Here is a 105,664-nt window from a genome sequence, read left to right on the forward strand (position 1 = left end):
CAACCATTCAAATAAATAATTTCATTTGCCTTCTATTATTTTTATTATTTCTCAATAATTAAGAGGTGTGGTAAGAAATTGTGAAGATATAAAAAGTAATTATAGTCTATTTACAATAGTATATTTAAATGGTGTTTTCATGAATTAAACCAAAGAGGATCCTATTGAAATAAATTGTTCAAATTAAGCTGTATAATATTAGTTATTGTTAAATTTGCTAATATTATTTTTTAGAAGTATAATTTGTGATAATTTAGAAAATAGTATAAAAGTAGTAATAGTTTTTAAAAATATGATACTATAATATTTTAATTATAAAAGGTCAAGGTTATAAATAGGTTTTTTTATTAAAAAAAGTTTATTTTATAAAAATCATATCTCTCTAGATTTTTTTTTCTAAACTTTTCTTCTACCTTCTCTTTATATTTATAATCTCAACTTCATCCTTTTGAAAATTAAGGATCCTAAGATTTCTCTTTGTGAAAACAGATTCACTTAATGAGATTGAAGAACATAGTCAACTTACTTTTTGTGTTTTTTAAGTAGTTTTGACTCTTTTTATAATAAGAGTTTTCTTTGCCTAGTTTGTACATCTTATGATAAATAGAGCTCTAAGGAGCATCTGAGCAAAAACTGTCAATATAATTAAGTTAAGGAAAGTTAATTTTAATCTTTGCACGTCTAACTTTCATTTGATTTGGTTATTGGTTTTCTATGGGTTGATGGTTGAATTAGTATATTAGTCTTAATTGATCTTGACTGAATTGGTTGAGAAAATGTATAATTGTGTTAATTAATGAAAAGATATCTAATGTTGTGAAATTTGAGATTCATTTGTTATAGGCTATCCTTAGTTCAAATAAGTCATTTTTATCAAATTGGTGTTGTTTATGAGTTGTTTTGTTTATACAAGAAAAACTCCTACTTAAGCTAAAAATAGCCTCTTTTATGTAGTTTTGGGTTATGTAAACTCGTTAGGTCACTCACTGAGCAAGTGTTGAAATTGAGTTTGACATAGAGGTAGAAGAAGGCTTCTCGTTAGGTGAGTGTCAAATATAGGTTTTGGTAGATATGTAGGGGAGGTTTTCTTGTTGGGTGAGCCAACCTCTCAGTACACAAGTTCATATTTCCTACTCTGAGTCATTTCAAAAAATTTTGGATTCTTATTTCGTTAATTGTTGGATTAAGTTAAAATTTTGACAGTTAATCCTAGACATGTGAATTGTATGAATGAAAAGGGAAGAAGTCATCATAAATTCTACTAGATTTACAAACTCACACACAATATTTTAATCAATGTGGTGAGAGTTGAAAATGATTCTTATGACAAGCTTTTTGGTGGAATCTCCTTTTTGGTCCATGAATTGAACTTACCTTGGTTATGCGGGGTTAAGACAATACAGTTTGGTATGACCGGTCTTGATATTTTGTTTCATTATTTCATGACACGTGCATGACTTCTATTGTCCAAGTGAATGCATAAATCCAAATTTGAGTCTAGAATTAGTATACTGTAAATCCTAATAATATGATGTGTTTTATGAATCCAAGATAGTGATTTTTGCGTATTGTGAGCTTATAAGTATTATGGATGTACAAAAATGATCATTAGTTTACCTTTTCTTTTTTGTGTGTTATTATTTATACACTTCCTATTTTATAGGTGAACAAATGATACCGTAAGTAATGATATCATCAATAAGATAATTTGAGTGGTATAGATAAAAATGAGTCACGTATAGTTTCTTTTATGTTTTACAAATTTCTTCTAGATTTAGAATACATTAATATTTATGAAAATGTTAAAAGTTATATTTGGAAAAACTTTTTTTATAAATAAAAATTAGCTTACAAATAAGTTACTTGGTAGATAATCTTTTATGTTTATTGGAATTTTTGTTTGGTAACTTTTAATTAAATTAATTTTAATTTATTTAAAATTCAAATATAATTTTTTCTTCATATTTTCTATCATAAAAATATTAATAAAGAAACTCATTAAAACAAACCTTATATCTGCATGTTTGAATTTGATTCAAATATTCTCATGGTTAATTCCAACTTCAGATTAAAAGTTGAACAAACAATTGTTCTGTTTTCTAAATTTTTGTAATTTGAAGAACCAAAAACAATTATAATAGTCATCCAAATACACAAATTTATTTTGTTATGTGCAACTAACAGTGCAGTTGAAAAATATATAAATTAAAATTTGCAAAATAAAAAATTGCAATCCTTATACGATATTAACATCAAATAAGATTATTCAATCATTGACTAAATAAATGTTTATATTAAGAATTATAGGTTCGATCAAAATTATTATTATTACATATAATAATTCGATGCATGTTAATTATAATCAACAATGAAATTGATAAAAAGAAAATCCTCTACTTGGTCTTCTTTTTCCATGTGAGTTTGTGTGTAATGCAAAAGTAAAGACCAAATATTGAAAGATGCGATCATGGCCTTTATTCAGTATCTTATAATAATCCAGGTTATAAGTTAAACTTACAGTTTTATAGTATAAAGTCCAGGACTTTGAATCTTAAATGAAAAAACTATATAAATAAGTCATTTTTCAAGTTCTACCAGATTAAGAAAACAAAATAAAAAATAGTAAAAAGTATATTTCATAAAATATCATAATAAAGTAAAAGTTGTACAAATATTTTTAAAATATTAGAGTATAATACAAAAAGTCACATAGAATAAAAAAAAATCATAATATAAACCTAGAAATGAGGGTGATAAAAAAAATGAGTTCAACATACTAGCATAATAATCTAGTAAAAAAAAATGATTAAAAGATCTTCTTAATTTGGTAATCCGATATAATGTTTAACTCGGTAGGTCAGTTTGATAATTTAAATGAAAAAATATATTTTGATATATTATAGAAAATTAAAAAAAAAAGTATTATATTTAAATAAGTGATAAATTATTCTAACATAATTTAATAATTAGTTTGATAACTTGACTTCAATATAATAACATGATATAAATCCGTTTTAACTTATTAATCTAGAATTCTTTTGATAAACTAGATTGTAAAAGTCAATCAGTTATTAAGTGATTACTAGTTTGATTTGATCCATTTTTGGTATCAAGAGTTGAATTTAAATAATTGAATTGATTCATTTTATCATTCTAATTAGAAATTATAAAATAAAATAAAACTTTGTAATGTAACACTTGAATTAGGGATGATGCATGCATAAATTGATTGTGGAAGGCTGATGGTGGTGATTGATTATACAAGACATGGAAAGATATAATTAAAGGTAGCATGCATTTTCTAAATCATGATGATGTCTACTTGTTTTTGTGTGCATGAGTTTGTGTTGGTTGGTTCATTGAAATTGATGATGTTGCTTTTTAACCAACTAACTCCTTTTCTCATCTCTAACCTTCAACTCCTTCCTTTGCTTTCGTAGGTTTTGAAGTATTGTTAGGCAAAGAATTTTGGTTGGTGAAAACATGATTGTGTCATTGATTCTCTCATTTTATTTTTACTATAACCATTCTCAAAACAATTTCCTCATTCCAAATTATTTTTTAAAATTATAAAATATGTTTAAGATAAATTACACTATGAAGGCATTGTAGACTATTCTTTTTTATATATTACAAGAAACAAGAAAACAAAACATTATATTAAAATAAATATTCCATTAAGTGTTCAAAATAATTTTTATTTTTATTTAATTATACTGGTCGTTGTTGTTGTCTTTCAGTCTCCATCTTGCCGATTATTTTTTGCTTCAAAAATTGGAAGAGATTAAAAAACGAAAAAACGAATTAAATATAAGAACATGGAAATAAAATTTACATAATTTTCTTGGATATAAAATCAAATAAGAAAAAATGAATGAAAATTAAAAAAATAAATACTTTTTAATAAAAATGATTAAAATAGTTAAATTTGTAAGTTATTTGAAATTTAATTGACTGAAGAGCAATATATTTTTTTTAAAATTTTTTTGCACCAATATATTTTGTTAGCACACTGGTAGGTTATTGGGAAATGGATTGTGTTCAACTTTTGCATCATTTTGTTCTTTTAGTTAAAACAAGTAGAAAGTGGGCCCTCTACCCAATTGAGCATGTTTCACTCTTTCAAAATATAGTTTTAATTATTAACTATTTTTAAAATAAATTATAATAATCATTTCATAATAATTAATAAAAATATAGTAACTAAATAACTTTTTTTGTAAGTAGTCTCAGAACTCATCAATCTGGTTCCTGTAAAGTGAAATTTTTTAGTAACTAATTAAAAAGATAAGACTTGAAAGTGTAACTAAATATTATGTGCATGTAAAATACACATATTGTTATATAAACCTTAAAATTAATATTTCAATCACTCAAAATAATTTTTCATTTGAATTTTCTAAAAGAAAGGCAACATTGCTTCGTATACCTTTTTAGAACAAAAAGAAAAAAACTAACATGTGGTTGCAACATACATTTTCATCTATTGAAATTCATTTAAAATTAAAAAAATTAAAAGAGAAAAATAAATGCTCTATAAATGAAAAAAAATAATCATTAATGATTAATGATAATAAAAAAAACAAGTTTTTTATATTACAAAGAATTTCGAGATTTTCATATGAAAAAATAAACAATAAATAAAAATATTTTAAAAAATAAAACTTTTCAAATGTGAAATATGAAAGTTATTTGATTTATTATAATTGATAATACACTATTTTAATTCAATGATAAGTGTGAGATCCCAAAATATCATATACACATATAATATAATAGGATTAAGTTATTATAACATGTAAAAGCAGTTGAGAGATAGAGATAATAGTATTTAAATATGTATATAGTCATCCAAAAGATAGAGGGAATTAAAACGAAATCAAACTTGAGTACAAGTTTCCAAAGTTCTCCAAAGTACAAGGCTATTGAAATTTTAAAGAGACCTAAAAAGTTTTCCAAAAGTGTCGAACTATATAAAATAAAAGCTAGGAGTTTTTCAAAATAACAAGCTAATCAACTAAGAGCTAGTAGAAGGCCTAAGTACTAGGGGCTGGGTCTTCTTCAACCTCCAAAGCTTGCTCCAATGGTACATCATCACCTACTGCTCACATCCAAAGGATTGGATGATCATCGCAAGGGAGAAGACAAACACATGCAACACATACAATGCAAGGGTGAGCTAGGTCTCAAACAAACATACAGATAATTTCAATTCAATATAGCATTTCCAAGAACGTCCATACACACCTAAACATGTAAGTCATTATAAACATAAATATTTATTTCACAAAACTCATTAAAGCAAGCATCCTATCATGTTAAGACTCCTAGACACGTTCGGACATAGAATGTATGTAGAGCTGGGGCGGGTTGTGCACTTGTGATGACCCCTACTGCTTTGCAAAGCCATTGCCGAGGGGTTCCACCCGACCATACACAAGGCTAGTCCGTTACCGCGGAATAGACCTTCAATGATAGCGCCTACCCTAGGACCTCCCACTACTCCCACCACACGCGTTAATCCTCTCTAAGTGAGAATGAAAGACCGTCGGAGTGTTAGGGATAAACCCCCATATGGAAGCCTCTCACATTCATTCAATACACTAACTGATCCCACCGAGATATCTTAATTTCATATTCAATCCGACCACTTTAAATCAGATGATATTCCTCTTGGATCAATAATGTACCTCATAAACCACTTTGATTCATCAAACATAAAATTTCATAGTCATTCAAGTGCATTCTTACTATATTGTCTCATACCAAACCCATACACCATCATACAATATCAACCATGTCATAAAACAACTCATACATTACATACTTTCACAAAACCCTCACTTATTAACACAAATTTCTTTAGGACTTTTAATTATCAATACTTAAGTAATTCAAACAGCTTGGAGATCCTCACTAATGGCTCTGGAAGGGTCAAAAACTCCCAGAACAAACTAAAGAACGTCCGAAACGGACGTTCGGAACTCCCAAAATATCAAAAACACCGAAAACACTCAATCTACCACACATAATTCGCTCAGCGCACCCCCCCCTGTGCGCTAAGCGAATTTTGTCTGCAGAGGAAGCTAAATTCTGCAGATTTTTCTGCATAATTGAGCAACTCTAACTCCCTTTTACCAATTCTAATCATTTTGGTGAACTTCTACCACTCATAAATCAACTTTCATGGTAAATTAAACTTACCTAAACAATTCTAATCCTTTCTAACATTATTATAAAGTGTTTATGCATTGATTTAGGTTCTACAACTTCAATTTTATCAACCTAGAGGTCTAAATTCAATTCTACAACTTGGAGTTGGTTTTTAACCATTTAAACATGCCTACTAAGTCACACATGACCTACCTAAGTTACCTAAACTGACTAGGATCACCAAGAATGCCTAACTCTAAATTTGACCACCACACTTCCTTTCTAACTCTAAAACACCAATTTTTTTCCAACTTAGAGACCCAAAACCCGATCTTACCTCTTTGCACTAATTTTGACCAATTTAGTGACTCAAACAAGTCACAATACAGTGGATAAAACTGTCCCAACAGTCCAATAACGCTGCAGACCTCATTTGCTCAAAATCACTACCTCACTTCCTCTAAAATGGCCTAAAATTGACCCTAAAGACCCTTGATTTCCTTTCTAACAGCACTACCACAAAGTTTTCATGCCAAAACAGTTCCAACATACACAATTCCATCATTCTAAGTCATTCCAAACAGTTTATAGCCATCAATCACCAAATTCACATAACACACACTTCCATACATGCATTTCAAGTTTAACTAGAACCAAGTTCATGCTTCCACAACATACCACTACAAATTTTATCATGCATTCACTCCACACAATAAAATCAAGAGTAGAACTAGCTCCCCTTACCTCTAGTGTAGACAACCAAGCTCAAGTAGGAACCCTAGACCACTTACTTGCACTCCCAAAATGTTAGAATCACCTATAAATCATCAATTGATGATGGAAAACGAATCTTAGAACCAAATAGAAGCTAGATTATGGAAGAAAACGAAATGGGTTGCATGCAACAGTTCAATTGCATGCTTACAACCCTAGGGCACACGAGAAAGGGGTTTTCTTACCGTTTGGAGAAAATGGAAAATCAATCGGTAGAAACGTAGCTCTTGAGTCCTGAAGGTCTAGGTAGCTTCAATTCGGGAAACAAACGGTTATATTTTGGAGTTGGAATAGAGAGAGTGACAAGGCAAGGAAGAAAAGAGAGAGTGCTTGAAAGAAAAAGGAGAACGTTCTTCTGAAGCACAACTTAGATGCGGATTTTTACTTTACTAATTTTTTCCAACTTATCCTATGCTGCCAGCATACTTGCTGGTTATATTTTTATAAGGCCTTAATAAAAATATGTGAAGATGTAAGTTGATTTTCTATATATGTAACAAGACAAATCATGAAAAAAATTATATGTATATTATTTAATAAATTTTGAATATTTTATTATTTTAAATGGAAACATGATAAGATTAGGTATAAGAGTTAAAATGAGACAAACATATACATGTTCATCCCGTATCATATCCAATTAGAAAAATGAAGTATTATCCTTATCCAATAAATATAAATACTTAGATTTTCTATCAAAAATTGAAATGAGTTTTTGAATAATATTATTGAAAACAAGTCTACTCTTCGTCCCTAATTTACATTGTGTAATTATACTAAAATAATTAAATAAGATGTATGAAGTAGTTTATTAATTTATTTTCAAAATAACTTATCGTTATATTATAAATAGAGGAAAAGTTTGGCCGATCCGTTTTCATTTTCAAAATAAAATAATTTCAGTTATTCTGTTTGAGTAGAATGTAATAAAGACATATCAATTAAATATTAAACAATTATTTAACAAGATTGTTAATTGCAACGCTTATTTATTTATTTTTCCATGATTAAATTCAAGAGTTTTAATTTTGATGCAAATAAAAACTTACAAATAGCATGCAGCCACATTTCTAGAAGATAGTTTAATTTTCCAACATATCACGGCTGTATAGAATTCTTTTAATGATTGAACAGTACTTTACCAGATGACAACATAAGAAAAATATAAAATTAAATTTTTAGATAAATATTAATATTTGATGCACACTTAATATAAATAGTATAATTAAAAAAAACTCAAATCTAATTAAAAATGCTTAATTTGATTTCAATGTCTTGCTATTTAATTATTTTTAAGGATTAATAAGGTTGAATCCAATCAATTGAATTGACATTTTATAATAACTATTTCATGTCTCAATTTCTTAAAGTAATAAATTCCATAAATTGTATTGTTATTTAAATCCTTAAAAATCGATTGAATTAAAGAATGTAGAACTTTTAAATGGAATTAAACAATGTAAAACTTTTTACCTTTAACATGAAAGAAAAACTATTTCATATATTACATTAATTTCTTTCTCTTTTCATCCGAAAGTAATAGATGAATTGTTTGTTGTGCAAAGTGATAAGGTGCATGAAGATGAATCCATGATGAAAAATGAATAAAAGTGTAAGTGAAGGACCAAGAGGAATAAAGCCCTAGACATATCTTTTATAGATGAAGCATATAATCTACGAAAAAAATAGTACTAACTACACTCAAACAAAAGTTGATCACATAGGAGTCTGTCTTTTTTTTTTCCTTTTGATTTGTTTGTTCTTTTATACTATTCCTAGTTCCTTGTTTCAACCACTTTTCTCCACAAAAGAAATTGTATGAGAGGAGTAAAACCCGCCATCATCTTCGGAATTTTTCTTTCCGATTTCTTCTCCCTCTCACTTCACCTTTACTCTTTTCTCCCTCTTTCTATATGTATAATACTATCAACAGAAACCTATATACAACATGATACATGCATTAGATATATAACCACATCGTAATATACACATGTTTTTCTTTTCTCTCCTCTTTCTATATATACATATGTTGGATATTCAATTCTCTAATATACTGATATATTCATAAAATTATTATATTATTCAATTTTGAAAAACCTTCTATATTTCATTTTTTTTTTCTGTCGTATCTAATAGTCTCGTATTATTTAAAAGTTGAAGTTAAAGTTAATATTTTTGATTTTAAGTTTGTTAAAAAACATTATTAAAATCAATTACATGATTTTTTTATCTTTAAAATACACTTTTAGAAGATAAAATGAAGAAAAAAAATATTTAAATTACTTTAAATATTGACTCTTAATTTTTTTTATACTTAGAATTAGAATTTTATGAGCAGAAACTAACGAATAGTTTTATATTCCACTTGATGACACACATTACAATTTGGATAAAGAATATATAAGTGAAATAAAATTTTTAGATTATAAGTTAGTTTTATGGATAAAGTTTGGTGAAGATTAAGTTGAAATTATTTCAAACTTTAGGGACAAAAAAGAAAAGATTTTTAAATGTTAGTGAGCGACTCGAGGACTTGTGTGTTAGAGAGATAAAGGAAAACGTTGAAACGATGGGTGAAGTTAAATGATTGTCTTTGGTTGGTTACAGTTGTTATTTAATTGAATTTTATTTTATAGTGAGCAAGAAATAACAATTTTCATCTCCCATTAAAGTAAACCATATACCTCTTACTCCATGTGCAATTTCCATTTAGTTTTCTTATTTACTCAGAAAAACAAAAAGAAGTCAAAATTTCAAATAAAAACATCACGAGAATACTTAAAGACAAAAGTGAAGAGTAGTAAAAAGACAAAGAAGATAGCGGCGAGAGCGAACAGCAACCTTTACCTTTTCCTCCGACACATTGTAAACACAACTTAAATGCTTCAAAATCTTCACTGTAAAGATTTGAAAGAAAAAAATAATATTAAATCAATTACTCATTTTTAATTTATAAATTTTTTTTTCTTAATTTTTACTGCTAGAAAATTTTACGAACAACACATTAACTTGTTTTTCAAGGCTCAGACACAAAACCCTGTCTTCTTTGACTTTAATCATCATTCCTGAACGACATCGTATTCGACATCATACTTCTTACTCTCACTATATATATGCTTCGTTCACTTCACTGTCCCTCCAAAAGTTATTCCAACCATAATTCACTTGCCATGGCCGTTCCCTTCGCCCTGGTTTTCTTCGCCGGAGTTGTTCTCGCCGGAGCTTCCAGGGAGCTCCGGCCATCGGAACATGGCCTTACCTTCCAGACACTCTCACCGGCGGGGGCGCATTCCTCACCGGAGATGCGCTCCTTCTTCAACAGCGCCAATTCCTCGCCGGCCATGTCCTCCTCCTCCGACGTCGCATTGCCGCGGGCCATGAACTCCGGCGACGCCTCCCCGCCTACGTGGTGGCATCCCGCCAGAGGCCATGGCGGAGACGGCATGGGGAAGGCGCTGACGGTGGCGAGCCTCGTCTGCGGCGTGGCCGGCGCGGTTCTGCTGGTGGCTTCGGCCTTGATCTATTTGTTCAAGCACCGAAACAGAAAGCAGAAGAAACAAGACGCGGCGTTTTGCGTCGAGAATGGGAATGGAGGTGAAAATGATGAAGTGGAGAACAACAAATTGCAATTGGTGGTACGCGACCCCTAGAATTGCGCTCTATTGTTCACATTTTGATTTTGATTTTTCATTGCTTCGTTCATTTTCCTCAGTAGTGTTGTATGATTAATTCCACGTTGCATGTAAAGTGTAGAGTAACGGCGTTAGATTTATGACTTAATTATATAATAATATAATATATACTTTTTTTTTATTTATTTCGCGTTTTTCTAATCTTCTTTGTTAAATAACTAACATATATAATCAAACAAATTACTTTTATAAATATTATTAAGATTAAAAAGGTACAAAATAATAATTATAAAATGTGTGTACAAACATGACCTTATAAGGAATATTCGTGCTCACAGGAACATATGAATGCCGTCCCAAAATTTCTTCTTTTTTTCTTCTTTCTTCTTCCTCTTTCTGACGCGCCGTACTGTTATTGATCAGGAATTCAAATATCGTTTCCTTTCCATCCAAATCCAAGAATGCTTCGTTCAGTTCTAGATTAGCGTTTCCTGTAATGAAGAGGAAATGTACATAAAACATCATTTGGTAAAAAAATATGTAAAATGAATGATCAACTTAAATCGTGTCCTCAAAATTTGAAGAAATAGTCACTTTCTTTAAGTTTTCGACGAAAAAAAAATGTTTTTTAATATAAAAGATAAAAAAAATGCTTATACGTTATAATGATGATTTTTTAATTAATCTGATAAACTGTTCTTTTATGGACACAATATGCATCATGCAACGATTGAACCTTTTGAGCATCAAAGATCTAATATTGACTAACTCATAGAGATAGTCAAATTTCAAATCAACAAAATCTTGGAAAATTAGGTTATTCTGGCAATTGATGTTGTTCAAACAACACTATTGGTCAAGTAATTACCCTTTTTTATCATTCATTTTTCTATTTAACTTTATAGTATCATTGCACCAAGTACAGTAGAAAAAACGTTAATAAAATGAAAGTGTTGTCTAGTTAAATATTCAAATGTTTTCTTGATCATTTAAAAAAAAAATCATAAATGACTACTATTGTAAAACAGGAAGTTACTAAACAACACCGGGTTATGCAAAAAATGGGAACACTTTTCACATTTCGCTCAAAATGAAACATGGGTTAAAAATTAACAAATATATTTTTTCACACAAATTTTGTAGTGATCATTCTTGTAAACTTAAAGGGTAGTAGTAGATATATCTACGCTCAAATATATCATGGTCTTTTTAAGAATGCATTTTTGTATTGAAACAGAGACATGGAAACTGACATGCAGCTAAAATCCATTCTAACATCATTAGGTGTAGTTCAATAATTTAGTTGTAAAAACTAGAGAAATGAACAAAAAATGTTTATTTATTTGTCATGGCCAAATGCAGCTCAAAATTAGAAAAGAAAAGTCTTTGTAAGAAAAGGGAAAGTTTACTTAACAGTAATTTACCCAATGATCAAGACTCTAAAGGCATCCACTCAAGTGCTAACTCTAATTCTCCGGATTCAACGTTCTGGAGCTTGATTAATATCTCCTGTTTAACTTTACCACCAACAATTTTGACTTCGCTATCATCTATAAGCGCATTGTCCTGAGATTTCAGCCATATTCCTATCTGCATATCATCAAACATGCTAGGATCTCCATAGGCCATTGCAGATGTAATCAGGGGATGAAGATCAATGTCTGCTTCCCCCATTATATCATCAGATGAAAATAAGTCATAGTCAAATACCTTCTGCAATGCAATGTAACCAACGGTTATGACAATTTCCCATGTTTTTATATCTTCATACCATAACACATACACACACAAAGACAGCTAGAAGCATCACACATTCAGATCCAAATAAGATAACCCAAACGGGTGGCCACTTAATCCAAACTATAGTCCCATTAGAGGATGCTAGGGGAAAGTAGTATTTGATTTCCATTCTAGACAAAAGGGTGTAAGGGAGAAGGAACCTTTGAGTAGGGTTTGGTTGAGGTAACATATGGATTTGGTTTTACAATGAAAAAAGAGTCATGGATTGTTGAGAATTTTGGATTTTCTACTGGGTTTTTCTGTGCCCTGCTTTCAAAATACACTGCTAAACATTGATTTTGATGTTTTAAAATATATTAAAAAGATTTTTAAAGTACCAACATCAGTCAACACCAAAAAAAACACAGTAGAGAATCCGAACTCCATTGTTGAGGAATTAGGAAGAAGGAAGCTCAAGTGATTTGTATGCATATGGAAGAAATGTAGAATAGACACAGAATTTGTTCCATTTTTTATCAAAGACAAGATGAAATTCAATTTACCAAATTCAATAATCCAAATGGCCGAGTAACAGACAGCATAAGTTCTTCATTCCAGACTGGATTCAAATTACTCTTTATTACAGTTGTCTGAACAGTCTGAAGATGTAGCACCAAAAAGCCAATTCAGAAAGAAAGTTATCAATGTCTAGCAATCTTCAATTTAAAATTAAAAATAAAACATAAAGAACAAAAGTTTCTCAAGCATACATGCCAACGAGAACTGAGAACAAGCAACCTGCTGGCCAAGTGTGAAGATAACATATGGATCACTGGTCATCATATCTCTGATAGCTAAATCTGTGCCTTTGATCACTTTTACCTTCAAATTTCCAATAAATCCTTCCTTTCCTTCCTGTCATGACCATAAATATCAGTCAAACATCCAAGGAAAACCACTCCAATTAGAAAGCTTTCATCTGAGTGGAAATGTAGTTTTTACATTGATATGCTAACACAACATATGGTCAACAAACAAACAGAACTCCTCCAATCAAAGGAAATAAAATATGAAATATAATCACCTCACGCGAACCGCTAATACTTCGAAAATTATCCATAATCCCATCCATAATCCCTCTGGAAATACTTGATGGGGGATTCATTCTTCCCGACTTAATGCGCAAACTAGGTTTCAAAAATTCTTGACGTTCATACTTCGACCTGAAGTAAAAATAGCCACAGTTAAAATGCCACTCTTAACTTGAGCATCGATAATTTTGGTATCATAGATTTTGAATATAAAAAAAATATTGGTATCGTTGATGATGCTACAATGAGCAATATCCCAACCCCAATATTGATATCAACCTAGGACAATGAACTGCGACTACAAATAGTAGCAGAAAATAACGTAATCTTGAAAATAAATGATTCAGCGAAAAAAAAAACCATGAGAAAGAGAGAGCGCAGACGTTCATATCAATATCATCTAAAGTAGCCTAAAATATTTACCCACTTTGTGGTGACCATAAATATCATAAATTTATAAAACTAGCAAAATGATGCTAAGAATAATAGATATATAGTTTAAAGTGTAGATGAAAAGCTATCTAACCGGATGAAATTTTTGCGCTGCTCATGACTGGCATCTGGTCCAGGTTTTACAGATCCTTGTGAAATATAAGCCTCATAAATTGAATTAGCAGAAGAATTTCCTCCAACTTCAATCATTCCATTTATTTCCTCATCTGACCATTCATCCAATGTCACAGACAAAACCTGAAAGTAAAAACAAAATGTTCTGAGGCTTTAATGCATGGCCAGATAAATTAGTTCTTCACAGTATTAACTAGATAGACACAACTCATTGAAAGACAAGCAAGGGATAATGATTAAAAAAAAAAAAACCTTCATGCACCTTGCCTCAGTGGCTTAGGCACGTCATCAAAATAGGAAGTTTACTTCTTAGTCAAGAGTTACAGAGATTCATTTCTCACTTCTTATTATTACAGATAGAACCTGTACCTGTAAGTTGGTTGGTTGTCTTATCTTTGATATAAAATTTCACTTGCATCATGTATAAATTTGGACAAATTCAGAATTAAAAAAAGACCTAGTTTTCCACATATTATTTTAGATCATGTCAGAAAATTGTGAAAAAACTAAGCATGTATGACAATGAAGGCCAAGAGAAACTTAAGCAGCATAGTCCATTGGTAGAGGAGAAAAGCAACACTAAATTGAAGCTTCACATTTCATAAAAAGACATGCGAAAAGGTACCCTGTAATAATTTATCTATAAAAATAAATATGTTCCACTCCTACTACTCTTCATTTGATAACAGATATTACAGAAAGAATAGTTATTATTACAGATACATCACATAGTAGTAGCACATTGAAACGAAAACCTTCTTTCTTAAATAAGTGGGTCAGGAACAGTTTACCTTTGATACATGAGCACCAAGACTTCTGTGCACACCGCAGCATTTTAAGCATATAAAAACTCCAATATTCGCTGATCTGAAGAAGCAATTAGAAAAATGATTCACAATTAGGAGGTAATACGCATCCCACATTTTTCTATTTTAGCAAAATTCATGTAGTTAGTTTCGTATAACTTAGTCACAAGGATCTTAATAAATCCTTCCAGAAAATAGTCAACATTAGGACTCCAGTTTTGAGTATTATAATCAGTGATCATGACCATAAACCACTTAAGAAAAAGTAAAGGTGCATAGGTGAATATACTTACGCCCATTGAGGATCTGGAGCATTACAATCAGCACAAAAACGATTATCTTTTTGAAGCAATAAATCCTTCAACCTTCTTTTACCTGTAAGAGACCTGCCAATCGTTCAACTTCTCAAGAAAATAACTTTACTTTCACAATTAGACATGGAAATAAGAATAAGTGAGTTTGTTTTGTTCTCCTATGCAGATTTGTTCATAATTCATTGGTATCAAATATTTATGGTGTTTCTCTTCGAAGAAGCCATGTTTCAAACATAAAAGAAGCTTGAGTTCAATCTATTATAAGAAATAAGCCTGTTCGTTTTTCTTCTTTGTCCAACCTAAAAGGCTATTTATTTAAAGGCTTATTTTGCATCAAGGATTTGAAAAAAGAGGACAGGCATAAGCTTGGTATTCAAACTGCATTTAGATGATTTGTATTTGTAAAACTTTGTACCCGTTCCAGTTTTGTTTTTGCCTTTTTTAAATCAACAATCCTAGTTAAATATACACCCAGATTACAACTTCATCTAACTCATCAATCATCCATTCATATTATTATTATTATTATAATATAGCTGTTAAACGATCAAAATATCTTTTTTCTGTTAGTTTTTCTTATGCTTTTATAATACATATAAATTTAAGTTTATCTGGACTTTAATAAAGATAAAACAGTTAAACACACGAGAGCATAAAATTAAGAATCATTGCATACTTGAGGCAGGCCTTCCAAGTTCTGACCGATTATCACTCATTGCCACCTTTAAAGCCAGCAATAGTTCAAACTGCAACTCCTGTAATAGCAGCCAAGCTAATAAAGAACCTGAAAGAAAGAAAGAAAGATCTCGTCATAGACTCACAAAACAAAAGCCATACGAAATCCTATTATAACATAACTTTCTTCTAATTCCCCCCATAATAATTTTAAATAAAAACCAGTATTTGAATAACTAACGTCATCAACAGAATTACCCCTCAGGTTAATCTTCAGGAGAAAGGAGGGGAAGATAGAAACATCAAGCATCAAAAGCAAGAATTAGAAAAGAAGCAAATTTTGGTATTATATGCAGACATCACCATTGTTCTCTCCTCTGCGTGTTAAATATTGAACTTTCTTACATTATAATTAGAATTTTGCAAGCATTTACGTAAATCATTCATTCGCAACAAATAAATAATAAATAAACGACAACAATGGGGTAACCTGTTACCTCATTTTTTTCATTTTTCAAGTGAAGAAACTCCCAAAAATTCAACCAAAAAAACATAATGTTCATAAAAAAAGTACCGAAACCACAGCCACAAATCAGCAACCTTAAACTTGATATATCCTCGGGTACAACGAATGCAAATGGTCTTCAAAGGGTGAAAAAATGTCGGATTTCTGGGTGTTCAGATTTTTTTTTGAAAGACTAATAAGAACGTTTGCACTAAACGAATTATGTTCTTGAGGTGACACGAGGGAAAGTAAAGAAAATGAAAAGAGAGAGAAACTAATAATTGAGAGTGCAAAGATAGATTACAGAGAAAAAAGAAGAGAATAAAAATAGCTGTGAATGAATGAATCGAAAGAGGTGAATTTGAAATCCACAAGAGAGAATGAGATATAAGGAAGGTTTGTAATATGTTCTTTCATCATTTCATGTCAAAATTTGTTGGCATCCACCAACGTCATACAATTGTTTTCTTATTGTAGTTAATTAACTGTCACTGCATGTTTAAAAAATATTAATTTTGCTTAATCTCAATCATTTTTAATTAATTCACTCTGGATTGTATTAGTTAGTTGATATGATGGAGAAAGAAATGAAAAAATAATTTAAGGAAATATAAAATAAACAATAGAGGATAAAACAAGTTATACTGCTTTTCATTATTATTCTTCGTTCTTATTTTGCCATCCAAACAGAACAATATATTATCATTTCGTTTCATACTTTTCACCAATAAATTATAGTCTTAATGTACGAATTAAGAAACTGATAAACAATTTTTTTTTATTAAAGAACATGAAAGTATGTTACATCTGCGTTTTTCTAGGATAAAAGTGGTAGGATATAAATAAAGTTTTACTGGTAAGATAAGATATCAACATCAATTTATATACATAAAATACTTTTATTAATAATTTTTTTTAAATGATACCAAAACCAAATACTTTTATTAATAAAATATTTTTTTGAAATAATACTAAAAACAAACGCATATTTTAACTTCTATTATACAAAGATTGACATAAAAAATCTTAAAATAAACATATTTAATCACATATTTAAATGATTTTAAATTTAATTCAATTTTATAAAGCGAAATTTATTTTATTTATATAATTTGACTTAATTTCTCGTGGAGAAGAAATGAACTCGTTCAACGTTATATTTAAACTCATTACATATGTAAGTAACCAAAAAGAAGATTAAAAGCATGAGAATGTCTCAAAAAGAGAAATTGAAAAATTAAGCCTAAATCAACATGAAATGCATGCCACCTAATAGTGAAAATCAAAGCAAACTATGGAAAGAAATGAAACAATCGCCATCCTCATATTGCGAATGATCTGCAAAATTTGAAGAGTTTTGCTCTCCTTATGTATTATTTAGATACTAAAAATTAGAGATTGGCTTGCTTTTAAGTTATAACAATAATATATCCTATAAGTTGTGTAATTTTTATTGACTTAAAGTGTTGCAATAGGTGGAACTCTATGATGACAAAATCAAGAAAAAGGCCATGAAAATCTGAGATTTCAGGTAAGGAATCTCAACATCCAAGCATCTTTGTCACGCTAATTATCTGTTTTCTTTTATGCTTAAGTTTTTTATTCAAGGGTAGAATCATATGGCACCAAAAATGACCAAAATTGTAGATGTTGATCTTGTTCATTTTGGTGGGAAGGTCCAGGAAGTTGTTTCATATTGGGATATTTTCAGTTAGACCAGTCATGGAGGTGAAAAAGGAAGATACACAGAAAGAGGAAATGAAAACTATTTGCCATTGTAGAAAAGCCATGAAAATTTCAAAATAACTTTAGAAAAAATTACTATAGCACCCTATGTAACGCTACCATAAAATATATGCAAAGATTTAAGTTACTGATCACTAAATAGCACCATCACAGTGTACACTTTCCAAGAGAAAAACGATTATAGAGATTCTTACAAAAGTCATGTGCAGCTCACATGAACAACACCCTCTATAGTGATCGATATCGCATAAAGGGAAAAGGTGGACACTTCCCACGAAAAGACCTCGAACGGATGAAATCAATGTCAACTTTGTTCTAAAGTTAACTTTCACAAACTTGCAAGGTTGGGTGTTGTTCAAGGTCCTTCCTGGCACATGCTCCTAAAAGGCATAACTTAAAGGGACAAGGATGTTTTCTTTTATAAGTAGAGTGAATTCAGTATCATTTACTGTTCTCAAAGATTTAGTTGAAGTCTTCTTTTTCAATTAAAACAATTATATCAATATTTTCAATTAAAGCTCATAGGACAATTTTTTTTGTCCTTTATTTTTCCTTATTGATTGTGTGGACTTCAACTAGGATACTCATTTCATTTGCTCACAATTTCTCTTCCCCCTTCGTTATCTTTACTAAGGATCTGTAGTGCAGAGCAAACAAATAGTTACTCACATTCATAGTTTTTTTCTTCCCCGGTTTTTAAGAAGTGTGATGCCGTGTGGGTAATAAATTAGACTCTTTTTCACGAACAATGTCCTACCAATAATCTCCACAGGAACATATGCCATTCTTAAAATGATGAAAGCGGCTAGAATCTCGTACTACAATCTCACGGTCAACAATGTGGGTCATAAGCTTTATTGCAGAATGACAATCCCCACATACACGTAGATTTTTCATCACTGTTATTGTACTGCCTTCCACAGTGCTAAGCAGCGCAAATGCAATCGCAAGCCTTTCACTATGATAAGACAGCATTTCTTCTTTTTGCTCAGTTTCCACATCATGCAAAGCGAATTGTTGATCTGGAACATAACCTAATTCTTTTAACTTCACTCCTAACCACTCTAGCTTTTGATAAATTTTCCCTGTAAGAGGATGTGACCTATCTGCAGAGAGGAATTTGTGCTTTTGTCCTTTTAAGGTTAGCCAACTGGATCCTGGTTGTTTCACAATTCCATTATGTTTCATTTTTTTACGTATCAAAGCTACTTCAGCCCATCTGCTCGAAGAAGCATACAAGTTTGATAGCAATACATACGCAGCACTACAATCAGGTTCCATTTCAAATATCCGATTTGCAGCTCTTTCAGCTACATCTAAATTGGAGTGCTTCCTGCATGCACTCAGTAAAGCCAGCCATACCATTGAATTTGCTTTCATTGGCATGCTCATCACCAGTGCTTCTGCTTCATCAAGCTCTCCACACCGGCCAAGCACATCCACCATGCTTGCATAGTGTTCAATCGTAAGTGTAACTGATCTTTCCTGGCCAAAGTATCTGAAGATGCTCCTTGCTTTCTGTAACATACCAGAGCGACTACAGGCAGAAAGCAAACCGGTTAATGTGATTCCATCTGGATCAACTCTTTGACGCAGCATTTGATTAAAGAATGCTAGAACCCACATGCCACGTCCATGCTGTGCACAACCAACAATGACCGTGTTCCACGAGACAACACTCTTCTCATTAATCCCCTTAAACACAGAAACTGCATCACTGACATAACCACATTTACTATACATAACAACAAGAGAACCTCCCACATATCCACCACTTTCCAAACCCATCTTAACCACCTCAGCGTGGATCACTTTACCCCTCTCAAGATCCTCCAATCCACAACAAGAATTCAAAGCACTGGTGAAGGAAGACTCATTGGGAATCACACCAATTCTCATCATTTCTCTAAACACCTCCAACGCCTCTAGATGCTTATCATTGAAACCATACCCCGTCAATAGAGCTGTCCAAACCACCACATTCTTACAAAGTGCCTCACAAAAAACCCAGCACGCAGATTCGATCTGTTTGCAACAACTATAAAACGTAACCAGTGAAGCAGAAACAAATTCATCAAAACGCCAGTCACCCAGCTTGAGCGCAGAGCAATGAATTTGAATCCCCACGTGAAAAGCCAGTATCTTAGCAGCAGCAGACAGCCCACAAACCAAGCCAACAGAAGATGGACACACACCAGAAGCCACCATGTCGCGAAAAACAACCAATGCTTGTTCACTCTCTCCATTGTGATCAAGCCCAGCAATGATAGAACTCCAAGAAATCACATCCTTAGAAGGCATTTGGCGGAACAATCGCAAAGCATCATCAACTCTACCATTACCACAATACCCATGAATCATTGCATTCCACGCAGCCACATCCCTGTCCATAGGGTCCATTGCCCAGAACAAGGCTTCAGCCTCCTCGACAACTCCAAAGCGCAGTAACCCATCGACGAGGGTGGTCCACGACACAACGGTTCGGTGCGGCATTTCGTCGAACAGCTTCCTGGCGGTGACAATGTCGCCGCAATGTAGACACCCCTTAATCATGGAGTTCCAGGAAACGACATCCTTGAAGGGAATTTGACGAAAGAGGTGGATAGCTTCGTGGAGTCTGTGGTTGCTAGCGTAAGAATGGAGCATTATGGTGTAGAGGGAAACATGGGGGGAAGGGATTTGATCGAAAAAGGCACGAGCTTGGTCTAAAGTTCGATTATTGAGGTAGTGGAAGAGTACATGCTTGTGTGATTTGATGATGGTGAAAGGATTGGTGGAGATAGATGAAGTAGAAGTGGCAGTGGTGAATGAAAAGATTCTCGAGTTTCGAATTGCAATGCATGAAAACGTGTTAGTATGAAAAATGGACTTGGCTAAAGAACTGAAAAGAAGCATTGGAAGCAGAAATACTTCTGTGAATTAAACTACAGGACAATCGACTTCTACTTATACGACACAATAGAATGAAGTATGAGAAAGGAAGAATCATACAATATTGAATGAGGGGCGCGGGTCCAACGTTGTAGTGGAGAAATAGAAGAGAGAAAGTTTGGCTTATTTTTTTCATTGGTACAGGAAGTTTCGCTTTTGATTTTGATTTTGGAATTTAAAGAAAGTCGATGAGAGAATTTATGGGGACCATGGTTATAATGATAGAGAAGGAAGTTCACTATATTTTGTGTTAGAGGTTTCTATCACTTTATTTTCATTGTATATTATGCGTGTGGTTTAGAAAGATGACTCTGTTGATATGTTTTATTATATGCTTATTAGTATTAAAATTAAATTGGGGATGGAATCAGGTTTTATTTTTTAAGGATGATTTTTAGTGTAAAGCAGGTGCGGGCTTGTTACGTTTAAGAGCATATGCATGGATGCTTGGGTCGATTTGGTGGACCTATGTGGGGCTTACTTGTAATTAATTATTTCAAGAAATAGATCGGCTTCGTTAATTGAAAATAGTGCTTAGTTTGGTGTTTTAAAATTAACTGTTTTGAATTGATTAATGTTGTTATTGAGAATAAGTGTGAGATTGTGATATAAAAATAAGTTTTGTAATTGTCATCGGATGTGAGATTTTTTGTATTGCGATACGAGAAATAGATTGGGTCTCTTGTAGAGACGAGATTCGAGTGTCACTTCTTTTTGAGCAAGGAAGTGGATGTCTCGCCCAAAAGGCTTCCTTGAAAAGTCGGGGAGATAGGTCTGAAATTGCGATGGAAGACGATTCTGATTGCGTAACAGGTTGGGATGATAAAGTGTAAGGAAACGACACTGATTGATGAATGGATTGGTTGTGATATTATTTATGAGTGGAGTATGTTGCCATGACTAGTTATAGTTTGTGTTTTATGCTGTTTTATTATATGTTATGATGTTATTCCTGATTGCTCACATCACATATATAAAAGAATATACTTTTGAAGGGTATTTTATGAGTGTATTTATTGATAATATATTTATATTTATTAAGATATAATAGCAAATTATATTATAACTTTTATATATACAATTATGTAATTTATTTTTTAATATTAAATAAAATAAAATTGTGAATATTATAATAATGTTAAAAAAAATCACTAAATTTTTATTTGATTTTTATGATAAAATGTTTATTAGTATATGTAATATCCCAAAAATACAGTATAAAACTATATCATAGAATAATCACATTAAATAATATTACAGATCAATCTTACATTAAAAGAGAACGTACGGTTGTGGCCGAACGGCCTTACAAAGAAGGACAAGAAATTTAAAGCTGTACAGGGTGCAATTCTGACCGAACGGTTTACAAAATACTATACCGAACAGTCCTGCAAAAAGAAAAGGGAAAAGGTGATCGAGCGATCACCTTACTATCAGACTATACTACTGACCGAACGGTTCTACTGTTCGGTCTTAACTTCTACCTCTACTAAGATATCTTCCTCCAACGCCTCTTCTAGCAGCTCGTCTCCTTCTGCTCACATCCACACGGATGATCATTGCAACAGAAGGACAACCGAACGTACAAAACAGACAAGACAGGAAACACAGGATAAGCTTATGTAATTTAATTTATGTATAAACATATATTTCACACAATCAATCAAACAAGATAATTCATCATTCGTTCATGCAAAGCCTAATACTAGACTGACTGTCCGGACTGTATGAAATCTGTGTAGCTACGACGTTCGTGCACCCGGGTGATGTAGTAACTGGGATACCCTCAACAGCTGCTACCCGAGGTTAGTCCTATCTGTCCAAATTAACCATAAGGACTAGGACCTCCTGTCGTTCCCACACATGACTTACCCTCCTCTATGTGAGGACGAGTAATCACGGAACATCGGGATGAACCGTCAGCTTAGCATGCCAACATTCATACTTTACCAATTCCAATATACATTCATGAGTCATTCCTCCCCGGAACGCTCGTCCATAATCCAAAACATTTCATCCATATCATATTCTCTTCATCTTTCATTATTAATCATCTCAATTTCACCTTCGTACAAAGATTATTAAGGACACCAAATACCGAACGTTCAATCCTAACTCAGAACAAGAACGAACACTTGGAGCGAGAGAGAGGTCTCCAGTTCCAGAACAGATTAAGACCGAGAGGGTTACTATCGGGTTGAGAAAGAAACCGAGTACAATCATACATCACAAGGACGACTAGAACGAATATTACTTACAAAGTGAGCCAATTAAATGAATTGACTCTTGAGAGCTCAAACCGAACACCACAAAGGCCATTCCAAGTGCTAAGACTCTAGGCCGAAATCAATGAATACTGACATTTCAAAGAATAATACTTAGAAGAATTCACATGATGAAATCGTACGCTTATAAATACTTAGCTTATTTGAATTTAGAAATCAAGAAAACCGAATGTCAGTCAATGACCGAGCACGGTAGAGAGAAAACTCTATTGAAGTTGGACGAACGCTATTTTCATCAAGATAGATTATAAAAGAAAAGAGAATGAGCGCCTGGTGTAAGACTGAGCACTACTCAGTACGAGCGCTTGGTGTAGGACCGACACTACTCAGTACGAGCGCTTGGTGTAAGACCGAGCACTACTAAACTTATATTAGAAGGCTTGATACCATTTGGAGTAGTGTTTAAGAATAAACGAAAATATACAAATACACACACACACACACACACACACACACACATATATATATATATATATATATATATATATATATATATATATATATACACTTAAGTTTATAACCGAATACCAAGAAACAACTATGCTTGGCCGAACGCTCATGCACAGTATTTCGAAACGAAGACGCTCGTCCTCAATTAGGATTCTTTCCAAATGAAAGAATCCAATTCCAACCAAGTTCACTAGAAAAACCGAACGGTCAAGGACCGTTCAGTGACGAACGTACACTTTCATAGGGGAAATTTCATACTAGAATTATTTATATTCAACTTATTTCTCAACATATATCTTCATAATTTCATACATTCATATCATAGTCAATTTCTATACTTCATACAATCCAAACATAGCAACCATCATATTTCATATTAATTCAGTCAATTCAACGAACGTTCATGCAATACAAGTAACATACAAATTAAATTAATAAGCTTCCCTTACCTCTAAGCGTGATCGGACGTTCACAGAGGCAGAATATAGTTCACCACTACCAGTTCTTCTACCCTCAACGCTCGACAATTTTCCAACTACACCAAGTGACAACCCAACACTATCAGAACTACTCATTTTGAGAATGGTGATCAACACATGAAACCAGAACTAGGTTTGCATGTCTAAGAAAACGAACGACAGAGTGAAGAGAAGGACTTACCAGCCCAGCTTCACAAACCGAACGGTTTATCTGGAAGCTCTTGACGCCGGAAGTGCTTCTACGGTGTCTGAACGGAGATTGGAGAAGAGAAAGGGTGAGATTTCGTAGATAGAAGGAAGAGTTTTTAGAGAGAAAGAGGAGGAAATGAGATTTTTCAGAATCTGGGGAAGAAGGGTGCATGCAGAGAGTGTGACGTGAATTTCTGAAAATCAAGTTTTCCTTCCCACGTCAAAACGAGCGTCCGCTCATCTGCCAACACCTGTCTTTCACTATCTGATTTCTGGATCCTCTTCGCTTGACACCTGGCGTCCGTTCAGAGGGATTTTGGGTGCGTTTTAAATGGTTCTGACCGTATAAGATTAAATATAAATAATTTTTATAATTTTATTGTAAATAACTTTTATTTATTTTGTAAGTAATTTTTTAATTAAAAAATAGTTAAATTTAAAAGATAATCAAAACTAAAAAACAGGTAAAAGGGAAAGAAATTATCATTTAAATGATAAAATTAGTAAGATAATTATTTTGATTTAAAAAAGTTATTTAAAAAGTAAAATTGAAAAACAAAAGTATAAGTTTTAGCAGGGAGAAATCTATACAAGAATTAATAAATATTAATTTATTTTTCTAAAAGTTAAATCTGAATAGCATACAATGTTTAGTTGATTACACTTTGTGTCATGTAAGATTAGATTTGAGTTAATGAATAATAAATTAATTAAATATTTTTACGAAAAGTAAAAGCACACATTAACTAAATATTAATAATTAATAAATAAGTTATAAATGTTATATATATATATATATATATATATTAATATTAGATCTTATGCAAAATAAAAATATAATTGAGTATATTTAAGATATAATAAATTATGTGTAACTTTCATCATAAATCACAAATGTTTTTTATTCGAAAAAGGTAAATACAAATAAAGTGCTTGTTTATCTGTGAATGAATGAATTTTTCATTTTCTATTTTTGTTTTCTATCCGCTGAAGTAGATTAAATTAAGTGTAGTAGAACCCTTCTCACCGTTGGATTCTTGATTCTACAATAAGAAAGTCACAACTACACCATTCCCCCTAAGCACAATCAACGGACTCCAGCAATCCAGGCACGCAGCTCCTTCGGGACTGGACTGACTTTGAAGTTCTTTTACTTTTTCTCTTTTTATAAAAACTTTGTTATAAATATATTATAAAATATATAATTTCTCTTGCAAATTTGTTAGTCGAACTTGTTGGAGACTCCCATGGAATTCATCTATACGCATCAGGAATTAAGTTTTCTTCGTGTTTTGTTGGTATTTACAACAATATTTTGCTGACATCAACAATCAAAATCTAAATAATTAAAACATTGTTTCTGAAATTCAAATGTCTTTCCAAGACAGAATTTCTGTCGTGGCTAAGAATGTCGCAGCTATTGTAATAATGTTAGATTATTACAAAAGAAAACGTAGGATTATAACGGTCAAAACTTTAATTGCTAACAGCAATGTTCATATTCATTTTATTAAGTGCTCCAACGGCAAAATATTTAATGGCTTTTATTGATTTTATTCTTTCCTAACTCTATAAATAGAAAGTTTTTCTCCCATTCCAAAAACATCCCAAGTCAGTCTTCTCTCCTTTTCTTTTCTTCTTTTCCTCTTCTAAAATTATTCTGGGTTTATTCTTATACTCTCTTTAGAGTTCCTTGTTCCTTGCTAGTTCTGAGATCCTTAGAAATTCTGAGAAGTTCCTGTTGTATCCTGGGGGCTTGCGCAATACACCGCGGATAAGTCCTTAAGGACAGTGATCTACACGTCTCAGGAAATTGCGGTTTGAGTATTAGTCATTATTTTTACTACAGCAGCTAAGAACATGTGTCTTCCTGGAAACAAGTTTCTTATTCTAGAATCATATAATTGTGATGCATTGGATTTCATACGAAACCCAAGTTTTTCTTTCATTTTTTTGTTGTATTTTATCTTTTATAATACGTGAAGATTGTTATAAAAACTCTTATAAATAGTCTAAGAACCTAAAAATATATATGTATATATTAAAAGAGGATGGGTGAAAACATTATTAAGAAAAAGGAGAGGGGCTTTTTATTAAAAAGAAAACAGTTTTATAGTTTTTGCTAAACTTTTAAAAAAAGAAGCTGAACTCATTTTCTTAAAAGTGTTTCTCTCTCGAGAAAGCTTCTTCTTCTTCTACCTTCTTTCTAATCTCCACACTGCACCAGCCATTGCATTGTCATTTAGGTGGCGTCCCTGCGTTCCCAGAGTTGGGAGCTCCGTTTTGAACCGAACGTTTTCTTCATTCCTATTGGTAAGTCGTTTTCCCCCTTCTCCTCCACTGTCTTTGAATCTAGGGCATGCCACTTTACTGGTTGCATGCAGCTGGTAGCTTTTCCCTTTAGTTCCTTGTTCATTCTAGCTCTAAGAGTTGTACTATACCCAATTTGGTGGTTTGTGGTCCTGTTGAACTTGTTTCTGTGCGAGGGTTACTGTTTTGGAGCTTCTTCTAAAGTGTTGTACTTATAACCACCAAGGTAAGGGGAGCTAGTTCTACTCTTGATTTTACTGTGTGGAGTGAATGCATGATAAAATTTGTAGTGGTATGTTGTGGAAGCATGAACTTGGTTCTAGTTAAACTTGAAATACATGTATGGAAGTGTGTGTTATGTGAATTTGGTGATTGATGGATATAAACTGTTTGGAATGACTTAGAATGATGAAATTGTGTATGTTGAAACTGTTTTGGCATGAAAATTTTGTGGTAGTGTTGTTAGAAAGGAAATCAAGTGTCTTTAGGGTCAATTTTAGGCCATTTTAGAGGAAGTGAGATAGTGATTTTGAGCAAATGAGGTCTGCAGCGTTATTGGACTGTTGGGACAGTTTTATCCACTATATTGTGACTTGTTTGAGTCACTAAATTGGTCAAAATTAGTGAAAAGAGGTAAGATCGGGTTTTGGGTCTCTAAGTTGGGAAAAATTGGTGTTTTAGAGTTAGAAAGGAAGTGTGGTGGTCAAATTTAGAGTTAGGCATTCTTAGTGATCCTAGTCAGTTTAGGTAACTTAGGTAGGTCATGTGTGACTTAGTAGGCATGTTTAAATAGTTAAAAACCAACTCCAAGTTGTAGAATTGAATTTAGACCTCTAGGTTGATAAAATTGAAGTTGTAGAACCTAAATCAATGCATAAACACTTTATAATAATGTTAGAAAGGATTAGAATTGTTTAGGTAAGTTTAATTTAGCATGAAAGTTGATTTATGAGTGGTATAAGTTCACCAAAATGATTAGAATTGTAAAGGGAGTTAGAGTTGCTCAATTATGCAGACAAAATTCGCATAGCGCACAAGGGGGGTGCGCTGAGCGAATTATGTGTGGCAGATTGAGTGTTTTCGGTGTTTTTGATGTTTTGGGAGTTCTGAACGTCCGTTTTGGACGTTCTTTAGTTCGTTCTGGGGGTTTTTGACCTTTCCGAAGTCATTTGTGAGGGTCTCTAAGCTGTTTGAATTACTTAAGTATTGATAATTACAAGTCCTAAAGAAATTTGTGTTAATAAGTGATGGTTTTGTGAAAGTATGTAATGTATGAGTTGTTTTATGACATGATTGATGTTGTATGATGGTGTATGGGTTTGGTATGAGACAATATAGTAAGAATGCACTTGAATGACTATGAAATTTTATGTTTGATGAATCAAAGTGGTTTATGAGGTACATTATTGATCCAAGAGGAATATCATGTGATTTAAAGTGGTCGGATTGAATATGAAATTAAGATCTCTCAGTGGGATCAGTTAATGTATTGAATGAATGTGAGAGGCTTCCATATGGGGGGTTATCCCTAACACTCCAACGGTCTTTCATTCTCACTTAGAGAGGATTCACGCGTGTGGTGGGAGTAGTGGGAGGTCCTAGGGTAGGCGCTATCACTGAAGGTCTATTCTGCGGTAACGGACTAGCCTTGTGTATGGTCGGGTGGAACCCCTCGGCAAGGGCTTTGCAAAGCAGTAGGGGCCATCACAAGTGCACAACCCGCCCCAGCTCTACATACATTCTATGTCCGGACGTGTCTAGGAGTCTTAACATGATAGGATGCTTGCTTTAATGAGTTTTGTGAAATAAATATTTATGTTTATGATGACTTACATGTTTATGTGTGTATGGACGTTCTTGGAAATGCTAGATTGAATTGAAATGATTTGTATGTTGTTTGAGACCTAGCTCACCCTTGCATTGTATGTGTTGCATGTGTTTGTTTTCTCCCTTGCGATGATCATCCAATCCTTTGGATGTGAGCAGTAGGTGATGATGTACCATTGGAGCAAACTTTGGAGGTTGAAGAAAACCCAGTCCCTAGTACTTAGGCCTTCTACTAGTAGCACTTAGTTGATTAGCTTGTTATTTTGAAAAACTCTTAGCTTTTATTTTATATAGTTCGACACTTTTGGAAAACTTTTTAGGTCTCTTTAAAATTTCAATAGCCTTATATTTTGGAGAACTTTGAAAATTTGTACTCAAGTTTGATTTCGTTTTAATTCCCTCTATCTTTTGGATGACTGTATACATATTTAAATACTATTATCTTTATCTCTCAACTGCTTTTACATATTATAATAGTTGAATCCTATTATATTATATGTGTATATGATATTTTGGGATGTCACAAATAGTATATAGCTTCTCTTTCAAATTTATTGACGGGTTATTGCAACAAATTTGTTGAGTGAACTTGTTGCAAGGAGTCCTATTCTACAGGAATAAACCTTCTCAGCTATAGTCGCAAAGGTCACGAAATTTGGTTTTGAAGGTTATGTGTCTCTTTGGTAAGTCATGAAAACTTGGCACCATGGCAACCCTCCTCCACCTCCCTCTATCAATACATGCCATGTTCTTCTCTCTTGTTTTTCCATTTTCTTTTCTCATTTTATTATTCTCGGTTTAGTAATTTATTATTTTTAGAGTTCTTATTAATTTTAATATTTTTAAAAGATTAAAAAACGTTCCTCTCTCTTATATCTTAGAAGACTAGGCTTCAAAAATCAAGTTTTGTTCGTTTTTTTATCAGTATATATATATATATATATATATATAGTAGGAAATGTAAATGTGAGTTTAAATTGCAGATTGAATAAAAATAAGAAAATAAAATAAATACATAAGATTCTTAACCCAGTAACTTAAAGTTTTGGGTAAGACTTAGTCATATGGTCATATGGTCGGACTCAACATAGTCATATGGTCATATGGTTGGACTCATATTAGTGTTGGTGTTTGTGTAGTAAACCTCCGCCTTACAACATCTCTTTGGTCTCTCATCTTGCTTTCTGTCCACAAATACCGAAATCTACTTTTTCAATCCCAATGGCTTCCGCAGTGTTTGTGAGTTTCAACGATGAAGACACACGCGACATCACAGCTTTTGTTCTTGATCCTCTCAGAAGTAGAGGCATCCAAGTCTTCGTTAAAGGTGAATCCACAACTTTTGACCTGTTTCAAGCGATTCAACGCTCTCGCCTTTTGATCGTGGTCTTTTCCAAGAACTACGCTTCCTCAATTTGCTGTTTGCGTGAATTAGTGGCGATCATCAATGTTGTTGAATCTTCTCCGAGGATCGTTCTGCCTATTTTTTTTGGTGTCCATCAATCTAACGTGCTGTTTCAGAATGGATGTTATGTGCAAGTTTTTTCCAAACACGAAGAAAGATTCAGGGAACACAAGCAGAGGATGGAAGAAGTGCAGAGATGGAGAGAAGCTCTCACACGAGTGGCCTGTTTCCCGGGTTGGCATATGAAAAATGCGTAAGTATTCCGTTCTTGTGTCCTCAAAGATCTTAATTTATTTTGCATATGTTTCATCATTTCTTAGTCAATCATATTTATAATTCTTGTATGCAGTTACTACTTAAAAATTGAAAACTACTATTTATTATATTCTACTGTACAAGTACTTTCTGGTTTGCTTCTCTTGGGTGTCAATTTGACATTCTTCATTTTTTTTAATATTTTCAGGAAAGGAGTTGAAGTTCGTGGTTTTATTAACTATGCAGTCGATATTTTGAATCGTGAATTTTCAACTCCTCAAAATGAAACAATATTGAATAGATATGGAAAATTTGAAGATATTGTTCAATATAAAGATGGAGATGAAGTTTCATACAAGGAGCTGCGAGGTTTGATTAGGTTAAGGGATTTTATCAGCCTCGTGTTGACTTATCCAGTGAAGTTAGAAGAGGACGGTGTATTAAGATCCTGGATTAGTGCATTTCCTGAATGGAAAGCTCAGTTATTTTCCACTGATGGTTTTCCTGGGATTTGTAAACCATGGAGTCTATTAACCGAGAAGGCACTGGGATGCATGAAAGGATTCATGCCAGTGGAAATAATGGCTGAAATAGAAAGTGGCGAGAGATCCCTCTTCAACCGCCATAATGATGTAATACCAGAAGGCCTTCTCCCCCTAAGTGTTGATCTCGCAGTTGACCAACTAATTCAAACTTTGTTTTCTGGAGATTACTGTGCGCGCTATATCAGATTGTTGACCAGAAACTCGTCTGAAAAAGAATCTGTAGTAAACAAAATACATACAGCCTTGGAAGCTAAACACAACATGTTTGGAAATGACCAAGATTTTCTGATGGCCGTATGGATCAATGCCTTAACATGTGAGACTGATGCGGAGGTTCACGTTCAAGAAGAAATCAATAAGATCATGGTGAGTATTTCTATGACAGAAGGTGACGACATGTTAACTACACTAGACACTGACAAAAAGAAGAGCAGCAATAGGCTGTTGGTGATTGTAGTGGATGCAGATAGCAACAGGAAGCTGGACCTCCAAAAAGTGCAATTTCCAAGTGGCATAGTGGTGTTGATAGCAACTGAGTCTTCAACACAAGCGATGAAGGATGATGACTTTGGAATTGCATGCACAATGGATTTGAATATTTGGACCCAGGATCATATGTTGCCTTGGAAACTCTTCTATACGTATGTGCGAAGTTGTATTAGCTGTAGCACAGTGGATTCATCAATGACCATTCAGAAAATAGCGGTGGAAATAGTCAAGAAAAGCCATGGCCATCTTCTTGCCATTGTCCTTGTGGCAAAACATCTTAGGTATGTGAAAGATGATAAATACTGGGAGCTTGTACTTGACAAATTAAGCAACCCGAATCCTTTCTATGATTATCAAGATTGTGACCGAATTGGCATCAGTAGAGTCATGGTCAATGCATTTGTAAATATTATTTGGGAAGACATCGATGATGAACTAAAGCTTTGCCTCCAACTCAGTTTACCTGTTCACAACATTAAGAATGGGGTGAGAGATGATATCTTGGTTTCTTATTGGGCTAATACATTACGATACACACAAGAGCTTGGTGAATACAAGAGACAGTTACAATATTACCTCGAGGAGCTTCTAGACTGTTTTCTCTTGTTGAAATTTGAAAGTAGAGATGTCTGTTTGCCAATAGAAACCTATGATATAATTAAATCATTACAAATCTCAAAACCTTCCATCATATGGCATGGTGCATTAGGATTGACGGATATTGGACAATGGCATAGTCTTATTCAGATAGAATTGGTTAACAATAAAATATGTGAACTGCCACAATCACCAGACTGCCCCAAACTCAAAGTGTTGTTGTTGCAGGGCAATGCTGATTTATTGGATATCCCTGATTCATTTTTCGACCACATGCCTCTACTTCAACACTTGGACTTATCCTACACTAGTATAAGGGATTTGCCCCCTTCTCTCGCCAAATTGATGCAACTTAAGAAACTATATCTTAAAGGTTGTGATCTCTTCATGGAAATATCCCCGCAAATTTTTCAGCTGAAGAATCTTGAAGAGCTTGATCTTCACGGGACTTTGATAACGCATTTGCCAAAAGACATTAGAGAATTGATCAACCTGCAACGCCTAGTCCTATGCTTTGATGCATACCATCATGTACTTAGTCGTGGTAAAAAGGGCAAGCAGATTTTTAACACAACGATAATTCCTCCAGGAGTGATATCAAATCTTACTCAGTTGAATTATCTAAGCCTTGACGTCGACCCTGAAGATGAGCAATGGAGCGAGAACGTTAATGGTGTCTTGATGGAAATTTTGGGACTAGAGAAGTTGAAGACGGTGAGCATATATGTTCCAAAGGCTGATCTCTTGGAACTCATACCGGCCAAAAAATCTCTCAATTTCCGATTGGTTGTTGGTCATCACATGCGGCGTCTAATATCCCGTGTAACACCTGAACTAGAGACAAAATTCAAACATTTTGACCATAGCATGAAGTTTGTTAATGGTGTAAATGTTCCCAATGGAGTAAAGATGAATCTTGGTCGCTTCAAGGCTTTGTACCTTGACCGACATATGACCATCAAGAGTCTCTCGGATTTCAATTTGAACAACGTACGCAGGTTGAAAGTTTGCATATTGGCGGAATGTAATGAAATGGAAACAATTGTCGATGGTGATTATTCACCTGATGAACCTTTTTCTCTAATGTTGGAGTTGTTGAGTGTATTTTATATGAAGAATTTAAGAAGCATTTGCCAAGGGTGTGGTCCCTTTTCCTACTTAAAGTATATGGCATTGCACACTTGCCCCATGTTAACTACTATCTTCACCTTACGTACTTTTATCAGCCTTCCCTTTTTGGAAGAGATTCATGTTGAAGACTGTCCAAAAGTAACCACCCTAATAAGTGATGACTCACCAAAACGTAAACCAGCGTTTTTCCTGCCGTTGAGAGTGATGTCGCTTCTTTATCTTCCCAACTTGGTGAATATTTTTAATGGCCTGCGTGTTGAACATGTTTTAGAAGAAATGATTTTTTATTGTTGCCCAAAACTCCAAAGTCTTTCCAGATCGGAGTTACCATGGGAATATTTGAAGTTCATCAAAGGAGAAAGCATGTGGTGGGAAGCATTGGAATGGAGTGTATCAGAGTGGGGTTATGCTGGTCGACCCAAATTCTTTGAGCAATTTTTTAAACCAATTAATGTGGAGGCTGACATGATGAACCCACCAGCTGCACAACTAAATAAATATCTCGGCGGAATGTATCAGGTAATTTTTACTTATCCTCTTTTTTCAAATTTCATTGTGTTGTAGATGTGTTGGAATCTTCCCTGACTCAGAACATCTTTATTGAAGCTCATACATATAATTATAAGATTAATGTTTGGATCTTACATAAAATTAACACCAGGGTCTTGAATAAGATCCAAGAGTTAAGTCATAGGAAAATAATACCTTTCCTATTTTGGAAATATATATATATATATATATATATATATATAAATCAAGAATCAAATAAAACATTTCTTGGAGTGCAAGTTTTATAATACCTTTATATTATATTAGAGTAAAAATTGAAAAATGATCTTTAGGAGTGATGTACCACAGTGAAATTCAAAAAAATAAAATTAAAACCTTATACAATGATCCTCAAACAAAAAGGTATTGTGATGGATGGTTTTCAATATATTCCTTGATTTTTTTCTATTATGTAAATGTATGAACAAATTCATAAATGGGGACATCTTTCTCATCTTCCTAAAAATACTTAAAAGATTAATGATATATCAATTTATTAGATTAAAAATATTGTTTAATATAGTTGGAAAATCGTCAGGATTATGGGATTAAATTAATTTTTACATTATGTAGCTATGTAATTGTAAGGACGGTGTTTTGCCTATTAAAAAAGTGAATATGATAAAAAAAATAGTCGTTTTTTTTATATTTTTAAAAATATGGTTAATAAATGTTTTAGTATCAAGCAAACTTAAAGGTCATTCTTTAATGTAAAAGACCCTGGGCATTCGAAATACTTTATCTGGGAAGCCGCAAGATCAATATTTTCATTTCCCAACTTGTACCGAACTAAATTGTGAGTTTGGTTACCTTTGAGAGTCCTAATGGCGTGTGAATTGAGTAGTAAATGAATTTGTGCATTTTCCTAAGAAGCAACTTATAGGGGAGAAGTAAGCAAAGATAAGAAATAGAAGGTTACTTGCTTGGAAAGTGGAGTTACTCTCTCTCCCTCTACAAACTTTTCACACCAAAGCTCGAAGAGATTGAAATGTTTATTTTAACCCTTTTGTTTTTCATTCAAATAATTTCTTACTCCGTCTTTTCTCTCTCTACCTAACGGAACATATATATGACAGTAGATCAATTTTACATAAATAGTTTGAGAGCAAAATATGGAGCAGTCATCAATAATGGTCATTTGTGTCCACAATAGCAGCCTAAGTAGCGACTTATATATATATATATATATATATATATGCTTATACCAATTTCTCACATCACCACATTTGTTAAAATTGGTATATTAATAGCAAGACTATCTTTTAATGTGCGTATTAAAATCAAGCCATTACAGCTATGAGGACCAAAATTACTCAATTTTCAAATGTACGGATAAGATGGAGCTATTCAAAATTACTCGAACTATAGGAATCAAAATTTTTCGCACATTAAACAAAATAAACAAAAGTGGAACCAAGTTAATCTCTTTTTTTTTATGAAGAAACAAAATTAACTTCACAGCAATTCTTCTTGGTGCTTGCTGAATTGTGTCAAATTCTTTTCTTGCTTCAACTTAATTAAGTTTAGAGTTTTAAATAAACAAGTCTGTTCATATTTATCTTTCTACCCATCAAACTATAACCTTTTGTATAACTCTACAATAATTAATTTTGCTTCTGTGATCATACCCTCTGAAATTCATCTTTTGTATTTAATTACTTAAATATCTTCGTTTCAGGGAGTTTCAAGCTCTACCGAGTTGATGACGAAGTTACATTTAGAAACGCCTCGTTTGTTGCCTTCAACCCCATTTCCGTTATCGGACAGTAAAGAAGGTGAAGCCCAAAAGCGGAAAGCCGTTATTGAGCCAATAGTAGTACCACCGTTGTTAAGAAGGAAACCAAACCAGGTTTGAGATGCCTTTCTTATTCGTGATTGATTGTTTTTTGTTTTCGTTCTTGTATGCATGAGTTGGTTTTCTCGCATTATAAAAGCATGTTTGATAAACCTGTAAAATTATATTTGGAGAAATCATCAAGAAAGGCAATGTAATATTTAGTACCATTAGAAGCAGCAACAGGGGAGGGTCCCCATATGTCAACAAAAACAAGTCCAAGGGGTTTAGTGTAGACAATAGTAATAAAGGGTAATTGCTGAGACTTAGTAATAGCACACGTGTATCATAAAACATATTTGTAAGAAATATTACACAAAATAATAGTTTTGGCAGAGGCATGACCAAGCTGGGAATGCCATAATTGAAACAATGATATTATAGTTTGAAGATTAGTATCATGAGCACAAGGCTGACAAGTTGATTGAAAAGATGGAAAAACATATAACCCATCTTTAATTTTCCTTGGAGGATTATCTCCTTGGTGTGCTGAGTTTTAACAAGACAGTGGTTAAGAAATAATACTTAGATTCTTGGTGATAGTAGGGACATGTAAAAGATTATTCAAGAGATCAGTTTTAGGCATGTGTGAGTGACGAAAATAAGTTGTGTCGGATATGCATATCTGTGCCATTACCTATTTTCACAACATCAGTGCTACTGTAGGCAGTCATTTTGCTGAAAACGGTGTTGTCACATGGGTAATGTTATGCGAAGCACTACTATCGGGACACCACAGTGGATCACAGAGAGTGGAAGGAGTGCTCAGTATAGAAGGCTCGCCATCACCTTGAGCTGAAGGAAAAAATAGAGAGGAGTTAGTAGTGATATTGGAGGATGAATCAATGTCATACCTACGCCAGCATTCTTGCCACAAATCTGACACTGGATTTTGGAAGTGTGGAATTGACCAGAATTAGAGGAGTTCGAGGATCTTTTGACATTGGATTTGAATCCAGTGGATTTCTTGTTGGAAAAATTTGTCCGATAATTCGTGCGAGCTGTGCCACGATCACTGTTATATTGGTAATTGTTTTTCTTGTTGTTTTGTCTTGATTGAGAAGAAAGGTGCTGCGAAACTTTGTAATATTGGCTTGAATTAGTTGTTGGTCAGCAAAGCTGTGTTTCTCAAATCGGTCTTCTTGGACGAGTAAGAGGGCTTTGATATCTTCAATGCTGTACGGATCAATCCGAGACATAAAAGAAGTGATAAACCCAACATATTCATTAGATAAGCCCTCCAAAATAACTTCAATGTGGTCATCAGTGATGATCGGTGCTCCAATGGCAGCAAGAGTATCTACAATTTTCTTGATATCAAGATAATATGTAGTGATAGACCGATCCTTGGGGTTTTCTCATTGAAGTTTGAGTTTCTGGATCTTTGCACGTGTGTGAATGGCATAATATACACAAGCTTTGTCCAAATCTGATTGGCAATGTGATAAGTAACAACAAATATAGAACTGAATGGAAATGAAAATTTCCCTGTATTATTTCTGAATCAAAACAAAGAGGGTAATGATGATCCTCTTCCCAACTCCCAGTCTAGAGTTTTTGTTTTTTCCTCCCAAAATACCAACCACCCATAAAGATTACATAAAACTACCTCTTATCCTCTCTATTCTCTCCAAAACGTCAAAGATCCCTACATTCCTTCCAAAAGCCACATAGGCAATTCTATTAGCAACAAAATCAATGTGTGTGTGCCTGTGGTTCCCATGCAATGGATTTCCACTTCTTCCTCTCATAAACATGTTGAACCTTCCTCTTCTAATTCTTTGATTGTGCCACATTGTCAAGACCTATCTTGGTTAGCATCCGGGTAGTCATTGAAGCTAAGAGCCAGGCAACAAGAAGCTGATCTTGTTGCTCATGATTAAGAAATTCAACACCATTATTGCTATTGATGACATTTGCAAGGGTGTTGGAAAAATCTTTTTATTGGAGATTCCACGTTGATTAGAAATAAAACCAAGTTATAATATATAAGCTTAATATCTATTTTAGTCTTTAGTTTTGTTCAAAGTGGTCATCAACTTTTTTGGACATTCAAAAAGTGGTCTCAATTTTTATTCAATTTAGTCATTTTCTTTGATGGCGTCTAAATCGTTAAGGGCACACATTAGTCATTACTGAATGAGGTGTAAGTCTTTTGACATACATGGCAATTTCCCAATGAGAGACTACTATCACGTGATAGTTTCATCTTTCACCCAAAATTAGGATTTTAATGTGGCGGTGTCTGTTGTTTGAAGATGGAGGCATGAGAGACCGTGGGATTTGGGATTTTTTGGTTTGGTCTTCTTTCGATTCATAGGTTGCTCGCAATGGAGAAGATGACAGACAATGTTGTGCATGATGACAACTAGGTTACGTCGCGGTTTGGAAAGGGAGATTTATGGTGGTGCAAATTAACATTGCGATTTGGGATTACAAATTTAGGATGTGATTCGCAATTTTGGGTGCTCTCGATTTTGGGGTCTTCCTTTCTTTTCCGATTTGGGGCTTTCTAATTTGTAGGTTCAAACAAGATGCTGGTTCTGTGATGGTTGTTGACGGTATAAATGAAGGTTGATTGCTGTGGGTATAGTGGTTCACGGTGGTTGACAGAGTGACATTGTGATTTTTGCTGCAGGTTGCTCGCGGTGGTACTCACGGTGACGAGGAAGGAGATGTAAGTGGTTGTTGTGGTGGTCAAACAATGGTGGCTTGGGACACTACCCCGATGTGGTTCGTTGTTGGTGGGTGGTGGCGTGATTCTAGGTGGTGTTGTGGTTCACGGTGTTTGATGAAGAACAGACTCGCGATGGCTATGGCGATTTGGTCTTTGGTGGCATGATGATGAATAATAGTGGCTTGTGGTGACTCTGTGTTATTATGTGGTGGTTAACGAAGATGGAAGGTGTAGGGATAGCAAATTGTCGGTGACAGTGGAAGGAAACCATGGTGATCTGATGGTGGATAGGGTTGTGGGTGGTGAGGGATTGAAGATGATGAGGTGGATAGAGATAATAGGCATCCACGTTAGAAAAAATGGGTCACGTCATTCACAGATGGCTCATGTGGACACTGTGTCGTTAACGATTTAGATGTTGTCAGGGAAAAGGACAAAATTGAACAAAAATTATAAAAATTGGGACCACTTTAAATGCTAAAAAAAGTCGAGGACGACCCTGAACAAAACTGACGAAAATAAGGACCAAAATAAATATTAAGTCTAGTATATAAGGACCAAAAAAAATATTAAGTCTAGTATATAAGTGGGTGTAAACCTTACCTTACAAACGACTTTTGTGAGGTTGAGTTAGACGCCTACTTTTTAACATGGTATCAAAGTCATGTATTATATCCTACCAATTTTTGATAGTGTCACCCACTATCGGGAAATTTATTATTTGTTGGATCTATCATGCCACCTATTGTCGGGTCATTATTGTCCACTCATTAATGTATAGTCCTACATTTGAGATGTATATGTTTTAACGTGAAAGGGTGTGTTAGAGATCTCATATCAACTAAAGATAAGACTAGATTACAAAGAGAGAAGATAAATGTAAATATCGACTAAAGATAAGACTAGATTACAAAGAGAGAAGATAAATGTAAATAACACAAGAGCCTAAATATATGGTCCATCAGAGATTACCTATTCTGCTAGTCAATATTTATAATTTTTTCATTAATAATTTATAATAACCACCCTTGCTAATCAAGGTTCATGATTCATCAACTACACTTCCTAGAAGTTTCGCTTTTAATCTCGAAATAAATATAAAGTAGAATTGGCTAGTCTTTAATTACAAGGAATCCAAAACTCATTAAACGATAAAGGTTTAATGTCTCAATAGGTCCCTATTTTCGTTCAGAATCTCAAATAAGACCCTTTTTTTTTTTGCGTTTCAATTGGGTCCTTATTTTTGTAAAATTGAATCAAATAGGACATTTCCATCAAATTGATCAGACGGCGTTAAGTATTGTGTCACCTAGCATGCTGACATTGTTGTTTTAACACACGTGTCATTAAAAACGTGAGTGAATTCTATTATTTTAAATTTTGAATTAAAAAATTAAGTTAAAAGAGTGGAAATTCACTTACAGAAAGGGCAAAGTTGGAAATTCAATTACAAAAAGCCCCATTCTCTGCAATTGAGATATGGAAATGAAATTGGGGAAAAAAGTGGAAATTTAATTACAGAAAGCCCGATTCAACTCCTCCTGGGTTCACTTTAAGCTCATGGACTCCATGGAGAAAGGTCCCTCTCCTATCAAACCCGAACACGATTCCGATAGTGACAACGATGACAACGACAACGACGATGATCAAGATTTGTACCAAGAGATCAACCAGAACGGCTACACTCGAAGCTTGAACAGGTTGTATAGGAATGGGTTTCCGGGTTTCGGTGCCGGTGGGTTTAGGATTCAAATTCCCACCGGAATGCCCCCTGCTCAACCCGGGTCTGGCTCCAAGATCTTTGGGAAGGTTGGGAATCAAAAATTCAGCCCTAATTTGAATAAAAACCCTAGCCCTAATTCTAATTTTGGGAAAAAGAGAGAGAGACTCGGTTAGGGAGGTGGTGGCTGCTATTAAGGTTTTAGGAGATGGATTTGTGAGGATGGAACATACGAAGATGGAGATGGCGAGGGAGATGGAAACTAAGCGCATGGAGATGGAATGAAGCGCAGTGAGATGATTCTGGAGAAGAAGAAAAAGGCGAGATGATTCATGGAGATGGAAACTAGGCCTTTGCCAAGGCAGTTTCAGAAAAGAAGAAGGCGAAGACTATGTCTTCCCCTCAGCAGGTAAAAGAAGAAAGTCAAAATTCTCCAAATTGCAGAGAGAATGGGGCTTTCTGTAATTCAATTTTCAAATTTGACAACTTTGTCCTTTCTGTAATTGAATTTTCACTCTTTTAGCTTAATTTTTTAATTCAAAATTTAAAATAATAGAATTCATCCACGTTTTTAATGACACATGTGTTGAAACAACACTGTCAGCATGTCAGGTGACACAATACTTAACGCCGTCTGATCAATTTGATGGAAAGGTCCTATTTGATTCAATTTTACAAAAATAAGGACCGAATTGAGACATCAAAAAAGAGATGTCCTATTTGAGATTCTGGACGAAAATTAGAAACCTATTGAGACATTAAACCAACTATAAAAGAGAGATATATGTGATTTACATAGATTGTTGTTTAAGTTTAATAAATAACACATTTATGAGGATTGCTTCTTCCTTTTTATTTCCTTTCTTAGAAACATGCATAAATTTTATGTCCATAGCCACGTTCAATGTTTAAAGTTTAATTGAGTCTTAAATACTAATTTAGATTTTATTTTGATTGAGTTTATTTAATAAGTTTAATTTAGACTTAAATACTAATTTAGTCTTTATTTTGATTAGATTTATTCAAATGTGGTCATTTTTTTTTATAAAATTTCAATTTTCGTTATTTTTTTATTAATTTAATCTTTTTTACTAATGAGTCAACAATGAACATGAGATACTCTGTTCACAAATTATTAATTATTTCAATACATTAAAAAAAACTAAATTAACAAAAAATAACTAAAATTTGAACCTTTTTAATTATGAAAAAAAAATCAAATGGAATAAATTCAATGAAAATAGAGATTAAAATAATATTTAAGCCTTTAATTTAATATAATTTGTCAAATATAAGTTTATATATCTTTACTATTTAGAAAATATTATTTTATATTTTATCGATTACATAATTGTTAATCAAAATTTTGTTATTAAGTTTTATAAAAGTTTACTTTTAATAATTACATGAATAAATCATTCAAATTATTTTTGTAACACAGTTTATGTGTAGTGATTTTAATTTTAAAGATCCACTTTCAACTGTATCAATAACATAAATTACAAGTATCATGAATAATAATTTATAGATAATGCATGTATATGAAGGAAATTGTAATCTTTTAAATGATTAACATTTTTAGTGAAATATTAACTCCTTTGTCTATTCTTATTCCAATATCTTTAGTTAGAAATAAATCAGTATTTTCAATATTATAGTACTAAGTACTATGTAGGACTTAAGTCTTTCAACTTTAATACAATATTCTTTTCAACCAATCTTCGTCGAAAGTTTCCAATTGGCCAATTAATTCAATTTTGAAACTAGTCTTAATAACAAAAAAGAATAATATATATAATTTACAATAATAATAAAGTTTAAAAGCTAGTAAATGAAATTAAAATATTTTTCAGAAAATATAAATCTTTTGCTGTCCAGTTTTTTCTCTCTCTTATTCAGTTTTTATTTGATGATTTGTTGAACTTGTTCTTTCTTTGTGGACCTTATTCATATACTTTTCATAACATAGGAATCTAATGTTTTCATTTTTAAAACCGGATACTAAAGAGAAATTCACCTCTTTAACATGGGGACGAAGTAAACATTTAAGACTTTAATTTAATAAATGTTGTTGTGAGTATTGCAAAAGACCCTTTTTTGTCCCATATTACTTAGACTACATTCTTTTAAAGAGTTTATATACTAAGAAACTTTTAGTGACAAAAGAAGCATGTCTCACACTCATAAAGGTGTGGACCTTATGCACATTTCAGTTTAAATTATGTCAATCCAAATTTCCCTCCTTGCACGTGCAATAAGCATTAAAGCCTATGGTTACTGGATTCATGGGGGTTTGCTACTGTGTGGAACAAAGGAGCATAACAAACTTGGAAACCAATACATTGTTTTATTCTTCTTTGAAAATATATTATAAAATTTCATGACATATTGAATAGTCTGATGAGTATTCTGGTTTTTATTTTTTGGAATGACAATTAATAGGATCGTGAAGCTGTGAAAATATTGATACATAATGATCAGAGTTTAGATGATGGATTTACCTGGAGAAAATATGGGCAGAAGGACATTCTTGGATCTAAGTATCCGAGGTTAGTTAAAAGCTCTGTATTCATTTGCCTTTCTCTTGTTATGTTTAATTAATATTTTTCGTAGGATAAGCTTATATAATCTCCATTTGATTTGGCTGTGATAAAAAAGGTTCAACCATTTCTAGCTTATTGACCTACATGAATAATTTGGTACTAAAATGAATTAAGGTGAGTTAAAAAAGATTTAATTGTTTTAAATGTAGATCAAACTTAAACTGGCTTACTTAACTCACATGTAAAACAGATTTGAGTTGGTTGAGTTACGACCACCAATAACCCTTTATTATTTGTTTATTGTGATAATTTACTACTTTTAATTATGATAGTTTACAAAATTTGATATTTTAAAAATTAGAATGTTGTTTAATAATATTTGAATTATTTAAATATTTAATTAATTTGCTTATCTAATTATATAGATTCACTTAATTTTTCAACTGTTATCTTTATCATAATTGTTAGGGTAAACATTATTGCAATGATATAAATATATAAGTTAAATCAATTAAATATATAAAATAAATTAAGAGAATAAAATATCTGAGTCAACCCATCTATCAATTTATTTTAGATCAAAGTAAGTTATAAAATTTGTAACTTACCAAAAGGTACACTAAGTTAAACTGACTTATTCCTCAATGTTTTTAAAATGGCTTGCAGTTCCTAAATTTGTCTACAGGACCATATTTGAAATTTGTTATATAAATTTTCATCTGGAACGACTCCTATGAAACCTGAAAGGTAGAATGACATGCAGATACAATAATTAAAAATATATTAATCTCAATGGCGCGTACTGTTTCAAGGATGAATCATCCCAAAACTTCAGGCCACTTGGTGCAGAACATGAATAATGAATATCGTTGAACGTTAACAAGAAATATAATTGAATTATCATATATAAATAGATGAAATTTCATTTCATAAATTAGTTTTGGGAGCTTGAATATATTATTTACTACAACTGTCCCAATGTATAAAACAAAACGGCTTCTATTAATACATTTATTTGCTATACTAACTTTGCCCGTCTAATGTTTATATTAAGAACATATAAAGAAGATATAGTTTTACCGAAAAATTGACAACTACTGGTTTGCACTGCAGATCATATTACCGCTGCAATGAACGTGGGTGCAAAGCAACAAGACAAGTTCAAAGGTTAGATGGCGACCAAAGAACGATTGAGGTAAATTACATAGGAACTCATAGTTGCCCCCGTAAACAGGATTTGATCGCTGAAAGTGGAGACATAAAAGTATTACAAGATTTTCGGGGAAAACCAGATTCTCCATCATCTAGCAACAAAAATGCTATCATTGTTTTGAAGGAAATACCAGAAAATAGAGAAGTATCAGCTGAACGAGGAGTCTCAGCTGAACGAAGAGTCTCAGATGAACGAATGAACGAAGAGTATCAACTGAACTAGAAAAACTCGCTGAACTAGAAGAACTAGCTGAAGAACTCAAAAGTCTCAGGTCCACCTTTAGAAGATGATCGATAATATATGTGTTTAAATATAAAAATGATGTAAAAAACTGTAAAAAAGTAAGGTATAATAAATAGTAACTTATAGTTGTACTAATAAACACAAATATCATCTTAAAGATGAATGATTACAATAATTACTCTAATATCACATTGTAAATAAAAATTGATATTATGAATAGTTAAAATCAAGAATTATAAATGATAAGATATTGAACAAAATATTTGATTTTGTCTCACTCCCCCTTAAATTAACAGTAACATGCTAAAAAGTTGAATCTTGTATGAGTGAGAGGTTTATTCAAATTGTCTGCAATTTGATCAATAATAAGAATATAGGCCAGTTACTTCATTTTGTAGGACTTCGTCATGTAGTGCACATTTATTTCAATGTGTTTATACCGTACGTGCGTGACTATATTACAAATAATTAACTTGGTACTTAGGTTATTACACAAAATTGGTTTTCTAAGCATGAGTAGTTTTAGTTTTGTCAATAAATATTTAATCCAAGTTATTTCGACTATAAGGTCAGCCAAGACTCTTCTGTGCTTGATTGTGACATTACCTTTTGTTTTTCGGAGACTAAGAAACAAGAGTTTCTCTAATAAACATATTATCCTACCATTGATTTTTTGTCATCAATACTAGTTTCCCAATCTGTATTAGAATACCTCATGAATATTTGAGGGTTTTATGTACAGACATAAGTTCATTTTGCCTTGAAGATATCTTAAATTCTTTTTATTCCTTGCCAGTATCCACGGTAGGGGTGCTTATATATTGATTGACTTTGTTGACAGCAAAGGTAATGTCTAGCCTTGTGTTGGTCAAATATTGCAATGCACATGTACAAAGTAGCATTGGTCATTGGTTCCCCTTTTGTAGTGAATTGTCCTAAGTCTTTCAGAGAGAAACAACATTCAGTTGATGGATGAATATTTCTAAGCACCAGTGGTTACTTCCTATTACATTAATGTCATTAACATATATGAGAAGGAATGTGATATGATTTGTACCTCTAAGAATGAATAAAGAAGAATCACTTTTGGTGTTTTGAAAACCCCAACTTAGAAGAGTGTCTCTTAGTCTATCAAACCAAGCTCTTGGTGCCTGCTTCAAACCATATATGACCTTGGACAATCTACATATATAATCTGATTTGGTTGAGTTTATGTAGCTTTCAAGTTGATGCATAAAAACTATTTACCTCATATTTCTATTTAGGAAGGCATTATTTATGTTAAGTTGCATAACATCCTAATTGAAATGTACTGCAATGACTAGTGTATTTTTGACAGCGTTGGACTTGACAACAGGACGAAAAGTTTCATCAAAGTTTATGTCTATTGTTTGTTGAAAACCTCTCGTAATAAGTCTTACTTTTTTCTTCTTTTGATTGAACCATTTGCTTTATACTTGGTTTTGATGTTTCCTTGACCCTTGAATGAAACTAATGTCCAAGTTTGATTAGATATTATAGTCTTGAATTTAGTGTCCATGGCTTCTTTCCATTCTAGCTTGATTAGGGTTTCCTTAACATTTCCTAATTCTTTGTCATCTTCATGAACTTTTGTCAATCCGATGTATGGTTGTTTAGGTTTCTAAATTCTAGCTTTTCTTGTGTTACCATCCAATGAGTGTTGGTATTGGGTTGATGACTTCACTTTGATTGTTGTTTTCTACTGACTCTGCTGAGGTTGAACCTTCTTCTTGACTTTCTCTTGGTGTATTGTTATCAGTAAAGATTCACCCATATTTTCTTCATTTGTACTAGTGTTGGCAAGACTATCACCTGTGGTTTCTTCTTGATGACTTGTAGTATTGTTGTTTGGTTCAAGAGTATTATTGATAGTGCTACTCGCAAAGTAATTAGGAAGCAAAATTGACAGGTTCAATTAATTCTTTTAAAGAATTTCTTGTGTCAATGAAACCTTCATGAAAAGGGAAGTGCTTCTCATTGAAAATCACATGTCTTGAGATGAAAATTCTCCTATGAGAATTAATGCATTTGTATCCTTTGTGTGAATTATTGTAACCAAAAAACACATACCTAGTTGTATGAAACTGAAGTTTATTTTGATTGTACGGTTTGAGACAAGGATAACAGGCACACCCAAAAGGTTTCAAGTTTGCCTAGTCAGGTTCTTTCTTGTAAACCCGTGAGTATGGACTTTTGTTTGGATTTATTGATGATGGTAGTTTATTGATTAGGTAAACAATAGTTAAGAAGGCTTCCCACCAGTGGTGTAGGAACATTTTGGCTTGTGCTAATAGGGTTAAGCCAAGTTCAACAACATGTCAGTGTTTTCTCTCAGCCTTGCCATTTTGTTGAGAGGTGTAGGGATAAGACATTCTAAATATAATTCTTCATTATGAGACAATCTTTTGAAAAAAATTAAATTTATCACCTCCATCACATATGACTTTAATTTTTTTATTAAACTCATTTTCAACCATAGCTTTGAAAAAGGTGAAGACATGTATAGTTTCTGATTTTTGCTTTTAAGGTAAAAATCTATGTCAACGTACTAAAATCATCAATAAAATAAACATATTATTTAAATCTAGATGGAGATAGAGCAGGAACCCAAACATCATTATGAATTAACAAGTTTCACAAAATGTGAACGAGTAAATAAACTATGTTTTCACGTTAAATTAAAAAATAAAATATTTTTATTTAAATTATTCATTTAATTTATGAATTTATAGTGGTCTATCAACCTTTGATTTATAAAAAAAAAAAAAATGAGTCGAGTTAAATTGATTATTTTTATCTCAACTTGTACCGAACTAAATTGTGAGTTTGGTTACCTTTGAGAGTCCTAATGGCGTGTGTAGTAAATGAATTTGTGCATTTTCCTAAGAAGCAACACTTCCAGTATATAGGTGAGAAGTAAGCAAAGATAAGAAATAGAAGGTTACGTGCTTGGAAAGTGGAGTTACTCTCTCTCCCTCTACAAACTTTTCACACCAAAGCTCGAAGAGATTGAAATGTTTATTTTAACCCTTTTGTTTTTCATTCAAATAATTTCTTACTCTGTCTTTTCTCTCTCTACCTAACGGAACATATATATGACAGTAGATCAATTTTACATAAATAGTTTTAGAGCAAAATATGGAGCAGTCATCAATAATGGTCATTTGTGTCTACAATAGCAGGCTAAGTAGCGACTTATATATATATATGCTTATACCAATTTCTCACATCACCACATTTGTTAAAATTGGTATATTAATAGCAAGACTATCTTTTAATGTGCGTATTAAAATAAGCCATTACAGCTATGAGGACCAAAATTACTCAATTTTCAAATGTACGGATAAGATGGAGCTATTCAAAATTACTCGAACTATAGGAATCAAAATTATTCGCACATTAAACAAAATAAACAAAAGTGGAACCAAGTTAATCTCTTTTTTTTTATGAAGAAACAAAATTAACTTCACAGCAATTCTTCTTGGTGCTTGCTGAATTGTGTCAAATTCTTTTCTTGCTTCAACTTAATTATGTTTAGAGATTTAAACAAACAAGTCTGTTCATATTTATCTTTCTACCCATCAAACTACAACCTTTTGTATAACTCTACAACAATTAATTTTGTTACTGTGATCGTACCCTCTGAAATTCATCTTCCTTTCAGGGAGTTTCAAGTTCTACCGAGTTGATGACGAAGTTACATTTGGGAACGCCTCTTTTGTCGCCTTCAACCTCATTTTCGTTACCGGGTAGTAAAGAGGGTGAAGCCCAAAAGCGGAAATCCACTATTGGGCCAATTATAGTAAAACCGTTGTCAAAAAGGAAAATAAAGCAGGTTTGAGATGTTTTTCTTATGATTCCTGATTGATGACTTTTTGTTTACATTCTTATATACATGTTAGTAGTGATGATAGTTTTAGTATTGATTTTCTGATATGCAAATTACTGAACACAAACCAAACCAACTATACAGATTTCTTTAGTATTAATTATTATGTATTAAGTTTAATGATAAATTATATACAATTAATCTAAACCGATGAAAATTTAATAGTTCAGATTTTATTTCAGTTTTCATCCAAACCCATGCATGAATACCTCTACTTTCAACCAATCCAATTAAGGTTCAGATTGGTTTGGATTTAATATTTATTAAGATACAGCTTGATGATGATGATGATGGCTACAACTGGAGGAAGTATGGGAAGAAAAGTGTAGAGGGTAGGGACTCCTCTCGAAGTTATTACAAATGCACACATCCAAATTGTCCTGTTAAGAAAAAGCTGGAGCGATCTTTTGAGGGTCATGTAACTGAAATTATTTACCAAGGAGAGCACAACCATCAGCGTAAGACCACTAAAGGCATCCTAACATCAACTGAGAATTCAGATAGGTTGAAAGAAGAGACGAGTTACTCGGTGATCCAGATGGATCTACAATCTAGTGAGGATGAACATGGGTCTGGAATAAGTGACAGTGAGGAAGTAGGTGATTATGAAACTGAAGTGGATGAACATGATCCCAAGGGGAGGTAAGGGTTTAATTCATATATATAAACCTGTTCATGGTGGGACAATTATTTGGCATTATGTGATTTTGGAATGTTTTATTATTTCGCAGAAACACAAAAGCCAGACTCCAGGATCCAACAAGTGAAGTGGATATCTTGGATGATGGATATAGATAGCGCAAATGTGGACAGAAATTTATCAAAGGCAACCCATATCCAAGGTGATATTGCTTTTCCTCCACATTTGATTGCTTATCATTGTCTATTAACAAAATGGGTTACGCTCTAGCAAGAACAGACAAATTGAGCCACTTATACATACATTTGACTTAACATTGTACCCGACAACTTCCAAGAAACTTGGTTCCCATAATGCTTAGTTATTTCTCATACTCAAATGTGACTCAAATTAGCTTTTGTTGTGATAATTTCGTTGTTATATTATTGATCACAATATATCTGTTTTTTTGTGTGCACTAATGAGGACTAAACTAAACATCATAACAAGTAATCATAAAATAAGAATAACCTTTCCAAAAGCTCAAGTTCAACTTCCTCCAATACCTCTAGCTCAGCCAGTTGAAGAAGGATTGGAAAGGACCCAAACAAACCCCACACAAGCTCCAAAGTCACCTCAGAAATGGACCTTTTAAAATAATGCCATAAGTAAATGAGTTAGAAAAATCAACCCACAAACCAACAATTAAATGCTTGCACTATTCTTTTCAAAAGAAAACATTAATATAACAGCACTTCAGTTCGGGGGTGTTAAAAGCAACCCAGAAAAAAGCAGTTCACCAAAGCAATTATCACAGTTAGTTCAAATTAATAAATAAATTGGTAGAATACATTCAGAGAACAACAAAGTACAAAAATAGATTAATACAGGATAAATAAATAGTAAAGCATCTTCAAGTACAAGCAAAATATGGAACAGACAAAACTTATTGGTTCTTTTCTGGGACATCCATATTTCCTCTGCATTTGTACAAAGGTAAATACAACAGGTCATATTTTTGATAATTTATATCCTGAACTGAACCTGAATTTCACGTGCCCTATAGGGGTTAAATAGGCGCAACTCGAAATTGAACCTTCGAAACTCACATTCAACAAAATACTTGAAAATCAATAGAAACCACATTTTCGATTGTTACCATTTAAACCTTAAATTTGTTAATTGCTTCATTTCGTGAAAACCCTAAAGCATAACATTGTAAAATACCTGATGTTTAACGCTCCTTTCAACTTCAATCTCGGTAAACCCTGATCCCTTTACTGAGAAGAGTGTTCAACCTAGAAGCTTGAAACAGTGAAAGGGAGTGTGAGATAGTGAAAATGAGTATGAAGGAGAGGAAGGAGCGTTTTATTACGTGATTGTGATTGTGGTTGAGTGTGAGTGGTAGAGCGCGCTGGACGAATGTGTTTGCAGTGTGAATCCTTCAAAATCAGTAGCCTTTCGCAGTCACAGTGAAGAAGGATGAACGTGCAATCATGTTAAAAAATGGAGTGACACAGAAATTAGAAACCAGGAAAAGATTTCATAATGGAAAAAACAATCATTTATTAAAAAATATATTTCTAAATGTTATTTTTCGATAATATAATGACAATTAATAATACGAGAATTAAAAATATCATGTTACATTTAAAGTGTGACTAATTCTTAAAATGTGATATTATAAAAACATATTTTTAGTAAATACTTTTAAAATGGCTAGGAAATTGTATATTTATCTAAAGGACCGAATTTAAATTTGTTATTTACATTCTCATCTATAACATTAAAAGACTCCAAGGAAACTTAGAAGGTAGATGAAATGCAGATGCAATAATTCACAATATATTAGTTTCAATGGCATGCACTCTTTATAGGATAAGTCATCCCAAAAGTTTAAGCCATTGGGTGCATGCCATGAATGATGTTCAACACACCGTGTTAATTAGAAGATTAAATTACAGGATCATTAAATCGTGTCATTCGTTTTAGGAAAATCTTAAATAGGTTTTCTTTTTTTTTCGTAACTATTTTAAGAAATTCAATACAATCATATCATTTAGGTTAGTACTATACGTAAACATGTCTTATATATCACTTTATGGTTTTTTAATTTTTTTTTTAATTTTACAAAATAAATACAAATGTGTTATATATCAAATTAATACCGTGTTATACTCACGTTATGATATGATAATGATAATGATAGAGTCTCGTATCATTATCATATATATGTCATTGTTTTAGTTTGCTTCATGTATTTTTATATAAATATTATACAATTTTTTATTAAAATTGATATGTTTATTAAATACTTTTAACAATATTGAATTTATTTATATTTATATTTTACATTAAATCTTATTTAAAATTGTTTTAAAGTTATTAATAGAAAGTAATGTTAATAGAAAAAAAATTTAAAGTTAATTTCAAGTAACAAAATGGTAAGCTTGTTTATCAATTGCATTTCATCAAATTAAATTTATTAACTTTTTCAATTCTTTTAAATAATTGTATATTTTTAAAATGTATAAAATTTTAAGTTGGTTTAAAAATAAAATTTTACAAATTTAAATGTAAAATTTTAAAATAACTTTTGAACAATTTTATAATAAGTTAAAACAAATAAATTTGAAATTTGAAAATAATTTAAAACAAATTTCAAATGTAAAGTGTTTTGAAATTGGTATTTTTTTGAAATTGATACATTCAAATTCGTTGGATTGCAAATATTTTGATGTATCAATTTCAAAACATCCAATAAATTTTAATTTGCAAATATTATCTATAATTATATCCATCAACTAAGGTTGATAATTATATCCTTCAAATAATATTTAAAATTATGCCATCAAATAGACTAAAAATATATTTTTTAATAAGATAAATAATCATAATGTTAATTTCTTTATTTACCTTCTATAGTACTATAGTATAATATTGTGAATTTCTCTATTACCATTTTTGTTTGTGGGAGGTGTTCTCGAGTGAATTTGACGACTACTTCATAAAGAGTTATTTTCTAACAAATTCACTGGATCTAAAGATTTCAAATTATGACGGATGAAAATGCATGTTCCTTTGGTTTAACAAAGCCTCTTTGAAGCTCTCGAAGGTGAATCTAGACTTGATGCATCTATGGTTGAGAAAGACAAGAAAATATTGTTAAAAAGACTCACATATGCAATTGTTCTAAGCCTTAGTAATAACGTGTTAAGGTAATAGACAACACCCCCAAAATACCATAGATGACCTTGTAGCAAGGAATAAATCATTTACTAGTAATAACAAAGAAGATAGAAGAAGGAGGTCAAAGAAAGAAGAACACACCAAAAGGTTTTGTTAAGAGAGGTAAAAGAAAATTACCAACCTATCATGAATCTTGCAAACGGTTTGATGGATCATTTGTATCTAGTGAAACAATTACAGTGGATGATGGTTATGGAAGAAAAAAAAACAAAGAAGTATCAGTTGCATTATATGAAGAACTCGAAGTAATAAAAGCAATGTTAGGAGATTAAAAGTTGTATCGTACACATGTACGGTCTATGCCTTTGGACGGTCAGTCATAAGAACGACGAGACCGAACGATTTGTAGTCCTAGGTAACCTTAAATACAACATCTAATCAAGTTTACTGGTAAGTCTTACTTATTAGGTATTGGGTCGTGATTACAGTTTCGTTAATCATATGATCATCTCGAAACGTATAAATACAAGTTTGAGGTAAAGAGGTACATTATTACATTTATTACAAATTTAAGATTTTACTATGACTCTGATCGGTTATATTACTCAAGTGTTAGAATGTCTTTGACATGTAGACTAACACTACTACAAAATTGAACATAGATAGCACCCAATAGATAGCGCTTTTTTAAATAAGCGCTATCTATAACTATACGGAACAATAGATAGTGCTTATTTAAAAAAACGCTATCTATATACATGACAATAGATAGCGTTTTCTTATAAAAGCGCTATCTATAAATAATTTATATTACTTTTTTACTGCATAATTTGAAATAAAGAAAAAAGAGACCTGAACTTGCAAGAAGAATGCATGCATGGATGTCCAATTATGAGTTAATGGGAAACTGAGGATCCTATTACTCATTTTGGTGGGCTAAGTTGGTGTTTATACTAAGTAATGATAAATTAATTAATTTGATTAATGGTAGGAGTGAATATCTAATATTTTCACCAAAGTAATCAAGAAAGCCATTCATAAAACAAAACATAAAAGGTTTATTAGACTGACTTGAGTGAAGTCTTCAAATTGAATAATAGTCAAACATTAGTTGAATAGGGTTTGAGGCATTTATTTTATAATATTTTATTCTCTCTTTTTTTTTTAATAGTTATCTCACTATATTGGATTATCTATTACAAATTTAAACTTTTAATTTAATAGTTATATATGGTGTTTCCCTTTTTATGATGATTTTTATTCAGGTTGTATACTTGTTGCCTTAAAAACAGTCCTACATACCATTTTCAATAATATAAATTACACACTAGTTAATAACTGTTTTCAAAACTGATTAGAATAATAACTGATCAATAAAATATTTTAAAAGAACAAAACATATATATATATATATATATATATACACACACACACGTGTGTGTGTTATATACTGATAACTTTATTATTATTAACATTACTGTTATTTTATAATAACGATATAATACAATAATAATATGTGAGTCGATGCTTTTACAAATAATTAAATAAGTATTTGTGAATGAGTCTAATATGTCTGTGTGAAAATTATAACGTTAGTCACATAAATGTTACGTGTGCACATTCAAGTGTTCACCAGTCAAAATTTATATTGACATTTTAAGAGAATTCATAAAAGATATGGAGCTTTTAAAATTCTATAATTTTACCAATAAATTAGTATTTATGTTTTCTTTTTCATATTTTACCATCAAATATTTTAATTTTGCATATTTATATTTCATTAACTTTTCTCTATAAAAAAAAAGTGTTTTAAAAATGAAAACGAGCTATTTTAACTTTTAAACTTTTTTCATTTGAAATTTAATTAGGATATACGAAAATAAAATAAAAACGTAAAATCTGTGAATAAAAAACAATTGATGATGCAACGTATTTTATTAAGTGATTTACTGAACTCGTTCCTTTTCGTTTTTACATTTTCTCTTTACCAGACTTTTGAGTTTCAGTCTCTGTATAAATAACCCTTACCGCATTCATAAACTGACGTCGTTGCCTATCGCCTTCTCCGACCGCCGCTGTCTCCGGCCGGTTAGCCTCTTCTGCACTTTCCGACCATTGCATGCTTCTCAATTCTCGTCGACACGACGAAACCCATCACTGAAGTTTACGTAGGAAGTACTATGAGTACCATGCATTTGGCAATACAACACAGAAAACCCCTCGAATTTTGTTGCTTTCTTTATCGTTTTCATTTAAAAAATAATATGAAATCCCCAATTTCACTCTTTTTAGTTTCATCCAGTGTGTGGGACTTCTGTTTCGTAGAAGTAGCTACTTTTCACTACTCATGGTTTCCTTCAAATTTTGATGCTGATCCTCTATGCGATATGATGTTGCAGGGGACTAAGTTTAATCTATTGGAGTGAAGAAACACTTTTTCATTTTTTGGTTGATGCTATTGGAGTTTTTTTGTTCAATGAGGATGAATATTCCATTATTTATTGTATTGGTTGTAATTAAATGATCATTGCTCACAATAACCAATAGTTCTCACCTGACGTGTATATGTAATACCTGTGCTAGTTGCATTTGGCTTTTTTAATGGTCACTAGTTTTCTATTATAGTATACTTATATTTTGATAATGTATAATTATTTGAAGATAATATCTGTTTGCAGCCTGGATTGCTGAGTTTTGATGCGAGGGTGAGTTAATTTTGTTGCAAAATGAAAACTTTTGGTGGGTTGTAAGAGCATTTATATGTCCAGTCATCCGTGTAGACTGTAGAGAATTCGAAATTGAATACAGAGCAGCTGTTGATAAATTGATTGTTCTAGGCTGGTGAATTGAAATGATTATAAGTGCCAAATGTCACTTTAAACAGTCTGACTAAGGTTTTCGTGTGAGAGAAAATGATACGCTGCTCTTGTTTCTGATTTTTCTGTTTCAGTATTCATTTTGGGGTGCCATGGCAAAGAGAAAAGGTAGAGGACGACCAAAAGGGTCCAGGGTTCAGAAGAAGGTTAAAGGGAGTGAAGATGGTGAATTGGTCATTCCAAATACTCCCTTGAATGTGGTGAAAGTTGAGCCTGACTTTATTGAGGAACATGAAGGAGGTATACATAGATTGACTTTATCATATTACCCTTTTTACTTGTATACTTGTATTTTACTGTTTCTTTTTTTTTTGTTGTGAGAAGCATATGCTTACTATTGTTTATATTAACTCTGTGATTCAGGTACCAGTATGCCTACGAAAAAAGGACGGGGAAGACCAAAAGGATCACAGGCTAAGAAATTTCAAGAGAGTGTCCACAGCATCTTGAATAGTTGCATGAATCCATCTAAAATCGTTGAAGTTGGTCTTGACAATGAAGAACCACAAGATGCATGTATGGTTACGATAATACCTGGCTCTGATTTCTCATTTATTATTTTATTCAGTTCATCTTTCCTCCAGTTTACAAATATTCTAATTTTTTAAAAATTTGATGGATTAGTATTGATAGTAGGAGAGCCACGTGGCATTATAGAACTTATTTTCCTATGACAAAATATGATGTTTGATCATATCAAGACGCTTATCCGATGGGAAAAGTTTGTCATGATAGCTCTGATAGTGAGTGTTATTTTGTTTTTTATAGTAGTTTTTGGCAATGATATTAGGAAATATCAAAATATTTATTTCTTTATTTGCTTGGTACGTTGATTAAGGTCAACAGAGTTCTTAACTGGTGTCTCTCTTTCAATTCTCTGCTTCTCCCTTCTTTGTTACCTATGTTGAATGTAGCACGCCATCATCATATATTTTCTCAAATTCCTTGGGGTCGGTACATTGAAGAGGACATGTATACTGATCAATGTCTTATATTCAATATTTGTTGCATTTAAATACAGTTGGGCCCAACAAAAATGGCCAAGAACGACCAAGTGGTTTGGGGGAGTACTGTCAAGAGAATGCTTGCGAGAACTTCTATTGCAATCAATCAAATATGATGGAAGTGAGCCTTCGATGTAAGGAGGAGCAAGAAGCTGCTACTACTAGTCAGTATATGTTCTATTTTTATTAGCTATATACCCTCGTTTATCTAAGTAAAGGCAATTTTAAGTTTGTTAGAAAAAAAACTCTGGGTAATACTGCTATTGGGAAAAAATGTACTGCTTCGGCAAATTTAATTCCGTGCCACCTAAACATTTACTAAATCATGCTGTTCATTTGTCTTAAAATTTTCAGTTGCAGTTTTTTACTTCGGTGGTTGTTCTATATGTCATTATTAGCGTTGACTGCTAGGAACTATTTCAATAACAACTGACTTCTTTTCAACCCTTTTTCGTTTGTGTATGTTTAAGATGAAGTTGACGAGCCTAGGGAGAGGGGATTGTGGCAACCAATAGAGTCAATAAATCAAGAGAACCATCAACAAAATGCAGGTGGAAAGTTGGACGTGTTCATTTAAATGGTGGTCGTTATTTCTGTCTATAAGGCTTTATTTGAACTTCTCTTGTTTTTTGTCGTGTTTCAGATACGATTGTGAAGCCTAAAAGAAAGGGAAGAGGACAGACAAGAGGGTTGTCACTTCAAATGAAGCGTCAACAGAGTGTAGATGGAAAGTTGGATGTTCTCATTCATCCTACAAAGCTGGCGGCAATAGGTCCTGGCCGCAGTGATTTCATTACTGATCTTTCTCTTATTGTTCGTCAGAATGCACGTCTTAATGTGCGCCAGTGGAAGAAGGTTCCACAAAGTACTAGGGATACAATAGTGCAAAATATTCTGGTATGTTATGACAATGGTTATGTATGGTTTTCATCATGATTTGTAAATGATATTTGATTAAAGGATAGATTTGCTTTTTTTTTTTTGCTGGTTCGTGAGTGTCATTCCATAGTTTTGGTTACGTGGAGATGAGTCTTATTTTAACCAATATGACAACAGAGATGTAAATTCACCTTTGACCAAATGGTTTTAACGAAACTCAATTAGAAAGATGCTACTAATCTATTACACTGTTATGCATGAGGAATCATCAGTTTGTGGAAGTGAAAAAAAAGGCATGACAGTGTTTGTGGATGTGAGGGTGCCCCAGGTGTGCTGATAGATTTTTTGGAAAAGACAAAAGGTATACGTATCGTAGTTAAAGGTTTGATGAACAAGGGTCATGCAATGTTGATAAATTGGCGCTACAGTAGTGCTTTAGTGCTACTGCATTCCAGAATACCTCGGAATGTGATCAAATATCCTTCCGCTTTTGTGACTGGCTGATATTGCAATCTGGATCATGATATTTACTTTGTGATTATTTATCCAATCATTTAGCCTATGCTATGGCATTCTTCTCTTTACTAACATAAGCTCTCTGTTTTTGTAATTTTGTCTGTTGTACCATTAATTATGTGACTATCTATGTACAAAGGTATTACAGCAAATATGTGCTTCGAGCCTTGTTAAAATTCATGCAGTGTAATATATATTCATTGGACAATGGTATTTTGACACCCATAATTTTTTTACTTCTATTTGGCACTACCCTTCACTTCTTTTTACTTTCTCTTTTTCTTGCCTTGCTGTCTCTAAGGGATCTTCTCATTTATGTAGTATTCTAATGTTCTCACTCGCTTTCATTCTACTCTAGCATTGAGTCTATGTTAAATAAACCATAAGTTGATTAGTAGTTAGAAAGTTAAAATCAGTGAAAAGTATCATATATTTGAAAAAGTAGTTTTGCTCTCCAATCACTTTGGTAAACAGCACCATAGGTTATCAAGGTCAAACTCTAACTTCAATTAGAGAAGTCTACAAGCACTTAAAGAATAACACTTGAGTTTGATCCTAAATACAATAAAAGAGAGGAAAGGAGAGGATCTTGTATATTTGTGTGGAAATTGGTGCCTTGGGATAGGGAGGTGCAGACCCTTAGGGGTCAATTCCCTTATTCTTGTAACAATATCTCAGCTTCCTATTACTCTGGTTTTTTCTCTCGGTTATGTGTATTTGTGCTTTAAGAGAAAACTTACCTTGTTTTGTAAGGCTGTTCCATTTGGTCTGTTTTTTCCTTGATTTATTCTATTAATCCATTCAAATATGTGGGTGCTTGCGTGGATAAATTAGCTTCTTTGGTTCAATTTTTGTTAACAGAACAATTGGAGACTTCCACATACAGATATGGTACGGAAGGCTATTCTGCATGAAGCGGGCCGTTTATATCAGAATTGGCGCAGCAGGCTTCATGAGTATTACTTAAAGTTTGAAACAAAGGACGAGGCCTTGAAGCATGTCCCTAGTGATGTTAATGATTCTGATTGGCAGTTTTTGGTTGATTATTTTAGCAGCCCTTATTTTGAGGTACAATAATTTATGCCCGTCTATATACCTTTCTGCCCTGTGAATGTCAATAAATTTCATGACCTGCTCTATGTCAATCTTCAGATAATGAGTGCAAAAAACAAGGCAAATAAGGCAAAACAGCTGATAAAACATACTACTGGGTCAAAATCCTTTCTAGCAACCAGCTATGATGCAGTGAGATTTCTGCTTAGCGTTTGTTCTTATGATTATCACGTCTTATTGTATGAAGTTTTCTTTATAATGCTAATAAACATATGATTTTAACAGCGTGACCCAGTGACAGGAACGGAGCCCGATATGCAGACTTTTTGGCAGTTGACACACAAAAGGGGAAATGGGGAATGGATTGACGAAGCATCTAAGGAAATCAATGTAGTTGAATTTCATATTACTGTTATATTTTTTTTTCTGCATAGTTTGATTTGATATTCACTGTCTTCTCTAAATGATCAATTGTTCATAGGACAAAGCTGCTCAACAAATTAATGAGAAAAGATGCCAAATAGTATATTCACAGGAAGGGGGAGAAACAAATGAAGAAGAAATTATTAGTACTGCCTTCCAAACATTGGTTGGTAAGAAATCATATGTCCGTGGTTTTGGTCCTTTTGGAGCAGAACTAAGGTCATCATCGTCATCGAGCTCCAATAAAATTCAACAGCTGCAGGCTGAATTAGATGCTCAAAAGAGAGAGACAGAGAATGCTAGGAAAGAATGCGATGAAATAAGAGCTAGACTTGTTGAGGTTGAGTCCCATCTAGAGGATGAGCGGCTGAAACGCATAGAGCTAGAGGCTCGTCTCTTAGATCGTCAAAATGAGATGCAGGAGATCAGCTGTCAGGTTCAGAACACCATCCAGGCTGCATTGTCTCAGTATCTTCCTCCAGTAAGTATAAAATATAAACATATTGATACTCAATTTTATGTACATTGGTTTAAGCTAACTTTAATTTTGAAATAAAGTCATTTTTAATATGTGAGTGAGATTGGAATTTTCATTAATAATGCTTTTGAATCATAAGAAGCATTGGAATGATTTTCTGAATACCAAAAGATCTGACCTTTGTTATCAGAACGTTTGGCTAGATATTTTAAATTATTGTGTATTATCAATTTTTACTGTTAGCCGTTCATGGATGGATTGAGGCTTTTTACAGTTAGATGTGAACCTTAGGAGGTTAATCAACTCAAAGGAAGTGTATGAAGCACAAAAACCATGGAAACAATTGTTAATGGCAGAAGCATAAATGGGCATGGTTATGGCTTATGGCAATCAAACAAATGGAAAGGGAAAATAATAACAAGTAAAGAAATGAAAGTAAAAATGCATAGAGATAAGAGATGAAGAGTAGAACACGCAACCTATAATCCAAGAATTAAAGGATAAGTGCTAGGTGATTCACCACTTGAGAAGAAAATCTCTATATAAGAACAAGGGAAGAGAACTCTCAAACTCTCAAAAACTCATAAGGAGAATTGCATTCAATCTTCAAGGTATGTTTTCCAAATGAAGGAGATTCCTTATTTACAATGGAGGAGCTCAGCCTATGGGACAAGAAGGAGCAAGAAAAGGGAGTTAACTTTCTTAATCTCCATTAAACATGGTTACACATCTTAACCTCTTGAAATTAGGGAAGTGTAATGATTATATGTGAAAAGCAATGATGACTTGAGAGGGAAGCACATGGATGGTGTCTGAGGGAGTTCCAATATACACAAGAAGTCTCTTGAAAGTTTGAAGAGTCAAGCGGAAGAGTTGAACTACTCATGTGTACATGAAAGTGACATGTGATAGTTTAGAAGCTCCAAAAAACACTTCTAACTTTTTAGAATTTCGTAGTTCTAGCTATTCTCAAGGTCCTCTAAAGACTTCGAAACTACTTATGTACAAATCTTTTAATCTAGTCTTGCAAAGCATTGAATCTTTCTCTAGTTAGCCTCCCTTGGATTAAGGCTTTATCATAGGTGGCCTTCCATGATTAGCTTAGATTTTAGCACGAAACATATATATATAAAGTTCTTTAGGTATTGAGTCCTAATTTATAATGGGAATCTCATCTCATAAAATGGATACTTTTAGTGTAAACTTTTGCATGTTATCAAAGATGAAATACTAGTTTTAGTCTAAGAACAGTACTAATAGGTTCCTACAAAATCAGTTCAGTTGTCCTACATTTTATTTTATTTCATAGTACTATCATACTATCAATATTAAATTAGTAATTTTCGTAAGCTCTGAAAGTAGTAATACTTGGCTGCTGAGCTGAGGATTTGTCTGCAGTTAAAGGAGAGAACTATTGTGTTTTAACTTGTCAAAGATATACATTTTTGGTTTTGTCTTTGATCTTGTGGGATGAGAGTAATATTGAGCTGTTTCAGCTGTGGATTTCTTTCCTTCTTCCTCATTTTGAATCTTGTCAAAGTCTCCAAATTCCTTTTTTAGACAATAGAATAAGTTACTTCCTAAATAGATGTACACATTTTTAATTATGCCTCCACACCCACTTTGTGTGCGTTTCTTCTTTTCATTTTTCATATGAATGTTGCGTCTTTAAAATTTTCCCGTGATGTGTTCTTGTTTCAAAATATTCTTGTGGATAGAAAAGCGAAGCCGAGACCTCAACGAAGAATAAAAGAAAGATCGCAGAGCTTGAAGCACAGCTCCATGAAGCAGAGGATGTGATAACAGATATTAGATCAGAACTAATTAAATATCGCAAGGATCAGGAAAGTTAGAATGAAGTGGTTCATATGCTACAATCTTAGTACTAAATTTCTTTTGGCCTATGCTTATTATGTTCGAGTAGCTGTTACTGCTAACTGGTAAACAGACTTATTTATATTATATGCTTTTTCATCTCTGAGGAATCAATTTGGTGCACTGTAAATGCTTGTTGAAGTATTTATTGGGAATTAAAGAGTTTAATGTATAGCTTTGGTGGCACTTTTTCAAACCTTTATTTGTTTGATTTTAGATACGCTATATTTGAGTAAAGCTTTTAAGAATTATACAATAATTCGCGCCATTGGATTGAGTGGGTGTACATGACTTTTTAAAATTTTATTAAAGATTAAATACACTATTAGTCATATGCTCAAAATTTTCATTTTTCTTTCTTTTGATTTATTATGAAAATTTAATCAAGTGATATGATTATTTAAGTTTATTAGATTTTTGTTAAATTTAACTTTATATAGAACGGCTATTTTGGTGGTCATACACAAATGAGCAACGATAGTATTAACATTAAAAATTAGCAGTTTGCAAATTGGAGAAATGAAAAATGTTTTTTTTTTTAAATTTGGGAACTAAAAGGAAGAGTGCCTCCAATTTAAAAGGCAAAAAACATAGTTAAATCTTTAATAAAATTTGAAAAAATCATGTTTTCATAAATGTTTAGTAAGTAATTTGGCTTTTTTACTTAGTTATATAATTATTTTAGTTCGTATACAGAAATAATAAAATTGATTTTATTTAAAAAATATTGGGATTGAGTAGAGAAAAAAAAAGAAATTAAAATGAATTATCTATATTTTCTTGTATCCTCTTTTTTCTTCTTGCACTCCTATGAAATCCATAAACCCCAAATTACCCCTAATTAAAATTATAATAAAAGGGTAAAATTTATCCTTGCACTTCCTTTTTAGATGAATTCCAAATTATGCAATCCCAAAAGTACTTTTAGATCTAGAAACATGTTTCGAATTATACATTCTAGAATGCATTCAATACACTTTGGAATCTATATTTCGAAATATAATTCTGAATCTGAAAATATACTGTGGATCAAACAATTTTGAGTATATTTAAATATAATTACATTTCGAAATATAATTCTAAATCTGAAAATATACGGTGGATCAAATAATTTTGAATATTTTTAAAAATAATTACATTTCGAAAGACACAATTTGGAAATTATTTTCAATTCGGAAATAATTCCTTACAACTTCTCCTATCATCACACGTATCATTTTGGATTTTACCATCTTGACACGTGTGGAAAAGAATTTGAGTCAATTTAGTTACAAACAATAGTATAATTAAAGCTGTTAAAACGCATGAATTAGTGAGTCACTTAGTGAGTCAATCCAATCTGATTTATTTATTAGCGAGCTGAAAAAAAAAAATTAATTTTTTGTAATTCAAATCTAAATCAATTTCACTCTAAAATGATATTAAACTTCAAAGAGAATTCAAAATAAAAAAAATATATTATACAATCCAAGTATAATCCAAAAACAAGTTCAAAAGGCGAACAAATACATTTTAAATATTGATAATTTTTGTATCACTTGTCCATTTATATAATATTAGAGTCTTGAATAGATAAATCTATAATAATTTTCTCTCATGAAACATATTTTTCTTCTTCCACATCTACGGTATAATAAAAAAATGCTAACTAATAATATTGAAACACTAAATAATAAATAATTAAATTAAATTAGGTGGATTAGGGAGTCAACCCGGCTAATCACGGGTTCAACCCGGTGAACCTGGTTCTAAGTGAGCTGGGTTGAAAACTAACCCGCATAAAAAAATTACATTTTTTTTCAACCCAACCCGGTTCAAGCACGTGATGAGCCAGGTTAGCTCGCGGATTACAACTCATTTTAACAGCACTAAATATAATGTTGATTAAGACTAAATCCACGAGAAACACATTTTTTTTTAATTTGTTTATCGGTAAGAAGTCCCTAAAAGTACATTTTGATACGTTGTTAATACTTCTAATTTTAATTAATATGTATTCTCAATGTACAATACATTAAAAGGACTTTTTGGAAAGGAATAAGTAATGTGAAAACTCCTAACACTCTGTAAGATAATTGTGGAATGAGGGATTGATGTGACCATTTTTAGTGATTGTTAGAGTGATTCTTAAAGTAGATCACTTAATTTGAATGAGATTGATGTGATCAATTTTTGGAGTGATCTCAAAATAGACTACTTAAGAAAATTATGGAATGTAACCTTTTTTAATAATGGTTGAAATGATCTCAAAGTAGATCACCTAAGAATAGGATGACACAAATTTATCCTCAATCTCGTCTTTGTTTAAATTATTAAAATATTCACAATTTATTATATATATATTTTAATCTTTAGTTTTATAATTTTTCTTAGTCTTTTACCATAATTTTTTTCTCTTTTCTACTAATTGTTTGGCTTTTTTTATATCCACGAAATTCACATACGACTTCAACTTATGTTTTCTCTTATCACACAGAACGTTTATATAGTTATTTTGAAATGATGTATTATCAATTATAGTTTTAAATAGTTTTTATGTTACACATAGGAATACTTATAGTACTTTTTAATATTTTTATTCATTGTTTTTTTACATGAGAATGTTTGACTCTTAATTTTAAGTGTTCAATTGCATAAACTTTTCATTTACTAGGTAATATAAATAACTTATCTTTTTTATTTTCTCTGATCCTTAAATATATTTTCTTTCAAACAACTTTTATTTTACTAAAAACATTTTCATTATCTTTCAACAATTGAACTAATTTGATAACTGAAAAGTTTTTTAGATATCTAAGGCACTTTCCATGTTATCATATCCCTAATTATATATTTATTTTTCATTGAGCGATTTCGTTTAAAGATATATCAAATTGTTTTTAAGACAACCATGTGTTCTTTTTTACTTTATTTAATATTTTTGTTGTTTATTTTATAATGTAAAATATTATTTTGATGGTTTTATGTATAATTATTTTAATTTCCTAACTTATTATCATAAATTTAATTTTATCATCGCAACTCAATAAAGACCTTCAATTTACCATAATATAATAATTTGATATCATTTTCATGAATTTTATTTATTACCACATATCCTAATGAAAGTTCAAAAGATGAAAAACTATGTTAAATTTCAATTATTATTAATTTAATTTTTGTTAGGTGTTATTTTGAAAGATAATATAAAGATATAGAAAATGACATTTTAGATGTGATAGTAGTTTAAATATAGTAAGACTCGATTATTTTAATATTATAATGTTTTAATATAAATAGTTTTTTTAGGAACAAATTTCATTATTTTAAAACACATTATCACTTTAGAAATCACTTTTCTAAAGTTCTTTGACTTTTATCTAAGATTTCGTTCTTTTGGTTCGTTTGATTGAAGAATTTCGTAGAATTGATCATTGTGGCGAGCTTTCCAATTTGAACCGTTTAGTTTCTTTGTTCGTCTAAGTTGAGTTTCAATCTTTTTTCTTCGTCTTTTTTGTTATCGGTTACATGTGAGCATGCATCTTTTTAATCATCTATATGAGTCTCTCTGCTAATCAGTAATTTTATGTCCAAATTGTTCTTATGGTGTTTCTATGTGTAGACAGAGCATCTGTCAATTAGGAGGAGCTTCGTCGGTTAAGGTCTTGTGAGTAGTTGAGTAAGGTAAGGGGAAACTAGTTGTTTTTTGTGTGCATGAGTTTGATAAATTTAATGATCTTCATGTTGTTGCTCTAATGCAATTGAGGATGAAATTTGATTATTTTTTATGAATTTGGCATGTTTTGAATGATTGTTGTGTTTTTGTGTGTTTTGGTTGATTTTTTGTTAATTGAGGGAATTATAATCTAAGAAATTGAGTAAATTGGTAAGTGTCCTAATATTAATTTTTTTTACCAAAGTACTAAGAAAGGAATACCAAATTAATCAATTGAATATGTCCATTTCCCCTAAATCACATAATTTCATCTAATGGTATATGGTATAGTAGTGAGCGATGACAAACTAGGAGCATTTTAACTCAAAGTCGTTAAGTACAAGTTTGTACCGTCGAACGTCATATTTTGTGAATGTCTTGACACTGAGCGGCAGTAGGACACTGTTGAACGCAACTTTTGTAAGAAGGATGGTACTGAACGTAGAACTATCGTTGAGCGCCACTTTTTGCAAAAGGTTTGACTCTAAGCACTACTTTTGAGTGCCAATTTGTATGTTGCATCTTCTTTTCTTCTTTGGTGGTATGAAATAGATTGTAATGGAATTAATGTATGCTTATAATATTGTTTATTATTATTTGTAGTGATGATTATGGTTGTAAACAAGTATAATGATGGTGTTGAGAGAATTTCAAGGAGAATTTTTTTGTGGTGACGATCTTAATGTATGCATTGACATTTAAGAGATCAATAAGGAAATATCCTATATTCTACCAACTATTCAAGTCATATAAAGAAAAATGGCGGGAAGGAAAAGAATGGCAGTAGATTTTAGCCACTGGACTATTTTATATTTTAGTCCTAGGTGCGAATGAGATTAACCTTGTGAGGGATAGGGTGATAACTTCTATATTTATGACTCTGCAAAATATACATATTATTACGAGTGCACGCTTCAGATGAAGCCCAATGTCAAACGTATGTATCGAGATAATTGAGTTTATTGTCAACTATTGGTGTGTATCTATATGATTTATTGTATTTAATTCATGTTTAACTTGTATTTAATATGATTTAATTATTTTAAGATAATTCTTTTGCACACTAGCTTACCCTATCATCTTTTTTGTATTTTCTTGTGTTTATTTGTCTCACTTCATGATGTGAACAGATGAGAAGTAGATAGTAATACGCCTTTGGTGGAAGGCGACTATGACATAGTAGTTTTTTTCAATTTATAGTGATGATTTTGTATAGAAGTTTTATTAAACTTTAAATCATCTTTATTTGTTTTATAAACATTTTATTTTTGTTGTTATTTACTTTTAGAGATAATTTTATTATTATATATATATATATATATATATATATATATATATATATATATATATATATATATATATATATATATTAACACAATCTATTTTGTTTTACCAGTAATCTTATAATATCTTGTTTTATTTGTAAGTTGCTAAAAATGGATGTTTCAGATAACATCACCCCTATAAATTTTAAAATATAGATATTCTTAGTTTAATTTTTTTTCTAAAGATTGAAAATTTTCATTGTATAATGTTTGATTTAGCAAAATACAAACAAATCTTCTATATACAATATTCTATAAAAGACTAATTTTAAAAATATCGTAGCAGAAAATATTTTCTTTGTCATTTTGTTACTCCTTATTTAGAAGACGTACCTTTGTAATACTTTCTTTATTTAATTATTTAAGGATTTCTAATAAAATATGAATGCTCTAACTTTCTATAGGCATGTATTATAAATAAAAGTTACATAAAGTAATAGATTTTTTTTTAAAAAAAAGTAAGGTACTAATATTTTTATAAAAAAAGAAGAAAAATAATCTTACAGAAAAGGCATGAATATCGTAGACTTCATGCGTTGACTCAAAAAAAACTCAGAGAGCAATTACTAAACACCTTGGATTCGTCATTTTGAAAAAGTCAGAACAATCTATGCACAAGCTGCTGGCAGAAGTAGACACCATGAATCTTTTTTCTTAACTGTCGGCATGGATTCTAATTCTTAACTGTGTTTGCTCCGGTATGTTTCCCTCAGATAGATCCCAATTCTCATGATCACCCTTGTTCTAGCTAATTTCATTTTGTATACTAGTTTCATTTTAACTGTTGCTAATTCCACACTCACTGGTTTTACCTTATCTAAAAATATATCCGTAAAACCTTTAATATTAACAAAAAAAAAAATATTTGTGTGCTTCTTAATGATTACATGCAATTTAGTAAATGGTGATTAATAAACGGTTCAATATCAGTTTTTACATGTTGAAGCTTTGGAGTGTTTCATATTCATATTGAATAACCTGATGTGTTTGTTTATACTTCAAAATTCTATACTGCTGATGCCTAGGGTTCAAGTTGTGTAGTAGTTTTACACTTTCAGCTTTTCTTTGTTATCTTAGGCTTTCAAAATAATGTCTGAGCTTGAACTTGTTGGCCCTCTTGTTGGAGAGATGGGATCGATTGGGGTTGGAGAAATGCATACTACAATTGCATCTAAAATTGCATTTTCCAAAAATCTGGATGACAATTGCAACATTTTGGTTAAAGATACAGAGATGCTACATGCAATAAAGAAGGATAAAGAGATGAAAGCTCAAAGAAACAGCCATAAAGATACTACCAATGCTTACAAACTGTGGACAAACAGGGTATCAGAGGCCACAAAAGAAGTACAGAAGCTGAAGCTTAAATATGAAGAAGAGACCCTACCCTGGTGGCGGATTCTAAAGCGTTCCGATCTGAGTGAAGAAATGGAGAAGAAGAGCAATTGTGTTCGTCAACTTATGAATGATGAATGTTTAAAAGATTTTCTTGTTGATAAACCACCAGAGCCTGTTTTAAAGGAGTTAAATGTTCCACAGATAAGTGGATATCCAACCCTTCAAGGCGCTTTGGATAATACTCTGGTTTTGCTGAAAAATAATAAGATCAAGATCATTGGAGTGTGTGGAACAAAAGGGGTGGGGAAAACAACAATAATGCGGAATCTAAACAACAATGAAGAGATAGCTAAACTGTTTGAAATTGTCATCTTTGTAAAAGTCACACCTAATGATCGTAAGCTTCAAGAGAAAATTGCTCATCGGTTGATGTTGGACAAAGGGATCAACAAGGAGGATAGCGACGATATTGCAAGAAGAATACACAGAGAGCTAGAGAAGAAAAGATATTTATTAATTTTGGATGAGGTTGAGGATGCCATCAATTTGGAGCTGTTAGGAATCCCAAGTGATAATAACAATGGCAGTAAGGTGGTAATTGTCACTCGATTCCCTCTTGTTTATAAGTTGAATAGGGTGCAGAGGGTCATCAAAGTCGCGGAGCTATCTCCCGATGAAGCATGGAAGATGTTTAGAGATACTGTCTATGCCTTCAATCCTAAGATTGATTCCCCTGACATTCAACCAACTGCAAAACTTGTATGCAAAAGATGCTCTCGTCTTCCACTTCTCATTTACAATATAGCAAACTCTTTTAAATTGAAAGAGTCTGCTTCTAGTTGGTGGGCAGGACTTGAAGATCTTAAACCATGGCCAGAACTTCAAAGCCAAGGTTTAGAAGAGTTGTACTCGTGTCTGAAGTTCTGTTATGATGAACTAAATGATAAAAGGAAGCAGAAATGCTTTCTATACACTTCACTGTATCCTGCAGATAGCAAGGTTTACTCTGATTATTTAGTGGAGTGTTGGGCAGCACAAGGTTTACTTGGTGATATAAATGATACAAGGTCATATCAAAGTGCACGCAATTGTGGTATTGACATATTAGAACATCTTGCTAATGTCTCTCTACTAGAGAAAGGGGGAGCAATGATATATGTTAACATGAACCATTGCATGAGACAACTTGCATTGCACATATCCTCTAAAGATCCTGAGTGTAGCTTTTATCTCCAAGACGGTGAAGAATCTGAAAATCTCTCAAACTCAAGAGCTTGGCAGCAGGCTAGGTGGGTCTCTATGAGAAAAGTACATGAGTTACGAAGAAGTCAAGATTGCAGCACGATTTTGACTCTGTTGCTGAGAAAAAATCCCGAGCTAACTGCACTACCAGAGTGTTTTTTTGAGAACATGAGCAGTCTACTTCTGCTAGACTTGTATAGTAGCATGATTACACAACTGCCATCATCTCTATCAAAATTGACTGGTCTGCGGGGTTTATTCTTGAACAGGTGTGAGCTATTGGAATCACTATCATCTGAAATAGGATTACTTCAATTTCTAGAAGTCCTTGACATACGTGATACTAAAGTAATTTTCATACCTCTACAAATTGGATTCTTGACTAAGCTAAGATGCCTGCGAATCCCATTCATTGCAAGTGAAGATAATGAAGCTCAAAATGTTCATGTGATTTCAAAGCTTCATAGGTTGGAAGAATTAACTATTCAAATCATATCCTATGAACAGTGGTGCAATGATGCTAATAATGTGCTGGCACATGTGGCTTCTTTGGAAAATGTAACTCATCTCAGATGTTGTTTTCCCTCCTCAATCATTCTTGGAGAATTTCTTTCAAGAAGCAAATCATGGCATAACAAGCAGAATTCATTTAGATTCACTGTAGGATGCCAGAACTCAAGGCGACCTCAAATACTTGAATTCTTTGAATATAAAATTACTAATTATTTGAGGTACTGCAATGGTGGACAGAGGGATGACCCGGCAATTATTGAGGTACTACCAAAAACTGATGCATTTGAATTAGTCTGCCATAAAGATATAAGAAAATTGTCCAATTTTGCTGGCATAGCTTGTCTGGAACGCATTCGTGGTCTTTTGATTAAAAGATGCAACCAAGTTTTGACAATTGTGTCAGGTGAAACAAGTAGCAATGTCATGAACGGAATCCAAATACAAACGGCAGTCATCTTACCAAATTTGGAGCAACTTTATTTGGAAAATTTGCTCAATTTAAAATGTGCTTTTAGAGGCCCCCTGCACAGTGGAACATTTTCCAGATTACAAACTCTGTCATTGAAAAATTGTCCAAGACTGAGTCAAATTTTCAGCAATGGAGCAATTCAACATTTTTCAGAACTTCAGAAGCTGAAACTTGAAGATTGTTCAATAATTGAAGAACTTATTGGAGAAGACATTGAAAGAGAAAGGGACGTGCTTCCAAAACTGGAAATACTTCTGCTAGTTAACTTGCCTAACTTCAAAAGTATATGCACAACTCATACATTGGCCTGGTCCTCTTTGGAGCTGTTAAGGATACATAACTGTCATAAGTTTAAAACTTTACCACTAGATAGTGTCAATGCAGTCAACTTAAAGTCCATTAAAGGACAGCAAGAATGGTGGGCTAACTTGGATTGGACAAACAATGAAGAGGTTCTTCAGCGATTGCAACCCATATTTGTTGCTTCCAATGAGTATTTTTCTTAAATATTTTCTTTCATGCTGTTGAGTGTCAAAAATAAGATGTGCTTGCTTGTCCTTCCTTACTTTATCGGAAGAAACTAGAGAGAAAGGCAGCTTGTATTGTATTGTTTTATGGTTTATTGTGTGTTTGTACCTAACAAACTTTTAGACTTGGAACTAAGTCAATTAGAAGGTGCAAGATGTGCTTGGGTTGAAAAAGAACCACTAATGTTTTCTCATTCAAACTTATATTACTTCTTATGCATATTATTTGTCTCTATAGTTAATGGGATAATGAAGTGAGAACCTCATTTATAAGTATTATTAGAGATATCACGTAAACTAGAAATAGGCGCAAATTATAATTTATAAATGAAATAAAATCACATCTTATATATCAGATTTTTGAAATTTAATTAGGCATGAACTCAGATGTTAAGAAGTCTATTAACAGTTTATTCTAACAAAATTCGTTGGAGCTCTTGTGCCACAACCACATCTCATAAGTGAGATATAATTTTATAAGTAGTTCTATTCATTAAAATGATTTAAATTGTTACTCAAATTTAAGTAATTGTTGGATCAACAAAATAGATTCCTTGCAAAGACAGTCACATTGTAAAAAGAATTATCATTATCTAGCACATATACAAGCTTATCTACTGAGGTTTTATTAAAAAGAATGTCATCATTTTATATCTCAATTACGTAAAGTGTAATCACTAACGTTAACAGGCTTTTGGTTGAAAAAAGATCATTCCAAAGATTTTCTACGAAGCTTTAAGCAATCAAGTAAATGAAAATACTAGCCTGAAAACAGAACTCGATGCTATGTGAGATGCTCCATTTTAAAACAACATTACTGCCAACAGACAGGTAATACTCCTTAGCATTGTTGACTCAGTCAGAAGGCTTCCGTCTAAGTAGGTCAAGCACATCAAGCTTATCGATCTTAGCAGCAAGTATGAAGTCATTTTCTGTCAACCCACCTGCAAAAACATGAAGCTCGTTTATGGTATTCTATGTATTAGGTAGTAAATTTAAGAAAAATAAATGTTTAAAACCACAAAGAAAGCAAGCTTATTGAGCCTCCAAATCTCTGCTGATCTTAAAATAGAGCATTTGTTAAGCTATGATATTACTGAAACCATCTACTACGGATGCAAATGAGTTTAATAAGTAGCCATACCCAGGGGCTTGAGAGATGGACGCAAAATCAATATCAAAGATCTAAGAAGTATATCATAATATATTTAGCTTATTATCATTTACTACCATTTTGTGCTATACGAATGAAATTTTCTAGTAAAGGTACAAATTAGGGTACAGCTTGTACGAATTTAGTAAGAAAATGGAAAGGAAGACAGAAAAGGAGGGAAAACCCGGTGAAGCATAATTAACAAGACTATGGAAAAGAGTATTTAAGAAAAAAAGTTGCACAATTTCTGTTCATTCCTATCGAAATATATTCCACCCGAGACAGAATATGGATAACATGAAGAAAAATTGGTACATGATTCAACTAACTTACCTATTTACTTTAGTGATTTGTTCGTCGAAAATACATAAAATTGATCAACATGTCTATTTGATTCAACTGTTTTCCGTCATTGTCTAAATGAAGAAGATGAACGTATTCTTCAAAAAGGAGGGTTTACTCTGAGAAGAAGAAAAAATCAATTTTCATCTCTCTTGTTTTTTATTTTTAATTACAAAAAAAATGTTACTTTCTATTTTATTTTATTTTTTAAAATATTTTACTTTTACTATTACCTATAGGAATATTTGAAAACGAAAGCAAAACACATTTTCTTAGACCAAGCATGTCCTAAATTTTTCTAATATAGCACATTTTCATATGTTGTCTTCACTGTTAACCATTCCACGGCTTCATGAATTTTACTTCCAAAATACTGTATGATCTCAAAGGGGTTTTCTAGTTGGACTCCTATAAAGGTATCTAAAACCTTTTTCCTTTCTAGTTTGTCTTCATTTTATGTTATTCTCACGACACACACTTTCTACAAAAGAACAAATAGAAACTGAAGCTTATTTTTTTTATGATAGGAGCTTCTAGGGGGACTCGGGTAAACAAAGGGTAAGTTTCATAAATCCACTGAGTATGCTATTTTTCTCTCTCTCCAAAGAGGGGGGAACTCATTGCTTTCCAGAGAAGCAGTGATTAAAACCAGAGTCCTTTGTAAAATATGTGGGTTAAAATCTTCAACGTATTTCCAGAGCCTGAACTGTGCTGATTTAGGGTGTATCTTGGAACCGCAAATGGGGGTTCACGCTTTCCAAAGCTTGAGCCTGAGAAGAAAAAAATGTGCCTTTTGCGTCGAGCAAATTTGTACATGAACTAACACATGGTACTCTCACATTATTTCTTATCTACCAGCTTGTGATTATATAACTTAAAAAGTTGGACAATGAATAATTCATACCAACAGCATGAGTCCAAATCTCTATAGTAACATTATTCCAGTCGACAAGGTGAAGATCGGGATGATGACCTGCATTATAAACATCCTCTTGGTCATTTATTGTATGTACCCTTCAAAATGAGATCAGTAACAAAACGAAAACAGAACACGACACCTTCACTTTCAGCAAGAACAGATACTATTCGAAAAAAATCCAATCCCTTGGAGAAGGTCCTTACTGTCCATGACCGCCTCAGCTTCATGACACCACCATCGTTTACCAAATTCCACTCAGGAACCTAACCACTCAATATCAATAGCCAATACCATGAGTCATGAGACTTATAAACCTTGAATTGACAGATACAAACCTGTGGCATTAGAGTCTGTGCTGAATCCTCACTCATGGGCCGTAATTCCTTCAGATTGCATGGCACACATTTCTTATCTGTCAGACCTAAGGGAGAACAAAAGAAAATTCATCTAAAAAATCTAGAGCCTCTTTTATAATTTTCATTTCCCAAATTTAAGTACAGTATAAAATCAAGTTTTTACTGTAAATATAATAAATAGAAAAAACTTGAAAGACTAATGATTTCTTATTTACTAAAAGTACACGAGGTAGACCGAATCAGAATGCACTTTAACTTCAAACGCCCAGTCTTGTTATCCCAATATAAAACTATGGAATGTACAGTGTCATACACTTGTTCCTTAATTAAAGAAGCCATGACCAAAGTAAGCAAAGCAGCTCCAGCTAAAGAACATGCAGAAGAGAGGTATATAAATATATAAACATATAGTATATACAACAAAGTTCCTAAACAACACTGTCAATCAACAAAATTCCCTGGGGGCAATGTAAAAGTGAATTGGAAAGTTCTGTTTTACCACTAGAATAGCACAAAAGAACAAACCCACAAGAGAAAAGGGCCAACTTAAATTTGTGTATCACATGCAAAAGGTTCTGCAACATCAACCAGAGCAACATTTCACAACCACAAGGCATAGAGACGAGCAGCATGTCCATTTTCAATCAATTGCTATTCCATTCAACACTATCAGTCTTGTTCGCCACATTTTTCTAGTCTCCGAAATGCAAATGTTGCAAATCTAAGACGAGAGATCCAATTTGATGAAACTAAAAACATGGCCTTTATACATATCATTGGAATGACGAGTACCAGAAAACAAAAATCAATTAGCAACGAATACACATCTATATAGCCACGAGGAAAGCATGAGCATCTGAGGAAGTTATTTAATGCATGAACGCACGTGTAAGCGATCTGTGAGAAGCAGCCATGTCTTGAGCGAGAAAAGGTAATGGTAGATTAGGTTGGAGAGAAGCACAAGGGAAGAAATGGGAATAAATGTACAGAGAAAATGGATGAAACAATGCGCTGCGCAGAGGGTGTCACCCTTCTCTGTCTGATCCGAAAATGTGGCACTGCCACGCGGGACCTTAAATTATGTAATTATTTTACCTCTGTACAAAGAAATAATATAATTAATAAGTTAGGTTAATTATTTTTTTTCGTAATCATCATTTATTTGGCACGTATCCAATTTTTCATTTTGTTTCATTAAATGTTTATAAATTTCGATAAGTAGATCTTAGATTTAATTAGTCTTTCTCTAGATTTTAAAGTTTTCAATGTAAATTGTCAGTTAGTAATGTCTTGGTGAAAAAGTATTTTCATGTGATCTTTTAACCATCAAAATAATAATTAATACTTGATAGAAAAGCAATTCTAGTGTATCAAGTGATATTTGCTTAAAAACTAGATATTATAAAATATTATGTTGTGTATAATTTGGATCTTGATAAAAATTAGAGTGGAAACCATTGTCAAGCTTCTCTTTGCCAAGTTTTTACTTGTCAAAGTTTTTTCTTGAATCACATCAACTAAAGAGGTTAATTTAAAGTTGATGTGATATATATATATATATAAATCTCATCTTTCAAACAGGTTTTTTAGATTGAGTTAGGTTTAAAATACATTTCTTAATATAATCACCTTGGCAATAGGTTTGAAGTTCTTCTTATATATTGACAATTTGAAACTTATCATCATAGAAGAATCGTTGAAGAAGATGGGACCATATAACATAAGTGGGTTCCATCCAAAAAAATTCGAACTCGACCCGACCCACCACAGGTTTATGAGTTAAACGGGTTGGCTCATTGGTTCACTTAATTAACTTTTTTTTCACCCTCTTGTTCTCAGATTTTTATAACATGTTACTTTGATAGATCAAATTGAAACAGTAATAATTGGACCAATTGATATAAAAGAAAATGAAACAAAAGAAATATATTGTTATATATATTCTAAAGTATCAAGCATAAAATTTTGTCAATTTAGTTTAATGAGACATACACAACTGTTTGACCAAGAAACTACATATAGCCATTAACAAAAAAATTATAGCACAAAATAAAACTGTCATGCTTGTAGATAGGTCTAAAAACAAGATAAAACAAATTATATATTCCTTAATTATCCAATTTATAATATTATCCATCTATTAACAATAAACATCTTTCAATGCCTCAAGAACCACAAATCATGCATGAGTGGTCAAACCAAAGCATACATTAAGCATGAAAATTAAATACTAACATTGAAAAGAAAAAACATATGTATTAACATCACAAATACAAAAAAAACAATTCATTACATATGATTTCAACAAATAAAACTAGCTCTCCATAATGGATAACTTAAGGTTTACAAATAAAAGATATTTTCAAGGTTCTTGGTAGTTGTCATATGCTCCAATTGTGTCTCTCATTCACATTAATTCCTTCGATTTGTAAATTATCTCCCTCGTTAACCTTAAAAGGGGAAAAACATGAAGATTGAATATCCAAGGAGGAGTGAGAAAACTTCTCAACACCCAAAACAACCCGTAAGGGCCTATCTCAATAGATCTAAATGGAGAGAAATTGTGGGAGGAAGAGAATATCCAAAAGCCTTAAGAAAGACATGAATAAATAACTTATTTGACATGTCTGCAATGCCAACGCTCAACATCATATATGCATTGTCGAGAGCCATTAGTTAAAACACGAAATGAGCTCTCTATTAAACCACCGCTCAATGCAATTTTACATCGCCCAACATAAGTTCTTCAAAACTAAATGACACTCAACACCACTTTTCCATAGTTCAACGTTATCTGTACAAGGGTTGATGACGTTCAACCCTACAAATGTGTCGTTCAACCTTAGACATTTTGACAGTTAATTGAAGCATTAGGCGTGATCCTAGTGGCGCTCGACGCAAGTCTTTGCCTCAAATTGATATTTCCTTATTCCAAACATGTTTCCTTGAGCTTTTGTTTATATTTTACCACTTGAATTGCTCTTTATTCATTTTCACACATCTTAAACAAAAAAAAAATAGAGATAAAACAAATATTAAACAACTAAAATACAAAATACATTAAACTTGAGTATAAAACCAAATTTAAGCTAGAAAATAATTGATTTATTCATAATCATATACACAAAAATAGAAAAAAACGTTATCACACTCTTCATTATTCTTGAGGATTAATTTAAAGATAAAATCAAACAAACATAATCCTCTATGAGATGAGTTTAATATTTTGAATTTATTTTTATATTCTCTAATATCAATTTTGTAATTAGATTTGCATTTGAGATTTTTGAATCACATTAAGAATCAATTATATATTGATTTTATGTATTTAAGAATCAATTTTCCATTTTATCATTAAAACAAACTAAAAAAAATAAAAAAAATTGGTGAACCACCCCGTCGGTCCACCAACTTTGTAATATGTTTTAGTTAATTACGTATAAACAACATCTTTTGAAAAATATTTCATCTTAACACGCCAAACTTTATATATGAATTTTATGTAATTTTTCTTTAGATAAATGTTATCTACGAAAATATTCATGTGTAACGTTGAAAGTTCTGTATCGACTAGAGATAAGGACAATCTATAATATATAAATGAAGTACAAACCTCATCTCATAAGCCGGATTTGTGGGGTTGAATTAGGCTTAAAAACCACTTTCTAACATGGTATCAGAACCATGGTTAAAGCTTATTCTAGTGAGATCTATGTAGACATTCTGTTTCCACCCGTTATCGGATCGCTATTAATTTATACTCTCATACTCGAGATGTCTATACCTCAACGTGATATATATATATATATATATATATATATATATATATATATATATATATATATATATATATATATATATATATAATATTATTATTTTTTCTTTTGATTGTTCGTAAAATTGGGAAGTGGATATAATTATTATCTTAAGCAAAGAAGATATAAATCAGTCTCTTAACATATCAAAATCAAAACGAATGTTACTTGTAACAAAAAAATATTAGTAGGTCATTGACTTAAAATTTAAGAATAGTAGTTAAGGAATTAATATACAAGTTTTCATTATAACTTGCATTAAATATAGGTTGGAAATTACATTAAAATTTCGTGAATGATAATTTTTAATGAAAACTTCGATTTTAAATTATTTACGTGGTTTCTATCATAATTTTCCATATTAATAAACAAAAAAGAGTAAAATTGTTTCATACAAACTTATTTTAAACCATATCTTTCGTAATTCTGCTTTCAATCTTTACAATTTAGAACATTTTTATTTTTTTTTTTGTTTTCAAAATTTATATTTTAAATTCATGTAATTTATAAATATTAAGTTTAATTTATTTGTTTAAAAGACTATTAAAATTTGCTAAAGAATTGGAAGTATCATGTAATAAATTATTTTAAGAATTAATTACTCCTTTAATCTTTATAGTTATACAAATTTCACTTTTTAATCTCTACACTAAATATTGTCTATTATAGTACTTATATTATTTTATTTTTTTAAATTTTTTAGACATTTCTATTTTGTTTTAATTTAAACTCAGAGAGACTAAAATATATTAAAATAATATATACAGACACTTAAATATGCTCTTTTTAATATGATAAAAATAATACTTGCTTAAATATAGAAACTAAATAAATAATAAAACTCTACTTTAATTTATGACTGTCATACACTTTGTAACATGTTTATTTTTTAAAATATTAATTTTAATGTCAATAAGGTATATCACATTTGAGTAGAGAGACTATTTTTTCTAAATAACATAATTAAAAAACAATTCAAAGAGTAAAATATAAAACCAAAATGAACACATATTTAAATCTATATTTTTAAAAGGTTTTATTTTTTTCAAAAATAACCATTTAACCATAAGAAAATGCCAAGGTTAAGACAGAGGCATGAAAATAATGATGTATAATAGCATAAAAAGAGAAGAAAAGGTTAAATAAAGAAGGGCGAAGTTGAAAAAACCAAAACCCTTTGCACCTACGAAGTGTGTGTTAGCGAGTGAAGCCCTAGACTGCACACACATACTCCCTCCAATGGCGGTTGTTGCGCAAACCCCTGACATCGCCGGCGAGCGACAGTCCGGCCAAGACGTTCGCACACAAAACGGTATCGTTTCCATCTCTATCTTTCTCTGGTTATATTCTTCGTCTTCCACAACGAATAACGAAGCAACCATTTCTAACGTCGTTCGTTCATTTCTCCGGTAACGCAGTGGTGGCGTGCCAAGCCGTTGCCAACATCGTCAAAAGCTCGTTAGGTCCCGTTGGTCTCGACAAGGTAGTCTGCCTATCTCTCTCTCTGTAGTTAGATCTTAGATAAAGTTGGCAATGTTTGAATCGATTCGCTACGCGCTTTTTTCAGATGCTCGTCGACGACATTGGCGACGTCACGATCACCAACGACGGTGCTACGATTCTCAAGATGTTGGAAGTGGAGCATCCTGCTGCCAAGGTGAACGAGAAAACGATTTTTCTTTGCATTTCTGTTTCTCGTTTCTTCGCTGTTACTCATGTGTGTGGTTTTTTAGGTTTTGGTGGAACTTGCCGAGCTTCAAGACAGGGAAGTAGGAGATGGTACTACCTCTGTCGTCATTGTAGCCGCTGAACTTCTCAAAGTAACTGCGACGATCTCTTTTTGCTACTCTGTTTGAGTTGTGTTTGTCTCGGACGCAATGGATGTTACTAACGAGTGTTATTGTTCTGCAGAGGGCAAATGATCTTGTCAGGAACAAGATTCATCCTACCTCGATCATCAGTGGATATAGAGTAAGTGTCTTTTCATTTCTTGAACTTAATTGATTGCCGATTGTTTTTTTGAACTTTGTAGCTACAGTTATGAAGTTTTGATGTTCTTTTATTTGAATGGGGAACTTGTATTATTTAACTTTTCTTTATGTTGATTATTCTGGATAGCTTGCTATGCGGGAGGCCTGTAAATATGTAGAAGAAAAACTGTCTGTCAAGGTAAGATGTTCCTGACCTTTTTAATTTTTTGTATGTTTGAGGATGTTAATCACAGTTTGTATGTTCCAAGATGACAATGTAATCTCTTTCTTCTAAGATCGTTTATAGGTGTTATGGTTAGTTTAACTGAAAACCAATAACGTTAGTTCCATAATGGTTTCTCTTATAACCATTTTACATCATGGATGTGTAGAGAATTCTGAGTTGCATTCCTCTCATTAGGTGTTCTTATGATTTGATTTCCTTAACTAATCCATTGCCCATAATATCACACGTATAAAAAATTTATGCTTATGCTTCCTGTATTCGATTTTGCATCAGCATAAAAAGTTTGGCTGTGAGGATGATAGTAAGCATCTGTTCTATTGGTTCCCTGTGTTATTTTTTTGATAAGCTTACTTTCATAGTCATTTTATGTACCAATATCAATGCATCTGCAAATTGTTGTGTATAGTGTGGTACTCAGTCAGATTGTTCTCTTTACCTGTAGGTTGAAAAGCTTGGAAAGGATTCACTAATTAACTGTGCCAAGACCAGTATGTCCTCAAAGTTGATTGCTGGTGATAGTGACTTCTTTGCCAATTTGGTATGTTTGTGATTGCAATGATTTTATATTGAATGTTGGGGGTTTATTTCACACGATTAATGCACACCCCGCTTCTTATGCAAAATCTAGTTCGTATCCAATTGTGTAAAGCTCATATGCATTTTTCTGCTTCACGAATCAATTTGTAGTTGGAATAGTAGTTGAACTTGATATTGGTTAAGCTATATTCTTTCAATCCTCATCTCATTTTAAAATCTGTTTTTAGTAAAACATCCTAGTTTTTCTTACCAAATTTTATACTTCATTTCTGCTTTGAGAGGATAGGAGGTGAAATATTTTCTTGATTTCATGTGTAAAATTTTGTTTTGTTGACTATATTTGGCTCGGCAATATTAAGTATTTTCACATGAAACTGAAATAAAAGCTTTATTATTGATATCACGAGAGTTATAGAATCAATCAAAATGATTGCGATGTTAACCAGAAAGCATTTGTTCAAACTGTGGGTGTCATGGAAGTTTTGTAGTTAAATATGTTTTCTTGATTTTTAATATATTTGGGGTGGGGGGTTATTACTGGAATATGTATGTGATCTCATGTGTTAAATTCAACCCTAGTGCAGTTTGAATTTTGGGGCTATGGTCCCTGTGGATTTTGAAAGAGGTTATGTTAGTCATATGTATGCTTATTGGGGCTATGGTCCCTGTGGATTTTGAATTTTGGGGCTTAGTTGTGGAAACAGTGCAAACTACTATTTTAGGACAAGTTTTTCTTCCGATGACTGTTTTCTTCTGATGACTGTAGTTATTAGAAATTATTTTTTATGTTTTGAAGTTGACTTGTATGTGCAATTTACGCAGGTTGTAGATGCTGTGCAATCTGTTAAGATGACCAATGCTCGAGGTGAAGTTAAGTACCCAATTAAGGTTGGTAGTAGAATTTCTCTTTTTCAGTTATTTTCCTTGACGAAAGATGCCAGTTTTTAGTGGTATGTTGGATTTGAATTGATTTAATTCCTTGTTTATTTTGTGACTCATGTTCCAGGGAATTAATATCTTGAAAGCCCATGGAAAAAGTGCTAGAGACAGTTTTCTGATGAATGGTTATGCTCTAAATACTGGCCGTGCTGCACAAGGAATGCCTCTTAGGGTTGCCCCTGCAAAAATTGCGTGTCTTGATTTCAATCTACAGAAGACAAAAATGCAATTGGGTGTTCAAGTTTTAGTCACTGATCCTAGGGAGCTAGAGAAAATTCGTCAAAGGTACTGTTAGTATGATCACATGGCTTCTAATACTATGATACCCAACCTTACTGGATTCATTTTCTTTAGATATGAGAATAAATTTATTATGTTATTGAAAGTAATAAAATAGACAAATAGAATTTTGGATGACAGGCATGAAGTCAATCGAAAGCCTCTCAAGTGTTTTTGCTAAATAATATAAAAATATTATGGTTATCCGTTAGTTTGTGTAGTTCTTATGATAAATATTGATCTAATTGTGCAATCCACCTTATTATGTAAAGTTTCAATGTAGGAATTCACTTTTTCCTGGCTTGGGACAATTCTTTATCCATATCATCTTGTAAGATAAAATATATCTATAGTACATTTTAACAAATTGCCATTTTTGTAACTGCAGAGAGGCTGATATGACTAAGGAACGGATTGAAAAGCTATTGAAAGCGGGAGCTAATGTTGTTCTGACTACTAAAGGAATTGATGACATGGCACTTAAGGTATGCTTCTTTATGGTACTCTTTTAATGGTATTTTTCTTCAAGCAAGATGATTTGTTTAAAATCTTACATTTATGCGACACTTGAATGATAACAAAGAATTTGGGTTTGGTTGACAAATTAAATGAATCATCCCACCAAAGGACTCTTGACAAAACAAGCTAGGATTTTTTGAGGGTTTTCTGACTTTGATTTTTTTTTTATCTACCATATTTTTTTTTTGCTGGTTGTATATCATTACACTTACTCATTGACTATGGTTAAACTTAGGACCACAAAAGGTCCAATTTATAAACCCTTCGTGATTTCAGTAAATATGGCCTGTTTTAAGGAAGTAAATGTCTTACCTTATTAGTTTTACTATGAAATGGTGAAATGATGAAACTATGAAATAATATTTAGTAGAGCCCCAATGATGAAGCTACACCAAACTTGTTGTGACCTCTATGCCTATGGATCTTTAAACTTAGCTTATTAGTTTTCTTCTGTTTTAGTTTGTGACTGTTTTTAAATTACATTTTCTTCTGAAGAATGACAAAAAGTCATGAATTTATCTTTCTTTCTGACTATTTAATTTTTGTCTCAGTACTTTGTTGAGGCTGGGGCAATTGCTGTAAGACGTGTACGGAAAGAGGATATGCGTCACGTTGCCAAAGCTACTGGTGCAACATTGGTAGGCTTTGTTTATTTTAAATTTCTTGATTTAATTGCAATTTAAGTTTGTAAATCTGAATATTTGATACTATGGACTGTCAATATTATAGTGCTCCATTCCTTCCTTTTTATCTCCCCTTTTTTCCAGATGATAAAATTGTTGCTATTTATATGGGTTGGAGAGAATGCAACGAATGTCTGATTCAAATCATTGTAACAATTGATCATTCTGAATTCTACCAGCCTAAAGTCTTTAGGCTTTTTAATAGCCTGTCATCCAAGAAGCCCTTTTTCTTTCTGAAATATGAAGTGTTTTCCGCTTGTTAATGTGAGGCTTAAGTTGAACGAAAGTAACCTTACTTTGTTACCACGGTGTCTCTGTTTTGTTGAAGGGAGTGGGCTGTATTCTTTGTCATTAGGCTGGATGAGGGTCTCTTATATACATCTGATCATGACTTAATTAGCAATCAATAGGATGAATTTATAGTAAATAAAATGCCGCAAGATTCAAGTAACCAGGATCCTTGATTCTGTCTGTTTCAATTTGTATTAATACCATTCCCTAATAGTCATTGACTGTCTTCAATAGAAGTTTACAGTACCAGTTCCTTTATCCACCGTCTGACTTTATTTTTACTTTTGACAGGTCTCAACATTTGCTGATATGGAAGGAGAGGAAACATTTGAACCATCTTTTCTTGGATCTGCTGATGAGGTTGTTGAGGAAAGAATATCTGATGATGCTGTAGTTATGATCAAAGGGACCAAAACTACAAGTGCAGTAAGTAATTTGATTGACTTCAAGTTTTTCTCCTTTCTCAAAAAAAAATAAATTCATGACAGAAAAGCACGAGGAATTTAAAGATTCAAGAGTCCTTGATGGCCAAAATAGGGAAATTGCTTAAAAGAACTCCATAAAGCATTAAATGAAGTAAAATTGACAATCCGTATACTTACCTCTTAAGATGCTCTTTTTTAGAATCCATGTTCAACCTCAAATATTGCGCAGAATTGGTGTGCAAGCCCATACAGGTTGTACTGGGTAATTGCATTTTTTAAACATTGAATATTGGAAATAAAATAGACAGCTACCAAAATCCTTAAAATTTATTAACCTCTGAAGTAGGCTTTCATATTTTGATCTCTGAAGTATCATGAAAATGTGGACCTGCTTTGCGCTGGTTATAATTTCTTCATTGGAATGACAATTAAGTTGCATCAATGCATTATTGATAGAAAAGGTCATCTTCATGGAGTCCAGAAAAAAGGGAATAAAGTCAATCAGATCCAAAAGTGAATCTAGTTAACTGAATTGTCTATCATATAGAATTTGAACACTAGGAAGTGTGGATATGTAAATTATGAGGAAAACGGATGTTTATTTTTGGTAGTACGTGGTGATCATGGGGTTATGAGAATCGTATATTAGTATATTATAAAGAATTGTATTTCCAGCCGTAACGTCTCTCCTCTCTATGAAGATAATTATATATTATTGTTTTTTATTATCATCTGTATACAATAAATTCATTAAATTAATTTAACCATTATTTACATAAATTGTTTTACAATCAATCTACTTTTTATATTCAATGGCATAAACCCCACAATTTTATTTTATTTATGAAAATTTGAAACACATCAAAGAATTATTCCTTTATCAAAATCGCCAAATATAATTAAAATTTATATATCAAACCCTCGTACAAATTCTTAATAACTAAATTCTTATCTTACGTATAATTAAATTTAGTCTCATTATTGAGACACTTAATTACGATTTATGTTTAAAAAGTTAAAGAAAATGCATCACATTATTATTTTGAAATTTAATTTTAAAATTCAAAAAGTTTGTTTTTCCTTATTTTCGGTATTTTTTTCTCGTGATTCCAAATCATCAGATTCTCTGAAACCCATTATCGTTCTCACTTACTTTTTCAAGAAAAATGACTTTTTTTGGTGATAATTAATTTCTTATCTGTCAAATATGTCTTTCAGAATATTATTATTAAAATGTATTAATAGTCATAATTTTCATGTTTTACACTACATTATCACCTAATTCTGTGATTCTTCTATAGGTATCTTTGATTTTAAGAGGTGCAAATGACCATATGCTTGATGAGATGGATAGAGCTCTGCATGATGCGCTGTCGATTGTCAAGAGAACTCTTGAATCAAACATGGTATCCTGCTTTCTTTGGCTTTCATCTCACTTTGGTCGAAAGTAATTATGTTACATTAGATTCATTTTTTCAGGGAATATCATAATTTGAATTGGTTTCTTTCAGTGAAGTTGACCTCACGATAATCCTATGTTACTGCTGTAATATAATTTGTCTTGTTATGGTTCTACCACACATCCAGCATGATGTTGTGTTCCTCGGTATTGCATGCTTGCTTGTAACTTAGTGTGTGACGAGAAATAATATCCTTGGTCTGACTTTAAGGCACTTGATGAGAAGTAATATGCCCCACTTAAATATAGTCATTTAAATACAATGATGCATGTATAAATCCAAAATGATTTGTTTTCCAATCACTAGAGTCATCTTAAATATTTGGATTGCACTTTGATAGACAGAATTTGTCAGGAGGGCATACCTCAGCTTTTCCACCCACCCACCCATTTTTAGTTACATAATTCTGGGTAGTGAATGATACCGTTAAAAGGTCAATTAATGTGTAATGCACTTAAGATAAAAGATTCTAATTGTCAAGAGTCAGAATTTAGGTTGTGTCTGCTTGTTATATATTCTCTTGAAAAAGAATCACTTTTTTAATTGAAGAATTGGCTTTAAAAGTTTGTCATATGAAATCAGACGCTAAAAGTAAATTTTTAAAATAATCACAAGCACTTTTGAATAGCTTGTCATAAAAAAATTTTAAAAGAATTTTATTGTTGTAGCAAACAAAGTAGTTTTCTTCCTTCTCTAAATTCTTAAAAAACATGACTATTTTTTTATAGATCAGAATCGGTTTTTTGAATTTATAAGAAACTAATCCTATTTGATCAGTGGCAGTGAGGATTTGTGATTAGGGGTTTGATGGTGAAAAGGTTACTCCTTAAATTTTTCTTGATGATTGTGAATTTTCTCCTGTGTATTAGTAGCCTGATTTTGTATATATATTTTATATGTTTTTTAAAATTTCCTATTTTGTTTGCCTTGTGCTTGATTTTTCAAAATATAAAATTCAGGTGGTAGCTGGTGGAGGTGCAGTTGAAGCAGCTTTGTCAGTTTATTTGGAGTACCTTGCTACAACTTTAGGGTCTCGGGAGCAGTTGGCTATAGCAGAATTTGCCGAGTCTCTGTTAATCATTCCAAAGGTAATTACAAATATCTAGGGTGTAGGGCAGAATTTACAGTTTGGTCTTCATCCAACGTTCACTAAATAGATTTTACCATATAGTTATATGTGGATTCTACACTAGGTAGTTATTCTGTAATTTTAGTGCAGTTGAGCTTTCTTGTTTGTTGGACATGTTAAGAATTTACTAGTTGACGTGATATTTAATTTCAATTGCTTGGATTTTTGTGTCAATTAGTTTTGATAGATCGGTTCCTGTTTCCAACCATTTTCAAATGTATATATTGATGTCACTTGACTGGCACAGGTGCTTTCGGTTAATGCTGCTAAGGATGCTACTGAGCTGGTTGCAAAATTACGGGCCTACCACCATTCAGCGCAAACTAAAGCTGATAAGAAACATTTATCAAGGTATTTGCTTACTAGTAATAGTGACTAAATATACTTTCCTTTGTATTTTGTCTTTCTAGCTTGGAGTCTTTTTGTTGAATTTAGCTTTGCTGTGGTTATATTTCTCATGATTAGTATTTTCTTAGAACCTGTGTGTTGGAGAATGGTAATTCCGCTAGTAGGTTTCTTAACCATTTGACATGATTTTGCAATGTCATGTGCATTTATTTGGTATTTGGGCGTTGTGGGTCAATAGATAAAATACACGATATAAATTTTATCATTGGATTTGGACAGGCAAAATAAGTTTGTGCATTTTTTATCCATAATATAGAGATTGAAGTGTTATTCCAACAAAGGCTTGTTTTAACAATGTAAACTAGAGAAAAGTAAAAATTGAGAATACAGATGAAAAATGGTGCTTGATAAGCTTTCTTTTCTATTACATTAAAATACCGATACTGTTTTGCTCTATTTTTTCCCAGCATGGGTCTGGACCTTTCTGAAGGGAAAATCAGAAACAACTTGGAGGCTGGAGTCATTGAGCCTGCAATGAGCAAAGTCAAAATTATTCAGGTATGTACTTAGAATATTAGTAGTTGTTGACTTCAAGAAATAGCTTCCATCTTGTCTAAACTTTTTTGGTTATTTATTTCAGTTTGCCACAGAAGCTGCCATTACTATCCTACGAATTGATGACATGATCAAGCTTGTCAAGGAAGAAAGTCAAAATGAAGATTAGTGTTATTGAATTTAGAAAGCGTGTACTTCCCGGTTCTTACAAAAAGGGAGGCTTTTGCAGGTTGTGCTGGTGTGCATTCGAAGAGGGTATCTGCATTTTATCTTCAATGCCCTTGTTCTTGAAGAGAAAATGTTATAATTGATTTTATTAAAGTAGCGTTAATTATATTTAACTATAACTAGCAGTTTATCTTCCTACAAATTTTAGGCACACATTTTTGGTCATGCATTGGCTGGTTGCATGTTTGTACATCTGAGGCAGTGTTTGGTTTCTGGAATTTTGATGTTTTATTGGTAGTAATTAGTTTTTAATGTATGAACTAAATACGTGTGCAAATTGGATTACGATGCCATTTAATCTTTTCATATCAAGAGGACACATTAACATAATTTGGCTGTGATAGATATCATTGAGGGAGCGGGCCCGGCAAGAATAGGAACTAAGATGAATATAGGTGAACATGTATTTAATAGAATTAGGGACGACTTTTGTGGTTATGTTCATTGATTATTAAATATTTAATTTCCCATCAATTACATTGAGCACAAAGTAGCTATATATAATGGATGATACATTTTAATACGATTGGCAAATTTTTCATTCGAAGTATATTTCAAAAATTAGATGAAGTTTTAAGTGTTATTATAAATAAATTGTAAAAAAATGTAGCATTATTATTTAAATGAAAAAAATTTATTAAAGATGTGTAATTAGAGGCTCTATAATGAAGAAGATTAATTATATTTTATTTTAGTTGAAGAAAAGTCCAAGGAGCTTTTTAGTAATCTATTTGTATAGAGTAAGAAATGTGTACATAAATACATTCTTTCACGAAAACTTTCCACAACCGCTTTGAAACCAATAATTCACAAGTAGGAATGGATGGTTGAAACATAAATGGTAGAAAAGAAAAAGTTGCTGACGATTTGCGGAAACCTGAAGCCTTAGAAAGCCAACGTAGAGTCTACATGCAACTTGACAGTGACAAGGAATCACACAATTTTCATTTTTATTTTATAAATTAAATGCTTTAATATTGTAAATTTAAAGTCCCATTTTAAACTTCAATGTTTTCTAATAAATTTCAGAAGTATATGTTTTTCTTCCTCAAAAAATTCTCATTTAATTTATTTACCTTTTTATGTTACAATATTAAATTCTCAAATATTAACTTTATGCGATTTAAATTATTCGGTATTAATTTTAAAAAATTTTCTTTTTTTTTTCTCCTAAACGAAAACTACTTCTATTTATTTAACTTTAATTTACTTTCCAATATTAATATCAGTGCAACTAAAAAGGTACTTTGTTCTACATATTAAGCATAGAAGGTTTTAGAAGGTATTTTCTTGTTTTTCAAGAAAATTAACGGTGTCTTGTGAACACCACAAAATCCAAGCCGTCGGTAGATACAGTATTCGATTTCAGCACGGCAATATATTACCTTGATCCGCAAGGTTCGTGCCCACCCCCACACTTCATATATAATATTCAACATTTGCTTTCACCCATTACTAATGACACATTGAACTTATAAGCGGGAAAAATAAAATCAACAAAAAGCTCAATTACGTATAAACCTTCTTATTTTAGAGGAAGAAATAAATGCAGCGAATAGAGAATTGGGTTGGGAAGGGATTACCGAAAGTAGAGAAGGAGAGTGAAGAATACGAATCCATTAAGAATGGTTTCTTGAAGGGTATGGGATTTATGGGAAATGCCACAACTGTCATTGCCATTCACAAGAACGATGTTTCCTTTAGTTTGGCAAGGCAAACTCGTTGGGATTCCTTCAATATTTTCTCTAAGGCTGTGGCAATCAAATCTGGTGGAGATGCAAATGTAAGGAATGCTTGGTATGGTAGTTCCTTGGATGATCTCCTAGAAATTGTATCTGTTGGATTCAATGGATGCAAAAGCCATGATGATCACGATGAGTCTCACGGTGTTGGGATTCCCTTATTTTCTGTCCATTCCTCCATTGATAGGTGCGTGCCACAGTATTTTTTGTACGAACCAGTTCCATTTTCGATGTCAATTTTATGCCTGGGAGAAAATAAATAGAGCTAAGAATTTGTTTACTTCATTGACAGTGCTATGTGTACAGTAGCAGATGAGCATGGTTTGAGACATGTGTTACTATGCAGAGTGATTTTAGGGAAGGTGGAAGCTGTTGGTTGTGGTTCAAAGCAGAGCCAACCTAGTTCTAAGCAATATGACTCTGGTGTGGATGATATTTTAGCACCTACAAAACATATTATCTGGACTGCTTTTATGAATTCACACATTCATCCAAATTATATTCTTAGTTTCAGATATAATTACACAAAGGGTAATTGGTGTTACCTTTTCGTTTCTTGCCACAATTCTTAAGTTTCAGTAGCATGTAATTCGTTGTACATATTTCATTTTTGTTGGCTATGGTGTGCAGATTCAGTGGTACATGGAGCACTGAAACCTCAATCACCATATTTGTTGTTTCCCAATTTAGTAGCAAGAGTTTCAAATAATTTGAAACCAGCAGAGATGACTATGTTACTCAGAAGCTACCGAATTTACCGAGTAATGATCAATATTAAATAATTGTCTTGTTTTCAGGTTCTTACTGCTTTATTTGTAATGTAAATTAGCAGTAGAACTGAGTGAGTTTACACTGTTTGGTATCAGCAACGGAAGATTTCAAGACAAGTATGGATAAACAAAGTGAGATTGATTGTGGGAGACACACTGCTCCATTCAGTGATCATAAAATCCAACTACGATGTGCACATTCTTTAGTCTCTCTTTTTCTGCTTTTTACCAAAAAATTATTGCTTTTCTTTTTCCTTATATGTTGTTCATTTCGTTAGGTTTTAAATTTTGATAGTTGGGTTGATAGTAATTGGGTTCGGCTTTTGCTTCCTGCATCCTCTCAATTTCTTACACACCCTCTCAAATTTTTAAAATGACCATTTGGGCTACATTAATATATTCATAAAACTTCAGAAAAAATTTTCAGAACAAGATTTTTGGATCATAATATCTAAAACAGGATTTTTTGGAACGTAATTTTGGAAATAAAATTTTCAGAATGTGTGAAATATATTTTGAAAAATATTTTTCAGAATAAATATTTAGAACCAATTTTCTGGAATGAGTTTATGAAACACTTCTGCATGAAATATGTTTTGAAAATAGCTTTGCAACATTCTCTCTCTCTTCTTTTTCCATTGCAGTAGCAGTGATGAAGGAAGCAACAGAGTTAGCATTGGAGACAGGGATGTGATGGTGGTGAAGGAGGTAGTTAGTATTTGTGGGGGTGCTGAAGTCAATAGCCCGGTTTACATTGTTAGTAGGATTTTATAAAATAGAATAGAACAAATTCACATACAAGTAATAAAAAATTGTATTAGTATGGGTTGGTTCATGGGTGCAATTGTATTCCTATCTTTGTCTCTTCAAACTTTCAGTGTAAATTATGTTGAGGAAATGAATTTCCAAGATTCAGTTTATCCATTGTCTTGTTAATTTTAAATACGGGTTTTTTTTATCTTTATATTTATTGTTTCATTAAATTCTTAATTTGACAAATTCTTTAATTAAAATTTAAAACTAGTAAAACATTACAACAAATAATTTCTTATAATTATAATATATGTTGTTTTTTGATAACATAGTTATTGTAAATATGACATTAATAATTTGAGTATATAATTACATATGTATCTGTCTTTATTTGAAAAAAAAAAGATTAATAATTTTCAAATCTTATATATATATATATAAAATCATTGAATAGACTCAATTCGAGAAAAATAAATCAATAAGAAAACTATTAACTCACGAGAATGAGTTTGAATTTTGTAATAAAATTGAAATCATAGACAGGACAATTAGAAGAAAGAATAAATACAGGGCTTAGGAAATTTATTTGATTTCTAACTGGGCTAAGTATGCCTATGGAAAGTCCATCCAATTTCGTGTTTAGTTTTGGTCTTTTTCATATTTCCCATAATTACTATCCGCACCACCAAATTAATGGTGTTTAACATATGAGATATATTCCAAAACAAGATTTCTGGAGTAATATTTTAAGAATAAGTTTTCCAGCACATATGAAGATGTAGGTAGTAATACGGAGGTGTAGACAGCAATAACTGGGCTAGGTAGATTTTGAATTTTCTGTTTGTCTTGAAAGATAAAGAAAAAAACAAGAAGGCTTAGAGAAAAAGAGAAATTGTTTGTTTAGTAAGGAATGAGAAAGTTCGAATTTATAGTATAGATGGAAATAATCATTCAAATAAATAACTATTTCCTTGAATTGTTCAAAAAACCTCTTCCACTTCCACCAAGCATCACCATTCTTCATATTCATTTATTTTGAGTAAAAACCATTCATACACATTCCAAGGAAGGAAATTTCAATTTGCCTCTTCATTTTCCTACACATTCCATCCTTTCGATTTCAGTGCTCATTTATAGTATTTCAACTCAAAAGCCTCTTCTTTCTCTGGATACATGGTATGCTATGATCCAACGCTCCAACAAATAAAATGTTCTTTCTTATTTTTTGCACCCAATTGTTCTAAATGGCAACAAATTTTCTTCTTAGTTCATAGTAAACAAAGGCAATCAAAAACATTATCAGAAGTACATCAATGTATAGATTTTTTAGCCGTGTCAAATCCTTCTTTTCAAACCATTTTCTTTGCTTCAGCAGTAGAAACACTCTTTTAATCCTCGATCGCTTTCGCTGGAATGGAGAAATCTACGATCATGATCTGTTTCTGCTAGATGTCAAAGAAAAGAAGCTCAAACCACTTAATGTTCCAAAGGTCACAGATTCTGAAATGGGTTTCAAGATGGTGGGTTCATGCAACGGTATACTCTGTGCCATTCACTATTCTTTCGATCCTAACTCTACCATCATTCTTTGGAATCCTGCCACGGGACAAACCGAGCGAATCATGGAACCAGAAAGCACTTTGCTTCCTTACATGGTGCCACCACACTGTCTTGTAGGCTTTTACTTCAACAAAAGTTACAGTGATTATCAAGTTTTGAGGGTTCACTCTTTTGAGGACACAAACAAAGAAGTGTGTTTGGGTGATTCTCTTGCAAAAACTTGTGCTGTTCGAGTACAAAAGTACTCTCTGCGTGAAGGGTTGTGGAGGGAAATCAAACATTGTGACAATCAATGTGTGAGTGTGAATGGGTGTTTGTTTTGGACTGAGAACAGTGTGACAGTGAGAGAAACCTTGTATTGGGTGGCTATGGAGGTAAGTGAAAAGGTTAGTAATGAAATGATAATTTCTGTCAATGCATGTAATTATGCTCTTAGCAGGATTGGGTTGCCCCCTTTGGTTGCTGGTGATGCTGAAGTTCATAAGAAACTTGCAGTGTACAAGGATTCGGTTGCAGTGATTATTTGCTTGGAAATGAAAAATGTGGCACAGTGCTTAGATTTGTGGGTTTTCTATGACAAGTACGAGGGTGTGGAGTGTTGGTGTAAAATGCACACAATAGGAATGTTACCAAAGTTAGAGCGTCCCGTGGGTATTTTGAAAGATGAGATTCTTGTGTCAACAGATAAAGTGATACGTAGTGCTAGTGGTACCATAGCTTTTCTTCCTGAAGATGATATTGGAGCTGAATTTTCCTACAACGTCTTCAATTATGTTGAGAATTTTTTATTTGATGGAAATGTGGTTGTGGAGGAAGATGATTCACTTGAAAATGACGGACTCTCGTTACTTAATTTGTTCATCAGCAACATTGACAAATTAAGCATTGAAGATTGTGGGTGCTATGGAATGTTGAAGAATTGAATAGGCTTCTTTTTATGGGTTAAATTTGTTAAGGTGTAGTTTATGACATTAGAACCGAAAGTTTGTTTGAGTAAATTACTTTCTCTTCTTTAACATCTTCTAAGTCATGCATTGCCAGCTTTATGAAATTATTTTATGCTTAGTCGTTGAAGGCTTGATTACATATTTGCAGAGAAAGAGAAGCCTTTGTTTTTTGGGTTTTGTGCATTGTATCAGATTTTGCTTAGGCAAGGAAATTTGAAAAGGTTTGGAGTACAATTTTCCACAAATTGTCATGAATATTTCAGGACTCTGCAATACTGGGAGTCTAGGGAAACGAAGAACAGATTTAAATTCGCTTCATCTGTCCAAATCTGAGATAGAATATATATTGATGTAGTATCTCAATCGTTAAAAAAGTAACATAAATTCAGTATATTGAGACATAATCATTGTGTTTTGATGAATCAAAACATAAAATCTATCCCTTTTAAACAAGAGAATGAAATAATAGACAATGAAATGCTAACTTTTTAATTTGGAATTTGAGAATAGGGACTTTTATTTACATCCAGGATATATGTTGTATCTGATATAAATATGCATCGTAGGTTTTACATTAACTTTGATGTTTCTATTTTTGTGGCTAGGGTGTCTGCAAATATGCAGTAATATGACAACAAGAGCTGTTTCATTGATACGTGTGTGCCGCGAGTATATGATAGTAAATTTCCGAATAAATCAAAGGGAAAAGCAAATTAACATTTTTATCAAATCTTCCCTGTAAGTCTAACAGTGAAATCTATATTTTCTCCTGACAAACATTGAGATGTGAGAAGCAAAAAGTTAGTCATTAAGATACATAGATTGGGTTGTTAGGTAATATTAAAAAATCTTTTACCCTTTCAAGATAGAAGTCCCTATGCATTCTAAGCACCAGAATCACATACATGGGTTTCTCAGCATTTGCAAAACAACCAAGTTACAGGGAACTCTTACCAATTTCACAAAATCTAGAATAATTTTCACATAGACATTATTTATCATAAGCACTCAAATCATCATTTGACAAGTAAGTTTAAGGTTGTTGTCATAAAAATACAACAATCATAAAAAAGGTTTTTGCAAAAGTCAGTAATGATTTGAATGCCTAATGTATAATGTAATATATATGTGCCCATATAAAAGTTTCTCCTAATTCTATCCACAACGAAATTGATAGGTTCATGCTGTCCTAGAAAACCATGTCGACCATGGATGGCCATGGTCAAGGTATGATCCATGTATGTATGTGAAGCCAATCAAGCCAAGAGCCAGAAATTTCTGTGAGTTTTTGAATTGAGAACATAACCTCCATTTTGGCCTTTTCTCTGTACACTAACACAGGTGCATGAGCTGTTTTGAATCAAATACTCTGCTGTGTCTATGGGTTTCATCACTTTCATAGATCCTCCTACGGGTCGCTTATATCTGTTTGCATGCAACATAAATCATCAGCAACAGGGTTATAACTTCACCATCACATACATAAACATTGAATAATAGCATAAACAATGTTTAGACCGGTAATAAATCGGAGCTACATTCTATTAAAAATATTCAAATAAAAAGTAATCTACTCACAAAAGGCTGAATTAACTTCAATCAAAAAAAATGCAAAACCTGTATTTCTCTTCCTGGAGACAAGAATTTAAGATAGTACAAAAATGACTCACGCAAACATCAATAACATGTAAAGTTAGATAAATAAACAAGAACATATTCCATTTCGAAATCAATAACACAATCATATCTAGATAACATATATTTAAAATTTTCAATTACGAAACAAAATTAATAACGCTTCCCCTACATGTGATATATATGAAAATTAACAATTTCACACACCTAAAAATTTTTCAGTAAAACCTGGAAGCAGATGTTACAGATATTGTTTTTCAATCAAAATTGCAGGTTCGTCTCAGTAATAAGCGGGGTATCTAAATTTAAATTTAATCGTGAAGTTCAATGATACGTAATTTGAATGAGAAAAGGATGTTATACGAACCCTAACAATGCAGAAGAAATACTGCGTTTCTGGCCTATAACTATGACATCCACCGCATAGGTTTTGCTTAGGGAGAGAATGGTGGTGGCTCTGTCTCTTCCATCCATCTCAACCCTCATTGCACGCACTTTGATCTTTGGCTGAGATGACTTGCAAATTTGCTTCATCTCCTCCAGAAAATCAACCCCTTCTCCCTCGGCCGCAGCACCGCCGCTTCCGCCAAAATCAAGGGACACAGTGTTGGAGTTTCCCAACGAAGGCATCTTCAGGAACGTGGAAATAGTGTTGCGCCACGAGCTAGGGTTCTCAACGTGCAGAAGAATCAACTCGTCTTGTTCGATGACAGCATGCGAAAGCGCGTACTGCAACGCGCCTGCTGACTCGCGCGTGGGGTCCGCCACTACCATGACCTTCCTGGCCTCGGCGCTGGAGTTCCGGTTACTAGCCATGCCTTGCGCCATGTCTAAGGTCGCCGACGACGACGCCAGCCGAAACTCCTAGAGGGGTAAAGAGAAGAAAAACGAATGTCGAAATGGGTTGTGATGAAAATATTGATGGTGATAATATGAGAGGTTCATTATTTTTTGTGATGCTACCGAGTACAAGGGAACAGCCATTGTCGTTCTGGTGATGTTTGTTCTCACCTCCTATTTTTACCATCTCTGACTCGGTCAATTCCTTTTCTTTTCTATATTCTTATTTTATTTTTCTATGCTTTTTTTCCTATTCTCGTTTCCTTTCTTTAAACTTAGGTGTTTTCGTTAAGTTCTTCCAAATAACTTGTCAAAATCAATTATTTTTATTTTTAATAAACTAAACAAATATAAAAAAGTTATAAGTTTTTTTCTGTGAAAATCTTCAACTTTGTCAACTGCGACAAAGAGACATCTTTTCTGATATTAAATAAAGTTGTTCGTACGTTCTTAAGAACCTAAGTATTTTTTTGATATGTTGATATCATTTATTTAATTTAAAAACAAATAATTTTATATTTTCCAATAAGTAAATCGTATATATTTTAAATAAGATGTCATTAAGTTATTTATTTTAAAAATACTTATTTTAAGTGTAACTAAACTGGTTCATTACCTAATTTTAAAATTAATTAGGGAGGCATCATTGAGGGCAATGTACGTTGATCATGTTCCCTCGACATTTTACTCTTGAATTTATGATTAGTTATATTGGTCAGAACGATGGCATGTCTATTCTTTTAACACGGTGAGGTATCATCGAGGTAAGGAATTGTACAAAATGAGAATCTAAAAATTGCGTTACCAATATCCTTGAATTGGAAAAATCATAGTTTTAATCACTAAATTTGACACTGAAGAAATTCACAGGGCAAGTTGAGAATGAGATATAAGAGAGAACGGTACTGGCAATCTTCAATAATCACTGATGGGATTGAAACAGGTATTTGCTTATCGAGATATAAAAGATAGTTCAAATGAGCCCGCATAGTGAACGAGGAAATCGTTCGTGGTCTTTCTTTTAATCAGAATATCAATGCATCAGTTGTTTTAAGGTCAGAAGCGCACCAACAATCACTTTTTTATTGGATAATTTTAAAAATACGCATATCTCCTTTAATGTCAAATAACAAGTCCCAAACTTATAAAAAGTATTAATTACTCCCTTTGACTTAAATTGTGAAAATTGAAGAGAAAAGTAGATAATAAATGGAAAAACGATCCAAAAGATAATTATAATTATACTTTATAATTTGTATTCCCCTTAACCTTGAAGTTTTGAAAAGGTTGGATAAAAGGATACGAAGAAGGGGGAGTATAAAAGGAGGAAACTTACTTTCCACTATAGGGAGATGCGATGCGAAGAATGGTGGGAAAAAAAAAGGGTATGTACGTTGTACACGAAATTAGCACACTTAATTAAAACCTAAGTTAAAGATGAGGAGCATAATTTATATTATATAGAATACAACTTCGCACGGGGTGGCGGCCATATAGGGTGTCTTCTCTTGGCTTGAGACCAAACAATGCTACATTTAATAATGCCTGTGACCGGTCACTTTCAAACTCACATCAAGACCCTTAATAAAAACCGGGAGGTGAATAGGAAGCAGGGGATTGGGATTAGTAGCTGTTTTGCCATATTTGTTGGGTCTGCTTGGGCGGTTGGCTTTGAGAACCACCAAGGGTTGCTTCCCTAGGATTCTGCTGAGGGTGTTCCAGAGATACCCCGCTCTGAGAGTGATAGAAATTAGGGTAACCAAGGGATCCAAAATGCTGAGAAGCCTGTTGTTGACTTTGCCGAAATCCCCCACCTTGTTGATTCTGTCCCTGCTGGAAGCTGTAATACGTGCTGGGAGGAACTGCTGACATTGTTCGAGAGCTAGGTCCATGAACCCACATGGGAGAATTCTCATTCTGACACAACCAAACAAAAAATTAGTACGTCCTTCTTTGATATAACCAACCAATTAGCACACATCTTAAAACTTGTATTTATATGACCTTAAAAAGGACCATGGTTTTTCACAAGCATAAATATTACCTTCGTTCCACAAGCATAAATATTACCTTCGTTCCACAAGCATAAATATACTACTTTTTGAAACAATTTCACTCAAATAGCCTTACTCTTCACATATATACGTTACTCTAAATAAGAAATAAAAATGTAATTGATTTGAGGGTATATTAGGAGGAAAAATAAATTAATGTTTCATTATAATGTGACAACATGACTAAAACTGCAATTATTTTGGAACAGAGGTGGAATTAAAATTAACAAATAACTTCAATTTGTAAAGGTGGAAATGCTGAGGTTGAATAGGTTCAACTTGTAAGACATTGTACATGGAAAACAAAATTGAAGACCTTTACCTGCTGCAGTGAGATCATATGATTATTGTCCTTATACTGAGAGTTTATAACATCATCATATCCAATAGTTGTACTGGTAGGCGCAGCTGGAGGATTCAATGGATAGTTTCCGCCAGGAATGCTGGTGGAACTTCCGAAACCATATCCAGATGCAACAGCAGCAGACTGGGGTAAGCTGCTGACAGAAATGCTATTTTTATATTGTGGAAGCATGGCAGCCAAAGATTGGTGGTATGTGTTATTGCCCGCAAAAGCCTGCTGAAATGCTGATGGCATGTAGGTATAACTCTGAGGCAAGAATGGATAGCTAATCATATTAGCAAAATGTCCCAGGGGAAGGGTAGGTTGGGAATAGGGATGCAGAGCAAGGTGTTGTTGGGGAACTGCAGGTCCAGTGGCAACATTGGCACCAGGTAGAGCTTGTGGATTAGGTTGAGGCGTTGAAATGTTATTAGCCCTCAGAGCCTACAAGTTGACAAATAATATTAATGACAACAAAGACCGTGCTCTCCCTCGTAATAACAAAAATTATGAAATCAATATACAAGTACGGATACAGATGATAAACTCCAAATGCAACTGTTGGCAATGTCAATGTAAAATGCCCCATGACCTGGGATTATTTTAGATTCAATATGATAAATCCCATGTTTGCTTTCGCAAATGTAAGGCACAGATACATGTACGAAATCCATATTCAATATAAATACTAATACAATTACACCCCATATTTGTAGTCCCAGATTATACTCTGTTTTCTAATATCCAGCAACCACAAAGTACTAGCCAACCTCGAGTATTACACTTCACACGGACTGGGAAATGGAAAAGACCGTCAACTTGGATTGGAATAGGATAAGCAACACGTTGATATATATATATATATATATATATATAAACATATTTTATTTAACATACAATGTCTCACCAGGATCTTCATTTTTTAAAGTAATAGTATTTCAGTGCCTTTGCACAATATATTCACATAACAATGTCGTCCATAAATTATCCACTCCCATTTTTATTGGAATATCAAACTGATTAGTAACATGATGAATGGACATAGAATCACACAAGATTTATCACTGGTAGATTGCAGAGCAGAGTGCAGAAATACTCAAGATTAAATCAAACACAATGCAGACACAGGATATCATCCATGCAGAAACGTAGGCATAAAAATGCAAAATGCCTCTTCTCACCTAATATATTATTTTAAGTTGCTAATTAAGTAATTAAATACTAACTATGTAGGTAGTAAACAGTCATTAGACAAATATTGGCTCAAGTGAAGACTATTAACCATCAACACTAATTCAAGTAGCTCGCTCAAGCCAACACTTCCTAGTGCTGTTATGTACCAGAATATAACTGCAGTCCAGTCCACACGTACAATGAACATGCAAACACCAGTACACATTCTCTTTGACTAAGAGTAATCAACCTGTCTCGAATGCTAAAGAAAAACTAAGATAAGCAGGAGCAGAAGTTCACCTCGGACATGGTTATAGTGGGACCACCAATTGAAGAAGCAATGTTGCTATATTTAGCAGGCATTGATTGTGTTGCAGGGAAGGGTGAGTATGGGATATCCTCCCTTGCTGTTTGAACAGTTGACGCCAACAGAGCACTGGGCAAAGAATTGGTATAAGCCTGCAAAGAAACAGCACTGTAAGTTTGGTCCAAGTAGTAAAATAGCTAGATAATATTGAAACGAAATAAAAATAAATAAATAAATAAATAACTACAGGGATACAAGTTATTACTACATATGACAGTAAAGCAATAAATGGCCCTGCACAATATTTAAGTCACTATTGATAACTTGTCACACAAATTTGTGTAGTAAGTTCACTCAGCATAAACATGGGTGATGGAAAAATCATAAACCATCCCAGTAATACGGATGACATCAAATGGGGGAATTTCTATCCTCAATTCCATCACAAAAATTGATTAAAATTGCCCATCCAAAGTTCACTTTTTACAGCGCACTTTTTACTTTGAAATAGAGGTGATGCTTTGCCATTGTCCCTGTTGTCTTCCATGTTATCATAGCAGCAATTATATAGCTGAGAAGTTTTATGCCCACTTTCTCTAGTGACATGCAAATTTTTTGTGTCCTGGTCGCAGCAGAAGCCGGAGGCTAGCTATAACCAATGGGCACATTCCAGGAAGTGGATGTCAGACAGTTCATTGCACTCCATGCTTTCTATGCAGGAGTCAGGTTATTTATTGTCTCATAAAGCATGGCAATTTTGATGCCGCCAAGACAATCCAAGTTTGAAACGGTCCACATTATCAATGCCTACAAAAGCTTTGAACTCTGATTTTGTAGGAACACTATGTATAAAGTGCATAGGTCGTTTAACCAATTTTCTGAAAGTAGAGCATGAGATAGTTCAGTGGCAATCTATGCCTCCTATGGTGGTCTGTCTCATAAAGCATGGCAATTTTGATCTCTCCTAGACAATCCAAGTTATGGTCCTCGTGATCACTGACTATGAAAGCTTCCACTTAGCAACACCTATGTAAACTGTAGAAGTTGTAAAAATATTTTTTTCTGCAAATACTTTACTCGACACTGTGGCCTTTAAGGAACAACATTCAGGTTGCAGTTCAAGAAGAGGAACAAACGTCAAATCTTCGGTCAATAGCTTAGAAAGATGGATTTGTACCAGAAGTCAGTTTCCTTATCTCAGCCTTAGGGCAAGACTGTTCATTTAGTGGCAGGTAGGGTTATAACGATGAATTTGGGCGTATGCTCCCCAACAGCAACTTATTAGGAGTTAAAGATCTGCTGATGTGGCAGTTAGTTAGGATATGCGAGATTATACGGAAAAGGGGCATGCATGTAATCATCATCCAGTACTTTTGCGGTAGTCCTTAGGGAATGGGCAGAGAGAGTTATGTCTTCTCTCAGGTGCATTTGCTCTGAGATTAAAGGATGTTTACAGTGTTATTTCTTGTTTTTCCAATCAAGAATATTGTTGAGGTTCTACTGAATCTAGTTCCAACAATATCAAAATCATTTCAGAACTAACTCTATAACTAACAGATTCAGACACGAAAATGTTGTATATTGCAACTCAAAAGATTTAAGAATTCTATGCATTACCATTACACTAGAGAAGGGAGACAGGTTCTGTATCTGTGAGCTTGTCTGTGAATGAGGGAATGTAACATCTGGTTGTTGGGCATTTTCGTACGCAAACTCGTGCTGAGAAGAAGGAAATGAGTATTGATTTTCCTGAGCAGTTTCAGGGGGTTCAGATTTTAAAGCCTCTGATTGTGAAATGGAGGAATGCTCAAAAGTCCCAGCATCTACACCAGATAAGTGAGCTAAATTTCCATCAGAGGTAGAAGTCAGATGCTCATCCCCATAATAGTCAGGATTTCTGCAAGAACAAAAAAATACATCAGTAAGATGAACATCCCCATAATCCAGAATATTTAAGAAAGTATACTGATATTCTAAGCACATGCCTGACATCGGAGGATACAATTGTTGAAACATCAGTTGCTCCAGATGTATCCTCCAAGTTACTTTTCAAGGGCCTAGAAGTATACGGGCCAGATCCAGAAATGGTGGCATCATTAGCAGATCCAAAACTTCCAAAGCTCAGATTCAAGCATTCAGGGGTATGGAGTTGTAAGTGATTTGGAATTACAACAGAAGAACTCTCCTCCTCTTGTTCTGTCTCCTGATCATTTGAGTGTAAATTTAGTTGCTCCAAATTTGCAGCAACTGATGAAACACCTTCAACTAAAAGGAAGAAGTTACAAAATTAGGACCTAAATGAAGGCACGAGTTTGATATGATCCTGAACTTCACACAATATTATAATAACAATCTAAACCATTACAGATCATACACAGGCAGGCCTGTGAACATACTAGAAATACAATAAATCCTATTAAACCAATCATGAGTATAAAGGATGACAAAGAAAAGATAATAACAACAATAACCAACCCATTGGATTGACTAGTGAATAAGAGAATTGTGGATTATGGAAAATGGAAGAAAGCCAATAATCCACCGTACCATTTAGCAGACACTTTCAAGGAAAAAAGCAGAAGTTGCATAATAGTTTTAAAATACGATAAAAAACCAATGAAATATAAATAAAAAGTCATGCTGTGTGCCAAACAAAATGAACATAGATAACATGTCAAAAGTCCAATCACTCATGAGAGATGACAAGAAGATATGGGATACATGGAACAACCAAGACACCCATGAGCTGACGGAATTGCAATGGCAGATCTAAGAAATTCCCCAATACAATAGTGCTATAGCACTTATTTAACACCACTGATTACAATTTTCACTGTGCTATGCCTGTGACTTAGATGATTCCAGCAAATTCTAGTAACAGCAAGTGTAATTTTAAGAAAATCACCAAATACGCAAACAAAAGGCATATAAACATGAAAAATGAGCAATTACAAAGCAACTTTATATGAAAATACTTGTACCATCATTCCAATTACATGATAACTACGACTCATTCTGTAGAAATTTTTCAAAAGGCAGTAATAGACGAAGATAAAACATAAAATAAATCAGACTTCTTCCACAAATTAAAAATAACGTCTGCACCTCATCTTGTTTAGAAGCTCTTTGGTATAACTTCACCTTTCCAAAGACTAAGGTGCACAATTTAATTCTCAAGGGAGAAGTTTGATTATTCTACCACCTAAAATCTTCTACAAGTGTTTATCATGAAGTCTATCCATAATGAGTTAAAAGAAAGAAATATAAATATATATATATATATATATGAAGTAGATGATCAATATAAATAGAGATAGAGATACAAGACAAGTAACAAATAAGCATCGTAGTCACCTTCATTATTTTCAAAAGGGTGCCGATGAGGTTGGTAGGGATTCATGTCATTGTACAAGCTACCATCAAAAGCTGATGTACTTTCAGGATTGTCCTCAGATGTACTTTTAACAGATCCGGCGTTGTCTGGATTCTCAACAGGATCATCTTCAGCTACAAGTTCATTTACATGGGTCTTCAGCTGCTGGTTAGCTTCAGCAGAATTAGAAGAGTTTGTATGGTACTCAGATGTTGGTTGATCATCTACAACTGAGGATACACAAACAGCAGATTGGTGCTCAATAGATGGCCATTCATCATTCTGTTCAACATTTGAGTTAAAACCAAAGCCTTGATCATTGTTTGTCTCTGACACCTTAGAAGCATGACCTTGCAATGAATGCAAATTGTGCTGTGAAGATGCTGGGGGTGCAAAAACATGCTGATGGTTACCACTGTGGAGAGAAGAGTTGGGAATGGATGTCTTTGCCTGTGGCCTACCCATCCTGACAATATCAGCCATAGATACTTGACCTGGGTTCGCCACCCATGCAGATTGCAATCCACCGTGTTGAGATGAAGATAGCCCATCACAGACACGGACAGAATCACTGCAAAGGTTTTGAACATTCATGAGACACTCCACCTTAGCTCACATTCTAAAAATGTGATCAGTACCCAATCACTTACAGCAAAAATTTAATTTTGTAACATAAAAGAAAAGACAAATAAGGTAAACACCAACTTTGGCCCCCTCAACCTATAAAACATCATATTGGTCCCTAAATGATATCTAATGCAATCAAATTCATCCTCCAAAATCCAATTTGATTACAAACATATCAATTTGAAAGATAATTTGATGTTACATATACCATTGGAGGACAAATTTAAACGTAAAAAAATTATATAGTTATATAAAGAGGAGATTTTTATAAATAGAGTAGTTCATTGTAATCAGTTTGGTGTCTTGTATATCTTCAGAAGACAAAAATGGACACTAATTTGCTTTGTTACCGTGAGATAAAGTAATCCAGAGAAATAAGGCACAGAATGCATCAACTATTTGAGGAAAGAATAAAACTGAATTTACAGTGCTTGCAAAAAGTTGCATGCTTTAAAAGCCAACTTGTTTTTTAGAAGAAACAGGAGGAAGCATAAAACACCACCTTGTACATGAATAGAATTAAAATCCAAGTTAAACACAAATGGCCAAATTTTTTTTTCTAAGCATAATAACCAGACCAAACTCGCAAACAGATCGTAATATACCTGTAGGATGGTAGTTGCCTGCTTCCATTATTATCCAATGCGCTAGGCGCAGAATAAGTAGAAACTCCATAACCAGGCGTTCCATTATCCTTTTTCAATACAGGTTTTCCCTGCAGAAGACCAGAATCTGACCTCCAAACAAAGGTGATGATGATGGCAACCACAACAACAATAAATCAACAACAGATATTAAAGAAAACTTGGTAACGTACAAAGCAGCATAAGACTAAAAGCGGTATTAAAAAAATAGAACAAGCATCCCGCTTACCCCCACTGCTACTGAATTGAGTAGCACCTCCACGCCCAACATAGCGGTCCGCACTAACCCTAGCGCCGCCACCGCTGCCACGACTAGACGTATTGCTTACCCCTCGAGGCCTGGAATCCGTCGTGTCCTTAGTCTGAAAATAATATACAGTTAAATTCTCATCGTGAGCATCGGAAGCAAATACATAAACAGAAGTATCAACTAACTCCTCATAACACACATCTACAATAAAAAAAAACGAAAACGAACTGAACGTAGATACAAACACACCTCCTTTTTCTTCTCTCGCTTGCTCTTGACCTCGTGAAAAGGATCTACGGAAAGAGCAACGAAGTTACATAAGATTGGACACGTTCGACGAAAGCGAAAAACGAAACCAGTGATTAAATTGAAAAACCCTAGTGCAGTATAGTGTTATACCTTGGGAAAGGAGTCGACTAACGGCTTCGTTAGGGTCCATGTTACAGTCTTTGAGGGTGGCGTAGATCTCATGTTCGGGGATGTTGCTCACTATCTCCTTCAGACTCTGAACCATCTTCCGACTCGCCGGAGGAATCCCTGCCTTGTGGCCCCCACCGCCTTTGCCGCTCATCCTCCTTGCTCGCTCTCCGATCTGCCACCGCCCTCGCCGCTCTCCTCACTAGGGTTCCGCCGCGATGAAAATATCTCTGCTCGCTGTCTCTCTCTCTCTCTCTCTCTATGATTTGCACCCAAACGGAAAGAGAACAATACCGAACTAAACCCTCCTTTTCACTCTTCTGAGTTTGCCCTTTTTCCCCCCTTTTTCGGCAAATTACCATTAATCCATTTCTGAAAAACTTCGTGTTAAGTAAATCAGGGATTTGTTTTTGCTTTTAAGGATGATTAATATTTTCAGACTTTTTTTTTTTGGAAAATAATCAGTATTTATTTGGAATATTATATCTCACCGTTCAATCGGATTTCAGTGTATAGAGTCCATAGTAAAAATTATTAATATCAATAATTGATATACAAAGGGATATTCATCTTTATTTTACACTGTTTTTTATTTCTGCCATCTAAAAAAAACCACAGTTTTTCATAAAATATTGAACTTTAATTTCTATTCTTTAAAATAAATTCCGTGTATATTTTTAAGCAAGTAAAAGTAATACATTTTTAATTGAAAACATAGTTATTTTAATATTATTTTCAAGTAACGTATTAATTAAGTATGAGGTTCCTTAAAAACTGAAATAGAAACCATAACTCAATATTTAGACAAAATAAATTAGGCTTAATCATCTAAAAAATTAGAAGCAAAACAAAACGAAAAATGCTTAATCACCATGTAGAAGTTCACACATTTAACCAACATGCAGCAAGAATGTAGAAGTTCACACATTTAACCAACATGAGAAAATATTTTGCATAAATAATAACTAAAATGAATATATCTTTAAAAATAAAACTATAATTTGAAATTTTGCACCTTTATTTTCCATTCATTATAAATGATACTTATTGATTTTTTTTAGTGTGACATTTTTTAATTCTCAATTATGAATGTTTTTATCATTTTTTACTTTTATAATTATTAATATGTTTGTTTGTGTTATGGATATTTAGAAAAGTGTGGAGAAACTTGTTTATTGTATATTTATTATATATTCATTAAAGATTGGAGGAATATGATAACGTGGTTCTATATCTATACATTTTTATTATATATAAAAAAATATTTCTTTTCGTATACATAATTTTTATTCCTATTTTACTCTTTATAATATAATTATTAACATATTTTTCAAAAAATATAATTATTAATAGATTTTTAAAAAAATAATTATTATTTTCAAATATTTTATTTAAAATTGTCACATATTTATCTTTTTTTTATTATATTATATTTCTAGATTGTATTACTAACATTAAGTTACTTTCTATTGTTATTTTTTAATATATTAATTTAATCAATTTATATATTATTAATTTATAATATAATACAAATATTTAAAACATATGAATACACATAAAACATAAATATTTAAAAAATTCATGTTTATGTTATTGGTTAGGAAGAGGATTATAATGTTATAATTCATTAAATTCAAATAATAGAATTATATTTTTAATCCATTGTATTTTAATTTATTGTATTTTATAATATTTAGTTCATTTAGTAGGGATTTGGTTTTGAGTAGTGGAGGAAAAGTTTAAAATCGTGAAAAAGGATGTTCAAACTTTAAAAGTTATACATATAAAATTAAACTGTTTAATTTTTTTACAAATATTTACCTTTCTAAACAAATCTAAGCTATGTAATTTCTCTCTCTGTATTTTTTTTAAAATTTAAATTTTTGTTTTCTCTCCTGTATACAAGCATTTCGAGTTGGAACTTTTGTCAATTTCATAGTTTAAATAATTATAATTTTATCAATTTTGAATTGATGTAATATGTTTGTTCGTTAGTTTTTTTTCTTTTTAAGTGATAGTGAGAAATCCAATTTTTCTCATTTTTCAGTTTTTTTTATACTCCAACATTGATATTTAAGTCAATTAATTATTTAATCAATTTAATAATTAATGTTATAATAAATATATTTTAAAAATCCCAACAATTATTATTTTTAATCTGTATTTATAAGTTTTTTTATAAATTTTGTATTAAAAGTTTGTCTAATCAAAATCTAATTTTATTAAAATTGATTACTAATCTATTTAGCTTATATTAATTATTAATTAATTACAATCAACCTCAATCAATTTCTTACTACCTCACACTATCAGTCTAGGACAATTCGACCACTACACACCATCAGTCTTGGACAATTCGACCACTACATACCGACCGTCCATATCCAATACATTAATAATGTGAGGGAATAAATGCATGGTACCTTGGAAACACTTTTATTTTTCTCTTA

At 32.6% G+C, this 105,664-nt stretch overlaps 12 protein-coding genes, 1 long non-coding RNA gene and 2 pseudogenes across 18 annotated transcripts; 9 read left to right on the plus strand and 6 right to left on the minus strand.

Moving 5' to 3' along the window:
* Positions 1–10,058: 10,058 nt before the first annotated feature.
* LOC124839142 (uncharacterized) lies at positions 10,059–10,740 on the plus strand. The gene has a single exon (XM_047314876.2). The coding sequence runs from the start codon at positions 10,098–10,100 to the stop codon at positions 10,575–10,577; it is 480 nt and encodes a 159-aa protein (XP_047170832.2). The 5' UTR covers positions 10,059–10,097; the 3' UTR covers positions 10,578–10,740.
* Positions 10,741–10,884: 144 nt separating this feature from the next.
* LOC124839141 (ADP-ribosylation factor GTPase-activating protein AGD12-like) lies at positions 10,885–15,772 on the minus strand. The gene is made up of 9 exons (XM_088111384.1): positions 15,733–15,772; positions 15,036–15,117; positions 14,728–14,803; positions 13,896–14,059; positions 13,363–13,501; positions 13,077–13,193; positions 12,842–12,937; positions 11,984–12,272; positions 10,885–11,050 (listed from the first exon to the last, which is right to left on the minus strand). The coding sequence occupies exons 1-8, from the start codon at positions 15,770–15,772 to the stop codon at positions 11,991–11,993; spliced, it is 996 nt and encodes a 331-aa protein (XP_087967510.1). The 3' UTR covers positions 10,885–11,050; positions 11,984–11,990.
* Positions 15,773–18,625: 2,853 nt separating this feature from the next.
* Positions 18,626–21,069, minus strand: LOC124839134 (Pentatricopeptide repeat (PPR) superfamily protein). The gene has a single exon (XM_047314868.2). It carries the CDS (start codon positions 20,875–20,877, stop codon positions 18,736–18,738), a length of 2,142 nt encoding a protein of 713 aa, XP_047170824.2. The 5' UTR covers positions 20,878–21,069; the 3' UTR covers positions 18,626–18,735.
* An 8,523-nt stretch (positions 21,070–29,592) lies between these two features.
* Positions 29,593–43,894, plus strand: LOC124845332 (disease resistance protein At4g27190-like). Of its 3 annotated transcripts, XM_047322408.2 has the most exons (5): positions 29,597–30,111; positions 30,322–33,394; positions 35,103–35,273; positions 42,098–42,204; positions 43,312–43,894. In XM_047322408.2, exons 1-5 carry the CDS (start codon positions 29,675–29,677, stop codon positions 43,631–43,633), a joined length of 4,110 nt encoding a protein of 1,369 aa, XP_047178364.2. In that variant the 5' UTR covers positions 29,597–29,674; the 3' UTR covers positions 43,634–43,894. The 3 variants fall into 3 exon arrangements, with proteins under 3 accessions (XP_087959671.1, XP_087959672.1, XP_047178364.2); XM_088103545.1 differs by lacking the exons at positions 42,098–42,204; positions 43,312–43,894 and adding an exon at positions 35,925–36,641 and having other exon boundaries at positions 29,593–30,111; XM_088103546.1 differs by lacking the exons at positions 42,098–42,204; positions 43,312–43,894 and adding an exon at positions 35,929–36,641 and having other exon boundaries at positions 29,593–30,111.
* On the plus strand, positions 36,096–40,737 carry LOC148205579 (uncharacterized; annotated as a pseudogene).
* Positions 43,895–47,363: 3,469 nt separating the features above from the next.
* Positions 47,364–48,362, plus strand: LOC148205580 (putative WRKY transcription factor 3 pseudogene; annotated as a pseudogene).
* A 54-nt stretch (positions 48,363–48,416) lies between these two features.
* LOC148205581 (uncharacterized) lies at positions 48,417–49,722 on the minus strand. Its single transcript, XR_015783302.1, has 3 exons — positions 49,559–49,722; positions 49,411–49,488; positions 48,417–48,831 (listed from the first exon to the last, which is right to left on the minus strand). It is a non-coding gene; the product is annotated as an uncharacterized LOC148205581 (long non-coding RNA).
* Positions 49,723–53,327: 3,605 nt separating this feature from the next.
* Positions 53,328–60,701, plus strand: LOC124845323 (uncharacterized). The gene is made up of 11 exons (XM_088103547.1): positions 53,328–53,460; positions 54,323–54,488; positions 54,612–54,764; positions 55,270–55,416; positions 55,723–55,803; positions 55,896–56,149; positions 57,509–57,715; positions 57,800–57,892; positions 57,986–58,090; positions 58,182–58,604; positions 60,320–60,701. Exons 2-11 carry the CDS (start codon positions 54,341–54,343, stop codon positions 60,452–60,454), a joined length of 1,746 nt encoding a protein of 581 aa, XP_087959673.1. The 5' UTR covers positions 53,328–53,460; positions 54,323–54,340; the 3' UTR covers positions 60,455–60,701.
* Positions 60,702–66,037: 5,336 nt separating this feature from the next.
* Positions 66,038–69,804, plus strand: LOC124845314 (disease resistance protein At4g27190-like). The gene is made up of 2 exons (XM_088103548.1): positions 66,038–66,193; positions 66,573–69,804. Exon 2 carries the CDS (start codon positions 66,585–66,587, stop codon positions 69,561–69,563), a length of 2,979 nt encoding a protein of 992 aa, XP_087959674.1. The 5' UTR covers positions 66,038–66,193; positions 66,573–66,584; the 3' UTR covers positions 69,564–69,804.
* Positions 69,805–70,150: 346 nt separating this feature from the next.
* On the minus strand, positions 70,151–73,411 carry LOC124845313 (pterin-4-alpha-carbinolamine dehydratase 2, mitochondrial). 4 transcript variants are annotated; one of them, XM_047322391.2, is made up of 5 exons: positions 73,241–73,411; positions 72,334–72,419; positions 72,138–72,261; positions 71,984–72,052; positions 70,151–70,528 (listed from the first exon to the last, which is right to left on the minus strand). In XM_047322391.2, the coding sequence occupies exons 1-5, from the start codon at positions 73,266–73,268 to the stop codon at positions 70,440–70,442; spliced, it is 396 nt and encodes a 131-aa protein (XP_047178347.1). In that variant the 5' UTR covers positions 73,269–73,411; the 3' UTR covers positions 70,151–70,439. The 4 variants fall into 4 exon arrangements, with proteins under 4 accessions (XP_047178347.1, XP_087959677.1, XP_087959675.1 ...); XM_088103551.1 differs by having other exon boundaries at positions 73,147–73,394; XM_088103549.1 differs by having other exon boundaries at positions 72,854–73,394.
* Positions 73,412–77,315: 3,904 nt separating this feature from the next.
* TCP-1 (T-complex protein 1 alpha subunit) lies at positions 77,316–86,085 on the plus strand. Its single transcript, XM_047322401.2, has 17 exons — positions 77,316–77,481; positions 77,588–77,652; positions 77,737–77,826; positions 77,903–77,989; positions 78,081–78,140; positions 78,288–78,338; positions 78,829–78,924; positions 79,746–79,811; positions 79,930–80,147; positions 80,530–80,626; positions 81,212–81,298; positions 81,926–82,060; positions 83,361–83,465; positions 84,479–84,607; positions 84,896–84,999; positions 85,464–85,554; positions 85,637–86,085. Exons 1-17 carry the CDS (start codon positions 77,409–77,411, stop codon positions 85,718–85,720), a joined length of 1,638 nt encoding a protein of 545 aa, XP_047178357.2. The 5' UTR covers positions 77,316–77,408; the 3' UTR covers positions 85,721–86,085.
* A 1,167-nt stretch (positions 86,086–87,252) lies between these two features.
* On the plus strand, positions 87,253–89,211 carry LOC124845325 (putative inactive poly [ADP-ribose] polymerase SRO2). The gene is made up of 4 exons (XM_047322402.2): positions 87,253–87,708; positions 87,814–88,052; positions 88,152–88,282; positions 88,388–89,211. Exons 1-4 carry the CDS (start codon positions 87,326–87,328, stop codon positions 88,496–88,498), a joined length of 864 nt encoding a protein of 287 aa, XP_047178358.2. The 5' UTR covers positions 87,253–87,325; the 3' UTR covers positions 88,499–89,211.
* Positions 89,212–90,108: 897 nt separating this feature from the next.
* Positions 90,109–91,527, plus strand: LOC124845331 (uncharacterized). Its single transcript, XM_047322407.2, has one exon. It carries the CDS (start codon positions 90,358–90,360, stop codon positions 91,525–91,527), a length of 1,170 nt encoding a protein of 389 aa, XP_047178363.2. The 5' UTR covers positions 90,109–90,357.
* Positions 91,528–92,378: 851 nt separating this feature from the next.
* LOC124845320 (Adenine nucleotide alpha hydrolases-like superfamily protein) lies at positions 92,379–94,203 on the minus strand. Its single transcript, XM_047322396.2, has 2 exons — positions 93,554–94,203; positions 92,379–92,976 (listed from the first exon to the last, which is right to left on the minus strand). The coding sequence occupies exons 1-2, from the start codon at positions 94,012–94,014 to the stop codon at positions 92,808–92,810; spliced, it is 630 nt and encodes a 209-aa protein (XP_047178352.1). The 5' UTR covers positions 94,015–94,203; the 3' UTR covers positions 92,379–92,807.
* Positions 94,204–95,229: 1,026 nt separating this feature from the next.
* Positions 95,230–103,566, minus strand: LOC124845316 (uncharacterized). The gene is made up of 10 exons (XM_047322393.2): positions 103,197–103,566; positions 103,047–103,090; positions 102,777–102,909; positions 102,509–102,635; positions 101,258–101,847; positions 99,889–100,168; positions 99,521–99,800; positions 97,897–98,055; positions 96,403–96,867; positions 95,230–95,943 (listed from the first exon to the last, which is right to left on the minus strand). The coding sequence occupies exons 1-10, from the start codon at positions 103,366–103,368 to the stop codon at positions 95,650–95,652; spliced, it is 2,544 nt and encodes an 847-aa protein (XP_047178349.1). The 5' UTR covers positions 103,369–103,566; the 3' UTR covers positions 95,230–95,649.
* Between the last annotated feature and the right edge of the window lie 2,098 nt (positions 103,567–105,664).

The sequence above is a fragment of the Vigna umbellata genome, chromosome 1 (genome assembly GCF_029865625.1).
Source record: "Vigna umbellata cultivar VRB3 chromosome 1, Vumbellata_1.0, whole genome shotgun sequence".
Classification (NCBI taxonomy): Eukaryota; Viridiplantae; Streptophyta; class Magnoliopsida; order Fabales; family Fabaceae; genus Vigna; species Vigna umbellata.

What these genes read in the sequence shown, in the direction of transcription:
- LOC124839142 (XM_047314876.2), top strand. Translation starts at nt 10,098, where the DNA reads ATGGCCGTTCCCTTCGCCCTGGTTTTCTTCGCCGGAGTTGTTCTCGCC.
- LOC124839141 (XM_088111384.1), bottom strand. Translation starts at nt 15,772, where the DNA reads ATGAGTGATAATCGGTCAGAACTTGGAAGGCCTGCCTCAA. An exon ending in CAGCGCAAAAATTTCATCCG is followed by an intron (nt 13,502 to 13,895) that starts GTTAGATAGCTT and finishes TTTTTACTTCAG; the next exon opens with GTCGAAGTATGAACGTCAAG. An exon ending in TCTTCACACTTGGCCAGCAG is followed by an intron (nt 12,938 to 13,076) that starts GTTGCTTGTTCT and finishes CTACATCTTCAG; the next exon opens with ACTGTTCAGACAACTGTAAT.
- LOC124839134 (XM_047314868.2), bottom strand. Translation starts at nt 20,877, where the DNA reads ATGCTTCTTTTCAGTTCTTTAGCCAAGTCCATTTTTCATACTAACACG.
- LOC124845332 (XM_047322408.2), top strand. Translation starts at nt 29,675, where the DNA reads ATGGCTTCCGCAGTGTTTGTGAGTTTCAACGATGAAGACACACGCGAC. An exon ending in GGTTGGCATATGAAAAATGC is followed by an intron (nt 30,112 to 30,321) that starts GTAAGTATTCCG and finishes TAATATTTTCAG; the next exon opens with GAAAGGAGTTGAAGTTCGTG. An exon ending in CTTGGATCTAAGTATCCGAG is followed by an intron (nt 42,205 to 43,311) that starts GTTAGTTAAAAG and finishes TTTGCACTGCAG; the next exon opens with ATCATATTACCGCTGCAATG.
- LOC124845323 (XM_088103547.1), top strand. Translation starts at nt 54,341, where the DNA reads ATGGCAAAGAGAAAAGGTAGAGGACGACCAAAAGGGTCCAGGGTTCAG. An exon ending in TTAGCAGCCCTTATTTTGAG is followed by an intron (nt 57,716 to 57,799) that starts GTACAATAATTT and finishes GTCAATCTTCAG; the next exon opens with ATAATGAGTGCAAAAAACAA. An exon ending in TGTCTCAGTATCTTCCTCCA is followed by an intron (nt 58,605 to 60,319) that starts GTAAGTATAAAA and finishes TCTTGTGGATAG; the next exon opens with AAAAGCGAAGCCGAGACCTC.
- LOC124845314 (XM_088103548.1), top strand. Translation starts at nt 66,585, where the DNA reads ATGTCTGAGCTTGAACTTGTTGGCCCTCTTGTTGGAGAGATGGGATCG.
- LOC124845313 (XM_088103549.1), bottom strand. Translation starts at nt 72,992, where the DNA reads ATGGACATGCTGCTCGTCTCTATGCCTTGTGGTTGTGAAATGTTGCTC. An exon ending in TCTTTTGTGCTATTCTAGTG is followed by an intron (nt 72,420 to 72,853) that starts GTAAAACAGAAC and finishes GTTCTCCCTTAG; the next exon opens with GTCTGACAGATAAGAAATGT. An exon ending in GATTTGGACTCATGCTGTTG is followed by an intron (nt 70,529 to 71,983) that starts GTATGAATTATT and finishes ATGTTTTTGCAG; the next exon opens with GTGGGTTGACAGAAAATGAC.
- TCP-1 (XM_047322401.2), top strand. Translation starts at nt 77,409, where the DNA reads ATGGCGGTTGTTGCGCAAACCCCTGACATCGCCGGCGAGCGACAGTCC. An exon ending in AAGTTAAGTACCCAATTAAG is followed by an intron (nt 79,812 to 79,929) that starts GTTGGTAGTAGA and finishes CTCATGTTCCAG; the next exon opens with GGAATTAATATCTTGAAAGC. An exon ending in GGACCAAAACTACAAGTGCA is followed by an intron (nt 82,061 to 83,360) that starts GTAAGTAATTTG and finishes ATTCTTCTATAG; the next exon opens with GTATCTTTGATTTTAAGAGG.
- LOC124845325 (XM_047322402.2), top strand. Translation starts at nt 87,326, where the DNA reads ATGCAGCGAATAGAGAATTGGGTTGGGAAGGGATTACCGAAAGTAGAG. An exon ending in GTCCATTCCTCCATTGATAG is followed by an intron (nt 87,709 to 87,813) that starts GTGCGTGCCACA and finishes CTTCATTGACAG; the next exon opens with TGCTATGTGTACAGTAGCAG. An exon ending in GAAGCTACCGAATTTACCGA is followed by an intron (nt 88,283 to 88,387) that starts GTAATGATCAAT and finishes GTTTGGTATCAG; the next exon opens with CAACGGAAGATTTCAAGACA.
- LOC124845331 (XM_047322407.2), top strand. Translation starts at nt 90,358, where the DNA reads ATGTATAGATTTTTTAGCCGTGTCAAATCCTTCTTTTCAAACCATTTT.
- LOC124845320 (XM_047322396.2), bottom strand. Translation starts at nt 94,014, where the DNA reads ATGGCGCAAGGCATGGCTAGTAACCGGAACTCCAGCGCCGAGGCCAGG. An exon ending in ATTTCTTCTGCATTGTTAGG is followed by an intron (nt 92,977 to 93,553) that starts GTTCGTATAACA and finishes GCATGCAAACAG; the next exon opens with ATATAAGCGACCCGTAGGAG.
- LOC124845316 (XM_047322393.2), bottom strand. Translation starts at nt 103,368, where the DNA reads ATGAGCGGCAAAGGCGGTGGGGGCCACAAGGCAGGGATTCCTCCGGCG. An exon ending in AGCGAGAGAAGAAAAAGGAG is followed by an intron (nt 102,910 to 103,046) that starts GTGTGTTTGTAT and finishes TATTATTTTCAG; the next exon opens with ACTAAGGACACGACGGATTC. An exon ending in ATTGTATCCTCCGATGTCAG is followed by an intron (nt 99,801 to 99,888) that starts GCATGTGCTTAG and finishes TTGTTCTTGCAG; the next exon opens with AAATCCTGACTATTATGGGG.